The following is a 134,111-nucleotide window of genomic DNA, read 5'->3' as shown; positions in this document are numbered from 1 at the left end:
ATGATCTGTCATAGGAGTTCCATCCTGATACCTCCAGGACATCATCTACTTTATGAGGAACAATTTATTATTTCTAGTTTTTCGAGCATACAACTGTTCAAGCTTGGTCCATAAACTGCAGGCATGTGTCTCTCCACTAATATGATTCAAAACATTATCATCTACCCATTGCCTGATATATCCACACACTTGTCGATGGAGCAATTTCCACTCCTCTTCAGTTTTATCATCAGGTTTCATAGTAGAAAATACCGATTGATGATAACCTTTCACATAGAGAAGATCTTCCATCTTTCCTTTCCATGTATGATAATTAGTACCATTCAGATTAATCATTCTAGCAGTATTTGTCTCCATTGTTCACACAAGACAAAATAATTCAACAACCTCGCTCTAATACCACTTGTTGGGATTGGAAGGTAACAACAAACTAGACAATTAAAGCATAACAGAATCAACAACTCTCCCACCTTGTATAAACCTGTTAGAAAACAAACAACTAGAGCCAATCCACCTAATATATATATATATATATATATATATATATATATATATATATATATATATCAAGGTATTCATAAATACTAAGCTGATCAAAAAAAAAAAGAACACAAAAAGAACATCAAATTTTTACGTGGAAAACCTCCCCAATGTGGAGAGTAAAAACCACGGGACCGTAGTCTACCCAAAATCTTCCACTATCAACAAATAATGAGTATACAATCTATTCTCTCTAGCCAAAACTAGAGGCATATATCACCACATAATCTCAAGAACAATATTCTTGGCAAATATCAATGATAAAAGAGAAAAATTGAGAAAATTTCACATAAATAGCAGCCACGTTTCTGCAAAAGCTGACCTTGTTAGAAGACTGCAAATGGCGATCACACTGTATAGATTGAAGAACCACATGTTGCGAGCTTGCTGTCCAAATTTCAGCTCGATCGGACCATGGATCACCATCCGATCGTCGTTTGATCAAGACTGCGCGCGGAATATCAATTCTATATCTTCTCCGCTGCCTCCCTCTATTTTTAACTTGTGGAAGACGGCTCATATACTATGCCTTCTCAACATAAAAGGTTGCCCTAATGGGCCTCACGTTTTGGGCCAAAAATAGTCCAACCAAATAGGCTAAAACTAATTAATTTAACCTACATTTGTTGGGCTAAGTCTCCTCCAACATAGGAGGGATAACCCAACAGTGCCAACAAATTTGGAGCAATATGAGTTTTTTTTTAAGAACAATATTATAAATTCTAAAATTCATGATTCTGAGACCATTGTGCGGAACCTAAGCTAGGATGGTACCAGTTCGATTCAGTATACCAAAAATTAATATGCCCTCCATACCATATATGAGTACCAAACTGATATAAGATTGTATGCTCTATATCATTCGATTTGGTACAGTACAGTATACAATAATTTTTTTACACTTCTTCTTACATATAAGCCGAACTTTTTTTTAATGGGCGAGCCCGACATGTAAAATTTTTAAATAATGGGATTAAAGAGTACGGAGATAGGTTCGAACTCAAGACCTCTGTTCTAATACCATATTTTTTTTTGATACATCGGTAGCTCATGTCAAACAAGCATGAGCACTATCATCATCATCAAGAGATTTGATACTATGTTAAAAACACCATTTATTCAAAAAAACTTAAGTTGATAAAATAAAATAGATTTATATATATATATATATATATATTTATAGATTGGTTATTTTTTTAACTTTAATAACTTCTAAATTATATTTATTATATTGTCTGTTTTTCCCTATCCTCGTGTCCTTCAGAGTTATTCGAAATGTCGCATCCTCGGTATGATTTAGTGGACATGGTTAAAAGCTGATTTCACGAGATCAAGCGGCGCATATTATAGCAGGAAAGCTCGGTTTCGGTAGGAGACAGCGGTGGGGACTACCTTATTAGGATGGGAAAGGACGAAGGCTTTGTAATGGAGGGCAAGATAATTATAAAGACGTGGGCCCACCTATGATGACTGACCTCACGTGGGAGATCCGGCTGCAACGAAAAAGACGGTAGACCCAAGTGGAGTGCATGAGTCCAAATATATATATATTTATGGTCGAGCACATGATTCTAAATGTACGTTCCTTTTTCTGTCCCCGTCCTTGCACCGTTCTTAATAAAATTGATAAAATTAAGTGGGCTAGAATGATTTGGACCACCTGAGAAGCTATCATAAATAAATTTCTCTAGTGGAACGATGGAGAGGAGCAATAACCCATGACTGCCAAACTGCCCGGGTCCTCATGGTCCCATGGCATTTATACATGGTTCCACTTCCACACCATAGCATAATCATAATTTCAGAAACCAACCCCGACTTCCAAATTGCAGTCTCCTTTAAGATTGTCATTATTTGCATTTGTTTCCTTCTGGACCAGCTGCGACCTCCACCAGAAGAGATGAAAGGATGTCATCATCATAATCCTCAAGGGTCTGGCCTTGCAGTAGAGTTGCTCTTCTTTTCTTTTTTCTTTTTTTTTTTTCTTTTTTTTCTGGAAGCTTATGATACGTCGGCGGGCTGTATCCTTCGAGGGACCTACAAAAAGCCGGTGGCCGGAGCTTCCGGCGCCGGCCCTCCGATGCTTAAGTCAGGAAGGGCTTTAGTAGAGAAGGAGAGATGAGTTGTATATCAGAATCTAAAAGTCAGAATCCTCCTTCAAGAGAAAGAGTTTCCTCTTTTATAGAAGGGATAAAGGGTTACATGTGATGTGACCGGATGAATTAAATGAGTTACCGTCATGATTGAGCATGATCATATGAATTAATGCATTGCTGTGGAGGGCTAGAATGGAGCTGATGAGTTGTTGTGGATGACCGGACGTAGTTGAGTGAGTCAACTGGTTGCCGCGGAGGGCTTGAGATTTTGAGTAAGCCGGAGATCAGAGGAGGCCATGTGCATTAATTGTTGAGTAAGCCGGAGATCTGTGGAGGCCATGCGCATTAATTGTTGACAGTCGTTCAGGCGGAGATCATTGGATTGGGTCCCGGGTGAGGAGGAGAGGGGCTTGGTTCCCGACGGAGTGAAGGAGTTTGCTTCGTCCTTTGACCGGATCTTCTTCGGGGTTGAGGTCGATCAGGGTTGGCTATACTAAGACTAGGGGCCGCAAGGCCGCAGAGCTTCGAGCTCTGAGGTCGGGGATGCTGAGGTCGGGCGCTTAGAGGTCGAACGCCTGGAGATCGGGCGTATCCGAGGTCGGGCGCCTATGATGTCAGGCGTATCCAAGGTCGGGTGCCTGAAGATCGGGCGCATCCGAGGTCGGGCGCATCTAAGGGTTGCTGCCGGAGCGCCTGTCATCACGTGCCGGCGATGCATTCACGTGTTTCGGAGTAATCTATTTTTCCTCCAATAGTTTTAATTAAAAAAAACTACTATGATACTAAATGGAAGCGATCTACTGGAGGGAGAGGGGTAAGGAACTATCCACGATCAACGATACTCCTTTTGTTCCTTTTACTAGATAGTTGTGTTGATGATGATCGTGCCTTACAAATTAAATCTATCATAAATAATGAGATGAGCCAAGAGATTTTAGGATCGTTGGTAAGGATACCGTATTTTAATGCTCCTCCGACTTGTTCTAAAAGTTTCTATCTTAGCTCATGAGTGTATACAAACAGCTGCCCCCAATAAATACCCGTTTTCAGCACAAAAAAAAAAAAAAAAAAAAAAAAAAAGACCTGTGACAATAAGGGAATCTGGGGTTCCTACCTAATCATGCAATTAAAAAAATAAAAAATAAAAAATATAAAGAAAAAGACACCCAAAATAAAAAATAGGTAGGAGAATGGGAAAAAAAGAAAAAAAAATGTGAGGACCTGTGCAGACATATATTTAGTCCTATATCAGTTACTCGCTATGTTGATCTTAGGTATTTATACAGAATTAAAAAATTTAAATAATATCTTCTGGCTAGATTTTTTATGTAAGATACTCAATTGTTATAAATGGTATTAAAACAGACCTAACCAATAACTTATATAAATTAAGAGATAGTGCAGCAAAAATTTAATGAAACTGATCATGGGTCAATCGTGATGCTTTAGATTAGATTTAAATAAATTTAAATTTTTAACTTTTTAAGTAAATAATATTTTTTAAGTAATTTTTTTAATACGAGGTTTTAACGAACGAGATTTTCAAAAACAAAAAAGTAAAAAAAAGACGCCCAAAATAGATGTCCCGCATGGCTTCCAAAACTAGCAGCCAAATGAGGTGTCAGGTATTGAGAGATAACTAGGCCACTTCGGGAGAAGGACCACCATAATCTCTGCAAACACCCGCTAGGGGGCATAGCATAGTGCCCTTTTTATCGACGTCTGGTCAACCATCTCTGTGCAGCAGCCCCCCTCCATTAATGGAGTCTCAAGGCAAAAAGGGTGCGGATCCAAGACCTCCTTCAAACTACACCGACTTCATCTCCGCCCTTCCCTTGGAGGAAGGCTGGGCACCCATGCACATCCGAAAATACCAAGGCTTTTGGATCCCCCAACGTGCTCTCACCGGCACCTTGGACATGCAGCAAAACTTCAAGGCTCGCCCCGACGACCTCTGGGTGCTGAGCTACCCCAAGTCCGGCACGACCTGGCTCAAAGCCCTCACCTACGCCCTCATGACACGAGCCCAATACCCTTTCGATCACCACCCTCTCCTTCGCCAAAATCCTCACGAGTGCGTCCCTTTCGTGGACAGAACCTACTCCAGAGGCCAAGCCTCAGAAATAGAAGCCATGCCCTCCCCTCGTATCCTCAACTCTCACTTGCCATACTCTCTCCTACCACACTCCATCAAGAGCTTAGACTGTAAGGTCATATATGTCTGCCGAGACCCCAAGGATGTGTTGGTCTCCCGGTGGTACTTCAATAATGGGATGAGACCGCAACCTATGGAGCCAATTCCATTTACCAAGGCCTTCGAGATGTTCTGTGAGGGCAATTGCCCCTATGGGCCGTTATGTGAGCATGTTCTCGAGTACTGGGAGGAGAGCCAGAGGAGGCCAGAGAAGGTGCTGTTCTTGAAGTATGAGGAGATGTTAGAGGATCCGCTGCGGATTGTGAAGCGGTTGGCCGAGTTCATGGGGTGTCCCTTCTCTCCAGAGGAAGAGAAGGAAGGGGTGGTGGAGGAGGTCATAAAGCTGTGCAGCTTTGACAAGCTGAAGAGCTTGGAGGTCAACAAGACGGGAAAACTGCTTCCCCATATCCTCCTAACCAATGATTATTTCTTCAGGAAAGGAGGGGCAGGCGATTGGAGGAATCATATGAGTCCGGAGATGGCGCGGAAGTTGGACCGCATCACCGAGCAAAAGCTTGAGGGGTCCGGTCTTACCCTCAATGGTGTGGATGTGGAAGCCGCGGCCACCAATTGTGATGTCCAAGCGCAAGCCTAGTCGAAGTTGTTTTGTGATCTTCTTTTTATTTTTCGGATGTTTAGAGTGAGATTGCATAAGAAGTTTGCTGCAATCCTGGAACCCCCGCATGGCGTCTCTGTCTCTGCTCTTGCTGTCAACCTTTGTTGACCCCAGAGAGCGTCAATAAGGTGTCACTGCGAAAGACGTCTGTTACTTGTACCATCGAGGTGTCTTCGTGATAGTTTCTGTCTCCCGCTATGATGCTGCACTTATTTGTTTTCTTTAGAATAATTGCTAAAATATAAATAACAATGAGTCATATTGAAGCGAATGGGCTAGAATGGGGGCTTAAATGGACCAAATCCCTTTCGAGCCTACTCTGATTCGCCTATGTGTTTGAAATAGTGAAAAAAAATAATTATTTAAATAAATTTTAGAAATTTCGCTGCCCATGATACCCATTTTCCAAATGGCCCTCTTCCCTAAATAATGATGAAGTTTCTGGTCTTGGATAGGAAGCCCAACTATTGTTTGTCGGGTCCTTTATTTATACCAGCATTGCTGTTACCAATATAAATGGCGAAAGCATTAAAAATCTTGATTGCAGAAATCTCTTTAGCTATTAGCTCGGGAGAAAAGAGGAAACTTTATGATTTCCAACTTCCAGATGAAATGCTTGAAAAATCATAGAGAATTCGTGCACGCTGCCTCATAAATTTCAAGCTAACTAGATTTTTCTACCCTGTTCCTATTATAGAAAAATATATTTTTTAAGAATTCTACCGCAATAAAAATTTCTAATTTATCTTTTTTTAATTAAAAGTTTTAATTACTCAAAACTTTTTAGTTGGATCCTCTGCAAATTATTCTTTGCGGAAATATATTGGAGCTGCATTTGATTTGGATTTGAATGGTTACTTATACAGTCAATTGAATTTGGTTTTGTTAGTGAATGCCCATCTAAAATAGTTGTTTTCATGTTTCCTCTTATTTAGCATTTCTAATTCGTGAAATATAATGTTTTAATACACAAGCATATCCAGTGCAGCAAGTGTACAACAAAAATCTGAAAATCTAGACATCATTGGACTGGGGTGAAGTGAAATATCAAAAAGCAACCTTAGAAAGTCGACCTCTTCATCTATATTCGGAATTTATTTTTCTTCATGGGAGAAATCTTCTAGGGACTTTTATATGAGATTTTATTTATAGAAAATGTAAGTATCTTACATCGAGGCTATAGGATGGAAGGTATTTTATTTTGGAAAAAATTATATAGATACCTTTTCCACTTTTTGTGATTTATATTTACACCTCAAATATTCTAATTTTTTTAGTTAGATCCAACAGATTCAAATTGGTTGCAATATGGCCCAAACTTCTATCCGAGCTCTAAGGCATGTGAGAAATTACTAATGTACTCTTAGATTTTTGTTTCCACTAAAACACAACTTTTATTCTAATCCAGCTAACAAGGGTATTGATGGAAATTTATATCTATTGCCATGGAGATAAATGGTTGGATCATATTGCAGTCAAAATCAAAATTTTAAGATTTAATTGAAAAAATAGAAATTTTAGGGTGTAAGTGCATATGGTAAAAAATTGAAGAGATATCGCTGCATTATTTTAATTAAAGAACTATTGCATGTTTTTTATTTTTAAAAAAATTAAAATTCTCAATATTATTGGAGTCGTAAAATAAAGTAGAATAAGAAAATCTGGAAAATCGAACTTTTTTTTTTTAAAAAAAAATAAAATTCTCAATATTATTGGAGTCGTAAAATAAAGTAGAATAATAATCGTTTTTTGTCCCTTCACCGCGCATGGGCTCCGTACCCTTACTTCCTGCAAAATTAATAGCTGGCAGTTGTTGATGTGGTGGCTTTTCTCTTATAAAGCCAACAAAGAACGGCAACAACAACAAAAAATTAAAGGGGAAACTAATGTCCGGTCCATTTTTTGACCGGACTGTAATGTTTAATCCCTGTTGAACATAACTTTAACAACCGGTCCATACCCATTTCCAGTGCATAATAAATTTTCATGAAAAGACCATAATGCCCTTCACCCCCTTCATCTTCATTTTCTCTTTTTTATTTCTCCTGTTCTGAATCCTATTCCTTCCAACTTCCAAGCCATCCCACAAGGTCTGCAAGTGCTCGTTCCGCTTCCGCATTATCGGCTCCGGCCTCCAGGCCAAGTGAGACTCCCTCTCCGTCGCTGTCTCCGCCGTCGCCTCCCTTGCCCTCGACCTCCACCTGTGCTTCTTCCCCACCGTCGCCGCCCGCGAGAGGATCCGGAGGAGAAAGGGTCTCGGCCCCGCTCCACCGGCCATGTCGCCGAGCCACCGCCGGCCTCGGCACTCTTCCGGCGCCGCCAGCCTCGCGGGAGGAGAAGGAGGGAGGAGAAGAAAGAAGAAGGGGCATCGGGAAGAAGAGAAGAAAAAAAGAAAAGAAAAAGAAAAGAAAAGAAAAGAAAAGAAAAGAAAAGAAAAGAAAAGGAAAGAAAAATAAATAAATAAATGCATAAATAAGTGTGTGTGTATATGAACGAATAAATAAATAAAATAATAAATAAATATATTTCAATAAAATAAAATAATAAATAATAAATAACAAAATAAATAAATAATGATCCGACATTCTTTTGGCGCTGCCGGCCTCGCAGGAGGAGAAGGAAGAAAGAAGAAGAAGCTTTGGGAAGAAGAGAAGAAAAAAGAAAAAAAAAAGAAAAGGAAACAAATAGAAGAAAAGAAAAGAAAAATAAAAAAAGAAAATAAAAAAAATAAAAAAATAAAGAAAAATAAAGTTAACTCACTATTGCAATTAAGTTAGTAAGCTTGAACATAGTGCACACAGTAAAACTATCTCTGCGTGCCATTTTTCTCCATCTTGGAAATTCAGTTAGAAAACAATAACATATACTTAAATCTTGTATCACAGTTAGTACCTTATCTCAAACCTTTTTTGCTCCGTTTTTGCTCCATATTAGGAATTTAGTGTGTACGACGTTTTAGTACCTCACCTCAAACCTTGTACATCAATGTCGACATAACACCTTATTGTGTACCGTGTTAATTTAACTGTATGTGCAGACAATTTATCTGTATGCCAAAACAATTAAATTGTGTGCAGAGTAGAATTTACTGTGTGCACGGTTAATATAATTGTGTTCTGGAGTAAAATAACAGTCTTGAAACATTTGTTTTAAATCTTATGCAATTTTCAGAAGGGTACAATAGCGAGGGAAACAAGAACATATGCATACAGCACATAAATATAAGATGAGTGCATTTGTATTTGATAAGTTTTGATCAATGTTTGGACTGATGTCAAGTAGAAATAGATCTTAGACTAATGTGTTGTAAAAGATGAACGTAAATATGTGCATTTTTATTTTTTGTGTAATAAAATAATAGATAATATGATTATGTTGATTATGTTCAGATGATTGCCTTCCTTTTCTGCTTTTTGTCGTGCTCATTGCTAAAATGTCTATCATGATGACTTATTATAGGTTCTGAAAGAGTTTCATAAACTGTGCCGGCACAGTTGTAATATGGTTATGAGGCCATAAACAGAAACATAAGCAGGACATGCTTAAATATCTATCACACTTTCAGAAAATCAGTGTGCCAATTGAATTTATGTTCCTCCAATTTGGTAATTCTATTTGGAAATTTGTTTAAAATCGAAGGTTGTACTCCAAATGGTTGATAATCGAAAGTAGGTACATAACTTTTCATTATCAACGGGCACCAAACTGACGATAAAGAGTACCGACAAATCTAACAACTAAAGTGTATCGGAGTTTGAGAAGATTTAGCGTGCCATTTTGCTCCATCTCCACATTTCAATTAGGAAACATAAACATAGGCTTAAATCTTGTGCCAAAATAGTTCAAGTGCTTAAAAGCGTATCAGAGTTTCAGAAAAATGAGCGTGCTATTTTGGGAGTTCAGTTAGGTCCCATTATCATTTTGGATATCAATAATTATAGTTCCAGAATTTCAGAAATTGCAGCATGCCATTTTCCTTAAAAGCGTATTGGAGTTTCAAAATCCTCTGTGTGCCATTTTTGGGAATTATTCCATTGAAGCAATAACAAATACTTAAATCTTGTATTACAATTTCAGATATTATTGTTCCTATGCTTAAAAGTGTATCGGAGTTTCATAAAATTTAGCGTGCCATCTTATGCAACATTTTTTGAATATCACTTAACTGGGTGCACAGTTTAATTAACTATGTTCGCAGTTAATTTACCTGTGTTCGGAAACAAAGAAACTGTGTGCAGAGTAGAACTTATTGTGTGCATAATTGAAGTAACTGTGTTTCGGGGTAGAATAACAGTCTTCAAACTTTGCCAAACCTACTATTTCATCAAAATTAGGTGTTCACTGCTTCATTAAGAGATGTAGCAATGTAGATTTAGTGTTTACTCCGTTTTAGTACCCCATCGCAAACCACTTTCAACAATTTCAGAATGATACTTAACTGTGTGTGCAGTTTTATTAACTGTGTTCGCTGTTAATTTAACTGTGTTTCCCAACAAATAAACTGTGTGCATAGTTGAAATAACTATGTTTTGGGATAGAATAATGGTGTTCAAATATTACTAAACCTTCTACTCATCAAAAATAGGAGTTCACTGCTTCATTTTGGGATGTGCCAATCTAGATTGAGTGTTTATTCCCTTTTACTACCTCATCCCAACCACTTCTACAACAATTTCCTAATAACACTTAACTGTGTGCAAAGTTCTATTTACTATGTTCGCAGACAAAATAACTGTGTTCTGAAACAAATAAACTGTGTACAGTATCATAAACTATGTGCACAATTGAAATAACTGTGTTCCGGGGTAGAATAACGGTGATTAAACTTTGCCAAACCTTCTACTTATCAAGAATAGGAGTTCACTACTTCATTTTGGGATGTGCCAATCTAGATTTTGGCACGCTGCAATTTCTAAAATTTTGGAACTAAATGAATTTCCAAAATGACACGCTGCACACATTAAAGTTTACCGCAATAGTGTTGTAAGTGTGTGACGGCACATAGTTTAGTCACTTTTTGAGAATCTATAAGTTACATTTCAGCATCTGAGCAATGAGCATGATAGCAAGTAGAAAATTTGGCCAATCATCTCAACATAATCTAATTTTCTATTTAAATGTTATATGACACAAAAAAATGCAAATGCACTCATCTTACAATCAACTTTTACAACACATAGAAAACTATCTCTTCCTACTTAACTACATTCTGTACATAGATATTTTCTTATTCTTGCTATTCTTGTAGGCAAGAAGCCATATAAAATTTGGAGATCTTTGAGATCGGTTTGAAGTGGATGTGTCGTATGCATATGTTCTTGTTTCCCTTGCTATTGTACTCTTGTGAAGATTGCATTGGATTTAAAACAAATGTTTCAAGACTGTTATTTTACCCCGAAACACAGTTATATTAACCGTGCACACAGTAAATTCTACTCTATTCACAATTTAATTATTTTGGCATACAGATAAATTGTCTGCGCACATAGTTAAATTAACTGTGCACACAGTAAGGTGTTATCCCAACATTGATGTATAAGGTTTGAGGTGAGATACTAAAACGTCGTACACACTGAATTTCTAATATGGAGCAAAAATGGAGCAAAAAAGGTTTGAGACGAGGTACTAACTGTGATACAAGATTTAAGCATATGTTATTGTTTTTTAATTGAATTCTCAAGATGGAGGAAAATGGCACGCAGAGATAGTTTTACTGTGTGCACTGTATTCAAGCTTACTAACTTAATTACAATAGTGAGTTAACTTTATTTTTCTTTTCTTTTTTTTTTTCTTTTCTTCTTTTTTTTCCTTTTTTTTTTCTTTTTTTTCTTTTTTCTTCTCTTCTTTCCGAAGCTTCTTCTTCTTTCTTCTTTCTTCTCTTCCCTCCTTTCTTCTCCTCTCGCGAGGCTGGTGACGCCGGAAGAGTGCCGAATCGTTATTTATTTATTTAGTTATTTATTATTTTATTTTATTGGAATATATTTATTTATTATCTTAATTATTTATTTATTTATTCATTCATTCATATATATATTTTTATTTATTTATGCATTTATTTATTTTCTTTTTTTCCCTTTTTTTCTTTTCTTTTTCTTTTCTTTTTTCTTCTCTTCTTCCCGATGCCTCTTCTTCTTTCTTCTTTCTTCTCCTCCCTTCTTTCTTCTCCTCCCGCGAGGCCGGCGGCGCTGGAAGAGGGCCGAGGCCGGTGGTGGCTCGGTGACATGGCCGGTGGAGCACGGCCGAGATCCTTTCTCCTCCATATCATCTCGCGGGCGGCGATGGTGGAGAATAAGCGCGGGTGGAGGTCGAGTTCAAGAGAGGCGACGGCGGAGACGGCGGTGGAGAGGGAGTCGAACTTGGCCTGGAGGTCGGAGATCTGGTAGGCGGCGGCCGAGTGGGCGGAGGTTGCGGAGAGGAGGGCAAAGACGAGGGAAGCGAGGAGGTCGGGAGTGAGGGGGTGCGGGAGGAGGAGGGCGGCGGCGACGAGGAGGAAGATTAGGGGTGAGGCGGCGAACTGGAGGGCGCCGAGGCGGTGGACGGGGGAGCGGTCGTCGGCCACGGTGGGGGATAGGAAGGCATAATGGGGGAAGAAGAAGGTGAGTTTCAGTTTGGGGAGAAAAACTGGGTACTTTAAGGAGGGGTATTTTCGTCTCATAAAAATACTCTCAAGGACCGAGAATTAAACATACTAAAATTATTGGACTGGTTGTTATAAGACTAGTTAACAGGGATTTATTGTTATACTAGAGTCTTTTGAAAGGTGGGGAATTAATTTCTCCAAAATTAAAAGGAAATACGTGAAACCAGCTGTCTGGTGCCACACAGGAGGCCCTACCCACAACTTATTTAATAGAATTAGGTTGTGGCCTCTATCTGTTAGTTTATCTTAACTGCAATGATCTAGAGCACTGCATTTAGTATGTTAAGATTAAGATTTTCTAACATCCCCAGAAAATATGTTTGATATTGTGAAAATATAGTTAGGTCAGTGGGTTGGCCGGAAGAGGTTTGGGCCCAATAACCCGTGTATGCTTTGCACGTGATAGCGGAGAAGAAGACTCCGACTACAAGCCTTCTTCCCTCCCGACGCTGCAAGCTCCAGGAGTTTGAGGGCAAGTTGAACATGACTAAAATCCTAGGATCTCATCTATAAAAAAAACATCATCTTCCTCCTATGGACTCCACTACTGAAATTGCGAATAATCATGGTCGATTACCAAGCTTTTTGACGATTTTTTCCTTGGATTGCTGCCGGAGAAGATTGTTGGATCACCCTTTTGGCCTTGCCGAACTTAGGTAAAGCCTCAAGCTCCTCTTGTTCTTTTCTTTTTTCGATGTTCTAGAGCTTGATTTGGGCCGGCGAGTGCCTGATGGGCTTGAACAGGGTCTAAAAATATGGTACTTGTTGATGCCCCACCACCACCTGAAAATGTGGTATTGTTGATGCTCCATCATGGGCTAGAAACATAGTATTGTTGATGCTCGACAACGGGTGGAACGTAGTTATGGTAGTCCAAAGCTGAGAACCTAAATACTATTGTATTTGATCTATGTTAACTTGAGATAATTATTTGATGTGATTTGTTATATTTAAAGATGTGTGTTTGTTACGCTTGTTTTATGATTGTGGTATTTTGTGGCATGGATTCCATATAAGTAAAAATTAAGCCTGTTATATTTTTTTAGGATCTCACAATGCATAGTTTCGGTTGAGTTGAGGCGGATTTCGAGTTTCAAAGTTATTAGTTAATTTGTTTATTTTCCGATGCTGATGAACGTTTGAAATGTTTATAATCGAACAAGTTAGTTATTTGATCACGGTAGATTTATTTAGTTGTATTAATTGGCCATTAATTAGTGATTAAATTTGTAGAATTATTTGAAAATTGTTTATTTTAGATAGTGTATGATCTTTAGGATATTACTTTAGGATTCTTATGGCCATGTTACATAACTGAACCAAGTGATGGGTTCAACATCACCTAATTCGGTCAATATCTGCCTTTAACAATCATTTGCATTTTATAACTAAATATAATTATAATTTTATATTTTTGTTACTAAAATTTTTAGCCATGAAATCTATAATGATCGTCTATTTTTGATTACCAAAATTTTTTAACGATGAAAGTAAAAAATTTTAGCGCATGGGCATGCGGTGGGAGAACTAAAAGACAGTTTTTCACAGCTGTACCTTACAGACGGATCAAGGGTCAACAAAAGTTGACAGCAAGAGCCGGGCCCCAGGCGCTACGGCCATGACAAGCAACATGTGGGGGTTACGGGATTACAGCAGCTTATTAGATAATCTCAACTCTAAATCACACGCAACTGCGACTAGAATAGAGCTTGGTCATCACCATTGATGGCCGCCGATGCTTCCACAGCTACACCACCAAGGGTCAGACCGGACCCCTCAAGCTTTTGCTCAGTGATGCGGTCCAACTTCCGCGCCATCTCCGGACTCATGTGATTTCTCCAATCCCCCGCCTCTCCTTTCCTGAAGTAGGAATCATTAGTTAGGGGGAAATCGGGATGCAGTTTACCCGTCTTGTTGACCTCCAAGCTCTTCAGCTTGTCAAAGCTGCACAGCTTTATGACCTCCTCCACCACCCCTTCCTTCTCTTCCTCTGGAGAGAAGGGACACCCCATGAACTCGGCCAACCTCAGCACACTCCGCAGCGGATCCTCTAAGATCTCCTCGTACTTCAAGAACAGCACCTTCTCTGGCCTCCTCTGGCTCTCCTCCCAGTACTCGAGAACATGCTCCCAGACCGACCCATAGGGGCAACTTCCCTCGCAGAACATCTCGAAGGCCTTGGTAAATGGAATTGGCTCCATAGATTGCAGCCTCATCCTATTACTGAAGTACCACCGCGACACCAACACATCCTTGGGGTCCCGGCACACATATATGACCTTACAACATAAGCTCTTGATGGAGTCTGGCAGCAGAGGGTAAGGCAAGTGGGTGTTGAGGATGCGAGGGGATGGCATGGCATCTAGTTCTGAGGCTTGGCCTTTGGCGTAGGTTCTGTCCATGAAAGGGACGCAGTCGTGAGGATTTTGGCCAAGGAGAGGGTGGTGGTCAAAAGGGTATTGGGTTCGTGTCATGATGGCGTAGGTGAGGGCTTTAAGCCAGGTGGTGCCGGATTTGGGGTAGCTCAGCACGAAGAGGTCGTCGGGGCGAGCCTTGAAGTTTTGTTGCATGTCCATGATGCCGGGGAGAACGGGTTCGGGGATCCAAAAGCCTTGGAATTTTCGGGTGCGGACGGGTGCCCAGCCTTCCTCCAAGGGGAGGGCTGAGATGAGGTCGGCGTAGTTTGAAGGAGGTCTTGGATCCGCCACCTTTTTTTCTTGAGGCTCCATTGGAGTGGGGCTGTTGCAAAGAGGCAGTTGAGCAGCCATTGAAGGAAGGATACTATGTTATGCTATGCTCTCGATTGGGCTTCTTGCAGGGATTATGGCAGTGGTTCTCTGAGGGCTACCCGCGATGCAATATATAGGAGCAGATAAAAGCACCATTGAGTGCTGCGCATGTGGCCAGGTAGCAGGAAGAGTTGGGCGTTTGATGCGGACGCCAGTACCGAACCGCCTCTTACACGAGATTACGGGTCGTCATAGGAAGATGGTCCAGTCACTTTCGTTGTAGCTGGATTGATTTGATTTTATGTAATTTTATTTTAGTTGATTGGATTTATTTGCATATTGTTATTTTAGAACTTTTATGCAATTATTTTATTTGTAGGATCTTTTTGTTATTTTGTGACCCTATATATATGGATCCATACACTTAATTAGGGTTAATGGATGATTGAATAAAAAGCCTGCTTTTTTTTCTTCTTCTATCTCCTCCTTCCTCCCCTTCTCTTCTTCTTCTTCTTCTTTTTTCCTCTCTTTTTCATAGCCGTCCTGCATCAGCGATCACCCCCCGTTTCAGGCAGGAGGCCACTATAGTGACATGTGTAGCATATTACATCTGGCTATCAAGTAATGCTTAGATATTTGGAGAGAGCTGCCCTCCTTCTCCCTCCGAGGTTCGTTGAGCCCGATGCCAAGCAATTGAGATTCTTCAGGCACATCTGACTGGCGTACCACATGCTTAGCAGCATGTGGTACCCGACACATTTGATACATTCTCTTCAACACACACAAAAAAAAAAAAAAAAAAAAAAAAGGTAATGGGAGCAGATGATGCATATTCGATGGCTCGAGGGGAGGAATTAAGATGCTGCAGCCATTTCCTCTACTTTTTCCAGCGTGCCATGGAGTGAATTGTGCGCAGCCTGACCCGTGAACCACACCTACCCCAAGTATGCCGCCACCAACCTCCCGGACCACCATATTGATTTGACAAGTCTAATCTGAAATTTATATTAAAATAGTAAAGGAACATAGGGAGTGTGAGGGCTTTATATCACAACTTAAATATTCACCGATGCTCCAAGGGCACTAACTAAGATGTTGTTTGGAATGCGATCCCAAAATCAGCCGTTACTCAAAAGGTGATTAAATCATTATATTTGGTTGCACTCTTTTGATTTTATGGTAGTTTTTGCTGCTGAAAATTAGTCCGTCTTAGACACCATATGAGAGACACGGTGATGCCGGAGAACTCGCTACTTCGGTCGAAGATTTGTAGCGGACCAGTCTATCAGGATCCTGGTTGAATTAGCCATACTTCCACCTGAAACGCACAAATGAAAAAGCCCTCTTATTGAAGTGTGTTCTATGATTTTGCTACTTTTTGGGTGGCTTGGCCTATGAGTTCAATGCTGGATCTGGTGTGTTGTGGGGGGGGGGGGGAGGGGGCCTTGAATTTAGTCCCACATCGGCTAGAGCGGAAAGGTTCCGTGCCTTATAATGAGGAGGGCGAAGCCTTTTCCTCACGAGGGCCCTTTTGTGGGACAAAACCGTGAGGGCAATCCCCCCGTCAGCGCTGGACGCGCGGGCCGGAAACGTCTCCCTCCGTCAGCGCTGGACGCGCGGACCGGAGCGCCCAAAGCGGACAATACCTCGTGGGGGACGCGGTCTCTTTCTGCTCGGCTCGGTTGGGACTAAGGCTGTTGCCGGGGTGAAAATCCCGCAACAGATGGCGCTAGAAGGAGGGCCGCCTCCTCTCTCCATTGACTACCCTCCAGGACTGTGGGGGCCCGTTGGGGTAAAACCTGGCCGGAACCTTCCCGCTGGGGGGGCTATGTTGTGGGGGGGAGGAGGCCTTGAATTTAGTCCCACATCGGCTAGAGCGGAAAGGTTCCGTGCCTTATAATGAGGAGGGCGAAGCCTTTTCCTCACGAGGGCCCTTTTGTGGGACAAAACCGTGAGGGCAATCCCCCCGTCAGCGCTGGACGCGCGGGCCGGAAACGTCTCCCTCCGTCAGCGCTGGACGCGCGGACCGGAGCGCCCAAAGCGGACAATACCTCGTGGGGGACGCGGTCTCTTTCTGCTCGGCTCGGTTGGGACTAAGGCTGTTGCCGGGGTGAAAATCCCGCAACATGGTGTAACCAATAATTTTTCATATCTCACACCCAGTTGAGAATCTTAAGAAGAAAACATCTTTTTTTTTTTTTTTGCTAAAAGCGGTGATTCATACTATACGGGTACGAATACACCTAGTAGAGTCTGCATACAAAATATCTCGGAATACACCAGGCAACTCATCCTCACCAACCCATAGGGAGCCGCCTGAGTGGCGCGCAACGTACGCCGCCACCCAGTCTGCCGCCCCGTTGGCCTCTTGATATACATGCACAGCTCGAAAGAGAACCCCCTCCCTCACCATCGACCATATGTCTCGGAGCAATGGATGTACTCCCCTATTGCCGTGAGGGCCCTTCCGGACCCAACTGATCACAGTGGCCGAGTCTCCCTCCAATAGAATGGAACTCGCCCGAAGAACAAATCGCGCATATCGCAACCCCATCCAAGCTGCACGCAGCTCTGCACCTGGGACCAAGATGTCGAAGATTTGACAGCCTCCTGCTGCCATCGTGCTGGAATCCGGGCCCTTGATGACAAATCCGGCTCCTCCCCTCCTGCCTCCATCCTGGACTGAGCCATCAAAATTGACCTTCAGGAAGCTCGGGGGTGGGGGCTCCCAGGTTAAAAACACCACATAAGGAGCTGCCAAAGCAGAATGGCGGCCCCAGATGTCCCGAGCTGTCAAAGGTCCATAGTCCGTATCTGCGTGAAAGAACGCCGCTGCCTGTGCTGCCCGCTCCATCACAAACCACGGAAACAGACTGATATCACCAAATGGTCGTAATAGTCGTACTTTTGGTGAAGAAAACGTCTTTCGATTGCTCTAAACTCATGACTTCTCCTCTCGTCTCTCACATTGCGTCAAATATATTGCTCTACTTGGGTAATAGTCAATGTTACGAAGACAGCAAAACTTTTGTTTTTTTGTTTTTTTGGTGATAAAGAACAGCAGAATTCAATGACGCAAGACAACCATTTTATTACAGCCTTCCAAACACGGCATAGCAGCAATCATCCCACGAGCTGTGGAATGGCCATAGTAGCTTCTAAATGCACATCGGGACTACAGAGAAGTTTAAAACACAATCACCAATCCATGAGCACCAACAAGTTATTGGTAACAACTAGTAGAGTCTTCTGAGGCACATCTATGAATGGCCTGCAGTAGCTTCTTCCGCTCCCGGACCTACTCCAGGGATGGTCAGACCGGAGCCCTCCAGCTTTTCCAGGACGATCTCATCCAACTTCTGAGCCATCTCCGGGCTCCCATAGTTCCTCCAATCGCCTGTTCCTCCTTTCCTGAAGAAGGAAGCGTTGCTTACCTTGTAAACCGCTGCTTCTTGAGACCCCTTCTTGTTCGCCTCCATGCTCTTGAGCTTCTCAAAGCTGCAGAGCGTTATGATCTCCTCCACCACGCCTCCCTTCTCCTCGTCCTCGGAGAACGGGCACCCGAGGAACTCCGCCAGCCTCTTCACGTTCGCCGCCGGCTCCTCCAGCATCTCCTCGTACTTCAAGAACAGCACCTTCTCGGGCCTTCTCAAACTCTCCTTCCAGTACTCCAGAGAATGGTCCCATATCGGGGAATAAGGGAACTTCCCCTCGCAGGCCATCTCGAAGAATCGGTCGAAGGGAAAGCCCTCCCTCCCTTTCTCGGCACTAGCCTTCTCGGCGAAGTGCCAAAGCGAGACGATGGCGTCCTTGGGGTCCCGGCAGATGTATATAATCCGGCAGCCGGAGCTGGTGATGGAGTCCGGCAGCAAGGAGTAAGGCATGTGGGTGGCGAGGACTCTCGGGGAGGGCAGAGCTTCGAGCTTGGAAGCCTGGCCGGCGGCGAAGAGATCGTCCATGAAGGGCACCACGTCGTGGGGGTTGAGGCTGTGGAGAGGGTGGCGATCCCAGGGGTAGTGGGCTCGGGTCATGGTTGCGAAGGCCAGGGCTTTGAGCCAGGTGGTGCCGGACTTTGGGAAGGACATGAGGAAGAGGTCGTCGGGGCGAGGCCTGAAGTGTTGGCGGATGGCCATGATGCCCGGGAGGTGGCCTTCCGGGAACCAGAACTCCAGGTACTTTCGGATGGGGATGAAGGTTTGCTTCACCGGGAGGGATGAGATGAGCTCATCGTAATCCCGGACAGGTGCAGCTGCTGGAGCTGTTGAATGGTTTTCTTTCTCCAGCAACGCTTCCACATGTTTGAATGGAATTGGAAAACAAGGCAAAGAAGACATGTTTGGAAACGTCTCTCAAATGTTGCCTTGATGAGAGCCTGATCATCTATTTATGCTCGTCTTAGACGGTGATTCTCTTGTTATATGTAAGGATGGGTCCAGGGTTTCTCTTTCTTTCTTTTGAGGTAAGAACTTGACGCTTTCGTGCTGTGCAGCAGCGGGTGAGATCCAAACCTGCACCAGCCCTCCGGAGTGATTATTCGGCACCGTAGAGGATTTGAACTCTACGATGTTTGATAGGGATACGTTGTTTGTTACAGGAATTAATGGTTCTAACTTTAAATACAAATTTTACATAAAGTCGATAAGTTCAGACTGCAGAACACACACTCTCGTTAAGCTAAGCTCAGGTGAAGGGCAAATGATATCCAAAATTCCCAAAGAACATATATATTGAACCCAGCAGTGTTAATTTCTGGTTCCATCTACATAACCAACGTAATCGGTGGATATGAGGATGGACTCCATCTGCTGTTTCTAAACCAAGTAGTTGGTGCCTTGGTGATGTTTGTAATTGGGAGAAGGGGATGGTTGTAGTGGAAAACAGGTGCATGTGGCTGTAGCCTGGAGAAACTCTGATACCATAAGAAGCCAGAATTTAAAAAGGCTATCACATTTGTTGTTGCAGAATTCAAGATGGAGCTTAATTGTTTTTTTTTTGTTTTAGGGATATGCTGTTTTTTTTTTTTTTGGGTACATCGTGTAGGTACAATCCACAAAAATAAAAAAGAGAGTAGATAATGCAAAAAAAAAAAAAAAAAAGCAGACACGTGGTTCTCCATGTGGCTACTATTTTCAATGCAAAACTACACACGCACCAAAGGAAAGGTACAACGTGGCACGTGCAAGTTGTCAGTTATCACGATAAAAAGCCAAGAAAATGCCCATAAAGTTGACGGGTGCTGTGTACATTTGTGAATAATATAGTGACGTGTGTTGGAGTTATCCACCGTCTCGTTTCTTTCATGCGATGATGTGTGTGGTGGGCTCGTCCTATTAATTTTGTTTGGCAAAAGAAAAAGAAATTCAAATGGTTGCCCTTGAAATTCTGAGGAATGCGCTGACGGTGAGACCACCAACTTAATTACATAACCCGAGCAGGTCGAGGCACTCCAGAAAGCTCTTTTTTTTTAAAAAAAAGAGGACTAAAAAGTTATATCAATAGTAATTTATAGTGATATTAAATGGACGGATCTGCCATAGTTTTATATTTTTATTATAGGACGGAGCTTATTATAGTTTCTTATTTTCCATCCATAATGAGATTTACCAAAATATCACATTTTTAGCCCACGACGAAATCTGCCGTAGTAATAAGATAAGCCCAAAGTCTTTGTATATTCAATCCAGTTCACATCTACGTATTAATTCCTTTTCATTATTATATTTCTTTTCATGCCAGGGCAATCAATATAATATAGTTAGTCCATAATGCCATGCATCTTTTGATTCAATTAGTGAAATTGTTTGAGGCTGGCTTGGTGGGATGATGCAAAATTACTTTGCTCAACCACCCACCGAATGCCAGACTACTACGTCATCTCGTCTGGTTCGAAGAGTTTGAAGGAGGGACCAAAGAGAGATTTGATAAAAACTGGACATCAATTATTTTTAACCTACTGATTCTACTTAATTATAGAAGCATTTATATTTTTTATAAAGCTAGTGCCAACAAATTTGGAGCACTATGCGCTTTTTTATATAGAAACAACATTATAAGTTCTCAAATTCATGCTTCGAAGACTTTTATGCAGCACCTAAGTTAAGATACACCGTTTCAGTATTGGAGCCTATACCGCTAATACGTTAATGCTATACTAGTATAGTACTGCATCGATTCGGCATACCGAAAATTAATACGCCATCCATATTATATACAGGTACCTAGCCGATATGATATTGTATATTCTAGATCATCCAATTAGGTACAATATGGTATACAATAACTTTAACCGGACTATAATCTGTAATTTTATAAGGACAATCTTAATAATTGATAATTTAAGATGGTCCTTGTTGGAACGGTAGGATTGTTTTATTGTGGCCCAAAATAAATGATCGGTCATTTTTGTTAACTTTAATAATTTATAAATTATATTTATTATATTGCCTTTTTTTACTATCCTAGTGTCCCTCAGAGTTGTTTGAAATGTCGCATCCTCAGTATAATTTAGTAAAAATAGGTAAAAGGTCATTTCACGAGATCAAATGGCGCATATTATAACACGAAGGCTTTGTAACGGACAACAGGACAATTATAAAGAAGTGGTCTCACTTCTGATGACTTCGCCATGCACAACGAAAAAGACGGTAGACCCAAGTGGAGTGCATGATTCGAAATATATATTTATTGTCCCAATCTCGTGATGGATCAAGCAATTATTATCCAACAGCTCATTTGCTAACAAGTCCCGTTCATGTCTCAATGTATTTGGTCCATTTTTATGGACGAGAGACACGCACGACGACCTGCAAATCTTCACATATATTTTGCCTGCGTGTCAAAATTAATGACATGGGCCAAACCGCTCATGACATGATGAATTTTCTATTTGAATATGTATTGAGCATCATTACATCCATATCATAATTGGTTTTTTTAGCAGATACAAATACAGGTATTGATATGGTTCGGACGCTAAAAGTTTTATTCATAATTAGAATATAAATCAGCCTCCAAAGTGATTTACACGCCTATTGCTTATCAACAACTTTATAATCATTTTGTGATCTTGATGAAATGATGGTGGCTTCACCGATTTCCTAAAAGAAAATGACATCACAACAAGCATGTAGGGCTGGGCCAGGTTCGAATGGTCTAAAATGGTTTGGACCACCTGGAGAGCTATCATAAATAAATTTCTTTGAAAGAAAGATAGAGACGAGCATGGACCCATGATTGCCAAACTATCTTGGTCCTCATGCTCTCCTGCTGGCATTTATGCATGGTAACCCACCATAGCATAATCATAATTTCGGAAGCCAACCCCGACTTCCAAATTGCAGTCTCCTTTGAGATTGTCATTATTTGCATTTGTCTCCTTCTGGAGCAGTTGCGACCTTTACTGGAAGAGATGGGAGGTTGCCATCATCATAATCCTCCAGGGTCGACTTGCAGTAGAGTTGTCCACCCTTTTTTCTTGTTTTAATTAAAAAAAAACTACTATGATATTAAATGGAAGTGAACCACTGGAGGGAGAGGGGTAAGGAACAATCCATGATCACCCATACTCCTTTTGTTCTTTTTACTAGATAGTTGTGTTGATGATGATCATGCCTTGCAAATTAAATCGCTCATAAATAATGAGATGAGCCAAGAGATTTTGGTAAGGATACCATAGATTTAATGCTATTCCAACTTGTTCTATTGATGCTTTCCTTTGGAATATTAAATATAGCCCTTCTAAAAGTAACCAATATAGTGGGGTTGTTATGAGGTCTTATATTACTTATTAGATAAGGTTGGCCAATATGTTTCAAAGTATTTTTTGGAGTCCCAGAATAATTTTTATAAGAGTTTCTACCTGAGGCCATGAGCGTATACAAACAGCTGCCCCAAAGAGATCTATGACAGCTGGAGCAATTGTGTTTCCTACCTAGCAGATTTTACGCTTCCTTATATGATATATTTTTCTTGGCATCCACCACCTCTTGTTTCATCAAGATTAACTTTGATAGTAGTGTTTAAAATAGAGATGATTTTGGTGGAGCTAGCTTGGTAACAAGAAGTGTAAGTGATGCACTAGTTTCAGCAGGTTGTGTCAGATCATTCGAGACTATGGTTCGGATGCCAAAGTTACATGCTGCATGGAAAGGTTTGATATATGTTAAAAAATGGTTGAGAGCTTCTCATATGTTAAATAATGGTTGAGAGCTTCTCAAATTATTATTGAGGAGGACTCTTTCATGGTTATTAGGCGGTTATCAAGATCATTTACCACAGACACCAAATTTCACTCTCTGTTACGGAATTGCTGGAGAATGGGAGCTACTCTATGTTCGTATGAGTTGTCACATGTTTATAGAGAAATAAATAGTACTACGGACTGGATAGCGTCATATATGGTCAACCATATAGGAGTTATATTGGGGACTTCTATAACAGATGTTTCTTCTGAATTCTTGTATATTTTATATTCTGATTAATTCCCACCGATGTATTTGGATTAGATTGTTATAATAATGTTGCAACGACGCAGTGTTTAAAACCCTGCATATTCTTGTAGACCGGGATTGCCAGGTCTCGATCGGATCGCTATAGTAAGCCTGGCTGGAGTGGCATTAGATGGAGGGTTCCAATTAAGCGGACGTGAGAAATTATTCCCTCCCTTATCCCTTCTCTTCTTTCTATTTCTTTATCCCAAGCAGCAGCAAGTTTATATGTCTGAACCTTCTAAACTTATCCTCCTACCAAGCATTCTAGGATGTGAACTGTCCGCAAGTTTATTCTTCATATTGAATTATATGCTTTGATCTTTTTTGAGAATAAAAGTTTTATTTTGTCCTTTGCAAGTATGGTTGGAACTAGGTTGAGCTGGAGAAAGATTTCCTCATGCCCAGGTCTAGGCTCGAGAAAACATTTTGGACTCCAAGCCTAGCTGGCACGGGTAGTGTTTCCAGACTCGAACACAAAGTTGATTCAAGCCCAGCATGGAGCATGGATGGGTCTGACCCAGAGCCCGATTGGCCCAACATGGTTCCAACAACATTAACTTTTCTTTTTAAAAAAATATGTCAAAGCATCGCCCTATCATGAAGTCATAGCACAAAAGCCAGTTATTAAGTGGAGGACTGGCCTGAACTTCTGAACCCATGTTGTACTCACGGAGTGGCTTCTACTTAATAACCCGTGGCCTATATCCTACTTGACCCTAAAATCCTTAATTGGGGACCCGTACGACTAGTAAGGCCATGACATACATCAGGCCCGGCTCTGAAATCACCCATTATGTTCTCGTAATCTAACAAGCTTAAGTATTGGATCGAGGATTAGACCCATGTGGCACTCCTTTAATTAGCAGATACTGGGGAAACAAGAGAGTGGGAGAAGATAAATATAAGAGAGAAGGAGGGGAGAGAGAGAGAGAGAGAGAAGGCGTTCAGACGAATAGTAAGGGGAGATGACTCGGCCACAGTGATTGAATGGATCCAGGGGGCTCGACCGGGATGGGGTCGGACCACCCCCTAACCAGAGATATTTGGAAGATAGCTAGTGATGGGGTGGCCTTGCAGGCCAAACATGTATATAGAGAGGCAAACGAGGCCGCGAACTAGGTTGCTGCTTATGCAGCCAACCACGCGGGAGATATACTGTGGACGACTGAGGTAGAGTTGCCTAGGGCACTCCGGAGCATTTTGTTTTCTATTAGATGTGTTCGTACCCGAGTGATATGAACTGCTTGCTTAAGCCAAAAAAAAAAAAAATTAGCAGGGAGAGAGAGAGAGGGGGGGGGGGGGGGGAGAGGTTAAGAAAAAAAAGGAAGAGAGAGAGCCGAAGCAAGAGGGGTGGGGCTTAGGGCTGAACCTTGGCTCATCAGGCATGTAAGGATCCATATTTTTGGGCCTGGACCGGTCAATGGGCCACAACACGTGCTTGGCACATGTGCCAGGGAGTCTTCTACTTCTTCGGTTCGATTCCTCCTTCGATTCCGCCGAAGGTCACTTTCAACTCAATTCACAAGCCTGATCTAGCTGCCGGTGTTCTAAATCTAGAACAGAATTAATGAGAGCAATGTATCTCCAGTCTTATCCCTTAGTTTTTATTTATTTATAATAGTTCGGTAGGAACACAGAATGTTGTTGGACATACATATCCCCATAACTGACATGCTACGTTATTTACCTTGTGAATCTGGAAAAAGCAAAGAAACCCCTAATTTCATCTATTAATCCTGACCTGTTGCTTCCCAAACAACGCACGTTGGATTAGGTAAGGCCAGGTTTTTAACCTGGTTATTATACCCCGTCCAACTACTTGGTCCTCCTCCTTTTTGGTGACGCTGGCGGTTAGTCTTTTCAAGGCTCTTGGTGTTTTTGTTTTCGTTTTTTTTTTCCCCAACAGAACGACAAGTTTATGGCAAGAGGTCAATAAATTTCGGCACCATATACATCTTATCATGCTAATAGATATCAATAGCAAAGAAAAGAAGTTTTAGACTGATTTTAACTCCTAAGACAAGGAATATGAGCAGCCATTATTCCCACAAGCGGCCTTGCACATCGGTGGGTAGCCTTTACCTCCAAACCTTATTAATTTGGTACTAACCATTTTCCATATAGTTTCTTATGATTTTATAATTTTTTATTTTTAACTTTATTTTTCCCGAGAGAACGGGAGGATGGAATGCTTGCAAAAACAATACTATTTTATCAAAAGAAGTCGACGGGTACCAAACATGCCCAACAATGCTAAAGTAGGCATGCAGAAAGGAAGAAAAACTTTAGTTATAAAGGCATGCAAATCGCATTGTCCTTAAAGGCATGCAAACCGGGCCCCCCCAACGCAGCCGGGCCCACGAGGCCGGGCGCCGGGGTCGCAGGCCGGTGGGGGCGGGCCGGGGCGCGATCCGCGACGCGGGCGTGGCCCACGCGGTCGGCGCAACCCGCGCTGTTGGCGCGCTTTGCGCCAGCAGCACGCCGGGTTCTGGGGACGCGCCGGGCGGTGCTGGGGTTGAACGGGCCCAGGATACGCTGGGCCCGTGCGATGATGCGCGCGGCCGATGGCCGCGCGGTCTGCTGGGGAATCGCGGGCGCTGGGCCCTCAGGCCCAGCCCGCGGTTGGCTCTTTGGGCCACGCCATATTAGGCCCACAGGCCCACTCAGATACGGGCCTGGGGGGTCAGACTGGACTTGCGCTGCAGGGCCAGAGCGAGGAACCAGCTGGGCCTTTTCGGTTTAGGCGTCCTCATCAGGGAGCAGATTTGGAGATGGGTCCCCCCGCACACGACGATCATGCTCTTCTCACCTTGGGTGTGACGAGTGGGGTTCCGCCTGGGGACGTGCGGGTGGGCACTGACCATGATGGAGTCTTCCGGTTTGGCCCTTGGCCTCCGGTTAGAGATGAGCAGCGGGAGGATGCATCCAGTGGGAGCGGGGCCAGGGACCACATCGTGCCGCTTTCGCAGGGGTGTCAGGCCGAACCGATGGTAACGGGAGGGGGCACGGACCACACGATTGCTGTGCAGCGTATTAGGTCGGCAGTCATGCAGGTCGTATCTGCTGAGCAGCGGGAGGGCCCAGGTAGCACGCTTGAGGCTGGCCCCGCGGCCCAGGCGGAGGATGGGTCAGAGGCCGACTACGTGGACTGTGATCCATGAGGATCCTAGCCTGGAATTGTAGTGGGGCGGCCAAGCCGTCCTTCATGTCATCCTTCAAACGGTTAGTGCAAGTTCATTGTCCGGAGATCTGCTTCATCAGCGAGACCCGGCTATCTGGTGAGGGGCTTGTACGCTTGAGACGGCGCTTAGGGAGGGACTGGGAGTCATACGCAGTCGATTCTCGAGGGCTGTCGGGAGGTATCCTGCTACTGTGGAGGCGAGGGGTGGCGACCTTTGATGTCTTCCACAACTGCCCCCAACAGGTAGTTATGGTTGTTTCGGCACCGGATGTTGCCCCATGGGTTTTGTGTGGGGTGTATGCGAGCACGGATTATAGGGTCAGGAGAGTCCTCTGGCAGGAGATTACCAGCCTTACAGCTCAGGGTGTCCCGACAGTTGTAGTTGGCGACTTTAATTGCATATTGAGTTCGAGCGACAAGAGGGGCGGGGCAGCCTTTATGGATAGAGCGGACAGGAGGGAGTTTCGCGATTTTGTGTCGCGTACTGGCCTAGTGGACTTAGGGTTCTCTGGACCTCAGTTTACTTGGTGCAATAATCAGCTCGGCAGTGCTAGGGTTTGGGAGCATCTAGATAGGGCCTTTGCGTCCTCGGACTGGATCCTCCGTTTTCCTACCTGCAGAGTTAGTCACCTACCTCGGATCGCCTCAGACCATTGCCCCTGCTGATTTCCACATCATCGGGACCTAGTCATCATAGCCCCTTTCGCTTTGAGAAGATTTGGCTATCATACCCCCAGTCCTGGGATATTGTCCGTGAGGCATGGCGCATCCCGGTGCGTGGAGACGCTATGCACCGGGTGTCGCGCAAACTAGAATTGGCCAAGAGGCGTCTTCGGCGGTGGAACCGTGAGACTGTGGGTGATATCTTCCGGAGAGTAGAGGGGGTAGAGACTGCGATCTCTGAATTGCAGCGGAAAGAAGATCTAGAAGGTGAGCTCTCGGTGGATGACATGGGTGATCTCCGGGGGCTTCTAGCGACCCACCACTCACTACTACGGCAGCACGAGATCTTCTGGCGACAGAAATCTCGAGTTCAGTGGGTACATGAGGGTGACCGCAATACTAGTTTCTTCCACCGGTCTACGATTATCCGGAGGCAGCGGAGCACTATCCACTCGCTGCGAGACGGGTCTGGACATCGGGTGGAAGGTGAGCCTGCCATTCGCCAGGTTTTATTGGACTTCTTCCGTGATAGATGGACGGCGGATGAGGAGTCCGGCGACAGAGACCATCCCATGAGGATGGATGCGAGAATCGAGGATACTGAGAACGCAGCCCTGGTCCGACCAGTGTCCGCTCAGGAGGTTCAGGAGGCAGTCTGGGCTTTGGCTCCAGACAAGGCTCCGGGTCCGGACGGGTTCCCCCCGTTCTTTTTCCGACAGTATTGGGGTATCATTCGGACAGCAGTGGTAGAGGCTATTCAGTGCTTCTTCTCTCAGGAGATGATGCCGGATGACTGGAAGGCTACCTTCATCACGCTCATTCCGAAGCGTCAGGAGGCGGCGGAGCCCGGCCATTTCAGACCCATTAGTTTGTGCACAACCTTGTATAAGGTTGTGGCCAGAATAATGGTCCGTAGGATGAAGCCCTTACTGCCTGGCATTATCAGTCAGGAACATGGGGCTTTTATAGCTGGCAGAAACATCTCCCATAATGTTCTGTTGGCCCAGGAGATGATGTGGGATCTGCAGCGAGCATCGAAGCGACGTAGCTTGATGGCTATTAAGCTGGATATGGAGAGAGCTTACGACAGGATCGGATGGAGATTTCTTCAGCAGGTACTCGAGGCGTACGGCTTCCACAGACAGTGGATCGGTTGGATCATGGGGTGTGTCGGGGGGCCAAGGTTTTCTATCTTGGTCAACGGCACACCTTCCCCTTTCTTCGAGTCCACCATGGGGCTGCGCCAGGGATGCCCTCTATCGCCTTATTTGTTTATTCTTTGTGCTGACATTTTGTCTCGTGATTTGCAGAGGGTGTGTGCCCGTAGAGAGCTCGAGGCCTATGTCCCCGCCCCGGAGGCTAGTCCTCTTTTCCACTTACTTTTCGCTGATGATTGCCTTCTTTTGGCCAGGGCGCGGGTTTCTGATGCACGGGTCCTTCGGAGGGTAGTGGCGGACTATTGCGCGGCGTCAGGTCAGAGAATTAATTTCTACAAGTCAGCAGTCCACTTCAGCCCGAGCACGGAGAGCAGGGTCAGACAGGAGATCCGAGGGATTCTACAGATACCTCAGCAGGAGGAGACATTGACCTATCTGGGAGTTCCTATCACAGGCCGCAGACTGCGGGTGGCAAAGTGCTCCTACCTAGTGCAGCGGGTGGAGAGCAGGTTGGAGGGATGGAGAGCGGCCTCCCTGTCTATGATGGGGAGACTGACCTTGATCAGATTAGTGTTGGGGTCCATGCCAGTATACCTCATGGCCAACACCGTGGTTCCGAAGACGACCTTGCTGAGGGTCGCGCGACTGCTGCGATGTTTCCTGTGGGGGTCATACGGCGGAGGCCACGGGGTGCACTTGGTGGCCTGGGAGCATGTCTGCCGGCCTACCAGTGAGGGTGGCCTCGGGGTGCAGTCCCTACTGGAGCGGCGCGAGCTTTTCATTGCTCGGCATGCAGCTCGGTTCTTGTTACAGCCACACGGGCTGTGGAGTCAGGTGATGGCGGCCAGATATGGCCGTGGGGGCTCAGAGGCGGCACGGAGAGCGCGACGAGTCTCCTTCATGTGGTGTGAGATTGGGAGGTATTTGCCGACGGTGTCAGCAAATACCAGGTGGCTGATTGGCGATGGGCGGAGTATTGATGTGACTGCGGACCCATGGGTGGATACTGTTCCACTGAGGTGCTGGCCGACCATGATCGATGCTGAGGCAGTGGAGGGGTTGCGGGTCTCCGATCTTCTTGCCCCAGGAGAGTCAGCATGGGATGACGCTAGGCTATGTCAGCTGTTCGGAGGATATCTAGCTGAGAGGATCCGGTCCCTTCCGGTGCCAGGTTGCGGGGGGCATGATGTCAGGGTTTGGGGCACCTCTTGCCGGTTCAGTGTCAGTCTGGGAGACCTCGCCGATGTTATCCTGCAGGAGCATGAGCCGGGGCAGGACTATGCTTGGATCTAGAGGTCTGGGCTTCACCCGAGGGCGGCACTCTTCTTATGGAAGGTGGCATGAGACCGCCTTCCGACGAGAGCAGTGCTGAGCAGGCGAGGTTGGGAGATCCCTGCGGAGTGCGGGACATGTAGTGTTGAGGAGTCGACCGACCACGTGCTCTTCCAGTGTATGTGGGCGAGGTCGGCATGGCTGTGGGCAGGGTTCCCACAGGAGATTTGGTGTGGGAGGCCTCAGTTTGTACAGATGATGCAGCAGTGGCTGGCCCGGCCTCGGACATGTCAGGAGGCTATTCGAGCGACCTGCACAGCACATCAGATCTGGCTGGCGAGGAACGCCCGCACCTTCGGTGAGCGCAGGGTGTCATCGAGGTTCGTTGCGGAGTTCGCGCGAGTCCAGGCATTGGAGATCAGACTTTCTTCAGATAGACCTCTGATAGCTCGGGACACCTGGGGTTCCCTCTCTGCTCCGGCAGCTCCTCAGCAGGTGTTTTTCACCTGGGAACCCCCACCCCCGAGCTTCCTCAAGGTCAACTTCGATGGATCGATCATGGATGGAGGCGCGCGAGGAGGTGCGGATTTTGTGATACGGGATCCGCACTCCAGAGTGGTGGCAGCAGGAGGCTGTCAGTTTTTCGGTATGTCGGTTCCCGGGGCAGAGCTACGAGCCGCCTGGGTGGGTCTTTGTTATGCGAGGCAGGTACTGCAGGCTGGCGCGATTGTCTTGGAGGGCGACTCAGCCACAGTTATCAGTTGGATCCAGGAGGAGCTGAGGGGTGGGGGCTCAGACCATCCCTTGGTTCGGGATATAGGGACGATGTGTGGGCTTGGGGTGGTCATCCAGGCCAAATATGTATTCAGAGAAGCTAATGGGGCAGCCGACTGGGTGGCTGCCTTCGCGGCTCATCATTCAGGGTACACTTTTTGGGTGGGGGAGGGGGAGCTGCCACTGGCTCTCCGTGAGTTAGTCTTTTTTGACTTTATTGGGTGTATTCGTACACGTACTGTATGAAAACCCGTTTTTAGCAAAAAAAAAAAAAAAAAAAAAGGAGGTAGATAGGCATGCAGAAAGAAAGAAAAACTTAGTTATAAAGGCATGCAAATCGCATTGTCCTTAAAGGTAGATAGGCATGCAGAAAGAAAGAAAAACTTAGTTATAAAGGCATGCAAATCGCATTGTCCTTAAAGGTAGATTTTGCATTCTCTGGATCAGCGACTCGATGCAAAGGATTTCAACACGTTTACCCTCCAGGATTCAACTATAGCGGCACATTTGCAAGGACATGCTCTCGAGTACAAAAGTTAGATTGAATTGCTTTCGGTAAATCTTTGCTTCAAGAATAAATATATGGCTATATTTTTCAGAAAAAGAAGAGGGAGAGAAATAGAAAGGGCATTTCGAGAGAAAAAAGTATAGAGAGAATCATATTTCCGAATAAAGGGAAATCACTTATTGAGAGAAGAGTTTTTATGATAGCCTAGTTAACTGAACCACGATAGCGAACATCCAATAAAAATAGCGACCATTCATATGTGCAATGGCAATAATTCCAATAGATATAGGCATATAATTGCGAGTTCTAGTCTTCTAGATGGACAAGAACAAAAATATTCAAGATATTTTGAAACATCCAAAACATCTCAGGTATTTAGAAGTAATGTTATGTTTTCAGCTATACCATTTTTTTTATTTTTTCGGTTCTATTGCGAATGGTATAGAATATAGGAGAAATGCGGGTGGTGGGGGCCTAGCCATGTGACATGACTGTATGGGCTCTAGAACAGTGCCTTAATATAATACATGAGGTATCGGCACACGACAAGAATGCCATTCCTTTGCAATGGAAGTTATAAACCCCTAGCTAATAAATTTCTCAAGAGAGGAGTGCAAACCATCTAGTATTGCGAAATAACTTTAACTTATTTTTGCGCAAATCCTTTACAACCTTTTGAAGAATTCCATTCAAGGAAAGATTAAGTGAAAGTTCTTTTTTATCTTCACCTTCCTTCCAATTATAATCCCAAAATTAGACGAACATGCAAAAGCAGATATATAAAATGTTTTTTATGTTTTTTTTTCCTTCCCTGCACCGCCTCTGCTCATTTAGGTTGGGGCATGAAGTTAGGATTTTTTTTTTTCAATAGAAAAAGAAGAAGAGGAGGTTGCAGAAGAAGATCGGTAAATTTATAAAAAAAGAAAAAAGATTGGTAAGTTCCATGGAATTTCATTGAGATCATAAAATATGATGAAGGCATACTTTGCTTTTAATCTTTTCTAAGAAAAGATTAACGAAGTTTACAAGGACGCATTTGGAAGAAAAATCACATCCCACGAGCTGTGGAATCGCCCGCTGCAGCTTCTAATCCCCCTAAGCTTGGGAGCTCCAACCGGTCAAACCAGATCCCTGAAGCTTTTCCTCGATGATGACGTCCAACCTCCGAGCCATCTCCAGACTCATATGATTCCTCCAATCGCCCTTGGTTCCTTTCCTGAAGAACGAGGATTTGGCAACTGGATAAATCGGCCCGTGTTTCCCGTCCTTATTCACCTCCAAGCTCTTCATGTTCTCAATGCTGCACAACCTTACAATCTCCTCCACCATCCCTCCCTCCTGCTCCTCTTCGGAGAACGGACACCCCACGAACTCCGCCAACCTCTTCACGTTCGCCACCGGATCCTCCAACAACCCCTCATACCTGAGGAACAACACCTTCTCGGTCCTCTTTAAGCTCTCCCTCCAATACTCCAACGAATGGTCCCATATGGGCCCAAACGGAACCTTCCCCTCGCAGAAAGTCTCAAAGGCTTCCATAAATGGAATTTTCTTCATCTGCGGAGATCTCGACCTCTCCACGATGAAGTGCCAATAGGAGACCAAGGCATCCTTGGGGTCCCGGGCAATATAGATAATCCTGCAGCCGGAGCCCGCGACCGAGTCCGGGAGCCAGGAGTAAGGCATGTGGGTGGCGAGGATCCTCGGTGAAGGCAAGGCTTCAACTTTGGAGGCTTGGCCGATGGCGAAGAGTTCATCCATGTAAGCAACGCAGTCGTGAGGGTTCAGGCTTAGGAGAGGGTGGCGAGCCAGAGGGTACTGTTTTCGGGTCATGGTGGCGAAGGCGAGGGCTTTCAGCCAGGTGGTGCCGGATTTGGGGAAGGATATAAGGAAGAGGTCGTCGGGACGTGCCTTGAAGCGCTGCTGGATGGCCATGGCGCCCAGGAGAAAGCCCTCCGGGTACCAGAAGCCTTGGTATTTTCTGGAAGGAACCCATCCTTTCTCCAGTGGGAGAGTTGAGATGAAGTTATCGTAATCTTCAATACGCCGTGGAGAAGGGTGGTCCTCCTGTTCTTCTATAACCTTGAACGGAGAAGGGTGGTCCTCCTGTTCTTCTATAACCTTGAACGGAATGGGGGCACAAGAGCGAGGGGGATAAGTGGCCATGGCAGGATGGAGGAAGCTCCAATGCTGATCTTCTGCTCTTATAAGCAATAACTTCTGATACAATAATTCTGTCGCCATGTTCATGATGTGACCGCTAGCCAGACGTTTTTTTTTTTTTTTTTCCAGAACAAATTGGAAGCAAGCGTCACGGCTGATTTTTTTTTTTTCTTTTTCTTGCAGGTTGTCCTCAAGAGCTATATGAATTATCATTTCCACCAAAAATATTAAAAAAAATGTTACGGCTGACGGCTGCTGACCTGCAGAACAGTCCTGTAGATTTGGTTTAGATTTTTTTTTATTCTTAAAACAAAAAAAATGTTTTTGATACCACAGGCTTCTGTTTTCGATCCCACAGGCTTCTGTTTTCGATCGCCTCTCCATTAAGAACTGCATCTTAGATTTGAAAACGGCTCGTGCACTGAACCTTCGCATAAGCTGTACTAAAGCTCCCACGGAGGAAAACGTGGTCCAGCCAACTTGATGTCAAACAGCGCTGACCCAGTGTGCCCAGAACGGTTGATGGTTAAAGTCTAATGAAAGTGTTCGGCAATGGCTAAGATCCTACCAGGGCATGTGCCGGCAAAAGGGATCTTGTTTGTCTCCTTTAGATTGGTCAGAGCTGACCCAAAGTGAGCTAATCTAAACCCAAGTACATTGAATTATATTCAATGACCTGGGTACATCTCTTATAAATCTGATCTACATTCATTGGAAGTTGGACCGCATCGCCGAGCAAAAGCCTGAGGGGTCCGGTCTGACCCTCATTGGTGTGGATGTGGAAGCGGTGGCCACTAATGGTGATGTCCATGCACGAGTCCAATTGCAGTTGCTTGTGATCTTTTTATTTTTCTGATGTTTAGAGTGAGATTGCACAAGAAGTTGCTGCAATCCTGTAACCCCGGCATGTTGCTTGTCTTGGCAGTAGCATCTCTATCTGCTCTTACTGTCAACCTCCTCCTTCCTCTTTTCTTCTTCTTCTTCTTTTTGTTCTTTTTTGTAAAAACGGTAACTCATATAGCTCTAACGTGAATATATTCTGTCAGATCAGAAGAAAATAAAAAATATAATGAAGGCGGGAGCTTTATTGTGAAAGTCCAGCAGATCTTTTCGGAATGCCGTGTAACATAAAGTGTAACTGCCGTCTGTTACTCGACTTGTCTTTGTGATGCTTTTGTCTCACGCCGTTAATGCTGCACTTATTTGTTTTATTTAGAATAATTGCTAGAGTATAAATAACAGTGGGTCATATGGCAGCGAATTAATAGGTTGAAATGGGCCAAATCTCATTCCAGCTGACTCTATTCGCCTATGAATTTGAAAGAGTGAAAAAAATAATTATTTAAATAAATCATAGAAATTTCACTAAATAACCAAGAAGTTTCTAGTCTTCAAAATGGAGCCCAACTGTTGCTTGTCCAACATTGCCAGTCCATTTATACCGCCATTTCTGGTACCACTATAAATGGCTCAAAGCATTAAAAATCTTGATTGTAGAAATCTCTTCATTTATTAGCCGGATAGGAAAGAGGAAACTAGATTTCCAACATCCAGAAGAAACGCTCGAAAAATCATAGCCAATTCGTGCATTGCTACCTCATAAATTTCAATTTAATTAGATTCTTCTACGTTGCTTCTATTGTAAAATATATATCTTTTAAAAATTCGACCACAATAAAAATTTTTAACTTATCTTTTTTAATTAAAAGCCTCATTTACTCAAACCTTTTTTTTGTTGGATCTCCTGCAAATTATTCATTGCAGAATAATGTTGGAGTTGCATTTGATTTGGGTTCGAATGCTAACTTATACAATCAATTGAATTTGATTTTACTAGTGAATGCCTGTCTAAAATAGTTGTTTTCATATTCCTTTTATTTAGCATTTCTAATTCATGAAATATAATGTTTTAATACACGAGCATACACTAGTGTAGCTAGTGTAAAAAAACCATGAAATTTAGATATTATTGGAATGGTGAAATGAAATATTATCAAGAAATTTTAAGAAGTCGACCGCTTCATCTATATTTGAAATTTATTGTTCTTTTTTTTTTGCTGAGGCGGGTGCTTCATACAGTGCGTGTACGAATACACCTAATAAAATCAAAATACAATAACTTACGGAGTGCCAGTGGCAGCTCCCCCTCCCCCGACCAAAGGGCGTACTCCGAGTGGTGGGCCGCATAGACGGCCAGCCAATCAGCCGCTCCATTGGCTTTCCGAAATACATGTTTGGCCTGGATGGCCCCCCATCTCTCATCATCCTGACTATATCGCGGATCAAGGGGTGGTCTGTGCTCTCACCCCTCGACCCCCTTTGGATCCACCCAATGACAGTGGTGAGTCGCCCTCCAAAATAATTGAGCTGGCCCGCATCACCGCCCATGCATGTCGAAGATCCGCCCAGGCTGCATGCAGCTCTGCTCTCGGAATCGATGTATCGAACAACTGGCAGCCGCCTGCGGCCACTACCCTGGAGTGTGGGTCCCGTATGACAAAACCTACACCGCCTCGCATGCCGCCATCCAGCACAGACCCATCAAAGTTGACCTTGAGGAAGCTCAGGGGTGGGGGCTCCCCGGTGAAAAACACCATCTGAGGAGCTGCCGGAGCAAGGGGGAACCCCAGGTGTCCCGAGCTGTCAAAGGTCTGTCTAAAGAAGGGATGGGCTTGATCTCTATGGCCTATACTCGAGTAAGCTCTGCTACAAACCTCGGTGACACCCTGCGCTCGCTGAGAGTACGAGCATTCCTTGCTAGCCAAATCTGATGTGCTGTGCAAGTCGCTCTGATGCCCTCCACACGAGTCCGCGAACTAGCTAGCCACTGCCGTGTCACCCTAAGGAACTGTAGCCGCGCACTCCGGGCCTCCTGCGGGATCCCTGTCCACTGCCATGTCGACCTCGCCTATGTATAATAGAAAAGCACGTGGTCCACCAACTCCTCAGCTCTGCACATCCCGCACTTCATGGGAATCCCCCAGCCATGCCTGCTCAACACTGCTCTCGTTGGAAGGCGATCCCATAATACCTTTCACAAAAAGAGAGCTGCCCTCGGGTGGAGGTCAGACCTCCAGATCCAAGTGCAATCCGAACCCGGCTCGTGCTCCGACTGAAAAATGCGGGAGAGGTCTCCCAGTCTAACACTGGCCTGGCTCGAGGTGCCCCATACTCTAACATCCGGCCCCCCACCTCCTGGTAGCGGGAGGGACCGAATCCTCGCAACTAGGTGTACCCCGAACAACAGCCGTAGTCTGGCCTCGTCCCACTTTGCCCCTCCTGGTACTAGGAGGTCGCACACCCGTAGCCCCTCCACTACCTCTGTATCAACCATGGTCGGCCAACAGCTCAGGAGAAGGGTGTCCACCCACGAATCACTGGTCACGTCAATACTTCGGCCATCGCCGATCAACTACCTGGTGTGTGCCGCTACTGACGGTAGGTACATCTCGATCTCGCACCACATGAAGGAGACTCGATGGCCAGTCCGTGCTACCTCTGAGACCCTTCGACTATATCTGGCTGCCATCACCTGACTCTAGAGGCCGTATGGCTTGGGAACATAAACCAAGCCGCATGCCGAGCAATGAACGCCTCGCGCCTCTCTATGAGGGAACCCCTAGACCACCCTCACTAGTAGGAAGGCAAATCTGTTCCCAAGCCACCAGGTGCACTCCATGGCCTCCACTATATGACCCTCACAGGAAGCTTCGAAGAAGGCGCTCGATCCTCAACAGGAACGTCTTCGGTACCATTGTGTTGGCCATAAGGTACACCGGTATGGATCCTAGCACTGATCTGACCAAAGTCACTCTCTCCATTATGGATAGGGAGGACGCCCTCCATCCCTCCAGCCTGCTTTGGACCCTCTGCACCAAGCCCGAGCACTCGACCACTCGTAGCCTCCGGCCAGTGATAGGGACGCCTAGGTAGGTCAGCGTCCCCTCCTGATCCGGTATCTGCAATATCCCTCTGATCTCCTGTCTGACTCTGCTCTCTGTGCTGCGGCTGAAGGAGATGGCAGACTTGAGGAAGTTCACTCTCTGACCGGATGCCGCGCAGTAGTCTGCCACCACCCTGCAAAGGACCCGTGCCTCTAGAATCCATGCCCTAGCCAAGAGAAGACAATCATCAGCAAAAAGTAAGTGGGAGATAGGTTGAGCCTCTGGTGCTGGAACATAGGCCTCCATCTTCCGGCTGGCACACACTCCCTGCAAAGCACGGAATAAAATATCAGCACATATAATAAACAAACAAGGGGATAAGGGACATCATTATCGTAACCCCATGGTGGACTTGAAGAAAGCTGATGGAGTGCCGTTGACCAAGATAGAATACTTTGGCCCCCGGACACACCCCATAACCTATCCAATCCACTGCCTGTGGAAGCCGTGCGCCTCCAGTGCCCGCTGAAGAAAACTCCACCTGACCCTATCATAAGCCCGCTCCATGTCCAGCTTGACTGCCATCAGGCTGTGCCGCTTCGATGCTCGCCGAAGATCCCACATAATTTTCTGGGCTAACATAACATTGTAAGAAATAATTCTACCAGCTACAAAGGCCCCCTGCTCCTGGCTGATGATGCCAGGCAAAAGGGGCTTCATCCTGCCCACCATAATTCTTGCCACAACCTTGTATAAGGTTGTGCACAAGCTAATGGGCCTAAAGTGACAAGGCTCAGCCGCATCCTAACGCTTAGGTATAAGCGTGATGAAGGTGGCCTTTCAATCCTCAGGCATCGCTGCTTGGGTGAAGAAGCACTGAATGGCCTCCACCACCGCTGGTCGGATAATACCCCAATACTGCTGGAAGAAAAAAGAGGGGAAACCATAAGGTCCTGGGGCCTTGTCAACTGCCAAGGCCCAGACTGCCTCCTGCACCTCCTGTGTCGACACCGACCGGATCAAGGATGCACTCTCAACATCACCAATACCCAAGTCCACCCCTAGAGGGTGGTGACCATCACTGGCCTCCTCATTCTCTGTCCATCTAGTGCGGAAAAAATCAAGCAAGACCTGTCCACCCGATGGCCAGACCCATCACGCTGAGAGTGGATCATGCTCCGCCATCTCCGGATAATCGTCGTCCGATGAAAGAAGCTAGTATTACGATCACCCTTGCTTTCCCAGTGCACATGAGATTTTTGTCTCCAGAAAACCTCATGTTGCCGTGGCAACGAATGGTGAGTCGCAAGTAGGCCCCGAAGATCGGCCATATCGTCCTCCGGAAGCACGCCTCCTAGGTCTTCCTTCTTTTACAGCTTAGCGATCGAGGTCTCTACCCCCTCCAATCGCCGAAAAATGTTGCCCACAACCTCGCGGTTCCAACGGCGAAAATGCCTCTTGGTCAACTCAAGTTTGCGCGAGACCCATTGCATGGCATCCCCATGCACCGGGATCCGCCACGCGTCGTGGACAATATCCCAAGACTGGGGGTAAGACAGCCAAACCTTCTCAAAACGAAAGAAGCTGTGATGGGTGGGACCCAATAAGGTAGAAAGTAGCAGGTGGTCCGAGGCAATCCGAGGTAGGTGACTGACCCGGCAAGTAGGGAATCGAAGGATCCAATCTGGAGACACAAAGGCCCTATTTAATCTCTCCCAAACCCTAGCACTGCCTAGCTGATTATTGCACTAGGTAAACTGTGGTCCGAAAAAACCTAAGTCTACCAAGCCGTTCCGTGACACAAAATCACGGAACTCCCTCCTGTCCACTCTATTTGTGAAGGCAGCACCCCCTCGCTTCTCATTCTCACTCTGGATACGATTGAAGTCACCAATCACTACCGTCGGGATATTCTGGGCGGTCAGGTTGGTGATCTCTTGCCAAAGAACTCTCCTAACCCTATGATCCGTACTCGCGTACATGCCACACAGCACCCATGGGGCAACATCAGGTCTCGACACGACCATGACTACCTGTTGGGGGCAGTTGTAGAAGACATCAACTATCGCCACTCCACGCCTCCACAGGACCAAAATGCCTCCCGACAGCCCTCGGGAGTCGACTGCATAGGTCTCCTAGTCCCTCTCTAGGCGCCACCTCAAACGTCTGAGCCCCTCGCTAGATAATCGGGTCTCACAGAGGAAACAGATCTCTGGACAATGGACCTGCACTAACCATTTGAAAGAAGACATGAAGGACATCTTGGCCGCCCCCCTACAATTTTAAGCGAGAATCATCATGGATCACAGTCCGCATAGTCGGCCTCAGACTCATCCTCTTCTAGAGTCACAGGAACATCCTCAAGCTCGACGCCCAGGGTGCCTCGCTCCTCCTCCACATCGCCAGTTGTGGATACGACCCCCATAACTACCACCCTGACACGCTGCATGGCAATAGAATGGTCCGTACCCCCTCCTGGTAACAGTGCCTCGGCCATGCTCCCCTCCAAGTGTGGGGTGGGGTGGTCCCCTGCCACGCACCTGCATGGGGTGGTGTCCTCCAGCACGCCCGAGGTTGGGGGTGGAGGGCCAAAATGAACGACCCCATCTAGGCCAGCACCCAACATGGGGAGGTCTTGGCTAGCAGCCGGGGGGATCCTCAGCCACGAGTCCAGCTCCTGACCGGGTGGGCTATACTGGAAAGGCCCTGCGAGTGCCTCAGGGCCCCTGACCAGGGTCCGCTCTTCCTGGGCCAAAAGGTCCGGCTCAGTCAGAGCCCCTAGCCCCAAGGCTGATTGGGCCAGTGGGCCCACCGCAGCCTGGGCGCGCGGGTTGCCCATACCCTGGCCTTGTGGGCCCCCGATAGAGTGGGCTTGCGGGCCATCCCCATGGCCCAGCACCAACAGGGCCTGCGGCCCTGTCGCGAGATGGGCCCGCTGGCCCTGCACAACCAAGGGCCTCGCGCCCCGCGATCGGGGCGCGACCCCATCCTCACGCGCGCCCCCGATGCGGGCTGAGGGCTCAACATCGTGCGCGTCCCCGATGCGGGGCGCACCACTCGGGGCGCGCCGTCAGCGCGGGGCGCGCCCTGGACTGCTCCAGTCGGCCCACGGCCCCGACGCCCGACCCTCTGGGCTCGAGCGCGCTGGGACGGCAGTCGATTGGCATGCTGGGCCAATTGGATCACCGGGCCTGAGCCCCCTTGTGGGCCAAGGCTGCTGGGGGCCTAGGCTTTTTTTGGGTTGGGCCTCGGGCCACGCCCACCCCACTCGGCCCCAGGTCGGCCAGCAGAGGGGGTGAGTCACCCTGCCGGCTTGGCCCTGGGTCCCCCAACTCGGTTGAGCTGTCTCCTGGCTCGCCGACCAGGGCAACTCGACAGTAGCCGATGGAAGGTTCCGGAAGCAACCCTTCCCCTCCACCGGCCAGCAGCGACCGGAGACGCGCAACCATCGGTGTCCGCCGGCGAGGTCGGGCGGGCCGCCGGGGATGGCAGCCGGGACGAGAACGACCCAGGCCCTCGATCAGTGCCGGTCGTCTCCCCCGGCCACGGCTGATGGTTCTCCCGCAGGATTCTCCTCTGCGTCGCCACCATCCAAGGGCCGTAGACTGGCCCTTGGTTCTCCTCCCCAACAGCCGGAGGCGGCTCATCTGACTCGCCCCTCGAGTCCACCGCCCCTGAAGACGAGCCCTCCGTAGCTTGGTCAGTCGCCGGAAGACGATAAGTCGCCTCCCCATGGCCCATTCGCCCGCAGCGGGGGCAGAGCGCCGTCATGTTTTCGAAAACAAAGGGCTGTCGTCGCACCTTCGTCTTCCCTTGGATCAGAACCCCCGGTAACAGGGGTTCAGTGACATCGACCGCCACCTTTATTCGAGCAAAATCCATCGACCCCTGTTGCTCGGTGATCCCGTCCACCACTATCGGCCGGCCCGCCCGAGCCGCAATGTGGAGAATGGTCGAGGTCGACCAGTACTCTGGCGGCAGGCAGGGCAGACGAAGCCATACCTGGGCCGTCTTCACAATGCCGTCGTCGGGCTCGAAATCCAGGACCTATGGGCTCATGGTGAGAAGCTACCCCGCCACCACCCACGGGCCCTCGCTCAGGGCTCGGTCCCGGTCCTCCATCAATCAGAACCTCAGGGCAAGGTGGGCTCCGCGAGCGGGACGGCCACCACATCCTTCAGTTTGGCCCGGGTAGCCACATCTTTGGCCACCCACTCCGCCGAGAGACGGCGGCCGAAACTGCGAGCCACCAGCGCCCGCCCTTCCCATTCTTGTCAGGCCGCTGCTATCGGTTCCTCCAGAAATCGGAGGACGTCCGGGAAGCGACGGCTCAGCCGTTCCACCTCCGCGGCCGTGGGCCACTGAGTAACCCACGGCCCCGGCCGCGACCAAGCGCCAGAGCTCTCTCCCCGCGTTCGTGACCGTGTGCCTTACCAGGTCCTCTCGCCGCTCCATCCGTCGTCTTCCCCATCGTCTGCTTCCCCTTTCGATCCAAAGTGCCTGAAAGAAAGGGGGTTAGCCAAAACATAGCGGATCGGAGTTACCTTGCCGGCAAGGGCCAACCACCGGGATATCTCCTGCTCACGAAGGCGCACCAGCCGGATCGCAAGCTGCCAGAGGCCCGACCACTTGCCCCCCGGCTCCAGATCCCAGGTGGCCCGACCCTTGCTTCCTCCACGGCACCCGAGCTGATCGCCGGATGAGCCGAGGATCCTCACATAGCGTTATTCGAGGAATTTCACACTGCCTCGCCCGTCGTGGGTGCCATCGGTCGGCTGGAGCATAGGCAATTTTCCTGCCGGCCGGCTAGCCGTTAACTTTCTTTCACTGCACCGAAGCTTCGCGTTCTAACTGGCCGTTAACTTTCCGATTAATTTATTGTTCTTCATGGCAGATATCTTCTAGAGATTTTTATATGACATTTTATTTATAAAAAATGTAAGTATCTTACATCATGGAAGGTAAGATTGGATGGAAGGCAACGACATCAGAGCCTCAGAGGAGCGATTCCAGATAATTCCGTTGCCCCGTTCATGATGTGACCGCTGGCCCGACATTTTTTTGTTTGGTGCGGAATAAGTTTAAAGCAAGCGTCACGGCTGCTTCCCACCAACCTCCCTCAGCTGCTGAGTGCTGACCCACAAAACCGTCCTTTTCCTCCGCAGATTTGGCTTAGATTTTTTTTTTTTTTTAATTTACAACAGCTGCGCATATAGCTGAGTACAACCAGCTGAATTTAAAAATAAAATAAAATAAATTAACGCAGAGAAAGAGGGACAACTGTTGCACTCGGCAAGAAGACCACTTCAAATTGTTGGGCCGTAGACCATCCAATCAAAAAGATTTATTTATCCTTCGATACACGTAAACAATTTAAAAGAAGCCCAAATTTGACCAGACCGTAGATACCACGAAGTAGGTGACCATCTTTATATCAATTTTTATCCCGTAGTGTAATTTCTCTTAAGGCATACGCTACCCGCAGCATATACATGCCTCGAAGATTTTTGATCCTTCAGAAAAAAAAAGGTTTTTGATCGCATTAGATCGATCTCCACTAAGAACCTGCATCTAATGGTCGATTTAGATTTGACAACGGCTCGTGCACTGAACTTTCGCATAAGCTGTACTGGAGCTCCCACGGAGGAAAACGTGGTCCAACCAACTTGACGTCAAACAGAGAAAGAGGGACAACTGTCGCGCTCGGCAAGAAAACCACTTCAAATTGTTGAGCCATAAAAGAAGCAATCCAATTAAAAAGATTTATTTATCCTTCAATACACGTAAACAATTTAAAAGGAGCCCAAATTTGACCGATACCATGAAGTAGGTGACCACCTTCATACCAATTTTTATCCCGTAGTGTAATTTCTCTTGAGGCATACGCTACCCGCAGCGAATACATGCCTCGAAGATTTTTGATCCTTAGAAGAAAAAAAAAAGGTTTTTGATCGCATCAGATCGATCCCCACTAAGAACTGCATCTAATGGTCGATTTAGATTTGACAACGGCTCGTGCACTGAACTTTCGCATAAGCTGTACTGGAGCTCCCACGGAGGAAAACGTGGTCCAGCCAACTTGACGTCAAACAGCGCTGACCCAGTGTGCCCAAAACGGTTGACGGTTAGGGCTCGTTTAGTTCGCGGAAAAAGAAGGGGGGAAAGTGTGGTCAACGGAAAAGTAATGAGATGCCTCTTGTTTGGTTGGAGTTTTCAAAGGAGAGAGAAGGAAAAGTTGTATTCCCATAGGAATGTGATTCCCACATTTCATGGAAAAGTCTTTCCCATGAGAAACATGGGAAAGTTACTTTCCCATGAGGCGGGAATCACTCTATTTTTACTTTTTTCCAAAAAGTCCCTTCAGCATTAAAGAAGCATTAAAGAGGTATTAAAAACCTAATTTTTATTAAGGGCATAATAGGAATTATATATAACTTTCCTAGAAAAGTGGATAGCCAACCAAACATAAGCACCTTGAAAATTTGTCACTTTCCCATGGTCAACCAAACATGCCAAAAGTACTTTCCTAGGCATCCTCTTCCTAGGAATTTGTTTCCCAGAAATCATATTCCTAGGAAGGAAAATGCTTCCCGCGAACCAAACGAGCCCTTAAAGTGTATCGAAAGTGTTCATAGAGAGAGTAGAGGCGGTCAAGTCCAAGTGGAGTGGAGGGCCGGCATTAAATCCGGTTCAACGGAGGGCAAAGTGGGAATTTCCTCACCATAGCTGGTTTCACAAGCCCCGGACCGGACCTCATCCTGGTTTCTAACAATTCGGGTACGTCGTTTGGGGAGCGGATCGCAAAACAGATCAACATCAGGCCACCATCCCAGTTCGAGAAACTGTCCCTCCTTCGGATGCCGCCACGTGTCCTTCCCCGCCAAAACATTCTAGGGTTTTAAAAGCCCCAACACTCCGACGAACCGCCCCCCTCCCTCTCTCTCTGTCGGCAACAAGAGAGACCCCCGAAAAATTCCTTCGGCCGAGCGAGGAGTTTAGGACGGCTGAGATGGAGAAGGAGATCGAAATCCGAAGCCTTAACGGGGAATCTATGATCGTCTCGATCGCCGGGCACAGTTCGATCGGTGAATTGAAGGCTCTGTTGAAGGAATCGTTCCTCCCGGCGAAGAATTCCCCAAACTTTCATCTCTTCTTCAAGGTAGGAGTCCAGTGCCGAATCTCAGTATTTTCCATCAGCTGTCATCTCCAAGTTATCCTCTCTTGATCAAAATTTGATTTCTTTTAAAGGTTATAAAGCAACTTGTTTCTTGACTACACCAAAAATCTCTCTCTCTCTCTCTCTCTCAAGACTTAGACTCGGAGAAAAATGCTGTTATTTTAATATAAGATGGACTTAATTTATTAATATTTTGCGTTTGGATTCATGATTGCTGTCGATTTGGTGATGAAGGGTGAAAAACTGAGATTGGAAAGCCGTATTGAGAACCATCAGATTGAGCATGGTGAATTCATGGTTCTTGTTCCATTTACGAAGAAAACCCAGCGATTTTCAGTAGAACCCGATCCCCCCGGGGCTCAAACTGGCCCTTCAAAATCTTCACGTGAGAGCATGGTGTCTTCTGCTGCTGAGTCGGCTTGGCTTGATATAATGAATGATCTTTCATCTCTATCTGATGTCGCCGGACTTGATGGAGCTCCAAGTAATTTCAGTCTGTCAAACAAGTTGGGTGGTGGGAAGGAGGAGGCCTTGAAAGTTGAAGGTTCGAGCAAGCTTTCCTTAAACACAAAACGCAAGAGAGAACCAGAAAATGATCACGTGCTTCGGGATATATTACGCTCCGATTTTAAGAATGTGTTCGAGCAACAGACCAGTGATAGGATAAGCCAATTTGTGGAATCCGCGAGCTGCTTATCAAGTCCTACTATGGGTAGCTGCTTGTTGTTTGAAGAACTCTTTACAACATCCAAGGAAACAGGGCAGTGTGTGTGTCCATCGTGGTTGAAGAGAGTATTGAAGAACTTCACTTTTCTGAACATCTTTTATGCCTTTTTTCACATTCAAGGTAAATGCATGACTTGGGATTGTATAGAGGAGGCACTGAAGAATCGTCGTAGCTTTGGACTCGATGATATATGCATTTCAGATGTGGAGAACCTCTCACTACTTTGTCCCAAGGTAAATCTTTTTATAATCAGGGCAATCATGCTGGTGAAATATAACTGGGTCCCGTGATTTGGTTTTTGGTTTGGTTACCTGGAAGGCAGAATTTAAAATTGCAGTTATTATCGCTAAGCTGGAGTTTAGCATATTGTAAAGATTTTGTTTCATATGTCTTTTTGGTCAACTATCGACCAATGGGTATCCTAAAGTACAGGGGACCTAGATCAGGTCATGCGAACCAGTGAATCTGAAATCACGGGGAAAAAGAAGTCAGACTTTAAATCAGAAGAAAAAAATGAAACAGAAGGAAAAGCAAGAACAGGATGTAATAGAAGTAGCAATCATATCCATGGCTTAGAAGAATCAAACTTTTGATCAAAATTGATTCTTAAAGATAAATTGGTTTGCGTAAAAAAGGTCATCTAAATCATCACTCGAGAATCATATATCTTCGAAGGACATGAAAACAGACTATAAGTTGTTGGCTAAAAGAGATTGGTCTCTTTTTTAACTGAAAATTGGTCTAGGACTTTCAGATATTCTCAAAATTCCATCATATATCAAATAAGGATTTTTATTGTGTTACCTTTGACTCTTGCTTAGGCCTAGCCAACCTTCTTGAGCGATCCTAGAAATCATGGAATGAATACCAATTTCATTTATTAACTTTATCTGTGCTGAATCATTTGCTTCTGTGCATCTGAATTGTTCTTGAACATCATTTTATCTTATCATTTCTAATTCTATATTCTACTTTCATTCTGTATGTCAGAATGGAATAATATGTCAGAAATTCTTTTTTATTCTGTTTTTACCGATGTTCTGAAATGCAATTTGTCCTCTTCTTTGTATAATACATGTACAGATCACTTTGCATACTCTTGTTTGAAAAATATGATGTATCTCCACTTGCCAGGTAGTAGTAATTCTGGGTTTACAAGAAAATATGGTAACCAAGTTGGGCTCTGCAATTGTTATTGGTAATCCTTCGACAGATTTATTAGATCAAAGTGAACTGACAAAAATGCTCCGAACTGGTATGATTTACCTATATTTTTGTTGTTTTCCCTTTTGTCTCATTTTCTAGGTTCACATGTTAGTCTATAAGTGGTTAACTTCTCCTCATTGATTATTTTCACAGCTAGAAAGAAAACACCAACCTCAGCAGTTATTAATGCTACGGAGAAACGGGAGGTTGCTTTCAAAACTGAATTATGGAGGGCTATTAAGTGTTGCATGGTATGCTTAGTCCAGATACAAGCTTGGTTCACTTACTCTAGGATCTAGAGCTCTGTTAGACAGACAAGGATTTTTGTGATGCTTAAAAGAGAAAAATCTTTTGGCAGTCATGGCATTATAAGTTCTTACTACAACTTTTGTTGGTAAAGTCAATTCAAAAGAGAAAAATGAATGTGGAGGCGAAAAAGAAGATATATTGTTAAATTTTCTTTTCTATCACTGATGTATTAGTTAAATTTACAATGCTGATTACTGCCTCTGTATTTTCTCCATGCACATCTGCAATATGCTTAATTTACAACATAAGTTCATGCAAGTTGTATAGATTTTGAGGTTGAGGAAGGCTTATTGATTATGGTAATAGTAGCATGAATATTTGGCTTATTTACCTAGGTCCAAAATATGGGAACAGTTGGTTTGCCAGTCCGATGTTTATTCAGTGGCAAACTTGTTGCTTCCTTGTTAAATTCCTGATGAGACTAGATGTCTGAACTTTTTCCCTTGAATACCTTGCTTGAATATTTCTCTGGCAGATCCAAGATGCTTGGCGGAATTATTGGCTTAGCAGTTTTTGTTAGTAGATTGAGGCTTTTCTAGTTCATGATTTGATGTGGACCTTCTGTTATTTCAGGAAAAGAACCTGTCAAAAACTAGCTTCCCTTTCATGTTGTCCCTAGAAGATCTTATATTGATGAAGGATGGTTTTGGTGTTTCAGAAGGTAGTGAAGTGAGGCCAGTGAAGACGAGATCATTGGCATCAGTATGTCATGTATGTTTCTCTTTTGTTCCTCTTCTTGATATCATCCTCTTGTTCATTTAACTGCAAATCATCATAAATTAAATAAAATCTTAAGTAACATCCTTTAAAATAATATCAATCTTTTAATAGAGATACTTTGAATTTTTTGTTGCTTACATGTCAGCATCTGATAACTTTATTGATAAGATTGCTGTGATCTGATCATTGAATTATCAATCAACAGAGTTTGAACCCCATGGAAGCTGCTGAAATGATTGAACATCTTAGACAAGGCATCGGAAAGCATGGACAGGTTTCTTCCTACATGCCTATGCTTCAAGTTCAGAAAATGTGATAGAAGAGCAACCTGAATAGTATGTTCTTGATGTCTTGTTCTCTGCAGATTGTGCATGTGCAAGAAATAGATGCAAAAGAGGCAGTGTATGTGGAACTTCCCAATGATCTGTCGGAAACATTAAAGTGTGCATTAAATAGGGTTGGAATATCCAGGTTATACAGCCACCAGGTGCCACTAGTTTTCTGTTATTTTCTTCTTTTTTTTTATTCTTGGAGTCCATATTTTCTAGTGGTTTTTGACCTTCTGTAATAATAATTTACAGGCTGAAGCTATGCAAGCTTCACTTTCTGGGAAGAATATTGTGGTGGCAACATCAACTTCTAGTGGAAAATCTCTGTGCTACAATGTTCCAGTTCTTGAATCACTCTCTCAGAATCTACTCTCATGTGCTATATACATCTTTCCAACAAAGGTCGTCTCTTTAAATTTCTTGCTTACTATTTAAGTGCAGTATCCAGTTCTTTTCCTCCTTTTTGGGGTACTATTTACAGAATTACCAGAATGTTTCACCTTTCTATTTTATTATGTACATTTTTAATTTTTATTTTGGTTCTTGTTGAGCATTCGCATAACCAGAAATAAATGGTTGTTCTTGCATGTAGGCTTTAGCTCAAGATCAGCTTAAAGCTTTATTAGAGATGACAAGGGGCCTGGATATGGACTTGACTGTTGGTGTATATGATGGTGATACATCTCAAGAACATCGTATTTGGATCAAGGATAATGCAAGATTGGTATTTGTGGAGACTTCGGAGTTCTGTACATTTTGCATTTCTTATGTTGCGTAGCTTCACTAACATGCCACACAATTATATTTTTATTTCTGTAGTTGATTACAAATCCAGATATGCTGCACATGTCAATCTTGCCGTATCATGGACGGTTTCAGCGGATTTTATCAAATCTCAGGTAGTGGGTGGGCATTTTTTGTAACTTCTTAGCGCACTTCAATTTTTCATATTAGTTCATTTTTAGCCTCCAATGGTTTTATTCAGATATTGTAATTACGAAAAACATACAGAGAATGTTGTTGAACAATTGTTTAAAGTACCCCATTATTGCAATTGCTTTCTCAGACAAGTTTTGAAATCAGGTATATAGTGATTGATGAAACTCATTCATATAAAGGAGCATTTGGTTGCCATATGGCTCTTATCTTAAGGAGACTCCGTCGAATTTGTTTCCATGGTACATTTTGTTTGATGGTTTTCAGATGATACAATGGTTGGATTGTATTTTTGCCTCCTTTAATATTAATTAGAAAATTAACAATGGTAATTTTTTATTCTGTGCTTGCAGCATATGGTAGTGATCCTGCCTTCATATTTTGTACTGCTACCTCTGCAAACCCACGAGAGCATGCTATGGTAGGCCAACAAATTACAGATTAGAACCTTTGCCTTACTTAGTATGTTGTTACACAATTGAAGTACTTTGCATGCCATTAGTGCTAACAAGAGTAGGAACTGGATCATTGGTGGTGTTGTTTAATTTGAAGATATTGTTAAGATAATGCAATTATAGATTGTAAGGGTTCTCCTTCTAACATTTTTTTTTTGGTGAAAAATTCTCCCTAATATGTTGGCTAGTGAATGCCATCAATTTAAACCTTCGACCTGGTTGTTGTTGTGATTATTTTAAAACATTTTAAGAGAAGCCCATGAAGTAGAAGATTAGCTCCATAAAAGAATATCAGAGGAAAGTTGCATGACTGTGTTTAATTATTTCTGGAATAACTTTCAATATTAGATGGTTGTTTACTGCCTTGAGCCGAGTGCTCTACTTGTTGAGCATATGTGATCCCTTAGATGGGCTACATCATGTTATTACAAACTGACGTGATGTATCTTACTTTAATCTCATTGTTCTTTATCTTGTTACTTTAATATATTTTGTTTAACAAAAATCTTGAACAATAAAACATTTGATGGAAAATGGTACAATCATCAGGGAAATGGGTGTCATATGGCAACCACAGATATGGGTCAAAGCATAGCCAATTTCCAAAATCCCAATGCCTCAACATACTGATGAAACCATGTTAGCAGGTAGGAAAACTAAGAGCAAAATTAAATTTTAAAAATTATGGGTGTAATCAAGGTCCGCCGTACCGGTACCGGTCGGCGTATCGGTGGCCGGCCGGACCGGTACGGTACCGGTCCGGTTCGGTACGTACCGGTTGGTACCGGTCCCGTACCGGCCGGTACGCGGTGGTTTCAAAAACCACAGCGCGCAGCGCTGTGGTTCTAAAAAAAAAAAATCGTACCGGTGCGAACCGGCCGGTACGGGCTCCGAACCGGCCGGTACGGGTCCGAACCGGCCGGTACGCACCCGTACCGGCCGGTTCGGATAAAAAACCGGAAAATACCGGTTTTTTATCCGTTCCGGTACCGGTCCACGGCCGGACCGGTACGTACCGGCCCGTACCGGCCGGTACGGGCCGGTACGGCATTCCATGGGTGTAATTAATCAATAGGCATTTGAGACTTGAAACTATTTCTTTATATTATGTTAAATGAAAACTAGAAGCAAAAGATAAATCATAAGACCAAAGATTTAGTTCTGCAATAGGTTCAGGTATCCTTGTGTTACATCACAATTAATTTGCTGTGACCATTAAGAAAATCGACTAATCAAGCAATTATAAAGCATATATTAAGAAAGATAACCAATAATAATTTGAAGAATGACATTTTCCCAACTCATCACCAGCACAATATCAGGAGTATAAATAACCATAACTTTTAAGAAAATGGGGCCATTACGTTGAGAGAAAGAGGGAAGATTCTCATTTTGTTTTCCAGTAAATGTTTTTACAGACCATAAAACCAATCTAAGCTCAATCTAAGTGAAGTTGAAACTGATATAATCTCAACACTTCTAAATTAGAACTTCTAAAGGAACTCCTTACCAAAGTTGTTCTTCTAACTCATGCAAATTAAAGGACTATCACATGATTTACCAGACATGTCATATGAGAAATTTAATACAAGGGACCCTTGTTTAAGAATATCCAACCTAAATTAGATCCCAAATGAGTAAAATGTTTGCTACTGTACTTGCCTCCCTAGGATTGTTGTGCTTGAGTTAGTGTACAACAACACTCTCTTGCCTTGATTAAGTAGTTCAATGAAGTGTTATCATGAATGATGATTGGTGCATCAACTTGTTTACTTCCAAATACCACATTTTCCTGAAATTTATGATCATCAAGATTTGAAATTGGGTTTTCTTGAACTAGTTTAATACCTTCTCAATTTGAATAGTCTAATATTTGGTCCAGTCTTGCAAATGCTGATTCTTTATTGCAATTAGCATTAGTCTTATTCACACACAATCACACTGCAAGGAACAGCTTGTAGCTTGGTAGCTATGTTGTTGAGGTAGACAATAATTGGTTATGTTGTTTATTGGGGAATCTTGTAATTATATCGAGGTATCTTCTGTTTTGAAAAACCAAAGTTACTTTTGGGGTGTAACTTTAGATATTACTTTCCTTTGCCAAATTTTGCAAATTATTTAATAACTGTGATTATATGAAGGATGCCTCAATTTATTTCAAGAAGTTTTCCTTTTATTTGTTCGTGTGTTAGGAGCTTGCCAATTTGCAGAACTTAGACTTGATACAAAATGATGGAAGTCCTTGCAGTCAAAAACACTTTCTTTTATGGAATCCTCCATTACGTTTGGTAAGTGTGGTTTTCTTACCTATACCAGTGATAATAAAATATGAAGTTCTCTTGTAAAATTTACAATGCTCTTAGCTTAAAAATTTATATTTTATAATGTTTCTGATATTCAATAAATGTTGTTATTTTGCTTTACTTAGGGACCTAAGGCTCCAAGCAGCAGGAATGATAGCAAAAATGTGAAGTCAGATGTAATGACCAGGCGTTCAAGGTTGATTCATTCTTTACTCGTTGATGATCTACCATTCCTCTAATTTCTTCTAGTTTCATCAGTCCATGTCCTTAATGGAGAATCTCTCTTGCTAGTCATCATGCAGTTGATTGTTTTGCTTCCTTGGAGGTTCTCACATTATTTGTGAAAAATGATTGGTGCCTCCCCAACCATCTCCCGACTCCTCTTTCTTCTGTTTTATACTGGAATTCCCCCCTTTTTCCCCTTGTAGCAAGGGAAAAACTTCTATAGCTCAGAATAAGTTATGGCTGATAATGTTCACATGAAAAAATAGAGAGGTTCATTGTATACTAGTTATCACATGAAAACTTTGACGCTTGGATCCTTCTCTGCTTCTTATGATGGGTTTCCACAAAACAGTTTAGCCATGAACGTTGAAGCACTAAAAAGAACATCCTAAGGCCTGAATAACAAGGTTTTCAGTGGAATAAGACTTTTGCTCTGATTTAGATGATACTCTGTAAGGCACACACACACAGACATATTTGTATAATATTATGTTATATGATATTATATCATATGGTATCATATCATATCATATTGTACAATATTATATAGCATTGTGTCATATATATTGGGTGGGGGAGAGAGAGCTTTTTTTTTTTCAATATCTATAGTGGTTGTTATCTAAGAAAATAAAAACAGTAACACTTCAGGTGAAATGGCGAAATTTGAAAGGGTGGTTTACAACTTCGAACTTTTAGATGAAGCCACATTATTTACATGTAATCTTCCTTTGTAAAGAAACATTGAAGATTGATGATTTAGAGCACTTGGTTCTCTGTTTGATGGATTAATGTAAATTAATTGTGAAGTCAATGCTTGCTTAATGCCTCAATTTCAATATACATCATCATGCTTTAATAGACAGAAGCTCATGCCAATAAGGAAAATTACATCAATAAATGTGATGTAGGAAAAGGAGAGGAAGGCCTAAGACAACATCGATGGAGGTTATGAGAAAAAAATATGGAAAAGCTTGAAATTGCATTTGAGGTTGCCTGTTATAGGATTGCTTGGAGAATAAGGATCCATTAAGCCAACCCTGAATGGTTGGGAGAAGGTTGTTTGTTTATGTTGATGGTTATGGTTTGATGCTATGATGGGTAGAAGAAAACCATTGTGTGATTTGTCATAATAGTCAACTCAAAAGTTTCGAAAGTTACTCTTGCCCACCTACAACTTCCGGTTCATTGTGTTACATGATGCCTTGGCTCGAGATTCAATACTATTCTAGAGATTGTCATTGGATTCTAAGCAAGTCATATGATACCTTGTAACTAAGCGGATAATAGTTGATGGGGTAGTGCCCTTAAAGATGCAATGGTGGCTACAAATTTCACTGATGTTTTGAAAAATCTGCGAATTATTCATAGCTCATAGTCTAACCAAAGAATTTGATGAGTAATTTGTTAACCCCCAATGTATCACGAATTTATCATGAATGTATCATTAAATTCTGGATTTTGGCGAATAGGTCATAAATCTTTCAATTCATGAATAATTGTGAATCTTTAAAGTTTATTCATTTGAGCTGATACTCGCTCTGGAAAGGTTCACGGCCAAGCTTTTTGCTTTTGAGGCATGAAGTGGGTGCAGTCAGGGAGAAACAATTGGGAGAATGGAGAAAGTGGTGTTTGACTTAGTTAAAATAATAATTTTATAAAAGAGTATTAAATGCTACTCTTTCACTCTTTTTGGTAGAAGACTAAGGCCCTGTTTGGGGGAGCTTTTGGAGGGCCAGAAAGCACTTTCTGGCCCTCCAAAAGTACTTTTAGATAAAAAATGATGTTTGGTCAAATTTTCGGAAAGCTGTTTCAGCTTTTGCGGGAAGCTGAAAACAGCTTTTAGGGAGAAGCTCCAATTTGGAACTTTTCGAAAACGCTGTTTTCAGCTTTGTCGGAAAGCTATTTTTTGGACCAAAATACCCCTATTTAAATCACACTTTTTTTTTCCAAAATCCTCATTCCGCTTCTTCCTCTCTCACCCATCCTTTCCCTCTCTATCTTCTTCTTCCTCTCAACGCCGCCGCCTCTGTTCCTTCTTCCTCTTCTTTTTTTTCTTTTTTTTTCTTTTGGAAGCTCATGGCTGCCCACGGTGGCAGCCACCATGCCGGCCACCACCCATGGCCGGCGATCCCTCTATATTTCAATGAAATAAAATAATAAATAAATAAATAAATAAATAAATAATGAGTGAGTGGCAAATAATCTGATCTAAATAAATAAATAAATAAATAAAAATATTAGTAGTTATTTAACCAATTTTATCACCTAGCTAGAAAATTTGTTAGAGAGATAAATAGTCATTAGAAGGATGAAAAATTAATTTACACTAATAATTATAATATTTTATATATTTATTATTGTATTATACTATAAATATAATATTATATTACATTATATCATAATACATTGATATGTTATGTTAAATAATTTAATATTATATTAAAGTATTATTCTATAATACATAATGTTATAGTACTATATTGTAATAATATTATATTATATTACATTAATATTATACTATATCATATATTTATGTATTAATACATGTTATATTTTATTATGCTCTGTTGTATAATACTGGTAATGTCCTTTATGGTCATTTTGTCACACGAAAGTACTTTCTTAGGCCCCGTTTGGGGGAGCTGTTGGCAGTAGAGCTTTTGGAAGTAGAACTGTTGGAAGTAGAGCTTTCTGAAGCAAAGCGTTTATAAAAAGTTGTTTGCTGTTTGGTAACTAAATTTCTAAAGTGTTGTGGCACTTTAACTTGTGTTTTGTAAACAAACTGAGAAAGTACTTTTGTATGACAAAATTACCATAAAGAACATTGCATAGTATTATACAACAGAGCATAATAAAATATAACATATATTAATATATAAATATATGATATAGTATAATATTACTATAATATAATATAATATAATATTATTACAATATAGTAATATAACAATGTATACTATAACATAATAATTTAATATAATATTAAATTATTTAACATAACATATCAATGTATTATGATATAATGTAATATAATATTATATTTACAGTACAATACAATAATAAGGTACAAAATATTATAATTATTAGCATACATTAATTTTTCATAATATAACATAATATTAAATTATTTAACATAACATATTAATGTATGATGATATAATATTATATTTATAGTATAATACAATAGTAAAGATATAAAATATTATAATTATTAGCGTAAATTAATTTTTCATAATATAACATAATATTAAATTATTTAACATAATATTTTAATTTATTATGATATAATGCAATATAATATTATATTTATAGTATAATACATTAATAAAGGTGTAAAATATTATAATTATTAACGCAAATTAATTTTTCATAATATAATATAATATTAAATTATTTAACATAACATATTAATGTATTATGATATAATATAATATAATATAATATTTATAGTATAATACAATAATAAAGGTGTAAAATATTATAATTATTAGTGTAAATTAATTTTTCATAATATAACATAATATTAAATTATTTAATATAACATATTAATTTATTATGATATAATATAATATTATATTATATTTATAGTATAATACAATAATAAATGTACAAAATATTATAAAAGGACAAAGTATGTAATTATTATATTTTATTATGGGTATTTTGGTCAAAAAATAGCTTTTTCGAAAAGCTCCAAAATGGGGCTTCTTCCAAAAGCTGTTTTTAGCTTTCTGAAAAAGCTAAAACAGCTTTCCGAAATTTTTACCAAACATCCTTTTTCATCAAAAGTGCTTTTAGAGGGGCAGAAAGTACTTTTTGGTCCTCCAAAAGCTCCCTCAAACGGGGCCTAAGTCTTTCCCTTCTACTTTGTCTTCACCACCGTTTTTACTTTTTCCTCTTTTCTCATCCTCCTCCTTTCCCCAGTCCACACCTTTATCTTACCCTTTTATTTTTTCTTAAAATATCCTATATTATTTAAATTAGGATGAATTATATATAAATATTATATAGTGTAATATATATTATATAGTGTAATATATATTATATAAATAGTATAAATGTGTGAGTGTGAATATATATTATAAATATTAGCCTAAATTTTATTAGTATAATAAATTTTTGCTGTTTTTTTCTGAGTGTACTAGATTTTTTCTGAATACCGGATTTCTTAACCTTGCTGAACTATTCCCGAACACTGAACTTGTGACTCTGGATGTAACCAGGCTTGCAAGTTCCAATTAAAGCTTTCTTGTTTAGGGTCCGACAAGGTCATATATCTAGTTTGATCCCACACGAAATATTTTGTAGTTTGGCTAGTATGAAAGAGGGAATATCTGTATAGTGGCACATGTAAGCATTGTTGATAAAAGAATAATCTGAGTTACTTAATTTAAGATGTATACACATTAACAAATGCAGATTTGAAGGTACAAGATTTGCATATGCACGTGTTCATGTAGAAATACATATTTCTTTGTACCTATACATACAAGGTCGAGACCAAGGTCCGCCGTACCGGTCCGGCTCGGCGTACCGGTCGCCGGCCGGACCGGTACGGTACCGGCCGGGCTCCGCGAGCCAGACTTTTTTTTTTTTAATGTTGTCTCTGTTGGATCTTAAATTAAATGAAAATTGATGTTTTTTTATTACTTTTTTCATGATTTTTGATATTTTCATATTTAAATTTAGGGTTGAAATTTGAAACATATATGATGCATCATTGCATGTTATGTTTTCCTCCTGTTCGAAATGATAAAATCATACACATAAAATATCTTCGAATTAAGATACAATCATTTACATACATTTAAAGTACTCTAGGATATCTAAAATCGGGACGAGTGCCGATGGCTCTCGTAGATATCTGGATCATAAGTATAATCAGGAGGAGGCAAATCAACCCAATCAGAAGGAACACGCGCCAGGTTATAAAAACTGTCGGATCTCTCGCTCACGCTCTGGCTTTGAGAGGTGTCCTCTGATTGTGTAGGGGCCCATCCAAATATGGCGGAAGCAAAATCCAATGCACCATATCCGTATTCGTCAGGCTGAGGCTGTGGATAATAGAATCCGTATCCGTATGTCCTCGGATCTGCAGTCGTATCCTGTCTTCCTGAACGACCTCGAGGAGCCCGTCTTCTATATCCAATAATATCCTCACGATCTCTATCAGGTGGTCGACCGTGGTCCGTATCCTGTGTAGCACCCATAAATTGGGACTCACCGGTGAAATAAAGACCACCCTCCGGCTGTGTCTCATGAGTACCATACTGTCCTCCGCTCCCTCCATGGCTAGAAGATCCATCACCACCAGAACCTTCATCGCTGCTAGTCCAAGTCTCTTCCTCGACACTCTCCATTGGGATTCTTTGTTTTCCTTTCCTGGCCCTCTCTGTCTGGCTCCCCTGTGCCTGCGGCTGATCAGCTCTGGGGGTGCGTGGATTATTGCGCTCAGCCCATTGCTCTGGATCGACCCCAGCTTCGGTGGCTATGAAGGTAGCTGGTCGTGGAGGCGATCCTGGCTCGTCAAGCTCGGGCTCCTGCTGCTGGCCTACAAGCCAGCCGAGTAGTGGATCATCGTCATCAGCGATGAAGGACCCGTAAATCGGATCTGTATACTTGAGCTCCACTTTCTCCTGGATGCACTTTAGCCTCAACCGCAAATTGTAATGCACATAAACAAGGTCGTTGAGGCGCTTTTGCGTCAAACGGTTTTTTTGTTTGCTGTGGATAAGGGCGAAGGTGGACCAATTGCGCTCACATCCACTAGAGGAGACTGTTTGGGAGAGGATCCGGATAGCTATCCGCTTTAGATTTCTCGCGGATCCGCCAAAATGCACCCACCATTCAGCTGCAAAAATATTTATGAAGATTACATATATGATAGTTCCATAATAGTAACTAACACCAGGTGAATGTTTTGCTGATGTGTCACGTACCTGGATTCATATTGTGTTTGCTGACGACAGCCGCTCGTTGGCCAAAACTGTAGCTGCCCTCTCTAAATAATTTGCTCTGTGAAAAATAAGCATAAGAAAACCATGTTAATAATTGAAGATGCTGATATACTTACACATGCTAGTAATTACTAAATCATAATTACCTCTTCAAGACATAGGGCCGCTTTTTCTGGATCTGCCTCCATCTTGTAAATCACATTACGCAAAGCATCCAGAAGTGTTTCATCCATACCAATTCCATCTATGCTGTACTGAAACCGGGGGTTTAGGTAGTATGCTGCACATATACGAGACTATCTTAGCATAATTATATAATTATATCCATCACTATAATTGTCACTATAATTATATCTTAGTTTACCTGCTAGATGTAATTCCGTACCCATTTGCGCTCCCCACCGTTGCTCAATGATGTTGATGTATGACCGGCCATGTGCTGGATCTGCCTCCATAATCTGATCCTTTGCCTTGACCATCATGTGATACAAAAACCCCATCTGGGGGTAGATCTCGCTATCTACGGCCCGCAGCACTTCATATAATGGTTTGATAGCCTTGACTATTGTAGTAGCCCGCTGCCAGAATGGCTGTCTCGTCACCAAGTCTTCTATCTTGCTTCCTTCAGTGCCGGCATAAGAATATCTACTATCATACCACTCGGGACTGGCAAACATCTGACGTAGGGCTCCTCTCTTCTCGAGTATGCTATCAAGTGCGATGAAGTTGGTAGCAAACCGTGTGACTCCTGGTCTCAGAATCTCTTCCCCTGCATACTTTCTCATCAATGAAAGAACCCAGTTATGGTTATAAATATACCTCGTAATGCGTTGGGCTGTCTCCACCGTTTGTTGCACCCTACGGATCTTTCCAATGTCCATCAACATAAGATCGATACAATGTGCAGCACATGGGGTCCAGAAAATATGTGGCCGCCGCTCCATCAAGACCTGCCCGGCAGCCTTATATTGCGGCCCATTATCAGTGACGACCTGCACGACATTCTCCTCTCCTACCAGATCAATCACATCCTCCATAAGTTTCAGCATGTACGAGGTGTTGTGCACAGAAGCCGAAGCATCAATCGACTTGTGGAAGAAGGTCTTAGCATCACAGTATGTCAGGAAGTTGATGATGCTCCGCCTGGTCGGACCGGTCCAACCATCGCACATGATGGTTAGTCCATATATGGGCCACTTGCTCTTGTAGGAGTCAATCCAATTCTCCAGCTCCTCCTTATTGTTGTCAAGAAGCTCACCGTATATATCCTTCGGGCCTGGAGGAGCTACACCGGGACCGGCAGCTTGTATGGCGGCAATGGCAGACCTGTAGTATGTATTGTCTGCCACATTCGCTGGGATGTGGCTGAAGTGAAACCAGGATCCAATAGCTTGCCACATAGTTTTCTTCTTATCCTTCATCCACATTGTGTCTACCCTCTGCTGCCTTGAATCTCTACTGGGGAGAGCATGCGGATCTACATCATGAATTGTCGCTCCTTCTGCAACTCCTCTAGATGACTTCTTTCGGCTACCAAAACCACCCAGCATAGATGCAATCCGGCCACGTTCTTTGCCGACGCCCTCCCTTACTGAAGTTGTCCTCAAGAACTCTGGATCTTGTCTAGTGCTTCGAGAACCGCCGCAGAGGGCCCTCGTATGCAGAGGGCCCAAATCGAGCCCTATGCCTGGCCACCTCCTCCTGCTGCCACTGATCATCCAGGCTTGCATGCATGGCCGCCTGAATATCTGCCTCCTCCTCATCTAGATCCTCGACCTCCTCTGGCTCCCTTGAGTGATAGGAAGGTGGCTCTGCCGCTTGGCGATCGACCTCCGCCCTCTTCTTGGAAGCCATCTCCTTCGCTTCTTTGGCCTCAGCAAGATTCTGCCTCATCAGCACACGAATCTCGTTAGGACAATTTCGGCACGTAGCAACCTCACCGGAATTTCCGGCTAAGTGTTGCTTCAACCTGGTTACCCCTCCTCCCTTGAAAACCTTGTCGCAAAACTTGCATTGAAACTGGTGTCGTTGCCCCTCACTTCAAAGTCTTCGCCCATAAGACCAGCCAATATCACGCTTTGCAGGGTTCGTTTTTCTTGATGGCTCCATTTCTATCATAAAAGGACAACTTATCAAAAAATTAAGCTAATAAAGTAAATTTTTGCATTATCTTATTATTTAAGTAATTTATAAACTATTTTTTTTAAGTAAATTATTAACAAAATTAATGAAATAATATAGGATAAAAAAACCGCACCTTAAATAGTCTCCGCTGGATTTTTTGGGCAGGACCTCCTCCTCGCTATCTCTCAAATCTTTCCGTCTCCGCACCTTAAATAGAACCTCTCAAGTCTCAACCTCAAATTGTTTGGGAAAGAAGTGAGCCTCGTTCGGTTTTTATAACCGAACGAGAGGCTTAAGATCGTGCTGTTAATCCCAGATTAACAGAAAATCCCAGCTTAATATCGTTAAATTGGTACGGAAAGAAGTGGCCGGTCGGCCACTTCCTTGGTTTTTAATGGGAAGGAGTGGCCTCCGGCCACTCCTTTTCCCATTAAAAAAGGGAAAAAGCTGTGGCCTATCGGCCACAGCAATTTTTTATTTTTTTTTTCTTTGAAAGAAGTGGCCGGTTGGCCACTTCCTTCTTAAAACCACGCGCGGCGCGTGGTTTTTGAAACCACGCGCCGCGGTGGTTTTTGAAACCACGCGCCGCGGTGGTTTTGGGAACCACAGCGCCTCGCTGTGGTTCCCCAAAAAAAAAAAAAAAAAGTGAAAGAAGTGGCCCACGGGCCACTTCTCCCTTAAAACCACGCGGCGCGTGGTTTTTGAAACCACGCGCCGCGCGTGGTTTTTGAAACCACAGCGCGAAGCTGTGGTTTCTTAAAAAAAAAAAAAAACACCCGTACCGGTGCGAACCGGCCGGTTCGCACCGATACGAGTCCCGTACCGGCGGGTACGGGGTCCGTACCGGCCGGTACACAGATGAAAACCGGATATACCGGTTTTCATCTGTCTCCGGTACCGGTCAAGCACCGGACCGGTTTGTACCGGCCCGTACCGGCCGGTACGGACCGGTACGGCTTTCCTTGGTCGAGACCTTATTCATAAACTCCAAATCAGCTATGAATATTGGTTCTTCAAGTTTCATTAAGACTAACCTTGTTCTTGGTATGCGGGGTAACAAGTCGTAACTGACCATCCCTTCTGTGTTAAATTGATGAAGGCTGACATTATGGGATTGCTTATAGCTGGTGCAAGCACATAGGCTGGTTTTATATTTTAGTGAATAATATATGATGACTGTTTTGTTCATTATAGAACCAAAAATTTTATTAATTGTCATGTTTTTGTTTCCAGCTCAATTATGGAAGTTTCTTATCTCTTTGCCGAAATGGTTCAGCATGGGCTTCGCTGCATTGCCTTTTGTAAGACGAGGAAACTCTGCGAACTAGTTCTTTGTTACACGTAAGTCACTTAAATATTTATAAGAAATACTTCTAGGTATATGTGATTAATAGGACATAATTTTTTGAAAATATTATTCTGTTACTGTATTAGATTTTTGTGCTTCTTTATAGATTCAATATGTTTTTTTTTTGTAATTATGATAGGCGTGAAATTCTTCAGGAGATTGCATGTGATCTGGTTGGTTCTATATCTGTATATCGTGCTGGCTACACTCCTCAGGTTATTCCACTCTTTCATGTCACTATAATACATTACCATGTTAAGGGATTATTTAGATTGCATCCATATAGATTTGCATGTACTCTAGGATTGCTTTCTTCATCTCATTCCATCTCAAACCCCCTCCTCTTATTTGAAGTTCAATACTCCTGTCAATAGGCATTAGATGGTAAGACATCTAGCTTAATGTACCTTAGGTTGGGACTGCATATTAACTTCAGGATACTTAATGTTTCCTCTTGAGTGAAGCCCATCGAGGGTATCTTTTCTTATAAAGCATTCATAGTGCAAGGCAAAGGAGATATAATATGTAATGATCAAATAGGAATGTATACAAAAGAAGAGGATTAACCATGGATATATACAAAACCAAGTGCATAATTGTATACATACACCTAAAAGAGAAAGAAAGGAATGGGGTATACTGCAGTGTTTCATTCAAGTACTATAACTAAATTTCTGCTCAGTTTGCACTATTGCACACCTAAACCCTAGATGACTTGTATGGCAAAGTAGAAGGATCATGTGAGAGATGGTATTCATTGTGAACATTGTCTCCATGCTTTGAAGAACTTCTGTTTTGCATTGCCATCTTTCCATTGTTAGGAACCTTGATAGGGTCCATATCAAGGTTCACTGTTTTGGTATCGAACCCTATATTGAGATCATTCTATTATAGTGTCAGTACACTGTACGGTCGTACCGAGTGTTGGTAGAGTACAAGATTGTGTACCAGTTCAGTACCAGTATGGCATGGTACGTCTGGTATGGTATGGTACTAACCGGTACAACAAACTTTGGTCCATATCAATTCGCTGATTGATCAAAGGATTGAGATTGCTTAAGCTTTTATTGTTTAGCATTGTGAGTGGGATGTTAGATGTATATCTTGTCATGATGAAGATATTTATTCATGATGTTGAGGATCTGAGTTTAGCGGTGCGGATTCGTATGAAGCATCACTGTGTCCTCTTGGAAAGGTCTTTGTGCAGTCAATGAAGATTGTACAAATTGACTAACCTCTATTGCCCATAATTTGCATGTGCGGGAAGAAGTGGGGGGGGGGGGTGCTAATATACCTCATTAATGCGAATTATTTAGATTATGCTTTGTCTACTTAATGCTGGTTAAAATCAAAATCTACACAATATTTATGAAAATCTAACTTATCTGTTATGTATATGTAGCAGTGTTTTTTCTCACTTTCATTTTCTCCTTTCTTGATTAGTGGTTCATATTTCACCAAATCCTTGACTATGGTTTGCTGGGTTGTGGAATAAATGATAGAGCAGGAGAGAAGAAGAATAGAAGCTGAACTTTTTGAGGGGAAACTTCATGGTGTTGCTGCGACAAATGCTCTTGAACTTGGGATTGATGTAGGACATATTGATGCAACTTTGCATCTTGGTTTTCCTGGTAGTGTTGCTAGGTGGAGAGTTAACTGATATCTTGCATTATGTATGTATGCTCCCTATCAGCTTGATGATGTTTATTTGTTCCTTTCCCCCCTTAATTTGTAGCTTGTGGCAACAAGCCGGGAGATCTGGAAGAAGAGCAAGGCCATCACTGGCAGTCTATGTTGCACTTGAAGGGCCACTTGATCAGTACTTCATGAAGTTTCCACATAAGCTTTTTGGGAGCCCAATTGAGCATTGCCAAGTTGATGCTCATAACCAGAAGGTTCATTTAAACATGCTTGCTTCTTTAATTTAAGGAGAAAACATTTTTTTTTTTAAATTCTATCGGGGGATTTATGTAAATGGATAAAAGTTTGCCATGTGTTTATTTTTGAAGTGCGTATTACAGGTGCTAGAACAGCATATTGCCTGTGCTGCTTATGAACTCCCATTGTGTTTACAATATGATGAAAAATATTTTGGTTCTGGTCTGGACTGTGCAATAACAGCTCTCAAGCTTAAAGGATACTTAAGTAATGATCACCTAGGTGTTTCTTCTTCCAAAGTATGGAATTATATTGGACCTGAGGTGTGTGTGTTTTGGTCTACATGCCTTTTTCCTCTGGTATATAGAAATGAGAAGTAATAGTTACTTATTTAACCTTTTATTTCCATTTTTCCAGGAAAGGCCATCACATGCAGTTAGCATACGTGCGATAGAAACTGATAGATACAAAGTGGTCGACATGTTAAACAACGAAGTGCTTGAGGAAATTGAGGAAAGCAGGGCTTTTTATCAGGTAATTTGCAGTCAATGCTCTTCCAAGCTGCAGTGCTGTTAATTTGCAGTGGTTTGATATTTGTAATCAGCAGGTTGCATAAAATGAACTGTAGAATTTTATTATTTTATTTGCTTTAGGATGTTTTACCATATTATTATTTACAGAAGTTCAAGTTTTTCTGTGCCACTCTTTTATTTTTAAAAATATATAACAAGAATCTACTGTATTTTATTTTTGCTCTTGCTTGAAAAAAATATCTAATATGTATGATTTGGATTAAGACTGTGTTGCATGCACATGAATATGAGAATTAGATTTGGACACGTGTCCAAGTGCCTAACTCAGCAAGAGGGGAAAGGAAAGATGTGGGGATACGCAGGATAACATATAAATTTAATTAAATTATATATTTATATGTATTTAAAGTTTAAACATTATCTATTTAAACATTAAAAGGAAAATGATAAAAGATATTATTTGTTAAGATCTTTCAATATACATGTTTCTCATTCCAACTTTCCTCTAAATCATGCAACAATTATTTTGTAAAGTTGTTTCAATACCTATAAACAAATCTTGAAAAAGAACAACTAATGTCAAATTAGAGGATCAAACTCATTGTTGGAAGAGTTCAACTTTCTTCCAATCTTTTAAAGTGACTGCCAAAGAACTTTATAAGTATCCAAGTATCCGATATTTATCTGTCTCAAATATGCATCTGATACGGATCATCGGAGCTGGATGCGAGTGCCCAAGTAACACCGGTTAAAAAGGGAGAAAAAAAAAAGAAGAGATGAATTGTATGATTTAGAGGGTAGTTTGTAGTTTGAATATACTTGTACTGTAGAATACTAGAATTCATCTCTCATTTGGGCTTTTGTACCTCAATGTTAGCTGGCAGTTACATATCTTGTAAAAAGGATGATCACTTCACATGAGTTGTTGATATCTTATATTTTCTTAGTTTTCAAGTGCTTCTTTGTTGATACTTTGAATGTGTTTTGCTACCTATCTTTAATGAATTTAAGATTTCCTATTTAAGATTCTTTTAATCTATCAATATTTTTTGTACAGGGCAAAAAAGTAAATTCTTTACATATGTGTATTTCATACATGCAATTACAACCATGTGGATATTCAATTCTATAAAGGGTAGGCATATTGGTGTCTAATTCAAGTGAGATTATTATATTTCCTGTTATAACTGACCATGGATTAAGTGCCAATTTGCATGGGATAGCACAAAACAATATGGATTGTGCCAGTGCTAGTATCAAGTTAGCAAATTACCTCCTTGTGATATTTCAATCCTTCCAATCAGTTGTATTACAACATATCAAAGTACCGAACCGGTGCCGCCGGCCAACCGGTCCGGGCTCCGGTATCGGCACGACGAATCTTGGTTCTAAGCTACTATTTTTATTTAGCGACAAGTCTCCATCTTCTTAAGCTATCATAGTCTATACATCCTTGGACATGTTATTCGTTAAATAATAATTAAGGCCCTAATTAGATGCACAAAAATGCCACGACATTGACCAATTTTTGTTCCTTGCAAATAGTTCCTATACAAGTGTTTGGATACATGTTTTAAGGTATGAAAAATACTCCAAAACAGACCCCATACTAAAGTATTTTCATACTTCACTAAAGCCAATCTCACTTATAGCATTTATCTTGTCCAATCCCCCAGCTTATGTGCCTTATTTGCTATTGTTTCCGAATCCCTATTGTGCTTACCCCTAGTCCATTACCACAATGTTGACGATACTAGCCACAGCAACAACACTGGCGGTCTCCACTGATCATGGTGATGGCGCGGACGACAATCATGCCCCTGGCCTTTCTCTCCCATTTTTCTATCCAGGCCACCTCCAAATGATCCCTAGCCATTCGGTTCGTGCCCCATCTTTGCCAGCCCATACCCCTTTGCTAGCTAGATCCTTCATCCCGCTTCCCAAATTCGGTTAACCAAATTCACCTGGTCTCTTGGAGGATCTCAACACACATTTGGCGACCCATCTCCAATTCCCACTTCCCCATTCCCCATACTGTCGCCGCCGCCACCACCGTAATCATGGTGATGCAAGTAGCAGTGATGGCGGCGGTGATTATTGTGGCTATGGTGGTGGCTGTCTTGGTGACATGGTGGTGATTGTGGTTGTCCCATTGTGGTGGTGGTTATATTGATGATGATGGCGATGATTGCAGTTCCAGTGGCCATGGTAATGGTGCCCAAATAGTTGTGGTGGTCACAGTGATGGTGGTGGTGATTGTGATGGTTGTCTAGGTGATGGTGGTGGGCATGATGATTGCAGTAATGACGGTGGTGGTGATCCTTGTATTGTGGTGGTCATGATCGTGATGGTGATGATGGTGCCCATGGTGGCAGCGATGGTGTTGGCAATTGTAATGGTGGTGATGAAGATGGCAATGGTAATGGTGGTTGTGGTCACATGGACACTGGTGGTGATTGATGTGGCCAAAGGTTAGGCTGTTAGGGTTCATATTGTCTGGAATACAGTGGGTTGGCAACCAATTCTTGTGGGAGGAAAAAACTTTTCTTGATTTTCTTTTGATCCTAGCCAAACAGCTATAAATCTAATATCCCAGAGTAAAAGTTTTGCATCGTACTGGCATGATTTATATTAGAGAAGTTTTGTTCTCTAGAAGTTCTTTCAAATTACCGAATAGGACCTAAGATGTTCAAGCATAAGGTCCTGAAGGCAATTAGTGGCCCACGACATAGTCCTAGCTTAATTCTTTAGAAACTTTGATAATTGTATGTGATTGCTTCATGATTCCTGGAGGGTGCATGCTCTCTCTAGCATTTCTATACATTAGCCATTTGTATTTTCTTTCTATAATTATAATGTGATGCAGATTTTATATAGTGAATGTTGCTTCTTGTTCTTTATAGATCAAATCAGTATATGAGACACCCTACCCTTTTTTTTCACCTATTCAGGTATATGAAGGTGCTGTTTACATGCATCAAGGCGTCACCCATCTTGTGAAAGAATTAGACTCATCAAGAAAGATTGCTTTTTGCCAAAAAGCTGATTTGAAGTATTATACAAAGACACGTGACTACACAGACATTATTGTTACTGGAGATGACCTTGTATGTATAGCTATTAAACCTTTTAGAATGCAATTTATTTTCATTCATTAATTGACAATGCTGTCTTTTCCCCAAGAACTACCTTTCAGTTCATCTTTATGAATATCCCATCCTTGTTTTTGATGATTGAATGGTTTTTCCCAAGTTCAGTTGATTTCAGTCATATGACTGTCATCTATGTACGCCATTGTTTTTTTTCCTTTTTTATTTAGTGAAGTTTTCCTCAATTTAGAATTTAATGGTTATGTAGACTCCTTTTTTTTCTTTCCTTTTCTACTATATATTTTTTAAATTGTCTGAAAGTAAGAGTTTGAGATGTAGAAGTTTTTTTTCTTTTCTTTAGCCTTTTCTTCTTTTGGCACTTCTAAACTTTAAAGACTGGAAATGGATTTTCAAGTTTTTGAGCTTGACTCATCACTGAGATTGTCAAGGTTCTAGAATCAGGTCTTACAAAGATCCATGGTGTGGTGATAGCCCATTTGTGTGCGAACCTCTTGGGTATCCTTTATATCCTAATAGTGAACATTACGGGTCAGTTTTTGATGATGCTTTCTGCAGGGTGGATTTAAATCTTGCAGTTGTCATTTGAAAATAATCAAAATAGTGGAGATTATCACTACCTTATCTCCTAGCTGTATAAATAGTCGTAGATTGCCCATACGTATCTAGGTTATCGAGTATTGCAGGATTTATTATTGCTAATTTGCTGTTTGGAATGACACTCTTAAATTGACTCTAAAATTATAAAAAACAATTGATTGTTCTTTTCTTTGTTGTCTTTAGGGTTATCCACCAGTGAGGGCATCAGAATTTGAGAAACTAAGAACAACTGCCCAAGCAAATGCTTGCAAAGTAACAACCAAATGGTTTGGCTTTTATCGCATATGGAGAGCAAGTAACAGGATATTTGACAGAGTTGAGCTTTCTTTACCTTCATATTCCTTTGAATCCCAGGTTAGTGGTACAAATCATTTTATTTTTAATTTTTTCGTACTCTGACTTTTCAAGCTTTTGCTCAATTTTTGGGTACCATTCTTTCAAATGGTTATGCAGGCAGCTTGGATACGGATTCCTCCGTCAGTAAAGACAGCTGTGGAGATGCAGAACCTTCCATTTCGTGCAGGGATGCATGCTGCTTCCCATGCTCTCCTCAACGTAGTTCCATTGTAAGTTCTTGTCACTTTGTTGTCTAGAGCCAGTTCGATTGTTTAATACTAGCAGGGTGATCGATAAGCTGTAAATTTATCAGATGGTTGGCCTAAATTAGGCCACTTGCCCTTGATAAGATGAGTTGCTGGTTCTCTTTTTTCCAGTGCATCCCTCAGACTGTAGGAACTGACAGCTTGCCGGGTTTCTTCTACTAATTATGAATAGAACTTTCATTTTTAAATATTAATTTAGGAACATACAAGTTCTACATTTGCATATATGCTGCAGTTTATTATTTAAGCTTGCATTTTGTCTGATATGCGCTATACCATATGAATGTAATGGCTATGCATATTTTATATGTAGGCATATGATGTGCAACACTTCCGACTTGGGTACTGAGTGTGCAAATCCCCATGAAACTCGTGCTATTCCTGAAAGAATTTTGTTGTATGATCAACATCCTGGAGGTATTGGTATTACAGCACAGGTAAATATTGAAGTCTAAGTCCCGATAATATGAATGCTATCTGAGGATGATAGTGTTATTTTGATGATTAACAAGCAATTATCTAGAGCTTGCTATAAGTTAAATTGATACTTCATTTATAAGTTCATTACTCTCAGTATATTTGTTTAATTGAAAATATATATATGGTCTTGTTCATTTGGATGGATCTAATCTTGAGAATGCAGCAAAGTGTGAATTGAGTCGACCCATAGGTTGATTGGGTCGACCCCGGGACTTAAAAGAATCATCTGGCACACTCCTGCAAAAACAGCACAAATGAACAGTGAGTTGGGTCGACCCAAGGTAGGCATGAGTCGACCCAACCTCCAAAGAACCTCAAAATGCAAAGGAAAAATGCTCTCTGGATTTACTGAGAGGGTCGACCCACACAGTGGTTGAGTCGACCCAAGCTTGAGTCGACCCAAACCCTGAGAGGGTCGACCCAAAGGCAAGACAGAAAGACAGACAGAAAATGGTTCTCTGAAATTACTGAGAGGGTCGACCCAAGAAGAAGTTGAGTCGACCCAAGTGAACTTTGAGTCGACCCAAACCCTGAGAGGGTCGACCCAAATGGAAGACAGAAAGACAGACAGAAAATGGCTCTCTGGAATTACTGAGAGGGTCGACCCAAGAAGAAGTTGAGTCGACCCAAGTGAACTTTGAGTCGACCCAAAGAATGGTTGGGTCGACCCAAGTGAAGGAAGTTTGAAATTCATGTTTCTGTGTTCTCTGAGAGGGTCGACCCAAGGAATGTTTGAGTCGACCCAAGGCCAAGTTGGGTCGACCCAAGGACAGGTTGAGCCGACCCAAACACGGGCTGAACAGTAACGGCTAGTTCTGCAGATGTACTTTTTGTCCTTCCCAAGGCATGTAACGGCTAGTTTTTCAAATCTGACCAATGGGGCTTGTCCAAGGAAGGTTGAAAACTATTTAAAGGGGCACTATTCATAAGAATAAATAACTTTTGAGTGGGAAATCAAAGTATACACAAGAAAACCAAAGAGCCCTAATCTTCTTCATCAAGAGCTTCATTCAAAAATCAAAGAAAGGGATTGAGCAGATTCAAAGAGGCATCAAGAGCTCCTTCCCCCATTGAAGAGTGAAGCTTCCTTGACAAAGAAGAGCCAAGCGACTTCAAAGCGATAATTTCTTTCTAACTCTTCTTCATTGCTCATATTGTTCTATATGCTCATTTAGGAGTTTAAATCTTTTCTTCTCATTTGTTTGAATACTTTGTAAAGGTTCGTTGGTGAGCCCGCAAAACCAACAAAGGTTTTTGGTAAACCCGGAAAACCAAAGTTGTAAAGGTTCGTTGGTGAGCCCGCAAAACCAACAAAGGTTTTTGGTAAACCCGGAAAACCAAAGTTGTATAGGTTCGTTGGTGATCCCGTAAAACCAACAAGGTTTTTGGATTGTGAGCCCGGAAAACAATCCAACTGTAATCCGCGAGATTATAGTGAATTCCCAAGGGTACGCTTGGGGAGTGGACGTAGGTGCTAAGGAGAGCACCGAACCACTATATATTGTTGTATTTAGATTGTGTTTGTGCTTTCATTCTCTCTTGCTTTACTTTCTATTCTTGCATTAGTTTAACTCACTCTAATAACCTAAGTAAGCATCCATCGCAGTTAACTAAGAAAGTTTTAAAAGCACTAAAGTAAAGAAGAAACCAATTCACCCCCCCCTCTTGGCTTGTCACCTTGGGCAACAAGTGGTATCAGAGCAAGGTGCTCTAATAGTACTCATTGATCTAACAATCAAGAGTTAAAGATCATGACAACCCAAGTGGGATGTGCAATGAGTGAGGGACAATCCACAAATAGACCTCCTCTATTTAATGGCACAAACTACACATATTGGAAAGCCAGAATGAGGATATTCATTCAAGCTTCAGATTATGAACTATGGCAAATCATCACTAGAGGACCTCACACACCCACACTTAACATAGAGGGCACTATCATACCCAAACCAGAAATGGATTGGAATGAAAATGATAGAAGATTAGCACAGTTAAATGCAAAAGCTGTAAATATACTTTACTGCTCTTTAGATGTAAATGAATTTAATAGAATATCCACTTGCACCACCGCCAAAGAAATTTGGGATAGACTTGAGGTCACACATGAAGGGACCAATCAAGTTAAGGAGTCTAAGATAAACATATTAGTACACAAGTATGAACTGTTTAAAATGGAATCTACTGAGTCCATAACTGATATGTTTACTCGTTTTACTGATATTATAAATGGGCTTAAGAGTTTAGGAAAGTCTTATTCTAACTCTGATTTGGTGCGTAAAATTCTCAGGTCTCTACCAAGGAATTGGGAGGCCAAGGTAACCGCTATTCAAGAAGCAAAGGACCTCAACACACTGCAGTTAGAGGAGCTTCTAGGATCACTCATGACCTATGAGTTGACAATGAGGCAAAATTCAGAAGATGAGGTCAAGAGGAGAAAGCCTATTGCCCTAAAGACTACCACCCCTAGACAACAAACTGAATCGGAAGATTCAAATGATGATGAAGATATTGATGAAGAAGGGATGGCAGTGCTTGGGAGAAAATTCAGAAAATTCATGAGAGGTAAGAAGAGATTCCATAAAAAGAAGCCCTTCATTAAAGGTAACTCAAGCAAAGAAAAGGGTAAGGACAAAGAAAAGGAGAAAGAAACTCCCATTTGCTATGAGTGTAACAAACCCGGGCATTATAAGATAGATTGCCCAGATTTGAAGTGGATGGCAAGAAAATTGAAAAAGAAGAATTTTATGGCCGATTGGAGTGAGAGTGAGGAATCAAGTTCGGAGGACGAAGATCATCAAGACACGGCCCAAATATGTCATATGGCCAATGACGATGAGGTGTGTCTTGCAGCTGACAAAGTTGAAAAACGTTGGTATCTAGATAGCGGGTGTTCAAGACACATGACTGGTGACGAAGATCAATTTGTCACCTTGGAACCAAAGAATGGTGGAGTAGTAACCTATGGAGACAATGGTAAAGGGTATATCATTGGAAAGGGTAAAATTTTCATTGCTCCATCTGTTTTTATAGAAAATGTCTTATTAGTTAAAGGTTTGAAACATAATCTTCTTAGCATAAGTCAGTTTTGTGATAAAGGATTTAAAGTTACATTTGAAGCATCTGTATGTATAATCACAAATCCTAAAGATAATAGTATTGTACTTGTAGGACAAAGGCAAAGGAATATTTATTTAGTAGATCTTCAAGAATTAGGCAAGAAAAATGGTTTATGCTTAATTACTAATGAAGAAAAGAAAAATGAAACTAGTTGGCTTTGGCATCGAAGACTAGGACATGCTAGTATGGAATTAATATCAAAACTAGTTAAGAAGGAGTTAATAAAAGATGTGCCAAAATTGACTTTTGAAAAAGACAAAATATGTGGACCATGTTCATTGGGAAAACAAACTAAGTCATCCTTCAAATCGAAAAATGTAGTCTCAACAACTAGACCATTTGAACTCATACATATGGATTTATTTGGACCTACTAGAACTACAAGTCTAGGAGGGAAGAAGTATGGACTAGTTATTGTAGATGATTTTTCAAGGTACACATGGGTTTTATTTTTGGCACATAAGAATGAAGCATTTTCAGAATTTTTGAAACTATACAATAAAATCATAAATGAAAAGAAACTCACATTGGTAGCAATTCGAAGTGATCATGGCACGGAATTTGAAAATCAACACTTCGAGGAATTCTGCACTAAAAATGGAATATCACATCAATTTTCAGCACCTAGAACGCCTCAACAAAATGGGGTTGTTGAAAGGAAAAATAGGACATTGGCAGAAATGGCACGCACAATGTTGTGCGAGTCAAATCTTCCAAAGTACTTTTGGGCTGAAGCTATAAACACTTCTTGCCATATTCTAAATCGAGTCTTAATACGACCTATAACTAAGAAAACTCCTTATGAACTTTGGAACAATAGGAAACCAACTGCAAAATATTTTAAAGTATTTGGATGTAGATGTTTTATCTTAAATAATGGCAAGGAGGACTTAAGTAAATTTGATGCCAAGTCAGATGAAGGTATCTTCTTAGGATACTCCACATCTAGCAAGGCATACAGAGTATTCAACAAAAGAACCTTAGTAGTGGAAGAGTCGGTCAATATTATATTTGATGAGTCTGATAGTGAGTCTGCTAGGAAAGAAAGTATTGTTGATGATGATACAGGAATTATAGACTTTGAAAAGTTGAATATAGATGACGTGCCAAATCAAGATAAGGGAGAAGATTGCCTGCCACCACAACCCCAAGACGTGCCAAAAGAATGGAGGTATGCACATGGACATCCCAAAGACTTAATTATTGGTGATCCATCTCAAGGGGTAAGAACTCGATCTTCTCTTAGGAATTTAAATGATTATCTTGCTTTTGTTTCACAATTAGAACCTAAAACTTATGAAGAAGCTGAAAAAGATACTAACTGGATAAATGCCATGCAAGAGGAATTAAATCAATTTAAAAGAAGTAATGTATGGACATTAACTGAAAGACCAAAGCATAATTCAGTAATTGGAACAAAATGGGTATTTAGAAATAAATTAGATGAAAATGGAGTAGTTATAAGAAATAAGGCTAGACTTGTAGCTAAAGGATACAATCAGGAAGAAGGAATAGATTATGATGAGACGTTTGCTCCTGTAGCTAGATTAGAAGCTATAAGATTACTTCTAGCATTTGCATGCTTTATGGACTTTAAATTATATCAAATGGATGTGAAGAGTGCATTTTTAAATGGTATTATTGAAGAGGAAGTATATGTAGAACAACCTCCAGGATTTGAAAATCATGAATTACCAAATCATGTGTTTAAATTGCATAAGGCATTATATGGATTAAAGCAAGCACCTAGGGCTTGGTATGATAGACTAAGTAAGTTTCTCATTGATAATGACTTTTGTAGAGGAAATGTAGATAAAACTCTATTTCTCAAAAGAAAGGACAAAAATCTACTAGTGGTACAAATATATGTAGATGACATAATCTTTGGTGCCACTAACGATACTCTATGCAAAGAATTTGCTGATTTAATGCATGGAGAATTTGAGATGAGTTTGATGGGAGAATTAAGCTTCTTTTTAGGATTACAAATCAAACAAACCAAAGAAGGTATTTTCATTCATCAAACTAAGTATACAAGGGAAATACTGAAGAAGTTTGGTAATGAAAATCATAAGGGAATTGGCACTCCAATGAATCCCACTAATAAGCTAGACAAGGATGAAAAAGGGAAAAGTGTAGATATTAAGCTCTATAGAGGACTAATTGGATCCTTGCTCTATCTTACGGCTAGTAGACCCGACATTGTATTTAGTGTAGGGATATGTGCTAGATATCAATCGGATCCTAAGGAGTCACATTTAAGTGCAGTTAAGAGGATCCTTAGATATTTAAGAGGAACCACCACCATTGGATTATGGTATTCGAGAGACTCATGTCTAGATTTGCTCGCATACTCAGATGCAGATTTTGCCGGATGCAAATTAGATAGAAAGAGCACAAGTGGCACATGCCAATTCTTAGGAAACAATTTAGTATCATGGTTTAGTAAAAAGCAGAATTCAGTAGCACTATCCACAGCCGAAGCTGAATACATAGCTGCTGGTAGCTGTTGTGCTCAAGTATTATGGCTCAAGCAACAACTAGAGGACTATGGTGTTAAACTAGAAAATATTCCTATTAAGTGTGACAATACGAGTGCTATCAATCTCACTAAAAATCCAGTTCAGCACTCTAAGGCCAAACACATAGAAATAAGGTACCATTTCATTAGGGATCATGTGCAAAATGGAAATGTATGCATTGAGCATATATGCACGGAAAAACAATTGGCCGATATATTCACAAAACCACTGAGTGAAGATAGATTCTGTATGCTCAGAAGGGAATTAGGTATATGTGATCCTTTTATTGAATGAATATGAAAGGAAGTTAGTAGTCTCATGATACATTCTTCTAACTTCAAAAATCCCATGAAACATGAGTCAAATTTATTGTCTATAAATTTCTCACTCATGTATCAATGTCCCATAAGGAGCTTATAAGGATTAAAAGCGAGGAAAACTTTTTAGAAGCAAAAAGGGAGAGAAAACCAAGTTCTGCACTTGGGTCGACCCAACCCAGAACAAGGGTCGACCCAACGTTGAGTCGACCCAAGAAAATTCTTGAGTCGACCCAACGTCGGGACCCCACTGTTAAAAGGGGGCCCGAGAGCTCATCTAGGGCACTGTTTGCCCTTTGTCTTCTTCCGAAAATCCTTGTCCCCACTCTCCAATCTCCACTAGACTCCTCCAAACAGTAGATTTCTTTAAGATCTTGGAGAAATGGGTCCCAAACGAGCCGTAGCCAAAAGATCCGGAAGAGTGAGCCGAGTCCAACAAGAGGAAAGGCGCCCTACCGAGCCTTCTCCCGTGTCTCCACCGCGTGAGGCACGTGCGGAGGTCCCTCCTCCTCCTTCCCCCTCAGTGCTCCTTGCAAGATTTGCGGGGAGGCCGGTTACTACCGGAAGAAGGATCCATTCGGAGTTTTTCAACCAAGAAGGATTTCGAATTTGGGAATGGATCCAAAGACAAGAATGGGAGTATCTTTGCTCCCTTGATGTGGTGATATACCCCGGGTTAGTCCAAGAATTCTACGCCTTCCTCAAGACTGGTATGGGAGGGCTTGTTTCAGATGTTAGAGGGGTTCGGATCCGTGTATCCGAGGAGAGCTTGAGTGAGCTTCTACACCTACCTTGCACGGGAGCTATTCCGGAAAGATCAGATAACAAAATGAGAGCTCTTCAGCTGATCATGGAAAATGAGAACTTCGATTTCTCTCAGAAGGTAATAGCTAGTTCTCTTTCCGCCGAGATGAGGTTGTTGCTTAATATGATAAATAGAATTTTATTTCCGAAGACCGGGAGATTCGATCTCATCTCAGAACGAGATCTTGCAGTTATGGAGTGCATGATTAGGGGGATTCCCCTAAATCTTCCGGCCATGATATTGAGGCAAATGAGAAAGGTAATAAGCAGCAACAGGGTATCATTGCCTTATGGCATGATACTTACATTGATCTTCCGTCAGCACGGGTTACCTCTCGAGGAGGAAGCATTCAAGAATCTGCAACCCACAGACACGTACACTGCACGGTCACTCATACGCATGGGTTATGAGAAAGTGAACGGGCAGTGGATACATACTGGTGCAGGCATTCAGGGTGAAGCACCAGAGGGAGAGGCACCAGAGGGTGAGGATGAGGAGCCTATGGATCATCCTACTGCACCCTCAGAGGCTGGACCATCGTCATCTGCTCCTCCGACAGATACGGATGACTTCTGGAGCAGGATGACAGAGCTCATGTCAGCTCAGGCGAGGACTATTACTGACGGGCTCACGAGCCGATTAGACGCCCGGTTGGATGTCATGTCTGCTGATATCAGTGATCTGAGGCAGCAGATTGGAGCACTCCGGAGAGAGAGGGAGACACATGGACCATCTGTGCCACAGGCTGCTGAGTCAGAGATATCGGCACAGAGTCATCCAGCTCGACGTGCTCCACGCCAGACTCAGTCTCACCAGGCTCGACCTCCCCTCGCCACGTATGCTAGGAGGATGAGGACTAGATCCCAGCCATTAGATTCCCCCTAGGCTGATCTTAGTATCTATGTTTAGAGCCTAGGCTAGAAATCTAGTTCTCATATGTATCTTGCTTTTTCTCATATGTATTTTGCTTTTGCCTTATATCTTTAAATCTTGATTGAGGAACATTGTACTTATCTTTATTTTGGGCATTATTGTATGAAAATGTTCCTATTTTGATCAATGAAGTCTGAAGTTTGTTCTTTATTGCATCTTTTCTCATATATATGTTTTTTGATGATAACAAAAAGGGGGAGAAGAGAAGGAAAGAGTATATAAAGGAAACGAGAAGAAAAGAGTATATAAAGGGGGAGAAGAAAAGATAGAGTATTCACTTCGAGAAAAGAAAGAGTATTTCATTTGACAAGTTGAGAAAGAGTGAGTAAAGAAGTTATGAAAAGAAAAGAGAAATAAATGGGCAAACAAATTGAAAATCATATAAGAAAGCTTATATATCTAAGGGGGAGCAATTTGTAACAATGAAAACCATCAAATCAAAAATTTCTATCATAATTCAGAATTTGGCACATATAAATTCAAAATTTGGCACGCTCCTCTCTCACCCCGATACATAAGCTGAAACTCATATTTTATCTCAAATTTTTGAAGTTTCATTGCTAATGAATTATAAATGAAAGGGGGAGCCATTCAAAAAGTCAAATTGGCAAATTTTGAATAATATAGGGGGAGATTTTACTTATATATATGAAAAGCTGAAATTCAGAAATTCAATCCCTTTTATAAACTGATTTTAAAGACAAGTATCAATAGGCTTATACTCTTTATTTTGTAATCATCAAAAAGGGGGAGATTGAGGATGATAGTGTTATTTTGATGATTAACAAGCAATTATCTAGAGCTTGCTATAAGTTAAATTGATACTTCATTTATAAGTTCATTACTCTCAGTATATTTGTTTAATTGAAAATATATATATGGTCTTGTTCATTTGGATGGATCTAATCTTGAGAATGCAGCAAAGTGTGAATTGAGTCGACCCATAGGTTGATTGGGTCGACCCCGGGACTTAAAGGAATCATCTGGCACACTCCTGCAAAAACAGCACAAATGAACAGTGAGTTGGGTCGACCCAAGGTAGGCATGAGTCGACCCAACCTCCAAAGAACCTCAAAATGCAAAGGAAAAATGCTCTCTGGATTTACTGAGAGGGTCGACCCACACAGTGGTTGAGTCGACCCAAGCTTGAGTCGACCCAAACCCTGAGAGGGTCGACCCAAAGGCAAGACAGAAAGACAGACAGAAAATGGTTCTCTGAAATTACTGAGAGGGTCGACCCAAGAAGAAGTTGAGTCGACCCAAGTGAACTTTGAGTCGACCCAAACCCTGAGAGGGTCGACCCAAATGGAAGACAGAAAGACAGACAGAAAATGGCTCTCTGGAATTACTGAGAGGGTCGACCCAAGAAGAAGTTGAGTCGACCCAAGTGAACTTTGAGTCGACCCAAAGAATGGTTGGGTCGACCCAAGTGAAGGAAGTTTGAAATTCATGTTTCTGTGTTCTCTGAGAGGGTCGACCCAAGGAATGTTTGAGTCGACCCAAGGCCAAGTTGGGTCGACCCAAGGACAGGTTGAGCCGACCCAAACACGGGCTGAACAGTAACGGCTAGTTCTGCAGATGTACTTTTTGTCCTTCCCAAGGCATGTAACGGCTAGTTTTTCAAATCTGACCAATGGGGCTTGTCCAAGGAAGGTTGAAAACTATTTAAAGGGGCACTATTCATAAGAATAAATAACTTTTGAGTGGGAAATCAAAGTATACACAAGAAAACCAAAGAGCCCTAATCTTCTTCATCAAGAGCTTCATTCAAAAATCAAAGAAAGGGATTGAGCAGATTCAAAGAGGCATCAAGAGCTCCTTCCCCCATTGAAGAGTGAAGCTTCCTTGACAAAGAAGAGCCAAGCGACTTCAAAGCGATAATTTCTTTCTAACTCTTCTTCATTGCTCATATTGTTCTATATGCTCATTTAGGAGTTTAAATCTTTTCTTCTCATTTGTTTGAATACTTTGTAAAGGTTCGTTGGTGAGCCCGCAAAACCAACAAAGATTTTTGGTAAACCCGGAAAACCAAAGTTGTAAAGGTTCGTTGGTGAGCCCGCAAAACCAACAAAGGTTTTTGGTAAACCCGGAAAACCAAAGTTGTATAGGTTCGTTGGTGATCCCGTAAAACCAACAAGGTTTTTGGATTGTGAGCCCGGAAAACAATCCAACTGTAATCCGCGAGATTATAGTGAATTCCCAAGGGTACGCTTGGGGAGTGGACGTAGGTGCTAAGGAGAGCACCGAACCACTATATATTGTTGTATTTGGATTGTGTTTGTGCTTTCATTCTCTCTTGCTTTACTTTCTATTCTTGCATTAGTTTAACTCACTCTAATAACCTAAGTAAGCATCCATCGCAGTTAACTAAGAAAGTTTTAAAAGCACTAAAGTAAAGAAGAAACCAATTCACCCCCCCCCTCTTGGCTTGTCACCTTGGGCAACACTATCTTAGAAAGGTTTAGGTGTTGCCATCATCGCATTTTTAAATTTTTAGGTGCTTGTTTAAGAATCTTGTGGTGGGTGAGTGGGGCGCGGATTATTGCTTAATTCCAATTTCTTACTTTGACATTGGGCAATGTCAATGTTTAGAATAAAGTTTTAAACCCGTCCACCAGTCAAGACATACATACGCGTGCACGCTCATGTATGTATTTATGCAAACAGGCATTTAGCGGTCCCACATGGTCATATGTGCTCATTCCAACCCCTCTAAATGCGTGTGGCCACATACACATGCAAGCAGGCATGAAACATGCATAGGTACTCACAACACTATCACTGCTCACTCATGCATACAACTCCATGTATGTATTTGCACAGACAAACCCACACTTGCATGGCTGTCTTCATACGCATGCCCAGTTCCTAGATCAACCACTTGTGCATATATTTCTTATTGAGAGATCCAAAAACAAAATTTTGAAAGTCTTCTTATTATGAGTTAAGTGGCCAGAAAATAATGGTCTTAATTTAGCTAGATTGAATAAAGCTACATGATATGTTATATGAACTGAAATCACTATTGATCATGACAGATTCAGCTCACTGCTTGTAAACGTACGGACTAGAGTTCAACATGTTTGAATGTAACGGAGAATCGTCTATTAATAAGAAATATAAGGGCACTTGTATTAGGCACAAATATAGAAATTAGGAAATTTTATTTTATAGGAAAATTAGAAAAAATTATTTTTATGTGGACTCTAGAATTAGAATTTTATGATGACTCTAGTATTTTATTTTTGTGCGGACTTAGATATAAATCCATTGTTATGTTAATTGGGAACACAGTTTTTACATTATTGAGTTTCGAGAATATAGAATATTGAGTTGCTGTCTCCCTTTGCCTTCTTCTGCGACTCTTTCCTTTTCTTCTTTTTCTTCTCTCTCCTTCTGTCCTGCATCAATTGATCTGATGGTGATGTTAAATTTGTTAGTTACTTTTGGAAGACACTTTGGTAATTTGATGTTTTCCTCTGTATTCCACCCCCAAACTGATGATCAAACTGAAACACTTAATTATAGTTTGAGTGATTTGCTTAGATGTCTGGTTGGAGACAAATAGGGTAATTGGGATTTGGTGCTATCTACTACTGAATTCGCTTATCATCTTTGTTCATAGGTCAACGATTAACAGCCTAACTGAGTGTGTTTATGGATATCAACCCCATACCCTTATTGATCTTGTTCCTTTGCCTGATACCCATGTTTCTGAATTTGCAGAAAATTTTGCCCAACATATGCATGATTCATATATAGAGATTAGGCACAAAATTGTAATGATTAATGCAGATTATAAACTTGCTGCTGATATTGCATCATAAGGCTAAGTAGTTTAATGTAGGGCATATTATCATGGTTCACATTCATCTAGAATGTTTGCCTAAAAGTTCTTTCAAGAAATTGCATGCCCAAGTCATTGGCCCATTTTCCATTATTAGAAAACTTGGACCAATGTATATTTACTTGATTTACCTGGTCATATGAATGTTAGTCTTGTTTTCAATTTGGAGGATTGATTACCTTACCGAGACACCTTGAGCCCTCTGCTTTGCTATCTAGCATTCTTGCAAGTACTTCAGTTCCTAAGGCACCATATTTTCTTTAGCAGCGAGATGAGATTAAGACAATTATGGATGATCGGAGTGTTACTTCTTCTAATGGTGGCTTCCATCATTTTCTTGTCCAATGGAAAGGCCATCCTTGATCTGACATTTCTTGGATTCCACTTGCCTTGGATCTTGAATTTCTTGAGTAATACTTGCAATAAACTCTTTGGAATCGAGTTCTTTCCAACTGGGGGAGTTTGACGGAGGATCGTCCATTAATAAGAAATCTAGGCGCACTTATTTTAGGTGCAAATATAGAAATTAAAATTTATTTGGATATTAGAGAATTTTATTTTTATGTGGACTATAGAGCTAGATTTTTGTGGACTCTAAAGTTAGAATTTTATCTAGACTCTAAAATTTTATTTTTATGCGGACTCTAGCATTTTATTTTTATACGGACTCTTATTAGGGTTTTGGATTGTCTATATAAATCCATTGCTATGTTAATTGTGAACACGGTTTGTATTATTGAGTTTTGAGAATACAGAATATTGAGTTACTCTCTCTCTCTACCTTTTTTTCCTCCTCCTCCTCCCTCTTATTCTTCTTCTTCTCTCCCTCTCCTTACGTCATGTCAGAATGTTTCTTGGTTACATATTAGAACATGTATTTTGCTCTTAATTTGCCTATATTATGATCAGTATACAAGGAAGAAAACCTTGAGAGCATTTGTTTGCTAGTTTTTAATCATCGTAAATGTTGTATATCATTATTGGCCATATGGACTTTTAATTTGGAATCTTGTCATGTATGTTGCACCAATTAAGATTTATTCTTAGATCCTGCTAGGATAATTCTAACTTAGCTAGCACGTGCACACTTGTACGCATGCATACAGACGTGTCCACAGGCATGTACACTCACATAGAAATCACATAGAGAGAGAGAGAGAGAGAGAGAGAGAGAGAGAGAGATTTAATAGTAGTTCTACTGCAATGATGCGCCCTTTATTTAGGTGGATGTGGCCCAGGTTAAATATGCTTCAACTTGAAGAGACTTGTTATGATCCTAACCAATGCATAGGCATTATGGATGGGTTAGGTTTGAGTCACAACCAAGCAGATACAAGACCACCATGATCCATGGCTATCATCCTCAATGGCGCAGTCTGTTGCGGCTTTTTCTCTAGTCTAGGTAGTCCTTTCCCATCTCACTGCTTTCACTCCAAGGCAATTAGGTAGTCCTTCCCATGTAATTGCTTTCACCCTAGGACAGTTAGATAGCCTTTTCGGTGTGGTGGCTAAATTCTAGTCACTAGGTAGCCTTACCCATAGGCAACTCATTATGGCCTTTTCTTTTTCTTGCTTTTTTCCCCATTGGTTACCCCCTTGGTGACTCAAAACTTCAGATGTGGGTCTAGCTCTAATACCAATTATTTTGATCCTAACTAACACACTCAAAATGCCTAGGCATTAGGGATGCATTAGGCTTGGGTCCTGACTAGGTAAATGGCAAGTCTGAATGGTAAAACTAGCAAAACATAGATCATGAATGAGCACTGCTGTGATTATTCTCATATTTATCTGATCCTTTCACCCTATATGCAACTTTTGCTAATTCTTTTTTTCTTCTTTTTTTTATAATGTTGAATCATAATGTTGGTTCATACAGGTTGTAATGCCCAATTTTTGGCTTTATCTAAACATGAATGTTACACGTGCATGCCCTTGGTAACACAAATTTCAAGTTTTGTAACAGGTCCAACTACTCTTTGGGGAACTCCTAACAGCGGCCTTAGAACTAATTTCAGCATGCAACTGCATGAGTCGTTCTGGTTGTCCAAATTGTGTACAAGTAAGGCCCAGTCATCTTCATTCCAAACCCATTTTTTTACCAAGAAAATGGAAAAAGAAGCAGTGTTTATCAAGGTCTTGTGTCGTAGGTGCTATCATGTAGCGAATACAATGAAGTTCTGGACAAGGAGGCTGCCATTGTAATTCTTGTGGTATGATGTTTTATGTTGGTGGAACTTACATCCCATATATGTTAGTGCCCTTTCTGCTAGATCTATAATTTGACTTTGTAAAGGCGATTTGGTTTGTGCAGGATGTGATCGAAGCTGAGAAGTCATATTTTGAAGGCAAAGAGAAGATATTTGAAAACTCTGCTGCAAACTAGCAGTTGGTGTTCTAAGTATCATGGCAAAGCCAGGCAGAGTTTTTTCTACACTACTGCAAGGTATGCTGTGGTTGTAGTTTGGAATTATGTAATCACTATTGCATGCTAATCCTGATGTCAGGGCATCTATATCATTCACTACTGAAGATGCAGACAACCATCCCAGCTTCCTGTCGATAAACCCATGCCCAAAAACTTCTGTCCGGATAGGTGCATATTTTTTGATAGAACGGTGGTGTCCACCCAGTATTTCATCAAAACATGGAATCAGAACAAAGCCTGTGAAGGGAGTCAGAAGACAGTACCAGCGTAGATGAGAAAGTGTCGGCATGAAACTGACTGCTGCTGAACCAGTTGAGACAGTGGAAATTGATTAACATATACCATTGGTACTTGCAAATATGTAGATCGCATGGGGTAGATGAGGTGGCGACTGGTGTAAGGCTTTGTTGTATGTTATATGTATCCCTTTACAATGTGTCATGAAAACTTGTTACATTGGTGAGCCCATCCATAATCGTTACTCTGCTGCCGTTCCTTCTACTTCGATGCATATCATTTTTAGCCAACGCATCGAAGTGTTTTTTTGTTCCAGTGCCTCTGCTTAATACCTAGGGTTCAAAGTGGAAAATTTTCTGATTGCTTAATGTCAATGCTTGTGAATAGAGGGGAGAAACTAGTTCCTTCTCTGATGGACTTCTTTACTTTATATTTTTATCCTTGGCTTGCCTTTGATGATTTGCATCTTTGGTAGTGAGAAATGCAACATATGGATGAAGTTCATGAAGAAGTGGGAGTAGAAATTGACAAGGAAGTAATGGCTATTGCTTATTTTCCATCCTGTTCCTTTGATGAAGAGACTGGTCTGGGGTCCGAGAATGGGCTTAGGCCCCAAGAGGTTGGCAGCGGTCGTATAAGGATGCTGATGGATAAAACTGTCATGGATTCAAATTTTAATGCTTCTGCATCGTAGACTTATTGGTAGATTTTTGGTAGATGCTACTCTCTTTGGTAGCTAATTGGGTACTAAATAGAGGTACCCAATTAGGTATCCTTAGATACCACCCTGCAAGAGGGTGAATCATTGAGGAAATACGATCTCATGGAAGAGGAGAGAGATTTCGGAAATCATAGGTCACTGATCGGCGTGATCTGGAAAAATATAGGCGATTATAAGCTGACAGAAAGGTGTCTATCCTTATAAACAATAGTGGAGCCCAACCCTGTCTGTACCTTGAATGAGTAAAAAAAAAGAAAGAAAAGAAAAATCACCGGCGCATGCCATATTGCCATGCAAGGATTGGTGCACTCATACCCCCAACCCGATCTTGTATCCAACCTAACACTTGAACTGCACCAATTACTTCTAGCCGAATGGCATGGAATTTATCTTTTGGTACCATAGTTTTGCTCTGCAGCATTACCCGATATCGCAGAAAATAATAAGAATCTCGATCCATTAAATTGCTTCACAATTTAATAATAAAGAATGATAGTTTTTGTGGCCAGGCCTGCCAACTTGCTCAAAATAAATAAATTAGGAAAAGAATTAGTTTTACCGCGGCGTCAGATTTGATGGGTCACCACGAATCGGAGAAACCCTTGCAACCTAGTCCTACATTAGTTATGGACTAACATTAAAACGATGACCACACAAGTAATGGTTAAAAATAAAATATACCACCTTTTACTTAGATCTCCATTTTTAATTTCTTCTCATCTCTTTCACTCTCATCTTCTTTACGTGATTATACTTTATCTTTATTTTAAGATATATAATTAACAAGTGAAGCCATGATTAAATTCACAGGTTAGATATACTTGTATAGAATTAAATATGAATTGACTCTTTTCAGCCTAATTATATGTAAACCGGGTATATATTGAGATATTTTTTTTTTTTAGCCTGAGCCATCCTACTGCCACTCCACCTAATATTCATGAATCGTGCATTCCGGCTTTAAAAAGTCCAAAATGTACACTATCCATTGATTTTTGATCACACCATAACAAAATCAAACTAATAGTCATCAGATCAAGAGATGAAGATGAATATTTTTCCCTTCTGCCAGAATTATGATGGATGCACTGTTTTGTAAAATTATCAAGCCAATATTCAAACCCAAAACGCTCAGTGGGTGCAACCCCTGAACAGTATGCAATTGGCTAGTTACTGTTGAAGTACAAGAATGTTTTCTGGTTTTATGTGTGCAAGTGCACTGAATTCTCTATAAAAGCAACCTCTAGCCTCCCAACCTCTCTCTGAAGTCCAAGTGGACAGTGCTTCTGGACTCCTCTCAACCCACCAAGAAGATTCCTAGTGGAAGCGACTCCCCACTCTCTTCAAGGTCATGGTAAAATCTTTCTATTGGACCATATTGCACGCTTGGTGGCTCGCCTGGGGAGAAGACTTCTTTTTCCTCTTTTTTTTTTCCTTACACACAAAGGTACAATAATGAGGCTTACCAAAAGAAAAGCAAGGAAAAAAAAAAGAAGAAGAAAAAGAAAGAAACAGTATGTTTGCCTAGTGGAAAATTGGTGCTCATCTTTGTCGTGTCTGTGGTCTAGCACTTTAGTTTTTCCAACCGCATTCAGTGATATTTTATTTTTTGATCTTATTTGATGTATTCATGTTAGATATGTATGTTCTATCTGCTTTATTAAAAAAAAAAAAAAAACCAGTGGACACGTACAATGAAGCTTTCTGTGCTACAAAAATATCTTTTCATGACTCCTTAAGTCAACCTAGCAGGGAACCGGTGGCAATGAGAGACCTAAAATTTGTGGTCGCCTCAAATCATTAGATCAAAAGCTCTATGTTGACCTCCATTACATATTTGGATGGTGGTAGAGACAAAGACACGTTGACTTCAGGAAGCCTTGAAGCTGCACCAAACAGAATTCAAACCCATGAAATATATATCAAGCTTCTTTACTTTTTCCATGGCTACTATCTCTGACCTCCAAAATTAGTTCTATCGTCAGCGTAAATGTTTGGTTGAAATTTTGATTTAAGTGAACTGGTACTTTAAGCAAACGATGCAGGGTAAGCTTTGCTGCATAGAGATTGCTAGCTTCTGTTATTACGTGGTGTTTGGTTGCGGAATCAGTTGCAAGATATCTCTCAAAGTAGGAGGATATCTTCCAAGTTCTTGCTGAACATCAAAGAATTGGGGCTTATATGGTATAAATTTATTTAACCCAAAACGGCGGAATAGACTTATACCATGGAATAGTCCTATCTCTATTCCCTTAAAATTCTTTTGCCGTTGGAATTGATGGCTTGTCTTTCACCTTGTTAATTAAGGCTACTGCCCAGTGGATTCAATCTATTAGCCTCTTACTACTTGGTTCACGAAATACTGCCATTTCAACATGTAGCTGGAATGAATGTACCCCCATCTAGCAACCCCCTCCTTCTCGAACAGAAAGAGAAAAAAAATTGGCCCTTACTTAGCCGTTATTCTTGAACTGCTAAAGCCAACAATTTTTTTTTATGCAGTGGAGATTTGCACTGATCGAGCATGAGTACAACCAATAAGATAAAAAAAAAAAATGATGGAGAGAGAAAGAAACAGACTCGTGATTCTCTCAAAGAATCCCTTCCGAATAATGTGCAAAATAGCAGGCGACCTAGTCAGCAGCACTATCGTCTTCCGATAGACATGAGTGGCCCAGAAGGAGCCAAATCCTCTCGAGAGTCTGCGTATGTTTCGAAGCAACGGATGCCAGTTGTCATTGCTGTGTCGGCATTGAATCCATCCGATCACTGTAGCCGAGTCTCCTTCAAGATAAATGTTGTCCACATCTAAAACTAGTCTCGCATAAGTGTTGCCCTCCCATGCAGCTCTCAACTCTATTTCGATGATAGTCGCATTGAAAATAAAAGCCAATATTTTCATTTGCTTGTATAGGTGCTGCTGAAATCTTGCTGTGGCCAATGAAAGCCCTCCTACCTTCTCCGTTTTCTTAGGGCTCGTTTGGTTCGCGGGAAGCATTTTCCCTTCTAAAAATATGATTTCTGAGAAGCAGATTTTTGGAAAGATGATGCCTGGGAAAGTACTTTCGACATGTTTGGTTGACCATAGGAAAGTGACAGACTACTTATGTTTGGTTGACCATCCACTTTTCTAAAAAAATTATATGTAATTCCTATTATACCCTTAATAAAAATAAGATCTTTAATGTTGAAGGGCTTTTGGGAAAAAAAATAAAAATAGAGTGATCTCGGCTCACAGAAAAGTAACTTTTCTATATTTCTCATGGAAAAGATTTTTTCATTAAACGTAGGAATTATATTTCCATAGAAATACAACTTTTCCATCTCTCTTCTTTGAAAACTCCAATCAAATGAAAGGCATCTCATTACTTTTTCATTGGCCACATTTTTTCTCTTTTCTTTTCCCATGAACCAAATGAGCCCTTAATATTTTGGAAGTATCCTCCCGTGACATCTCGAGGGTGAGCTTTTAGCTATCCATCCGCATCCATCTCATCTTTCTTCCTTGGCTTTCCAATGATTTCCTTCTCACGAGGACCAAGCCAAACGACCTGGACCTCTTTCTTGGGATAAACAAAATTGTGATGGAGATTCAGGAAAAGTAACATAGAGAGTAGCAAACTCCTCACAGATCTGAAGCATGTCCCAAGTATGATAAACAAATAAACAACACAATCGAGTATGATTCCACAAGATCCCAGTAAATAAATCTTTGCTTCTCATTCCCTCTCCAAATCGCTTGTTTAGAACTAAAATATGAGAGAAGCGAAATGAGAGTCCAATTAGTTGTACCACCGACCAGATTACACTCTAATGGTCCATGTCTCTGTAACTAAACTTTGCCGAGCAGACAAAGGGCTCTCATTGGCTGTCAGGCTAGCCATCTTGTTCAGTCCTGACATCTCTTATCAATGTTGGAAGAGCTATTGCTGCACAACAGGGTGATAAGACAGGTACGGTGTACCTGGCTGCAATTGCTGACCTTTGTTCAGAAAAATCCAATTGATGCCTTCTCAAGCATGCCTCACATTACCTAGCGTAAAGGGTGCAAGTTCACCTTTACGTACTGATCATCCCTAAGATAAGTTTAGCTTTTTTATTTTTTTTATAGCTTTGAGCTTCCAAGGAACTCAAATGCAAAATATGTATCTAGAGACTGAGATGGGGAAGGCATTCTTACCAAACGACAAGCTCCTAAAGAGAGTTGCCATGCATTACAACACAATATCTTATGCGTTCAAAAATGCATGCAAAAGGACTCTATTGTTCTTCCCTCACTTGCATATGTCATCCAATGTATCCAAAACCAACTAAATCCCCTCAAAAAAAAAATAATAATAAAAGAGCTGTTCATTTCCCAACAAAGAAGTAGGTTCCATTCATGATCATAAATTCGCAGTATTATACAATATATCACCTCTCCCTCCCCAGTTCAGAGAATTCAGAGACCACACTATGTTACACATCTCATTCCAATGTTTTCTGTGAGAAAATCACCCAACTGTAGCTCTGACCCAGACAGAGAACCCAAACTACAAGAAGTAATAAAAGTCCAAGCAATACTAAGACAACAAAAGCACTAACATGAACTGTACCAACACAGTTGACATCATACCCTGCCCTGCCTTCCAAGGCCAGCTGAAGAAGAGGTAGAATTCCCACCGGCGCCGCCGCCGCCGCCGCCACCACTGCCCATACTGCCTTTCCCACCCATTGACATCTGATGGTGATACGACGGCGGCGAGCCATACATCTGCGGCGCCATCATCATCATCCCTCCACCACCACCGTACATTCCGATACCGCTGCCACCGCTGTTACCGATAGCGCCGCCGCTACCTCCTTCCTTGTGCTGGGGTTGCGACGAGGAGGAGCTGCCCTTCTCGCCCTCCATCTCCCGGAACTTCTGGAGGTAGGCCTTGAGGGGCTCGACGTACTCCTCGAAGCCGAGGGTGGTCATGGCCCAGAGAAGGTCGTCGCCGTTGATGGTCTTGCGCTTCTCCCGCTGGCACTTGTCGGAGGCCTCGCCGGTGATGAAGCTGATGAACTCGGAGACGCACTCCTGGACCGTCTCCTTGGCGTCCTTGGAGATCTTGGCGTTCGCCGGGAGGGCCTTCTTCATGATCCGGCTCACGTTCGCGATCGGCAGGAAGCGATCCTGCTCCCTCGGCGACGAGAACTCGCTGCTCCCCGCCGCATTGCTGTTGTTCGGCCCTCCCGACTCGTTATCCGAATCCGCCATCAATCAAGATCCAATCTTTATGCTAAATTCGAATCTATCTATAAATCCCCTGATCAAAATCTAGCGTTTCCGAGCTGGTCTCGAGAGAAAACGAATGAAGACTTGATAGAATTCCGGCTCTCGGAGTATAATTCTATGCGCGAATAGGAGCTGAGAGGATTCTCATGTGGACTTATTTAGACTGGAATTAGGTATTAAAAAAAAAAAAAAAAGCGGGCTTTTGAGGTTTATGGATGGAAATCCCTGGAATCCAAGTCGAAGAAGAACACCTCAAGTATCCAAAGAAACAGTAAAAGGAGGTGGAAACCGGGATCGTTTCCCGCGGAATTCTAAGCGATTAGGGTTATAGAGGTTCCGATCCAGAAACAAAGAACGTTGGTATTCTTTCTCAGCGAGGATTCAAGGAACTAGGGCTTCGGTTCTTCCATTGGAACAGAGAGGACGGCGAACAACAAAAAAGATCCGATTTTTCGTAACTAGAAAAAAAAGAGAGAGAGACCTAAGGAGAGTCCATGGAAACCCTAGAACTCCATGGATTAGGGTTAGGGTTTGGTCTCGCCGGATAAGGTGGGTCGGACGGCGAGCTGCGCTCGGAGATCCGGCGGGGGCGGAGGAGGAAGAGACGGAGCGGGGCGAGAGAGAGAGAGAGGAGGGGCTCCGGGGTGGGCAGGTCCGTTGGATCTTGGTCCTAATATCGCATCGAGAACGACACGTGGAAAGATGGCGGCCTCCTGTCTATCGATAAGTGTGAGCCAAGTGGCCTCACATCGGCCATCGATGAGCCGACCATGCCACTGATCTCGGTCGTCCGTGGGAGGTGGGCCCTACTTTAAAAGGCTAGACACGGCGCGAGCCTTGCACAAAGTTTAAAGATATCATCATGTCTTTGCGCAGCAGGTCACGCTACAAATCTATGATCTCATCTGATCGATAAAATATTCTATTTTTATTTCTTTTACTTGTCTTATTTCTGATCAACCAAGATGTGAAGCAAGGAGCAAATATTATCAGGATCTTCTATAGTATTAGGCCATTAGATGATAAATGAATGCCCATGATTGCATAGACTCTGATCATGGATCAATACGTTGATATGGATGCCTGTGATACATGTATGTGTATGAATGGGACAGATCGGGAAAGATGGACCTGAGTGGTTTAGAGACACTTCTGTTGCTATCAACTTTTTTATTTGTCGTCCAGTAGATCTACATGTTTTAATGGATCAAAAGCTTGTGCTCAATAACAAAAAAAGATAAAGACTTTCTTACATTGAGAAGCCTTGAAAGGCATAGGAGTGCGCCTCTCATAGACGAATACCGAGTTGCGGAGTTTGCTGCGTGGGAGTATCAAATAAAGAGATGCTTAATTCTATGTGAGTTTCGTTCTGCTTGAAACCTTCGTTTACGATATTTTTTTTCTTTTAAATTTTAAGCATTCTAATTATTGCTTAGCTAACGAGGAGGCAGATTATCACAAAAATGAGGGTCAACAAGTCTGCTCTAGCATTTTAAGGTGCACCAAATTTTAGGTATCAGCTGTCCCGAAGATTAGTGAAATCTAGTTGACTCTATGAACACCAAGAAATTCCCAAGTTGGAGCTATGGATTTTAAAATGCAAAGTTGCATGGAGAGGTACGGAGAGTTAAAGTTTATGTTGGTTGTTTCATGGAAACAAATTTATAAAATTTATAGGTCTTTGGGTTAGGCAGGAGATGTATATACTAGTCGTTGCAGGACAGATGAAGATGGAGATAGAAGAAGAGGAGGGAAGGGAAGAGAAGAAGAGAAAACAAAGGAAAAGCACAACTCAATGTTTTACATTCTTAAATATTAATAATTCAAACTATATTCTTAACTAATATATTAATGGATTTATATAGACAATCTAGAATTTTAATAAAAGTCTGCATAGAAATAATATACTGAAATCCCTTATTAAATTGTAGTCCTAGAATCCACATAAAAATAATTTTTCTTACTTTTTATATTAACTTATCGGAAGTGTATCGTAATTTTTTATTAGAATTGGTTTCTAGTTCCTAACCAAGTGTACAAGAACTTTTTCTGCACAAATAATAAAAATAAAGATCGAAAACATGCTAACTGCTCAAGAATCTTGTTCATCACATGTTGCGAAGTCTAAGAACCCTACCTATATTATCTAGCAATTACAAATCTGCTCATCGTAAAGGCTGCAGACTTCGATAAGAAAATTAGTGCACAAGGGAGCTCTGCATTAAGCACCAACGACACACAGCTTAATGCCATTAGAGACTAAGACACTACTAAGCTAATTTTGTATAAAAAGTTTTTCTTTCAATCGGAATTTGCAACGCATACTTCGGATATAAAATTTTGCACCTCGCATGGCACAACAACTCCACTGTAGATGGTCCCTACATGTTGTTAGTTGAGAAAAAAATGAGACTATTGGGTGTCAAAAAGTGGATGCATGGACTATTTTTCCTGCCTATCCTAGTTGTTGGTGCCTTGGTGGTTTGGTACTAAATTATAAAACCAATAAGTATTAAAGGTTGGGACCATTCCTTTTTGTCCTTTCCGAAGTGGGACTTTCATTCATTAAAGTATCTTTTTACATCTTAATGCTTAAGACTTCCAATCTAAACAAACATTAATTACTCAAATAATTGATCATATTATATTGTCAATTAAGAAGCAAAGGTCGAATTGTCGTGGTTTGGGGACCATATGGCTCTGGAAGAGTGGCAAGAGACCATATGAGGCCAGTTCATTATAAACAATGCTCATGGTTGTAGAAAAAGTTTCTCACCAACATTAAAATCTCTCCACACCTGTACTACAGTATCAATGCTTTCCGACATAATTTTCCATCGAATGAAGACAAGTAGTACTTAAGAGTTTTGAGAAGGTATTTGCAACAGCCACAAGCTTTATAAAATTAGTTGATATGCAATAGCATTTACATAGCTTGATGGATAACTGCTGAAAGCATTTAAGTAGTAAGCCCACGTCAAGATGAGTACTCCCCTATTCCGACTTCCCTAGAGCCTCCAATAGCACAGCCGAGACAGCGACGGGTTCGATACAAACTCGACAAACAACAATCTCTTCCCCAGCCTTCAAAGGAAGGGACAGACCAGGGCATAGAACCTGATTTTTTTGAGCACCAACTATACTGCAAGTAGCAGACTTTATGTGCCTAATATCCTACCCAGTTGCTCCAACCCTTGAGGTGAATGGGAAGGAAAATTATTCCAATCATTCACTAAAAACAAAAGAGATCCAACCAAAGGGGATAAGGAAGAACCGAAGTTAGGAGAAGAGAAAAATGTGGAAATAAGATATACCAATCAGCTTTCTGGCCCTCCTAAAACTCTTCCTAGTCCTAGGATTGGACATTAGGGACAAGTCTTCAATTATGCAAAGAGCGAATCTCAGAACAGATTGGATGGAAGATGATTTCTGTAGAAAGATTCGAGCCTTTAACTCTCACAGTTACTCCAATAAAGAAGCAATCACAAGCTGGTCCCATGCTAATCTAAAGGATCTTTAAACTCGTTTTATCTCCAGAAAGTCCAGAGAGAACAAGTTGGCTGGGTGACCATTCAGCATGAGTAAAGATTCCAGGACGCTCCACAATTTTTCAGATAAAGGACAATGAAGGAGAAGAGCATGGTCAACCTCTGGCCATAAAAATTCCCTCGGAGATTTTATGCAAGGAAATAGCACAAATTTCCAGCCCACCATAACTTCCAACAGCACTCAACATGCATATGCTAGAACAAACAAGATCCAATAACACAAAATGGCTCCAAGGGCATCACAACATTTAGATTTAAAGCACTAAGCTGACAGAGTTCAGTTTTGATGGTCGAGCGATCAGACATACAGGATTGACATTGGAACAAAGGCAACAACTCGGGGGTCCAAGCTGTAAGTGGCATAAGAAAAAAATCTCAGATCCCTATGAGGGCAGAAGGCTTCATCTGGCCTTGCAGGACCTGATTAGAAAGGTACCAGGGATCAGGACAGCTCAACTACGAAGGGTAGCCCCTTGGCCTTACCATCACATTGGCAAGACAGGCAAGAGATCGCAGGTACAGAACTACGTAACAAACTGACACTGCTAATAAGGCAAGACAGCTTCTTGTGTTACCACAGGCCATCTCCTGACTATTTTATATTCATGGGGCACCTGCATGCTAGAACCTATAACAGGGAATTGAACTGTTGAGGTAAAGAGCAGACTGGACACATCAAGTTGTATTTCAAACCCCTAAATCTCGACCCGCATCACAATAATAATAGCTAATGTGTTCATATGATATTTTATAAGGGATAATACAAAAAACATACATGCTTGCTTTAAAAACTAGCAACACCAGAAACAACTAGAAACATTTGTCTGCAGGTAGATTAGTAGGTCACTGGCATCTAAAATCAATTCCATCCAAATCCAACCCCACAAGATGATGCAAGCTTCATATGTTTGTATTTGCAATTATGTTAACAAAGCTACATTAGAAACACCAGGTATCTCACCATATTTCTTACACAGGTTAAGCTAGGCAAAATCCTAGAGTCTGTCATAAATATACAAGATGCAAGAAAAATTGTAAGGCCACCAGCATGACAAACACTGCAAAATTCTACACTGGAATGCACAGACATGGATTACCAGAAGACTAATTTAAGGAACAAGGATGAGTTAAATACCATTTACACGCACCCTTCTTGTCGCAATCAAGCTTCAACATCTTCGCTCACAGTTTCTGGTTTTCCATCCTCATCGGCTGCTCCATCTTCTTCAACGTCTTCATTCTCTTCAGCCTCATCAGCTAGCTTGGTCAGCTCTTCTTGGATCATTAGCTTTATAGATTTTTTTCTTGGTGTCAGATCCATGCTATAATGTTTAGCTGAAAGAGGTGAGTTCCAATGAGCAAATAGCAAAATTCGAGCAGAAAATTGATATTAAAATCACTATGAGAAAGGCATACCAAGTTCTTTAAGAATATCAGTAAAGGTGGCCTGAGATACAAAAATACAAACCAGAACAGAGTCAATATCATAAATCAAATATGAGATAATCAAGTTAAGGAACATAAACAAGGTATAACAAATGAGCCTCCCTCCGTTGAAGACAACACAGCATAACATGTAGTTTGTGTTGCATTATAGAAACAGCAACCTGATAATATCTGGTGGCTGTTGATGACAGACAATGCAGCTACAAAATAACTTTAAAGCATCATAAACAACCTGTCACCATACTGCAGGCAGGCTGGAAAGGAAGCAGCCAAGAGTTTGATGCCCTTCAAGATTTGCATTGATAGACAACTCTAGAACTACATGTACAACTGCACTTAAGAGAATTCTCTAAATTTCATGAATATTTAATAGCGTAGCTCACCGTATTAAAATCAGCTTCCTTCAAAATATCACAGATAGTCTTCCTCAATTCCTCCTTGCTAGGTGAAGATTCCTTGGCAACTGATTTAGCCCTACCTTTAGCCACCTTTTTGCCTTGCACAAGTAATAAAAGAGTTTCAGAACAGAGGTTTAAAACTTTAAAGTTTAAATAGTGTTCTGCATTCAACTTAATCTTCTGGAACATTCTAAGGAGACTTCTTCCTATATTCTTTCTTTACAAGTGGAAAATAATGGAAAGCTGTTTCCCCAAATACAGTATTTCCTGGTTTCCCACATCTTTTGTTGCTTCATGATGTTGCAGGCTGGTATCTTGCTCTATTGCAGGCATGCACGTACACTGAAACTCCTGAAGATCTTCAGGAAACATGAGATACATGCACGTTCAGCCATAAGTATGACAGGTTAAGAATGGACAATAGCCACGACCTCGGAAACAGGAATAGAAGGCTATGCATGATATAAAATCGGGAAAGGAATGGTTTAAGATTACCCTCAATAAGAAAATGAGAATGGCATAAACATTCATGAGGAACAGAAACCGAAGACACAAGAAAGAACTGGGAACCAATAAAGAAAACGGTTATCAGCGAGTTAGCTATTTCACATGTATATTTAATCAAATTGCCGATGTGCCTCCATTGTTATCCGGGCACACCATGATACAATTCCCATAAGCTTTGCATCTGGGGAGCAGTATCAAATGTCTTGGCGGACAGGTTTCTTAGGAAATGTTTCGGCGCATAGGAAATTTTCTCCTGCTTGTTGTAGTTGGGATACTGTTCAAATATATACAAGCCATTTGCTTCAGTAATAAACAAATTACATATGAAGAATGACATAGAAGTGTAACTGCTAATTTAGAAATATTAGGCATCCAAGATGTGGGGACCTGTGCAGGCATATGTTTAATCTCACGTAGGTTATTCATTGGGTAGATCTTGGGCACTTATACAGGATCAAGAAACTCAATATCTTTCGGCTAGTCATGTTGTGTGAGATCTTGAGCTATGACAAATAGTATCAAAGTGGACCCGACCCATGACCTATGTGGACTAGGGGATACTGCAACACAAGCTCATAGGGGCGGACCACAGGCCGATCGTTGTGCTTGTAATTAGATTTGAATGAATTTGAACCCTTAGCCTGGTAAGGACGTCAGGGCTTAACTGAGGAGTATGTGACGACCCATGTAGGTATGTGTTTAATCCCACATTACCTATGCACTGAGTAGATTTTGGATACTTATACAAGGTCAAAAAATTCAAATAATACATTCTGGCTAGCCTTTTGGATAAACTATGCAGGTGTGTTTAGTCCCATATCAGGGTTTTTTTTTTTTTGCTAAAGCATCCCATATCGGTTATTCGCTGACTAGATCTTGAGTGCTTATACAGGACCAAGAAACTCAAATAATACTTTTCAGCTAGTTATTTTAGGTGAGAACCTAGGTTATGACAAATGGTATCAAAACGAACTCAGCCCATGGCCTATATAGACTAGGAGATACTGTAGCACAGGTTCATTGCGGCTAACCATAAACCAATCGTTATGCTTGTGATTAGATTTGAACGCTTAGCCTGACGAGAACGTCAGTGTTTCAATAGAGAAAGTGTCAGGATCCGTGCGGACGTGCGTTTAGTCCCATATCAGCTATGCACTAGGTAGTTTTTGGATACTTATACAAGGTCAAAAAATCCAAATAATACCTTCTGGCTAGCCTTTTTGGATAAATTTCTGGGTTGTGACAAATGATATCAAAGTAACTCCGACCCATAACCCATGTGACTAGGGGGACACTGTAGCACGAGTACATGAGAAAGTCAGAGCTTAAACAGAAGGGGTACATGAGGACTCGTGCGGGCGTGTGTTTAGTCGTACATCAGTTATTCGCTAAGCAGATCTTCGGTACTTATACAAGACCAAGGAACTTAAATAATATCTTCCCGCTAGTCATTTTGGGTGAGATACTAGGTTGCGACACATAAGCCAAGTTTGAAATAGTTGCGACAAGGCTCGATGGTTTTGGCTATGGTTAGGGTGACACTCAAAAATCATCTCCAGACTATTAATCTATATGCATGACTCATTTTATGTGAAGGCTGTGGTTTCATACATACAAGGTATTCCATAATATTTGCCTATACCCTCTAGAGGTGAAATGACCAGTTCACCCATTAGCATGCTCACATGGAATTAGAAATGCAAGAGGGCGTTGTAGTTATGTAACTTTGCATTATGATTCCATTTAGTTCTTTGAAGCATTTGAAATACTGGCTACATGACAAATACCCTTTGGCCCTCTAGGTTTTTACCATTTCATGTGAATAAAGCCAACGGGCATACAGCTGCCTCAACAACTACCAAGAGCCAAATAACACCTAAGAAATCCATGCAACACCTGCAATATCCAGCCCTTTTACCATTAGTTGCCAGAATCAGGGATGGATATAGTTGCAGATCAGTGAAGAGGATACCAAAAATGTTTTAAGTATGGAAGCACTTGAGAAACAAGTGCAGCTTCTATATGAAGTAGCTATGTTACCCTAGGCAAAAGGTTCCTGCTACTATGCTTCTACTCACCAAAGCTATTTCTTTTACACTTTTGTTGAGTTCATATTTTAACCTGGAAGGCACGAAGGACATCTAAAAGTCCTAGCAAAATCTACATTCACAAAATTTAGTGCAGGCATTACATTTCTGCTACAAGATAATAAGCAAAGTTCACATAGTATCACAGGCATACCGGTAGCTTTCTCCTTGTGATCTGATTTAGGAGTTGATTTCTTCTCAGGCACATCAACATTTTTCTTCTTCCTTGGAAGGACCTTTGCACCCACATCATTGGTGTCCTCAGTTTTTGAGTGTTTCAAAGATGATTTAGTAGGGCTCTTTGTGGGTGTTGGAAGAGGGCCTTTTTTGTGGCTAGTTACCACCTTCGACTTCTTTGTACCAGCAGAGCCACCTCTTTTAGAAGATTTCCTCCGATTATGTTTGCTTTTGCCAGAGTAATCATCATCATCATCATCTTCAACTTCTTCAGATTCAATTTCTTCACTCTCGGAATGCTTAAGTGCAACATTGTCCTTAGGAACACCATTTTCCTCATCTTCCCGTTCTTCTTCCTCTTCCTTTTCACGCACACTTTTCCCTTTTGATTTCGGAGAGTCTTCAGTCTTGGATATTCCCTGCAATAATAAGTGGTCATAAAAGTTAATATGGAAGAGCTCATAGATAAACCTTTAATTATGTACATGTGCAGGTGGGCTGGGACTGAGGTTTCTTGGCTAGTCTGGAAATTATATCATGATTACTGCAAATGCAGGCATGAATAGTTTGAACATAAACAGAACATATTCATTGCAGACAGGAGGGCATACATAAAAAAAAAAAACGGAGAGAAGAATATTAAAGAAAAAAAGAAAAAGAGAATGGTTTAATGTGTTCTATCATTTATAGAAGAGGATGCTCACCCTCCTTGGCCGCTTCCCAGGAATGCCTTCTGAGCTCCTTGACGCAATTCCTCTAGCCACACTCTTACGCTTTCTCCACTTTGTTGATTGCTAGGAAAAGAGAAAGACACTAAGACCATTAAACAGAGAACAAATTTTTTGAATCTGAAAAGGTTACTAGAAAATGAGTATTTGTAAATAACATATTCACAGTTGCACTTGAATTTCAAGGCAAGAAGTGGAAGAAAGGAAGATAAGAAACCCCTTAACGGTGAATCAAATGCCAGATGTAAGCACTTGTAAATAATATAGTAAAAGAAAAAAGGATTTCAAGCTTTGAGACAAACCTGCTCCTTTTCAGCAAGGACATTATCTGTGGTAGCATGAGGCGCCACCATAAAGTCCATTAGTTTTGCCACTAGTTCCTCCTGCATACATATCTCAAACTCACCATTAAGTTGTCATGATCCGACTCGAACTAAGCTTGAATAGTTGTTTAGATGCTACAAAGTTAAAAGAATGACGCACACCAACCTTCCTTGTATTAGTTTTTGAAACAGGTAAATCAAACAAATCGCAGAGATCCACCAATGTATCTTTGACACATTTATCAAGCTTGTCCTTCACCTTAGTTTTCTGCTTTTCCTGTAGCAAGTTAAATCTAAATTGTTGATCAAGAATGAGGTAAAAGAAGGCACATAAGGAGAAGAAAAATCTTTATAAGACGAAATCTGTTTACTGAGTCCTCAAGAGGGTCAAAGAATTGCTTACCTCATCCCCGTGCCACATGAATCCAGAAAATTGGAGGATGTGATTTTTGAAATCGGCTACCTGAAAATTAGCAAGGCAACAGTTATCTATCAGCAAGATAAGGGGTGGGAGAAAATTTGCAACATAACAATTATATCACAATTAAAAAGGACAATAACGCTGCAATAATAATCTGAAGCAATAAACAATAGAAAAACAACTCATGGAATGTGGTCATTTAGGGAAGAATCCACAAAGGTGATGAGAATATAAGCATGATCATGAAAGGATAACTGGAGAAGCTAGATAAAAGAACAAAGATTATGATGTGCCCAATATGAAAATAGGTGATACAGAAGTTCTTGATATGAAAAAAAATTCTAAATCCAGAAAGGTTGATACAAGGGGTATACAATTATAGATGTATGCACATGGAATATTCATCACATGAAGTGTCCTAGAATTACATTACACTTGGGCGTCAAACACTACAAAATGGAAGGAATGCCAACCAAATCAAACACAACAAGATAAATTAGAAGGAAATTAGAGAAAGAGAAAAAGGGGTGCATGAAATATGCAAATAGGGGAATTGAGCTTTATTCTTAACATTCAAAAATTATTTTAAGTATTACCAAAAAATATTTTTAAGTAATTAGTTACAATCCAATGGCCATAAAAGGAACCAAGTCTGCATCGGCATGTACCGGACAGCAACACTTGTTTGATGGATATTATCCGCATCAAAAGTTGGAGATCCGCATGCATGACAGATGGTCTTCTCTATTTGTGCCCATGCCCCCCCCCCCCCCCCCCCCCCAAAAAAAAAAAAAAAAACCACCACCAAAAAAAAAAAAAAATGCATGTTAAGCTCTTCTAGCTTCTCCTCAATCCCCTTGACTTCTTAGTAATTGTGGCAGAATGCCTGATGGATTCAATAACCCAAAATTAACCAAACCTATCTTCATAGTATTTCTCTCTTACTTGGCTTATTTTTACATGGATTCATGTCCATGTTCTCTCATTACTATGCAGTGCAACTATAGTTGCATCCCCAACTTGACTTGACTTCCATTTTTCTTTCTTGTTACTAACTAGCATCCCAATGCTAGACCTATAAGTGTTTAGGTTTCAACCATATAAAGATAACATCATTTAACACAATTTTATATTCTTACCTTTTAACATAGACAAATATTGTTCCATATACCAAATATTTAGGTGCCAATATGTAGCATGATGGCCATGCATAATCATAGTACTGAGTAAGGTCGGCGGAACTATTTCAGACCGGACGGTTCCGGCCATTCCAAGTTGTACCGGTGGCTCACCGATACAGTTCCGACAACGGAAACGAGAACCGTTGCCAGAGCCGGAGAAGGAAAAGAAAAGAGAGTGCCAGCAGGGGGAGAGAGGGAGAGGGAGAGGTCGGGACGCCGATGGAGGCCGCAGCAGGCGAGGGGAACCGGCCGCGGCACGTGGCCTCCACCAGCCTCCCTCCCTCTCTCCCCCTTTTCTCTCTATCTCTTTTTATCTCTCCCATGGTACCGTGCTCTTTGTTGGTACAGGCCCGACACGGCCCGTATCGACTCATGCCGCCGAGGAACCAATATGGTGCCTGGTACCGCTTCCTCCGACCTTGGTACTGTATATATGTATTGTTATGTTGTGCATATGGTTCTAAGCTGATGCACATTGTTGACAAAAACCAACTCAGATCCATGCCTTTTGTTTTGGGCCTCGGACCGTGATTGGGCATGTAACTAGCATAAAATAGATCAGCATTGTATGGCACCATACTGTAGCATGCTAACCATGACCAGCATGGGCCCAATAAATAATACTTTAATCTTTGCAATGCCCATGATTATAATAAACCCCTCGCCCCAGCACTCCTTTTCATGTGGTTTAAACACCAAAAATAGATGTTTAGTGTCACAAATTTGTCAGGAAGCAAGCAGGCACCCAGCTATCAGCTCTTTTCCCCTCCTTTTCCCTTTTTTTTTTGGTTTCTTTTTTTTTGCTTTTTTTTTGTGTGTGTTTTTTTTTTGGGGGGGGGGGGGGGGGGTGGGGGGGGGGGGCGGTTCCCCAACCATATAACCTAGCTTTACCTATTTCCAACTAGAAAGCTAATCTGGAGTCAGTTCTCTTTTCCACCTTGGGTATCCTATATATCTGCATCAAACTGTAATAAGCAAATATAAGCGCTTCAAGTGTACTTCCTCTCTTGCCTTAAGAACTTTAGCTTTGACACTATTCATAATTGAAAACTTACATAAGAAACATAATAGGAATGCACATCCCTTTGCGTGCTTTTATTACTGGAGAAACAAAATAGTTAAATCAACAGGTTAGGTGAAATGGATGCAAGGGAATGAAGAAGAAATAGCAGGAATATATGGAAAACAGCTCAACAAAAACCTCATTTAATACTTACAAGCAGAGCAGCAGAAATAGCTAGCTTAAAATAAACTTAGAATAGCTAATAGTTAAGGGTATTGGAACTAGCCCTACAATAATGTCACTGCCAGAAGCACAAATTATCAGATAATAACTTACTAACTTACCAGACAAAGTAGAGAGCTCAATAAAAAACACTAACTTACTAATAGTAAGAATAACTTACTTACTGCAAACTTCATTAATAGCAAAATCTATGGACTCCCTAAAGTTCAACTTTAATATGAATCTAGGTATCAAAAACATTAAAAACAAAAAAGGAATCGATTCCATGAAAGATGGGATCAGTAAACAAAGTGCAACAAGTCAATCAAAAAGTGAACCCAAGGGACGATTAGCAGTTTACACAATATATTGAATCACCTTTCCTTGCCTTCCACCAAAAAGGGTCTGATGAAGATATTTAAGATCAGCAGGCTTCTTTTTTGCTAACTTGTAAGCCACTGAAATCAATACATAACAAGTTTAAAATAAAAAATATATAGAATTTTTTTGGCATCGAAAATTATAGAAATAAAGATAAAGAACATGAGTATGCAGTCAGAACAGAGATAAAATAAATGTAACAGAAAAGGATTCACCATATCAAGCAGAAAGCAAGCACAATGTGTCAAGTAGAAACAAAACTTGCCAACTCAAAGTTCCATTTGGCAACTTTTATTTTGGGTAGATGATGTTGGAGTACAAAACAAGATATGTCAAAAGGAGATACTTAATGTAACTTGTTGGTATTCAAAACAATAAGCAAACTTTGGGCACTATATTTCACCTCAAATCTACAAAAGTATTTTAAAAAATAAAAGTGGAAAAAGGATTACATCAGTCATCCCTTCTATTTGGCTGTATATACGTTATAAAGATTAACAAAAATACCTGAAACTCATGACATCAGCAATCCGCAAATCTTAGCCACCATCAGGGGCATTGGTGTAATGGTGTTGGATACAGGTCTAAGGCTTTTAAATTCTCATAAAAAAACACCTCAATAACAGGACCACGGGAATAGATATAGTAATATTCATAAGCTTGTATCAGCAACCATGCTAGTACAAAGAATGAATATGCAAAAGAAAAAAAATGTCTGTAATATTGTATCGCATGGAAAGCACAGGTAACATGGTGCACAACAGATCAAACCTTTGGATAGTTCAAGGCATGTGCTAATGAGGCAAGGAAATAGGCAGGGCCGATCAAGGCACAAAACCACATCTACAAACAGGTCAGTTAGGTCAAAAATTTTAACCTGTTTAGTCAGACACTTCAGCTTGGCTTTGATTTCAAATATACTCGAAAATCATAAGAATTCTATTTTACATACACCAGCACATACCTAACAAAATGCTGCCATCAAAATAAGTTGGCCCTCAAGGTGATTAATGAGACCAAGACAAAGCCTGGCACGTCGAATGAGGTCACTTTAGAGTTGTAATCAAGTCATAATCACGTTGCAAAATTTCCGACTTCTAAGTGCTGGCCAAATTCCTATGTAAAGGATTATGATATTAACAGGTACTCAAATTACAGTCTGGATGCACAACCGATCGTGCATCATCACCTTTTATGTCATGCAGACTAAGGTACTGCATGGCTCAAAAACCAGGGATTGGATTTAGGCATCTAACTCCTCATACACAAAACAAAGATTATGAAGGACTGACAAGCTGAATTTACAGTTAATTATATCATTAGAAAAGAAAGCATATTATGCCTTAGCAACCACCTTCAGTTAAAGAGATAAAGATGGCAGTCACCGGCCAAGCTTAAATTGCTTAAAAGTGCATGTTTCTCATATCAAAATCAGCATTTCACATTTACATATACAGTGTTTCAAAACCAATAATGAAATGTATAACTAAGCTGGCCTTGCAAAGAAATAACAGTACTTCAAGGATGGTCAATGTCAAGTTAGAGCGCAGGTTGTTAAATAAGTTAAACCATGACTTAGCATACCCTGGCCCACAAAGCCAACCATTATATATGGGAGAAATTTTGCCAATTTTGGCTTATACTTTTACTCCTGTTTCACAATATAAGGATAGTTTCCACTTCAGATGGGACTGCTGTCAGATGGAATTGCTTGGAAAAAATTAATTATGACAATGACACAAATCAAGTTGCAGCCATTATTTCTTCTAAGTTTTCAGTATTGAATAGGAAATGACCATGATATCTCCATAGAACATTTTAGATTAAATATCTCCATCTGAAAAATATGCCTAAAATATAAATAGTACTATAAGATGCTGATGTGAAAATAATTTCCATATATCTTAATCTGCTTGTCATATATCTTCTTCGAGGCCTTTGAGCTTATATAACTTTGTTTCTTGTTCATGTTTTCCCTGGGAGATGCAATGGCTAAAACAAGGCAATTTTTAAATAAAACTTTAAAAGAAAAATAATTAGGTTGATTAGAAATTTGCCATCCACAAAAAGGGAAAACAACCTTTCTTTAGCTTATTTAACAGCTTTGAGGTTCTACAGAGTAAATTTCCAGATGTTGGACAATAATACCTCAGCAGCAATGTTTAAAATTGTTAACAAAATGTCTTCGGATCCTGTTCTAGATGAGTAGAAAGAAGCTCTCCATGATAAAATAGTAGTCTCCTAGATAATGTTTAGATGGTCCAAAATCATAAAGCCAAAGGAGCAATTGGTCTGGAATTAGGGTTGAAACCGGATCGAATACGGATCGAATATTGATATATCCATATTTGTATCCATATTTTTCGATGAATATGAATACGGATATGGATATTAAACGGATATCAAAATTAATATCCATATTTGTTCTAAACGAATACGGATACGGATACAAATCGGATATTAAGCATATCCATATTTGTTATAAACGGATACGGATACGAATTGGATATTAAACATATCCATATTTTTTTTATCCGAATACGTATATAAATCGGATATTAATCAAATTTTGAGCGAAATTCAATGATGAAAACTAGTAATAAAAACATGATCAAAAAGAAAAGACAATAAGAATCTTTTTGCTTCCAAAGTTGAATATTTTATTGGCACATAATATGAAGTAGAGGAGGAAGAAGTAATAAAAGTAAAATCACGTTAAATGCAATTTTACAATAGTCATACCCAGCATTTGACTGCAAAATTAGCAGAGTAATGTGAAGCATTCCTGTTTACAGTGCACTCATTTGACCCCAGCAATCAAGTACAAAAAAAGAATAGAATCATTTAGACTGACCTTCAGAAGATTAATTGGTTTCTCGCAACTAAACAACAAGATGCAGCATTAAAAACTAAAGACTTCTAAAGACATAATATAAACATCCAAAGATGAGTTCAACCGGAAAAAAGAATAAACAAGAAAGGAATGGAGAAGAACAAAGAAATCAAAGGCCAAATCAGGTGGAAGAATAAACGGATTACCAACACTTCAAGAGGCATTGATCCGTAAAGCTAGAGTTCTCTTCATTTGAAGCAAAGGAACCTGTTTCCCAAATCAAACACCAGATCAAACGTGGTAAAGGCGAATATTTAAAGAATAAACCCAGGATTTTACAATCTCCTACCTAGATTTGGAAGTAGATGGGTTTGGTCCTTTGGTTGACGCCGTCGACCACCCCACAATACTGCCTCCAAGGCGTCTCACGGCCGTCGCCGGGTGGAAAGAGGGACGAAACTTGGAGCTCAACGCATCTCAAGGCTCAAAGATCATGAAGACTAGAAGAATCACGAAACAGACAAACTAGGAGGAAAGAGGAAGAAGAAGAGGCGTAAGGGTCTGGGGATTTGAGGGTCTGAGGGACAAGAAGGGCGAATGGGCGATTTGAAGTCGGTGAGGCCCTTTCCGATCAGATCCGCAGGCGTGAGGGACTTTCGAGTTTCGAATGGGCGAACGACGAAATGAGCAAGCCTGCGGCGAATATAATGGCAATTTCGTATTTGGCCTATTTGGCCATTGGCCTGGGTTGTTGAATAGTGACGGATCCGGTCATCCAAGTGGATTTAAAAGGTTTGGCCAATTGTTATACGGATATCCAGATCTGAATTCGAAAAAATCAGGTATATCCATATCCATATCCGTATCCGGACAATTTTTGAACTAACTATCCATACCCGTATCCGATCCGAGTCGGATACGAAAATGGATACAGTGAGATTATATCCGACCCGTTTTCAGCCCTATCTAGAATAACATAGTTTTGACTTCTACTGAGCCAGGGAAACAAAATCAGCCTCCTATGGAAATCCAAAATGCCTAACTTTCAGTCTTATGGATCGAATCACTCTTCTACCTACTATGAGTGCTACAAATATGTGAGTTAGTATGTAACAACTCAATGTTAGAAGATCATATGACTTGGTCATAAGATTTTCTTGTATCGCATCATTAGGTCATCACTGATCTGTAGACATGCTTGGATATTACTATTTGCTATCGTTTCTCATGGCACTTCTTCTATGCATTTTTAGTGCAATACTATCAGTACCTCATTTCAAACACTCCAAATCTCCAATAGTCCATTAAACCTTGCTTTTATTGACAATATTAACCTCCAACTTTGGCGACCATGAAAAGATGCCTCTGCAGCCACCACTACATAGCATTTCATGCAATGTCTACATGATACACAATAGATAATTAATGGAGCAGAAAGGAATAGGAAGAGTTCTAATCCTGCAAAAAGTAATGGACATATATAAAAATGAATCTAAGATATGTAAATCATATAAACAACATGTTTCAAGATCCATACACAAGGAATTTGATGCAGTAAATTTAGGACTCTTGAATATTTAATAAAGACTAAAAATCTGATATTAATCTTGAAAGAAATGCTTATAAATCGGCTCAACACCTAAACATCTAGGATTTTTGAACCCAGAAATACAAGCATCAAGCATAAAACATTATAGTCGGTTAAATTTGGTGAAAAAAATGATCATGATGCAACAGGAAAGCAAATCTAATGTTTTGCACCAGCTCAGAAAAAGGCAAGAGTGATTCCACAAACCTCCAAAATAAATGTAAAGGAATTATAAAAACTAATATTGCAACCATGCCATGCAGGTAACAGGGAGCACAGATATTTATTGTAACTTCATCCATACGACCACTTTTGCAAGCAATCTTCACTTTTTGTCCCTCAAAGAGAGAGCAAAGGCTGAACCAAGAGTGTAGTTTGGGCCTGGAGAAAAGCAGAAACTGAGTTTCCACTGTCGAAATCCGCAGAAAATCTCATAGACTTTGGGATTCGGGTGCGCTGTCATGTGTTGAGCGGTGCACCAAGAACATATCACAAGGCAATGTCTAGATCCCACACTCGGCAGTGTCTTGTGCAGAGGCCAGCAGATGAAACTCAGTCTCTGCCTTGCAGCAGACCTAAACTGCATCCTTGAACCAAGCAAGGTCTATTTATTAAAAACAGGAGTATCTATAAGCATGTGGACACCAAAAGCTTTGGAGCAAATCATCATTGCCGAAGAGTCTGTATTTAATAGTGGAGTCAGAAGGATAAAGTGAACCAAGGAGGCCAGACATATGCTTAAGCTTGCAAACTTAATTAATTGGCAAGATATAAATAGCAGCAGTCAAAACATACCACTTGGTATTTCTTTTAGAGGAGTTCCACAACCCTAAAAGTCACAAAGTTCACAAAATTAATACGTATAAAGCAATCATTATGAAAACAATAATGACTAGAAAAGAAATCAACATGGAAACAAGTGACCTTCTCAATTAGAAATTTTTTAACTGGTTCCTTTTCAAGAGATTCCACCAATCTCTCGACAGTTTTTCTCTCACGCACAGGGCGCTCTGTAGATGAAGCCAAAGGAGTACTTAACAATTTCTTGTCCTTCGACCTACTCTCTTTCTTTCCCTTCTCATCCCCTTTCTCGCCAGCTTTCTTCTCCCTCACTCGTTTTCTCTTGGATTTGTTTGCCTCATTATTCTCTTGAACCTTATTTTCCTGATTTACACCATCTTTCTCATCCTTCACATCATTCCCTTCCTCTATCTTCTCCCCTTCTACTTCTTTCTCTCCCTCTTCCTCCCCCTTGTCACCATCCTTCTGAGCCTCAGCATCCATCATCGTCACATCTTCAGGTTCTTCCACCTTTGCGTCCATAAATTCTACAATTTTTGCACGTTCAACCTCTGCTACTTTGCCATCCTCAGCTTCTGCCACTTTCACATCCTTGGCTTTTGTTTCTTTTGCATCATCGGGCTCTGTAATTTTTGCATCCTCAGCTTCTACCACTTTTTCATCCTCCATTTCTTCCATTTTTGCATCATCATCTTTCTTTTCTTCTTTCCTTTCAACTTCAACTGTTTTCAGAGTATTTTCTCCCTCATCCTTCTTTTCAGAAGCAGCCTCCCAGCCAGTGTCCTTAGGCAGAGGCAGACCAGACCCATTTAGCATTATATTTGCCTTAAGTTCAGACGCCAGCTCTGGTTCAGACATTTCTAACCAAGTTAAAGATTTATGGTAGCATAAAACCTGCAGTAGCACACCATAAATGCTCAAAATTTTAGTTAAAAACATTGGCTCATAATTGAAGTGAGTATTTCAGCCTAGAAAATTTCTTCTAATTGAAAATATAATAATTTAGACCAAAGAAATGATACGTTAGTCCATACTTATGTGCCAATTATAGTAGAACAGCAAAGATGTATGGTAAACTCAATCATGCATTCATCAAAATTCCATTTTTAACGGATATTTGTACTCATCAAACTACAAAGAACCCCGAAATGGAAGGAGAACACGAAATCGAATATTTCCAATGAGAAGAAAAACGAATAGAAAGCTCCCAGAACTTCTCATCGTTGAAAGAGCTGCATGCAAGAAACTCCACGATAATCCTACGTAGACTGAGTTGCAATACCGAGCAAAGAAACGGAGAAAATAAAAAGAGCTCCAAAATCGGTACTTTGATTCACCCAAAAAATGAATAAATAAATGCCGCAATTTCCGAAACCAAACGTGAATCTAAAGAACTTAGTAAAACACTGAAAAGAGCTCCAGAACATCATAAGTTCCAAAGAAAAGGCGTCAAAATCGCTCTTTTTGCCCACTCTTGTAAAACCCTAACAGGAACAAACTCATTAAGAACCAAAATTCGAAAAAAAAATATCAGCGTTCCACTAACAACAAGCATCGAACCGCGCGAAGCTACTACTTACCGACGAACTACCAGCCGAATCGAGGAGAAATTCGAGGAGAAACGACCGATTCCTCTCTTCCTCGGAGCAAGCGAGCGAACTGGAACAAAAAAGCGATCTTTTATTCTCTCTCGGGTTTTCTTTCTGAAGGGCAGAAGGAAGTTTTGCCCCCGGGTCCAAACTCGAATTCCAATCGAGTTTTATTCCCGGGGACACGCCGCTCGTGACACGTGTGGGAGCTTGAGGGGACGGTCCTTCTTTGAAAGAGGGCAGTTTGGACGGTACAGATTTGATATGCATTCTGGGCTGCATTGAATCTGGACCGTCGATTAATACCATGCCAACATGGTGCATCGCCCTGTGCAACGCCCACGGCCGCGTCGCCCAGCAGCAATCACCAGTCGACATATTTGAGGACGGAAAAAGTTCACACCGATACCTATAATACCATACAAAAGCGGATGGTGAAAGGATATCCTGGGTGCCTCCTCTATATGAACTTCGATAGCAGCATGGTTAAGAACGAAAAATGCAAAGGTATAGACTTTGTTATCCGAGATCAAGATGCCAGACTAGTAGCGGCAGAGGCTCGGTAGATCTTCGATTCGTCTGTGATGTGCGCCAAGCTTAGAGCCACCTAGGAGACCATTTTCTATGCTAGGCGGATACTGAGCACGGACCGTCTCCTCCTCAAGAGGATTCGACTGTGGTGATCAAGTGGATTCTGAGTCGAAGACGCACTCCACGACATTCACAGATTACTGGAGGAGTGTAGTTTTCGCCAGGCTATGCACGTCTACAGGAAGGCAAACAGTGTCGCCGATTGGGTTGTTTTTTTTGCGGTTCACCACTCTGAAGGTTTCGTCTGGATGGATCGTGGCTCAGTGCCGGAGCCCTTATGTAACCTTTTGTTTTCTGAATTTGTTGTCTCCATCTACATTCATTGTGTGTGAGCTATTGTTATACCAAAAAAAATCCTATCATAATTACCATTGTAATATTATTGTAACAAAAAATAAAAAAGAAGAATAAGAAAGCAACAGTATTACTTTGTAGAATGCTATCTACTTAAATATTTTTTTTCCAAGTTGTACGAGTTTCTTCACCTGACAATTCTGGAAAACATTGGATTGTGAAAAAAAATATCAGTTTAAAGAAACAATGCACATCAAGCCATTATCAAGCCATTGTAATACCAAAAAATCCAATATAATAGCCATTATCTTTTCCTTAATTATTGTACATGTAACATGGTAGGGAGGCTTAAAACTAATATAGCATTTATTATTTTGAACCATGGTGTGGTTGGCTGGATCTAGTAGAGTGAGAGTAGTATGGGCGACTACCATCTACTGCTTAGAAATATCCAAGCTATAGTCTGTGATGGAATGATCTTTTATGGGAAGCACGTGTATCAAGAGACCAATGGGGCAGCGGATTGGGTGGCCTCATACGTAGCCAACCACTCCGGTGATATTCTTTGAATTAGAAAGAGAAAGTTACCTCGTGTGCTCAGAATTTGTTATTTTTTGATTTTTTTAATTATATCCGTACCTTTTCTATATGATACATTTATTTCAATAAAAAAAAACACCATGGTGTGGTTTGCCATGCTTGGGTCATGCATATTTCACCCAGGGGATGTGGCCAGGGAGCTCGTGGTCCTCGATGAAGTAGCTAATTGTTGCATGCCATGAGAATACTAATAAAAAATAATATATTTCAAGCCTTCTATCATTTAAATTATTTTTAATTAGTGTAATAAATTAATTTTAAAGATATTATTTTTATTAATGAACTATAGAAATAACAAAGACGGAATGTTTTGTTACATAAAATACGGCATATAATATGGTATGTAAAAAAGGTGATTGCCCATGAGATAGGGCCATGTCTAGGACCACAAGCAATATGTGGCCCTCCATTGAGTGGCCAATGCAGCATGAACAATAGTCTTTTGATGTGAATTGCGCATTCTCAACTGCTTAGTATTATTTTATTACAAAATTCATGAAATCTATCTCAAGTTTTTTTTTTTTTTTGATGGAAAGATCTGTCTCAAGTTTTGAAAAGTATTATTCTGCCCTCATAAATTCATATTTTAGGGCGGAATCAAGTGGATAATGGCTATAGATTTCTCTATAACTGTAAGTGATGGTTTTAGGGGCGCCCATTATTTGAGGAAAATAATACAATTGAAGGTTTAAATATATGTTGTTTCTTTTCAGTGGATACTTTTTTTAAAAAATATTTCCAAATATGTCAACTATTTTTTAAAATATAAAAATGTTCCCAAATTCATATTTATTTTGGTTAATCTCTTTAGTTTTAATCAAAACTGCTAGATGCTTGGCTAGAACTGCAATGCAACCCAATCCAATTCCAATATATGCATATTTTTGCTTCGTTTCAAGTAATACTTGATCTTAACCAAACATGAATCGGCTATTGAATCTAATTATGTTTTCATAAGCTTAACCCATGCTAACCTATCATTCAATGGGTTAGGCTTTGACCTAAACTCATGATCAAGATTGTAATTGTATCAGATCCAAGGCGAGCATGCTCGGATTTTGACTTGATTGTTGCCCTACATGCATGATTGACACCTCATATTCTTTGTCAATTATTTAATGTGATATGTTCATTAAAAAAATGTAAGTCCATAAAATCTGCATGTGTAATGAGTAATGAATAAAAATATGGAAAAATTTATGCACAGCTAACTATATAATAAATTAAAATATTTAATAATCTTTAACTCTATACGTGCAATGCATGCGCCAAATGATTACTTGTACACGGAGAGCTCAAACCATTCCTTCATTTTCCTCGTCCCATTATTATTGCATTATTTGATCAAGCATGTCAAAGTGATGGCATGAGCAAAAAATGGATAGGGTGGAATTCTCATGCCTATGAACGTAATTGTCATGCAATGATATCATTCATGAGAGAGAGAGAGAGAGAGAGAGAGAGAGATTAATGGTGTGAGAACAATATAAAATTTAGCTTTTTTTCAGCAGTATAACTTGGTGAAGCTTAGAATTCTCTCATAGTAATTAATGACACAATTTCTTTTTTTTTTCTTTTTTGAGTAAAAGTGATGACACAAAACCATTGAAGCAAGTTATAATTGTTGGAACTGGATATTATTCACTCATAGTAATGACAGGAGTTTTTTTTTTGCCTTTTTTGAGCAAAAGTGATGACACAAGACGATCGAAGATCATTATAATTGTTGGAATTGGACATTATTTCCATTTTCAGGAAAAGGATGAAGTTTCAATCAAATAAAGGTAAGAGAGAACTTGACAAGATCTGTCTGATGGTGGTAGTTTCGAGGATACAAAACGGCTTCTAAAATTTCGCCCTCGGCTTCCTTACGACTTGGGAATAGAATACAAGGTTTCAGTAATCTTATAAAATGGAAAGAAGAGGATTTCTAGGCCAAGTCACTTGCATGCAACTTGTTTTGCATTTCATTAAGCAACAATAGTACTACAAAACATTTTGAGAAACCAGTGGTTACCTAAAAAAGTTGGAAGGAAGGAGTTGATCAAGAAACTCTCCTACTCATAAGATAACTAAGCTGGAAAAGCATTGCATTGCGGGTCACTGAAAAGACTGCTAAAAATCCACACTCCCAATCAAAATCAAGTAGCCATAAACAAGCCCCCAGGCAAAGCCCCATTTCTTCCCAAAAACAAAAGCAACAAGCAAAGCAAGAACAGTGAGAGGCTTGCCGACAAACTAATATAATAAGAGTGGAGATGTGATGATTCGTGTGGACGTATGTTTAGTCCCACATTATTTATTTGCTGAATAGAGTTTGGGTACTTATATAGGATCAAGAAATCTAAATAATACATTATGGCTGTTTTTTTAGGTGAGATCTTGAGTTGTGACGAATGGTATCAGAGCTGATCCGATCTATGGCCCATGTAGACTAGAAGATATTGTAGCACGAATTTATTGAGACTGACTATGGGCCAACTGTGGTGATTGTGATTAGATTTGAATGGATTTGGATCTTTATTCTGATGAGGATGTTAGGGCTTTAATAGGAGGATTATATGATGACCCGTGCATGCATGTATTTAGTCTCATATTAGTTATTCACTGGGTAGATCTTAGGTACTTATACAAAATTAAAAAATCTAAATAGTACCTTTTGGCTAATCTTTTTGGATGGGATCCTGATTCCTGACAAGAGAACCAAAGACTCAGTCTAAGAAATGATGCACAACAAGTTCTGGTTTGGAGCTCACATGTAGGATGTGAAAGATAAAATAGGTGATGCTCCATGAACGAACATCCTCCTCACGTTAGCAGCTTGTTCTTTTTCTCAAGTGTTACATTTATTCATAAGAAAGAAAGCTTTTGAGCTTGTCAAACGATGGAGAGAGAAGATTGGAAATTCTTTTGCGGAAAAATAAGTTGCTTTGTGCCGAATTGCCCAACAAAGGCTGGTAATGGCACGGAAAGCTTATAGTGAAATAAAGAGATAATTATTATAAACTTTTATAATTGTGGTTGGATTGAATCATATAAGTGGTTGATTTAAATATAGCAATTTTTAGTGGACAATTGTACAAACACAAGATTTTTGAGTTAAAACTTGTCTCTCTTTTTTTTCCCCCTCGAAACATAGATGTGTATTAACAATTCTTCTTATCCTTTCTGTAGGCTAAAAGGATGCCGAACGATTAAAATCATCTCATAAGCATAAAGCATGTCAACCTGTGTGAAGGAACAATCTAAGCTAGCCTACCATAGACATAATATATGTGGGATATGCAACATTACAACATCAACTATGCAATTTGATTTTTGCTAGTTTTATAACATAAATAAAACCCATCATTCTATTAATAAGTTTTGTGGAAAAGGAAGAAAAAATAAAGAGTCTTTCTCATTAAACTCAATTTTTAGGTGTCTGATCTATTAATTTATTCAAAGCTCCTTTTTTTTTTTTTTTTTTTTTTTTGCTACAACGGATGATTCATATACTTTTAGTATAAATACATCCAAAAAAATTAAAAGATAACAAATTTCCAAGTGCTCTAGGCAACTTTCTCTCACCAACCCAAAGGGCTCTCCCAAAGCAGGTTTTGCAAGGAACAAGTAAACATGCATTTAGTGTCTAAAACCTTCAATACTAAAATATCATGGGAACATTAAATCATTTCTAATTACTCTCATTAATAAAATTCGGTGCTAACTTATAACTTGCAACACATCACTATGTAGTCAAATCAAATTGTATTTAGGAAGTATTTGCTATAAAAGACATGTACGTGTTTTACAGAAGCGACAAAAATGCAGGCAAGGTATTAATATTGCTTAAAATATTTCAAATGCATATGTATCTATAATTTTGATGACATTCACTATCTTGGGAACACTACTGAAGCCTAGTAAAAACCAGCACATTTGCATCTTGGGGAAATTGTTTATGTAACTGTAGTTTCTTACTTCATTTAATTAGTACATGGATATTTTATTCATCAAAAAACATGTAGTTAAGACAGCAAGAAAAAAATTCTTACATTCATCGTGATCTCTGAGTCTTTGTTTCGAATTGCTTTTTCTTTTCTTAAATTTGGTATATTATTTCCATTATTTTCAAAAGCTCGAGGTTTTCTTTGATATAATATATGCATCATAACCAAGAATAAACTAATTGATTAAGGCGAAAGAGATCTCACATTGAAAAAGAGATCTCACACTGAAAAGATAGTAGATGGCTATTGTTTTCTTAGCCTTTGTTCGACCTACCACAGTCTTATTTCTCTCACTAGCTTCCTGTCTAAAGAAATTCATGCTTCTCCAGTGAAACCCGTTCGCACAAGTTCACCTTTTTTAATCCACCAATGCCTATTCTGACTCCTTCCTCTTGAAACTTGAAAGCTTTCTTTTATTGCCTTCTCTCTCTCCCTTTAACAGCTTAACTATATATTAGAGTTTGCTACTCTTAGCCTACACTCCCATTTGTTGACAACATCCTTGAAATAAAAAGGAAAATAAAAGAAAAAGAAGGTGTTTCAGTTACCATCCCCTCAAGAAGTTGAAGCACTTGGAGTACACAGAGAAATGAATATGTAATCAGAAGTTCTTTCTTTGTTGGTCATATTATGTGGTTTTTTATGTGAATATAAAGGCTTTCTTAGTACAAGTACAACAGAGAACTCCATTCTAGCATACAAGGAAAGATGGAGAGAAAAAAATTAATTACCTATTGCTTGCATGTATTGAATCTTATGCAGTCTCTCTAACTTTTTTAAGAGAAGGAACATTCTGTATACATATTTTCCTCAAAACATTTTCTCTACATATGAGAAAGAATATCAACTTTGATATTACATATATAACTACATATGCATATACATATCCAAATATATGATACATGCACGTAAAACAAAATAATAATAATAATAATGAACCAAGATTCTGACATATATGACAAGTTTGTAATATGAGTTTGAGTTTGTCGAGAAGAAGGTTAGAAATGGAGATTGCAGGAATGATGTAGAGTGATAGGATTAGAAAAACAAAATAGCAAAAGTTGGAAGCTCAACAAGGATTTTTATAGGTCATGACTTTTTATGCTTTTGTGGAAAAGGTTGGATGATGTATTTTTTTAAGAAAAAGGAGAAAAAAAGGGAAAAGGAGCCTAATCACTTCCATTAAGGGTATAAAGAAGTACAAAGACAAATCAACAAAGAAAGTATGCTAAACACCGAACCCAAAATAGCATCCATATACCAAACATATCGAAAGGAGGGTTAAGTTTCAAGGAAGCATTTCCAGAGCATTGAGAAGGCCGGTCATTAAGCAAGAGAGGATACTTTTCAAGACTTCAGGGATGCTGTCTGATAGATTATTTAACAGTCTTCTGTTTCTCTGAATCCAAAGAGCCGAACTGATAGTAGCAGTTAAGAGTGATCCAAGCAAGAAGCCAACCTTATCTCAGTGTGGCCAATCAAGCCAGATTTGTTCAATTGACTCAAGAAGTTCCAATATTCCTAGAAAAAATAGCAGATAGCAAATAAGTGATCCATGGATTCCTCTTCGAGTGAACAAAGACGACGGGTAGTAAGTAGAACAATTTCTTCTCCTTAAATTCTCAGATGTAAGGATTTGTCTTTACACAATAAAACCAGAAACACGTTGGCTTTATCAGGTCAAGAACATTTCCGAATTAGAGTTGGCTGTCAGAGAGACAAATCCTCCATGCATCAAAAGTTTACAACAAATATTAACTGAAAAAAAATCGCATTCAAAATTCATTCCAAACCAAAAGAGTCCTTCTGATCTGTGGTCTAGATGTTAGAGAATAGTGTAGACAGTTTAGCTAGTTCATCCAAAACATGATAGATGTTTTGGTCTCTTGAATCCATTCTCGAACCATCTGGAAATTATTCTGATGCTTCCGCTTATATGGATGCACATTGAAATAGGCAAATAGCTGAGCTTTCTTATACAAGTTAATCGCTAATGAACAAGTTAGTCTGAGCAGGGATGAATTTCTGAAAAAGACACAAAGGATAGAAAAGAGAAAAGGAGAAAAGGAAAAGGGAAGAAAAAGAGAGAAACATGGCAAGCTGCTCTTATTTCACTCGGATAATAACTCATGAACCAAGGCATATAGATTCAGTAATTTGTCATTACTCTTGATCATAACGGTGGGTACCATTCTTTACAGTAGGATGAAAGATCACAATAAACATCAAAGGGAAAACCCCAAACCACTGTCCAACTTTTGTTGAGAATTTTGTGCTAGCTTGAGCTCTTGGCTGGCATAGGAGTGTTGCTACCCAAGTTTTTGATTTTTTTTTTGATGTGCATCACTTATCTTTTTTACCATAACAGAATACAGATAATAGATGGAGCATGAATGTTGGAGATAACAAAACGACCTTAGGATATAGTAGATGCAACCATTAGCACTCCCCTTGCCACCCTGCCTGTCCCCTTCCAAAAAGAAATTGTGGATAGTTTCTTGGAAATGTCTTGTGCTCCTCGGTGCATCAATCCCTGCAAAAACAATCAAAGATTTCAATAAATTAAGCATAAAATTAAGCTGGGTTTTCAGACTCCAATGTATTTATTTATTCAATCATGCATATAGTAGGAAAGCATTATACAAATGCCCTTAGGTTTCCAAGGAAGCAACTCCGAAGATTCAAAATTGGTTTGAAACTATGAAAGAACCTCAAACACAACGAGAAAACCCTAACCCTAAAGGATGACATGCTTCATGTGCTTTTAAGGCTTTAAGCAGCATTCACAGGCTTTTAAGGCTTTTAAGAAAGCAAAGTCAATGATAAAGTTAGAAAGCTCCAAATCAGACCTCTAACCCTTTAGGAAACTTATCACTAAAATATTACATAGAATTTAAGAGGTTAGAGATCACCCTACCTAGTTCATGCCTTAATTCCTACCCTTGAACATTTGATGGAGCCCCTAGCGATGTCGATCTCAATTAAATTGTCTTCCTCATTAATCTCTGATAATAGCTCCATTAGCCCATGTTGCCTGCACACTGTTTCTGGTAAGAAGTCCAGTAGGAAACCTCCTCTCAGCTCTGGCTTTAACTGTGAATTTGACTCCTCTGTAACTACATAATTCCCGTGGGGAATCTCAATCTCAATGAGGTTGTCATCATCCGATATCGAACCTTCAGAGAATTCCTTCAATTGATGCGAATTCTTTGGCAAAGGCTCATCATCGCAGAGTGAAAATTTGAAGCATTCTGATGGACTTGGATTTTCCAACACATCTTTGTCCCTGCAAACTGAACCATTTAACAATGCATGACCATCAGTCTCACCTCCACTTATGTCTTCATATTCCAATGATGGGCCTGTTGACTTGGTGACCAATTCGTCTTGTGGAAACTTGCCTGCTTCTTCTTGGGTTGCCTTATTTTCCTCAAGAATCTCATGTATGGGCAGAATCTGCAGACCAGCCTCTAGTTCTGGTGGCCTCTCCATAGTGTTGGGCTTGCAAAATTGTCTCAACTTAGCAAGGAAAAACGGGAAAGAGGCGGAGAAAGCCAAGATGAACAAAGTGAGAAATGCTGAAGAGAAGGGATTACTGTGATAGCTAGAAAAGATGAGGAGGAGAGAGAGTGCCAGGAACACTTTAGGATGATTGTGGAAAAAAGGACCCATGTGGTGATCACTTGTTTCTACCATGAGAAGTAGAGAATGGTAGAAATTTTATTAAACCAGGTAGAGGAAAGTCGCAAAGAACTCTTAACAGGTGTTGCTACAGACAAGAGGACAAGAAGAAACCATCTGGAGTCACAACTCTCAGCTGCTCCTTTGTTCCTCCTTTTCTTCTTCTTCCTTCTCTTATTCAACACATGTGGGATGCAGCAGCGGACGTAACCAGAACACCTGCAGGAAAGGAAAGACCAAAAAGAATAGAATTCTTAGGTGGTGAGTCTCTTATAAGTGTATGTTGTGAGTTGTACTTGAGTAAGATCCAGAGAAGGATATTTATAGGCATTTGAACTGGAAGGTGGAGGAGGAAGGCAAAGAGGAGGATTAGTATCCGTTAAAGTAGCTCAGAGATCATAAAAAGAATATAAACTGAGAAACTACTTGCAGAGAAGAAGACAGACCAACAGGAAAATCTGTAAATAGGTGGGCTCTATTTCTCTTTGGAAGTGCATTGAAATTGTTGGGCTTGTTTACTTTCTTCACCTTCCCCATTGCTCCGCAAAAAATGGTTTCTTTTTTTTCTTTTCCTTTTGACATTTTACTCTTCCCCACACCTGAGACACTAACAACATCTGGTCCTTTTTTAATGCCTCCGATTCTCTTGGGAGAATCAAAGGTGTGGGTATAGATTTCTGAACTCCAATGGCTTAGAAGTTAGGGAGGCCATGTGCAGGGATAGCAGGTTACCACATGGCACTTTCCCTCCAAGACTCCATTAGAGAAGTCAAAAGAAATGGCATACAAAAAGGAACTAATTTTTTATAATTTTTTCCAAAACTCTCTGCAACGATTGTTAATTTTTTTTAGGCAGCCCATCACTGAAAAACACCATTTTCCACATCATATATCATGAATGTGTACATAAAATTTTCTATTTCTTTCATTTTTTTTTTTCCAAGTCAAAACAAGGTGAGGATCATCAGCCTAGCACAACAATTACCTGAAAAGAAATCTCCAAGCATCCACCTGCTTCTGTCTGCTTGCTTAAAGATCCACCTAAGAGAATCCTTTTCTATTGATAATTCTCTGCTACTCACACAGAACCCATGTAAAAAACTGAAGTTTTTAACCATCCCTCTGTAAGTAAACGCAGATGCCAGGCATGACAGTTTACCTGTTTCTGCTGCAACAACATCTCTCAGCCTGCAGCAGCTCTATTTCGGATTTCAATAAGAACCCCTCAACCCTGCACTAGATTCCGAGATTTTTTATTATAATGTCAGAAGTAGGAGCACAGAGTGATGATAAAGAGAGTAAAGGAAGATTAGCTATAATACCGCCCATCTCATGTCAACTGTTTTAGTTTGAAAAAGTTTTTTTTTTTTTTTTTTGTTGCGAAGTTTGAAAAACTTATAATATAGCCCATCTCGTATGAACTGTTCTAGTTTGAAATTAAAATAGCTATCCATTATCACTTACCTAATAAGTTTATCATATCTCAGGTCTGACTAAGAGTTCATGGAACTGATCAGAGAACTCAGTCGTGATGTGTCCAAACCGAGTAATAGGTCAGTTAAATGGCCGACTTGTTTCGGAGATGTAAAGTGATATAAGATCATGAGGAGTCACTTGATGGAGGGAGATCGGCAACCTTTCTGTCTATTCCTTGGCTTGCTTTGGCGATATGATTTTAATTATCTTGTTTCAAGGGCTTTGTCTCTTGTTTGTGCTTATAATGATGGGCATAGATATGGCTTTATATCCTCTCATGATATCTATGTCCTTTTGCTATTGGATTCAGAACCTACAGAATTTAATGGTGGAGGTCCAGCCCTATCATGTTGTTCGTGTTTATATATGACGCACTGTCGATTGTGCATCTAATATATCAAACATCATGGGCCCTAAGAGAATGTTCCTATGAACTTTTTCAAAAGAAACTTCTCCATTCATTTCTTTTTTTGAAGTGTGAGTGGAGGAAATGAGACTACCACTCCTTTTATTTCACAGGAAAATAAGATAAAAGGGAAAAAGTTTTGCCTTTATCTTTTTGATGATGTAAAAGAAGGCAAAAGGAGAGGAACAGATGCAAGAAAAAGAAGCTAAATGGTTTCAAACCAAGTGTCTGATAATCAAGATAGAGAATATTGATACTCGTAAGAAGAAGCAGTGGAGAAAAGAATCTTATCTAGACCAACAAGCAGGAGCATTCACTCCCTAAAAGTTCTAAGCAATTTCACAAAGATTTTCGAGAAAAAGCACAAGAATCCAAAATGGCCACAAACTCCAAATTTCACATAAGCTTAAGAGAGTTTTTGAAACAAAAACAACCAATTTCATACCAAGTCTGGTACCTCCTCTAAAGCATAATACAATTTGCTAGAAGGCATAAGAGGACAAACACGAGTTGTAGCTGAAAAAAATAAAGTTGCAATCATTCAGTCATTAAAGAGGCTGATTGCAGCTGAGACACACATCGAAGGCGGGGCTGATCTATTCTACAGTTTTTTTTCCTTTCCAGGACTGTATGATAGTTGAATAGCAAGCATGACATAATGTGCTCCAATCATATTTGACTTCCAAGAGAATATCTCAGAGAAGAAGTAACTGGCTGAAAACTTCATTATATGTAACCAAGGTAGAACCAGATTAACAAGGAAGAATAGGATCTTCTGCTCGAGCAATCTAAAATGAGACCCTAAAAAAGAAATATTAAATACATTATCAGTTTCAATCATAAATCTCTTCAATTTTTTTTCCTTTTTTTTTCTTTTTTTTTGTATAGTGGAAAGTCACCTTCTAGATTTTAATTGAAAACTTTTCTCAGCTCAAGTGATGAGAAGAGGGGCTTGAATCTAATATTTTTTTTAACTTTTTTTTTAAACATGTGAAGGGCATGATAAAAACGACTGCAATTTATGCTGCAAACAATCAAATAGAGGCTCAGATAATACCCATTTTCATTAGTTTCTTGCATAGTGTTATTTACCAACCTTGAAGTTTTATATTCTAATGAATTTCCAGTCTGACCTTACTTGTGCCACAGTTGATTGATAAGGGTATAGATAGAGTTATCAATAGATTAGGAAGCTTCAGCTTAGCTAGAATAATAAGGCTTGTTTCAGATTTATTTGAACCATACTTGAACTCACTTCACTAGCTTGAAATTAATTTCATGCAAAGTCATGAAATTAATAGGATTGATCAGGCTCAACTCTGTAAGGCTAAAAAATGTTATATCATATGCATACATATACACATATATTTATATATAGATATATAATACATTCATATCAATACATATGTAATATTTGCGATCATATAAATTAAAGCTGATTCAATACTTGGTTAAACTCTCATGGAGCAAGAGAGCATCTCATAGTATATTTAATAATTTTCTATATTTATGTTTTCTGATTAAATATTATTATTTTCTAAATCTAAATATTTGAATCAGTTGAATATCAACATTGAATCAAGCTCAAGCTTGATTTGAAGGAATGGATCAGATTAGGATTTTTGGCTCTATAAATACCAAGAGCTCCCCAATATATCCAGGATGTAGAACTAAAGACATTTCTGTGTGGATCCTCACAACAACATGTAGAGGTTTCTTTGATGTAAAATAAAATTATTCTAGCGGCAGTTATTGGAGCCTATATAAATTGTGAGGACTCGTGCGGGCGTGTGTTAGTCCTACATCAGTTATTCGCCGAAAAGATTTTGGGTACTTATACATAACTAAAAAATCCAAATAATATCTTCCGACTCGCTATTTTGGGTGAAATCTTAGGTTGTGACAAATAATATTAGAGCGGACCTGGCACAAGACCCATGTAGATTAGGAAACACTACAACACGGGCTCGTTGAGACTGATCATAGGCCGATCGTGGTACTTATGATTAGATTTGAATGGATTTGGACTCTTAGTCTGACGAGGACGTCAGAGTTTAAAGGAGAGAGTATGTAAGGATCTGTGAAGGCGCGTATTTAGTCGTATATTAGTTATTCGTCGAAGAGATCTTGGGTACCTATACAGGACTAAGGAACCTAAAAAATATCTTCCGGGTAGTCTTTTTGGATGAGGTTCTGAGTTGTTCCATAAATATATAAGAAAAACTTTGGCAATTAACCCCAAAGCAAATCTAGATTACAAATATTACTTTGTAGATCATTCAAAATCAAGACAGAGCCGACTGATGGGTAAGTACGATGGTGTCCTAACAAAGACTCTTGACAGAATCAATGGAATGTAGGAATTGGCTACTCCATCAATAAGTGACTTCTGAGGAACGTTGGAGACAGACTTCGAAACTGGAGAGGGTCTTTCTTATATTTTAAGATTGCTAACACTTAGACATGTTTCAAATCTAAACACATGGATGTTTTGTGATATAAGAGGTGAGTGATAGGGAAGTTAGGCAACCAACCAATGGTTGTTACCACCATCTTTTCACCTCCCCCTTCCTTCTATGGGAGATTAAGAATTGCCCAAACAAAAACACCCATTAACTCATAGAAAACTGCAGTGATGCCCAATTCTCAAAGGTGTTTGAGCTCCTGGCCTCTTTCACATGTAATAACTAACTAGGGCAACCTTTTCCACGTACTTCAAAATCTATGTGAAAGTGCGTTGGTAATTTCCTACCTCTTTTCTTTTAATTTTTTTTCTTTTTAAGAACTATCCTACATTTTTTCGGTCTTATTATTTGTTTTTCCTTTTCTTCGAATAGGCTAGGCATGTAGGAAATCTGCAGTCGTCGCGTTTAAGACTCTAATACTCCTTTTCTAATCTCCTTTCAATATGCATTGGTTATAAGGGTTTGATCAAACAACTATAGAATATGTAATTTTAAAAGTGCTACCGCTATTTAACGAAAGATAAATGCGTTATTAATTTCTTCCAAGGCAAGTATATATCATGCTTAATTATCTAGACTTTTAGTCTACTTGCATCGCAATAAAAGATAAAGAAGATTATTGCTATCTAGTGTAATTCTCCCTTCAGATCATTAGAAAGAGGATTATGTTAAGCAATCGAGGAGGATGAAAAACGGTTCCTATTTAGCGTAGCTTGAAGCATTAATTGCATCGGAGATTCTTACTAATATGGTGTGAGTGCAAGTTTTGCATGCATGATATATTAGCTGATTATCGCTAATTATCTGATTTTTTTTTTACAACTAGTGGAAATTTTCCTACAATTAAGGGCCGACTTAGAAAGCTAGAGAAGCATGCATGGAAAGTCGATGTGTGATGATCGTGACACTTGTCGGCATGTTGCTAAGCTGGCCATGTAAAGGAGAGTCGTATGAGCCCTAAATGAGCAAGCATGCTCGGCTAACGTTGTACAAAATGGGTTTAAATATGAGGAAGATCTCGGATCCATGGTTTTTGTGCTTCGGGAAGTTCAGCCTTGAGAGGATAAAAAGGGGCGGTGGCTGCCTATTTTGGGAATGTTGCACCCAATATTTTGGTTTGTGCACATTACAATTCACTGGTCCATGGTGGTGGAGGGGACCATATCTAGTCTATTTATAGCTTGCAATGGATGATGGACTCCTAACCACATGAAGGGGCACTCAACTCTTCCTCCTCGCTATGAGCACCTACCAAATAGGTGTGCAAGACCTCCATACCATTGTAGCATATAGTCATGCCATATCATCTAAATTCAAGAATGGCGAAAAGAAAAGGTGAACAATGTACCTTTTGACACAAATTAGATACTTTGCTATGACCTAGGTATTATCCCAATGATCTGTATTCGAGTCTCTCCTTGGTATAATTATATATGTTAAGGGTCCTCTTTCAGTGCATGAGGCTCCTGCCACTGAGAAGTCCACTTACGGAGAGGCAATTTTCATATTCTAAACCTATAACACCTAAGTCGTAATAAAGTATCCTTACCATTATGTCAAACTTTGCTCTTTGGGTGGAGTCCCCTCTCATTCAAACAGTGAGAGAAAAAAAAAAAGAAAGCTAGTTCCTCCATTGCTATTTCACGATACCTATTGCAAACTGCAGTACTCTGAGCTCTACTTTTTATAATTATAGTCGTTCTAGTGTTTCCTTTTCGAATTTCGACGGCTTGCTGCAAAACAAGGATATAGATTTGTTTAGCATTTTATTATTAGATATCATATACTGGGGAGTGTAAGCAAGTCAAGTTGGACTTGGAATTGGCACATCCTAAATCTGATTAATCTTTGAATCAAGTCAAAAGTTGAATATACTTACTCCATTTTTCAGTTGAATTCAATCAATTTGTTATATATTTTATTGATCTTTTAAAATTTTCAGATAAAATTAGATTGCAAGTAATCCAAGGGAAAAATAAAATTTAAAAATAAATCAAATATTTTATGTATATTATAAAGATATCATGCAAGAAAATAATGATTCACCAACTTGTAGACATTACCGATGGCCATATATTTTGCATGAGATTTGATTGACAAGCATATATAAATATATCCAGCCAACAAACTAATGAGCATATGTACTTAGTAAACTAAGTACACTAGTTTCTCGTTTTTTAAGAAGGGCTGTGAAATATGCAATGTATTAATTTTATGCGAGTCTGTGCTAGTTTTGGACTGGATGTATAAGATGCCTGGTGTTAGATATTGGACCCATATTTTGAAAATGGTCATTTTTTTTTCTTTTTCCAAGTTTAATTCAAAATTTCATTGCTAATTGGAACACGATTATTTTTGAGTCAGTTATTGATCCTGAATAGGCCATGCCAATCTACTTGCATCTAGGACTACAAATGGGCCTGATAGGACCGAGGCATGCTTGACCCTGGCCCAAGCTAATTTCATGTACGGTCTTTATATTGGATCCAAACCCCATCTAATAGATGATCGAGTCGAGTTGGGTTAGATACATAGAAAATATTTTAGACCTAGGAGTCGTTCAAATCTAGTTGGGGTTATGTATATCCCGAACCTAACCTAAAATATTTGGATATGGATCGAGTTCACATCGGGTATGTTTCGGGTCCAAGCCTAGATTTGTTTACTAACAAAATTTTAGTCTTACTTCTGAATCAAACTGAATTTTGACTACTATAAAATTGTTTGCCAACATGGTCATAGCTTCGCAAATTAATGTTTATCTAGAATTACGATATGCTTCAAGAGGTTAACAACCTAAAAAATTGGCCTTTCTTAATATAGCTTGATTATTTAAGCACCTGTTTCTTAACCGAGGAATAAAAGAAATGACTTGGGATACTTTTTGCTGTGGGTTAGGTTTGTTTAAAATTTATGAGATCTAAACTTGATCTAAAATATGGAACGGATCTAATATTCGAACTCGATCAGACTCCATTGGTCTTCAAGGATAGGTTAGGTCGGATCTAACTAAAGTGGAGTGGGTCAGGTCATGAATCAACTTGACTCATTTGCAGCTTTACTTGCATCTGTGTCAATTTATGTGACCTTGTTAAGCAAGGGCATTATCATCTTTCTATTAATTAGTTGGAGTGGTTGCAAAATTGGATCTCGTTGGTCTCCAAGCGAAGTTTTTATACCTACTCTTATGTACCCGACTCACAAAGGAAGGCCCATTAGCATGCCAACATCAGAAGACAACCCAGGGCTATTCTTGTAGTTGTAGAAACAAGTCAGGGCATTTGGGAAGCCCATATCCATTTCTATATATACCACTCGGCATGGGGTCTCGCTTCGAGCCATCCAACCAAGAAACCAAAGAGCCAAAGAAAAGAAGCAAAAAGATGGTGCACGACTTCCGAGGCGCCTCCATCTTGGTGGTGGCCGCGTTGCTCTTCCTTCCCCTCTTCCTGGGCTCCGCAGAGATGCCCATGCAGCTCTCACGTGCGGAGCTCGTGCACCAGGCCGGCTACGGGGAGGAGAGGCTCTCATCCGTGCTGATCACCGGCACCATTCTCTGCGACGCCTGCTTGCAACCCGGGTCCCACCTCCTCTCTTCCCATGTCCGAGGTCAGCCCATGGATCAACTTTGTCATGAATTTACTCACATTAATCGATAAGTTCATGATCATGTTTATCATCAACATTAATTTTGAATAACAATGTCAGATCAATATACAAGGAGATAACTATCCCCTTGTTCTGTCTTCTTTTCTTTTCATTTCTTCTTCTTTCTTCCTATTTTTTTCATAAGACAGAAAGGTAATGCAACTTTCACTCCTTTGAATAATAAAATCGGGTGGCATGGCCTCTCTTTTTCTCAAAGAAGAAGAAGAAGAAGAAGGACAATGCAAAGGTTGTGTAGCAATTGATCAATTTATATTGGATTATCATTTGTTGCCTTCATATCTCTTTTTTAAGTTCTCTACTATTTACAGTGGACCGTATATAAGTTGACTCAAAAATAATCAAATAGTGCTTGGCATGTGCCGCGCATGTGAGAAGAAGATGAATGAATTGGAACTCTTCTTTTTTTCTCCTCGTTAAAGAAAAAGAGCAAAACTTGGAAATAGGAGGCACGAGTTTGTTTACAGAGCTCTAGAAGGTATGCATGGGAGCAGGTGGTGTTTCTCACATGAATGAGGGATGGACATGATGGGGTTAGTTGTAACATAAAGAGACCGGAGCTCTACACATATGCGATACGTAGAGTCAAAATGGTGTCTAAGAGGAAAAAAAAAATGGAGCCTCCTTATATGGGTCACTACCAGGTTTCACAACTCTACTACACAATCTTAGAAGAGAGATGCCAACCTACTAACCTAGCAACTGTCGACAAAAACAATAAAAAAAAAAATCTCATAAATCTGAAGTTGACGACCTACCAAAAAAGTGGAGCTACTTCAAGACCTAGGCTTTCGCATTATGATAGTAAAGATTATGTGGGGACTAGATAGAGCTTATATATATCATGAATCAGTCGTGTACTTTTAAGTTGTTAAAATTAATTTGTTTAATCTATTTATGTAAATTACATTTTCCAGCCCTTGATAGTATTCTCTGACTTTGTCATCGTTATCAATTAGGTATGCTTGTTGGGTAGATGGCCTTTATCAATTGTAACCGAGTAGAATTGAAGGAACACAAGGGTGACATCAATGTAGGAATAAGCTATGACATGCCAACTTATACTCTTCCTCAATAAGCCGGGAGAGGTGCCGGCTTAAAGCAAGAGGGGGAAGTTAAAGCTTGGATGGAAGTTAGAGATGTTTTCAGTTTAGGTGGTGGGTTTTTATCAGAATATTAGATGAGAGCTGAATTCTTTTAACGGAAGATGTTTTATAATAGTAGTTTCCACAACCATAGAGAGGAGCTAATACAGAGGCTTATGAAACCAAAGGAGATGTGAAAGGCGTGGTACACTGCTTGTGTTTTCCTATTAAGTGAAGATGATAGTCTCCTTGAATGAGTTCATATTTTTTACGTAATGGAAAAACATGAGATATAGGTAAGGAAGTTGCAACAAATTCCTGTTCCTCAGGTGAACTATATATATACGGCACATAGGCTACCTTAAGACATTGATATGGTGGAATATATAGAGATATCTAAGTTCTTGACCACCATCGAAATCCTAAGTGACATGTTGCTTAAAAGATAAGTGTCGGTGGTTGCTTCTTGCATGGGTTTGTGATGTTGTGAGTTGTTCTAATTGGGTGGCCTAATTTTGACCATGGTTATAAGTCCCACAAATTCCTAACAAATGGCCAGAAATTGGTTTGATATTAGTTTATATAAAACCTACGGGATCAAAAGTTTAGGTTATTAGGAAGATGGTAGGTAAGGAGTTTGGATAGTTCAGGAAGGAGGCTAAGAGAAGAAAAACAGTTTTGTTTGGAATGTCTTAAACTGGGTTGGAGATGATCACTTTCTTCAGCTTGCTCTGTAAACACGAGCGAAGCTGGTTTGAGTCTCTCATCTCATGTACCGATTTTAGCGCTCCCAAAATATTCAAAGGATTGTGTAAACAAGTCATAGGATATGCAAGTACTATATATTATGGTCGACCAGAGGGCCGTAGTGAGTATTTATGGCTGTGGATGGAGCTGATTACTTGTATTACTGGTCTCATGCTCTATTTGGTTCCAATAAGCTTTGTTGATGATGAAAAAATCGATGTAAAGTTGATTGTGGCTGAGGCCTTATCTGATGAAGAGGTAAATGCTTGATGGAACAACAACTTTTTCATACAAAATAAAATAAAATAAAATAAAATAAAATAAAACAAATTTTAAGATATAAATGGCATGGTTCAGATAAAAGCAAGGATTTCATTATGGTGCATCTATATAGACAGACATATACATACATACATACATACATACATACCTACAATAAATGTGGAATAAGATCTACCAAACTTTTCTTTTAATAATTTGGGCAAAATATGTTTTCCACCAAATTCATTGAGCAAAACAAATGTCACATTTTCAGCGGTGGGGGTTCCTCAGTCTAAAAAGTCCACCACCATGAAAATTGAACCAGATACAAGGTCCTCAAACAGAATATATATAAGAAATGGGCCCCAAAGTTCCCCGAAAGACACCAAGTCACCAACTTAAGGTTCTCCTTCCACGAAATAGGCAACATTATTCTAAGTTGTTATATGTCTCATAATCTCTACAAGAGATGCCTATATTAAGAGTAACAATTTATGATCCGACTCAGCAATTCGTCCATAAATGATCTACTTTAAGCATATTTAGATTTGGCTTAAATCGGTTTGGATCATAAATACATCAACCTATATATCTAAATCTTTTTTTAAATAGGTCAGGTTCAGGTTTAGACTTTTGACCCATTTAACCTATTTTAATAATTTGACCATGACTCATTCTATTTTATATATTTAATAACTGTTTAACCCATTTAAAACTTGTGTAACCCATTTATGTCCTATTTAACTTAACCCACTTAACATGTTTAACTAGTTTAAATATATTTAATCCGTTAAAAATCTACTCAACATGTTTAACCATTTAAAATGATTTGATCTATTTAATAAACAGGTTATGCATATCGGGTCGGATAACTTGTTTAATAAACAAGTGAGGTCCATATTTAAATTTTTGATATGATCCGCATCCAATCTAACCCGACTCGACCTGATTGTCATCTCTAACATTTACAAACTTATAGGCCTCCAGCAATAATATGATTTCGTGACGGATGGCCGGGTTGCTTGATATAATTTGTTTGGCATGAACTAATCAATAAAATAACATGAAGTTGTCTATGGTTTGAAGGTGCAAAGGTAGCCATTGCATGCAAAACTGAAGAAAGGAGGAGGAAAACTAACTGGGCGTATGGAATGGCAGACGAGTATGGAGAATTCATCATCGACGTCCCTTCCCATCTCCATGCAATCCCACTGGAAGAGGATTGCGTTATCAGGGTCCTAAGAATGCCCAAGAACTCATGTTGCAGGCAAATGTCAGAAATGAACCACAAGGGAATAAAATTGTCTTCGGTTGGAAATAGCATCCGTGTCTATACTGCTGGAGTTGTACGGTTGAGCTGCAGAACTAGACCTTCTCAGGAGTGCTTGGAGAACGGGTACAATGACATGGAAAGCGCGTGGTGAAGGATGGTGACGGTTTAGTACAAGAACCATTTCATATGAGTTGAGATCTTATGTACTACCTTGTTAGATTTCAGCATGGATAGTTACTGTTCAAAAATATATTGCATGTAATCACAAACATAAATAAAAAAAAGGACGAGATCATGTGTGGATTAACTATAGTTGCTTCCGAGTTCTTAATTATTTTCTTCTTATTGCTTGCAAGTGTCTTCTTATAGCTCGTGTTCTGCTATTAGCATAATCTTAGAGATTAGGTAACAACCTGCATCGCTCATAATATTTTTTTATTAACATGTTCTGTATCAATCTATATTATTTTTTTTATTAGAGATCACATAACACCTTATAGTTAGTAATATTTTTTCATTATTAGTGTGATCCTATATCAGCCTATATTATTTTCTTTGTCTGGAGTTTGTATACAAGTATATATAATCCCTGAGATGTACTGAATATGATGGAACAAAGAATTAAAATCATTTCTTTTTCTCTCTTTACTCTTATTTTTCTCTTCTTCTATAAATATTTTAACAATTATTATTGTAGCAGTCTAAGGTCTTATATAAAAAAAGGTAAGGCTGAAGATATTCTTTGGATTCTTTGATCTTGTGTAAGCATCCAAGTAGTGCATAACCAAATTAATACTTGTATGAGAAGTCCTCCCATGATGCTCACGTTATTCCTTTATATATGAAGGTATATGACAGATGGATAGATGGACGGACAAACAGAGAGAGAGAGAGAGAGAGGGAGAGAGAGAGAGAGCTTGTGAAATAGCTTTTAGTTTAGTTTGTTGGCGCCCCTTTTATGAGGCTTGCTCTTGGGAGTGGTTTAAGGCTCAAACTATGTTGCTGGCATATTATCTAGGTTAGGGCTTGGAAGTGGGTTGGGTTGGATTAGTTCTACTCTTGCATCTGAGCTAATTGGCTTCAAGTCTAAAATTTAGATCCACATTTGACTCTTTTGTTGATGTATTTGAATCCAATCAGCTTGCCTTTTGCTGCATATGCTTGTCTATTATTTGCGCATTATTGCTTATTCAATTTCTAAGAATCATATATTTTTGATCTTACATCTGGGACTTAGCACTGACCCATTGGTATTAATTCCAAGCTATTTGGCTCACAAGTCTTGTCTAAGATTAGAGTAACTTGGGCTATAGATTCTACCTTTGAGCTTACCCTAACCTATTTATCTTTTTGATCGAAATGCAGAGTGGGCCATTGTCTCCCCTTGCTTAGAAATTATTAAGTGGACTAGATCCATCATAGACCTAGGATGAAATCATCCTAACACATATTGTTATTACATATAAAAAGAATAAAAAGCAACACACGCTATGATGATTTCCTTCTAGGTCCATGATGGACCTGGTTCATCTAATAATTTTTTATGCCTACTTGTTGTATATCCTTATCCCACCGGCTACATTCTGCACTCTAAAATTAGATAGTGTACAATGTTGCACTTTAGTGATACACCATCTCTAGAATGGCACATTAAGGCCCGAAGAAAGGCCCCATTAGGGGTGCAAACTTGACTCGGGTCCAAATTGGACTTAACTATTATCAAGCTCGAGAAGCTCAAACAATTTTTCAAGTCGAACTCGAGTAGCAAAATACTGGGCTCGAAAGCTCACGAGCTTAATCGAGTATATATATTTTTAATAATATTATATTTTACTTACAATATATATTATCAATTTAATATTTTAAAATATAATATTATGTTATATTTTGTTTTAACCATATTTATAAATTATGACTAAGGCTCAAATTAGAACTCGAATGTGAGCTCAAGTATGGCTCGGTTGATATTATAGTCGAGTCGAGTTGATCTCTAGTGTTGTTTTTTTTTTGTTTGAACAAGCTGAGTTGAGCTTGGATGTTAAGTCTCGATCGATTTCGAGTCGACGTGCTTGCATATTTTAAATCGAATCGAGCTCCAACCTTTAGCTACTTGATTCGATTTAGCTCGATTCCATCCCAAGGCAGCGTCATCGGATTCTCATCCCGCATCCTATCTCTATCATGATGTCGACGCCTAACTACCTTCCCTGCCTTTTTGGATTCCTTGTCTCATTTGAGCTAAAAAAATCTGCCCCGTTCTTTTGCTTCCCCCCACTCCTTTTCGTCCCAACGCAAGGATTCCCCTCCCATGGGGAACGTCACAGGGTCCCACCATAACAACCGATTCGATCCTCATCAAACCTAACATTGCTATAGTAACGCAAATATCTAATACGAAAATTGAAGAACTTATGCACACTGTGTGGCTTTGGATGGGTTTGTTCACCATCCACTAACACAATGTGCGGCGTTTGGTATAAAAAAATAAGTTACTTAACCCTTTCTTTTCTTAGTGAGATTTTTGTTGCATTCCTCCATCAACAAATTGAAACAAAAATGACTGCACGTTTCATCACGCTCATCTTATTGGGTGATATGCAGTCACTATCAGGCGGAACCCTCATATACATGTTCTCCACATTTCCCCACTATGTGGAGACATTTTTTTTTTTTTTAAGTACATATCGGTAGCCCACGCCTAGGGGTGGCAAAATATGACCCGACCCGTATTCGACCCGCCATAAACAGGTTTGGGTTTGGCCTAAACAGGTTTGGGTCGTAAACAGGTTGACCCGTTTAACCTGTTTATTAATTGGGTCGGATACAGGTTTTAGTTGTTTGACCCGTTTAACCTGTTTAACCTGTTTATAATTTGATGCAAATAGTGTGTGTTTTTTTTTTCCGTTGGTCATTGTCAACGGAAAAAAAAAACACATTTCAATGAAGTGTTATCATGAATGATCATCAAGATTTATCAATGAAGTGTACAACAACACATTTCAATGAAGTGTACAACAACACTCTCTTGCCTTGATTAAGTAGTTCAATGAAGTGTTATCATGAATGATGATTGGTGCATCAACTTGTTTACTTCCAAATACCACATTTTCCTGAAATTTATGATCATCAAGATTTGAAATTGGGTTTTCTTGAACTAGTTTAATACCTTCTCAATTTGAATAGTCTAATATTTGGTCCAGTCTTGCAAATGCTGATTCTTTATTGCAATTAGCATTAGTCTTATTCACACACAATCACACTGCAAGGAACAGCTTGTAGCTTGGTAGCTATGTTGTTGAGGTAGACAATAATTGGTTATGTTGTTTATTGGGGAATCTTGTAATTATATCGAGGTATCTTCTGTTTTGAAAAACCAAAGTTACTTTTGGGGTGTAACTTTAGATATTACTTTCCTTTGCCAAATTTTGCAAATTATTTAATAACTGTGATTATATGAAGGATGCCTCAATTTATTTCAAGAAGTTTTCCTTTTATTTGTTCGTGTGTTAGGAGCTTGCCAATTTGCAGAACTTAGACTTGATACAAAATGATGGAAGTCCTTGCAGTCAAAAACACTTTCTTTTATGGAATCCTCCATTACGTTTGGTAAGTGTGGTTTTCTTACCTATACCAGTGATAATAAAATATGAAGTTCTCTTGTAAAATTTACAATGCTCTTAGCTTAAAAATTTATATTTTATAATGTTTCTGATATTCAATAAATGTTGTTATTTTGCTTTACTTAGGGACCTAAGGCTCCAAGCAGCAGGAATGATAGCAAAAATGTGAAGTCAGATGTAATGACCAGGCGTTCAAGGTTGATTCATTCTTTACTCGTTGATGATCTACCATTCCTCTAATTTCTTCTAGTTTCATCAGTCCATGTCCTTAATGGAGAATCTCTCTTGCTAGTCATCATGCAGTTGATTGTTTTGCTTCCTTGGAGGTTCTCACATTATTTGTGAAAAATGATTGGTGCCTCCCCAACCATCTCCCGACTCCTCTTTCTTCTGTTTTATACTGGAATTCCCCCCTTTTTCCCCTTGTAGCAAGGGAAAAACTTCTATAGCTCAGAATAAGTTATGGCTGATAATGTTCACATGAAAAAATAGAGAGGTTCATTGTATACTAGTTATCACATGAAAACTTTGACGCTTGGATCCTTCTCTGCTTCTTATGATGGGTTTCCACAAAACAGTTTAGCCATGAACGTTGAAGCACTAAAAAGAACATCCTAAGGCCTGAATAACAAGGTTTTCAGTGGAATAAGACTTTTGCTCTGATTTAGATGATACTCTGTAAGGCACACACACACAGACATATTTGTATAATATTATGTTATATGATATTATATCATATGGCATCATATCATATCATATTGTACAATATTATATAGCATTGTGTCATATATATTGGGTGGGGGAGAGAGAGCTTTTTTTTTTCCAATATCTATAGTTAGGGGTGGCAAAATATGACCCGACCCGCCAACCCGACCCGTATTCGACCCGCCATAAACAGGTTTGGGTTTGGCCTAAACAGGTTCGGGTCGTAAACAGGTTGACCCGTTTAACCTGTTTATTAATTGGGTCGGATACAGGTTTTAGTTGTTTGACCCGTTTAACCTGTTTAACCTGTTTATAATTTGATGCAAATAGTGTGTGTTTTTTTTTTCCGTTGGTCACTGTTGATCAAGCCATCTAAGTCCTGTGGAATTCCGTCTTCGGTTGAGTCAGGCGGTTGAGTCAGGCTGATGGAATCGCAACTCTCCATCCTCTTTCCCCATTTCCCCCTTCCTCTATCCGAAGCTCCATGGCACCCTCCTGGCCTCCTCCTCCTCCTTAGCGATCAAGGTCCCAAAGACCCCTGCAAGGCTTGGAAGTGGGAAGCGCCCCTCCATATCGGCTCCATAGGACTCTCCTCCTCCTCCTTAGTCAGCGATCAAGGACCCGTGGAAGGCTTGGAAGCTCCCCTCACCATCCTCGGTCCCGACGACCTCCGCGACGCCCCTAGACGCCGCTGACCTGAAATCGAGCGGTGGGGAGGATGTCGGAGACGTCCCGAAGGGGGGAGAATCCCAGAGCACGAGGGCGGCGGTGGGGGCTAGGGTTAGGGTTTCGGGCCCTCCCCTCTCTCTGTTCTCCTTCTTCGGTGAATCGGCCCTCAATACCCCGAGTTAGAGATCGTCGTCGTCGAGCCAGAGGTCGTCGTCGAGCCAGATCTCGTCGTCGTCGAGCTGCAACTCCTCGAGGTACGTTTTCTCCACCTCCGCAAGAGTCGTCGTCGTCGAGCCAGAGATCGTCGCCTTCTTCCAACCGATAGAGTCAGGCCGGCGATTGTCGGCTTCTTCCAACCGAGAGAGTAGGGCCGGCGGATTTGCAGGTTTGCGGAAGCCGGAAGGATGGGAGGAAGAGACTGTAGAGCCGGCGGATTAAACAGGTGGAGATTGGAGAAGGAGAACGGGTTCGGTGGGGACTCTGGGGACTGGGGAGTTGAGAGAAATTTTTTTTTTATTAAACGGGTTAAACGGGTCGGGTCGGGTTACCTGTTTAATAAACAGGTCAGGTTCAGATTGTAATTTTCTGACCTGTTTAATAAACAGGTCGGGTTCAGGTTTATAATTTTTTGACCTGACCTGCATCTGACCCGACCCATTTATACCCGACCCGATCCGATTGCCACCCCTACCCACGCCAAATGAGCATGAGCATTATCCTTAGCATCAAGAGAAAGAAACCAGCATAAAGATAATGGGACAACCGCAATCTTAATCCATAGCACCTCTCCAGAATGATGAGTAGTAAAGGAGGCGACTTAGTCTGCAGCTATGTTCGTCTTCTGAAACATATGAACAATCTGGATGAGCGGCAACCTGACATCAGCCTCTGTATATCCCTGAGTATAGAGTGGCCATCTTTCTGCATCGGACGTCGCGAATCCACTCAGTTATAATAGTAGAGGCCTTCTCTAGAATAATGCTATCTGCTCCTATAAACCTCCGAGCATAGGCGACTCCCTCTTATGGGATATAATATTTTAGAAGCTTGCAACATAATAAATTAGACACACTTGGGAATATAAAATGTGGTGATTTAGATAATTATGACTCATTGCTTGCGTTGATGATTTAATCAAATTCTATGAGGCGCATCATACCGTGGGGCCACCATCGCTGACACAATGGGCTAAAGGCAAGTTGAAATGACGCGCTACAGGGACGCAAGTGGACCATCGA

General features: G+C 40.7%; 5 protein-coding genes, 1 long non-coding RNA gene and 4 pseudogenes across 20 annotated transcripts; 3 read left to right on the top strand and 7 right to left on the bottom strand.

Annotated features, from left to right (window-relative positions):
• The first annotated feature begins 4,396 nt into the window (after positions 1–4,396).
• LOC120111104 (flavonol 4'-sulfotransferase pseudogene) lies at positions 4,397–5,425 on the top strand (annotated as a pseudogene).
• Positions 5,426–13,605: 8,180 nt separating this feature from the next.
• On the bottom strand, positions 13,606–15,618 carry LOC103697488 (flavonol 3-sulfotransferase pseudogene; annotated as a pseudogene). Its single transcript, XR_016395854.1, has one exon. The product of XR_016395854.1 is annotated as a flavonol 3-sulfotransferase pseudogene (transcript).
• Positions 15,619–17,881: 2,263 nt separating this feature from the next.
• Positions 17,882–19,905, bottom strand: LOC103697490 (flavonol sulfotransferase-like pseudogene; annotated as a pseudogene). Its single transcript, XR_015967166.2, has one exon. The product of XR_015967166.2 is annotated as a flavonol sulfotransferase-like pseudogene (transcript).
• Positions 19,906–31,790: 11,885 nt separating this feature from the next.
• Positions 31,791–33,073, bottom strand: LOC120106596 (flavonol 4'-sulfotransferase-like). Its single transcript, XM_089924157.1, has 2 exons — positions 32,981–33,073; positions 31,791–32,941 (listed from the first exon to the last, which is right to left on the bottom strand). The coding sequence occupies exons 1-2, from the start codon at positions 33,023–33,025 to the stop codon at positions 31,955–31,957; spliced, it is 1,032 nt and encodes a 343-aa protein (XP_089780283.1). The 5' UTR covers positions 33,026–33,073; the 3' UTR covers positions 31,791–31,954.
• Positions 33,074–43,819: 10,746 nt separating this feature from the next.
• On the top strand, positions 43,820–82,496 carry LOC120111105 (UBQ, helicase-c and DEAD-like helicase domain-containing protein). Of its 11 annotated transcripts, none has more exons than XR_015967161.2 (28): positions 43,820–44,065; positions 44,318–45,043; positions 45,945–46,065; positions 46,170–46,267; positions 46,899–47,036; positions 47,251–47,319; positions 47,410–47,532; positions 47,627–47,776; positions 47,967–48,098; positions 48,194–48,273; positions 48,458–48,552; positions 48,664–48,731; positions 50,958–51,053; positions 51,194–51,264; positions 60,608–60,715; positions 60,862–60,937; positions 62,230–62,366; positions 62,458–62,617; positions 62,732–62,923; positions 63,018–63,134; positions 66,085–66,240; positions 67,024–67,194; positions 67,294–67,406; positions 67,756–67,879; positions 81,430–81,525; positions 81,614–81,676; positions 81,760–81,909; positions 81,997–82,496. XR_015967161.2 is itself a non-coding variant. In XM_088700943.2 (27 exons), exons 1-27 carry the CDS (start codon positions 43,916–43,918, stop codon positions 81,847–81,849), a joined length of 3,690 nt encoding a protein of 1,229 aa, XP_088557069.2. In that variant the 5' UTR covers positions 43,836–43,915; the 3' UTR covers positions 81,850–82,496. The 11 variants fall into 11 exon arrangements, 3 of the variants coding, with proteins under 3 accessions (XP_088557069.2, XP_038983505.2, XP_089780282.1); XR_015967162.2 differs by having other exon boundaries at positions 43,836–44,065; positions 62,744–62,923; positions 81,778–81,909; XR_015967155.2 differs by having other exon boundaries at positions 43,836–44,065; positions 62,744–62,923.
• On the bottom strand, positions 56,820–58,890 carry LOC149753096 (uncharacterized). The gene is made up of 5 exons (XM_089924089.1): positions 57,615–58,890; positions 57,397–57,530; positions 57,233–57,308; positions 56,913–57,144; positions 56,820–56,844 (listed from the first exon to the last, which is right to left on the bottom strand). Exons 1-5 carry the CDS (start codon positions 58,798–58,800, stop codon positions 56,820–56,822), a joined length of 1,653 nt encoding a protein of 550 aa, XP_089780215.1. The 5' UTR covers positions 58,801–58,890.
• Positions 82,497–87,202: 4,706 nt separating the features above from the next.
• Positions 87,203–88,930, bottom strand: LOC103707564 (nuclear transcription factor Y subunit B-3 pseudogene; annotated as a pseudogene). The gene has a single exon (XR_015967164.2). The product of XR_015967164.2 is annotated as a nuclear transcription factor Y subunit B-3 pseudogene (transcript).
• A 3,616-nt stretch (positions 88,931–92,546) lies between these two features.
• On the bottom strand, positions 92,547–107,634 carry LOC103707565 (DEK domain-containing chromatin-associated protein 1-like). The gene is made up of 12 exons (XM_039127581.3): positions 107,334–107,634; positions 105,877–106,647; positions 105,748–105,781; positions 100,529–100,608; positions 97,727–97,786; positions 97,490–97,600; positions 97,303–97,383; positions 96,977–97,066; positions 96,250–96,691; positions 93,487–93,599; positions 93,074–93,104; positions 92,547–92,992 (listed from the first exon to the last, which is right to left on the bottom strand). The coding sequence occupies exons 1-12, from the start codon at positions 107,622–107,624 to the stop codon at positions 92,820–92,822; spliced, it is 2,277 nt and encodes a 758-aa protein (XP_038983509.3). The 5' UTR covers positions 107,625–107,634; the 3' UTR covers positions 92,547–92,819.
• A 7,262-nt stretch (positions 107,635–114,896) lies between these two features.
• LOC103707640 (uncharacterized) lies at positions 114,897–118,043 on the bottom strand. 2 transcript variants are annotated; one of them, XR_015967153.2, is made up of 4 exons: positions 117,965–118,043; positions 117,486–117,731; positions 115,737–116,719; positions 114,897–115,352 (listed from the first exon to the last, which is right to left on the bottom strand). It is a non-coding gene; the product is annotated as an uncharacterized LOC103707640 (long non-coding RNA). The 2 variants fall into 2 exon arrangements; XR_015967152.2 differs by lacking the exon at positions 117,965–118,043 and having other exon boundaries at positions 117,486–117,840.
• Positions 118,044–124,168: 6,125 nt separating this feature from the next.
• LOC103707566 (uncharacterized) lies at positions 124,169–128,186 on the top strand. Its single transcript, XM_008792099.5, has 2 exons — positions 124,169–124,456; positions 127,693–128,186. The coding sequence occupies exons 1-2, from the start codon at positions 124,231–124,233 to the stop codon at positions 128,028–128,030; spliced, it is 564 nt and encodes a 187-aa protein (XP_008790321.1). The 5' UTR covers positions 124,169–124,230; the 3' UTR covers positions 128,031–128,186.
• The last annotated feature ends 5,925 nt before the right edge of the window (positions 128,187–134,111 follow it).

The sequence above is a fragment of the Phoenix dactylifera genome, chromosome 7 (genome assembly GCF_051530095.1).
Source record: "Phoenix dactylifera cultivar Ajwa chromosome 7, Ajwa_hap1_PhDact_Kaust_v1.1, whole genome shotgun sequence".
NCBI lineage: Eukaryota > Viridiplantae > Streptophyta > Magnoliopsida > Arecales > Arecaceae > Phoenix > Phoenix dactylifera.
Note: the sequence above shows the minus strand (reverse complement) of the source record. Positions and strands in the feature narration are given on the sequence as shown.

Bases quoted from the DNA above. Each gene is read 5' to 3' on its own strand.
- LOC120111105 (XM_039127577.3), top strand. From the start codon at position 43,916: ATGGAGAAGGAGATCGAAATCCGAAGCCTTAACGGGGAATCTATGATC. The intron at 46,066-46,169 runs GTATGATTTACC...TTATTTTCACAG, and splicing joins GACAAAAATGCTCCGAACTG to CTAGAAAGAAAACACCAACC. The intron at 47,533-47,626 runs GTGCCACTAGTT...AATAATTTACAG, and splicing joins CCAGGTTATACAGCCACCAG to GCTGAAGCTATGCAAGCTTC.
- LOC149753096 (XM_089924089.1), bottom strand. From the start codon at position 58,800: ATGCTGGGTGGTTTTGGTAGCCGAAAGAAGTCATCTAGAGGAGTTGCA. The intron at 57,531-57,614 runs GTAAACTAAGAT...GTATATGTGCAG, and splicing joins TACGGAATTACATCTAGCAG to CATACTACCTAAACCCCCGG. The intron at 57,145-57,232 runs GTACGTGACACA...ATATTTTTGCAG, and splicing joins CAAACACAATATGAATCCAG to CTGAATGGTGGGTGCATTTT.
- LOC120106596 (XM_089924157.1), bottom strand. From the start codon at position 33,025: ATGGCCACTTATCCCCCTCGCTCTTGTGCCCCCATTCCGTTCAAG. The intron at 32,942-32,980 runs GTTATAGAAGAA...TCTCCGTTCAAG, and splicing joins GTGCCCCCATTCCGTTCAAG to GTTATAGAAGAACAGGAGGA.
- LOC103707566 (XM_008792099.5), top strand. From the start codon at position 124,231: ATGGTGCACGACTTCCGAGGCGCCTCCATCTTGGTGGTGGCCGCGTTG. The intron at 124,457-127,692 runs GTCAGCCCATGG...TATGGTTTGAAG, and splicing joins CCTCTCTTCCCATGTCCGAG to GTGCAAAGGTAGCCATTGCA.
- LOC103707565 (XM_039127581.3), bottom strand. From the start codon at position 107,624: ATGCAGCCCAGAATGCATATCAAATCTGTACCGTCCAAACTGCCCTCT. The intron at 105,782-105,876 runs GTCACTTGTTTC...TGTGACTTTTAG, and splicing joins AAAAATTTCTAATTGAGAAG to GGTTGTGGAACTCCTCTAAA. The intron at 97,601-97,726 runs GTAAGCAATTCT...AACTTGCTACAG, and splicing joins TCATGTGGCACGGGGATGAG to GAAAAGCAGAAAACTAAGGT.